Genomic DNA, 123,448 nt, shown 5'->3' on the forward strand with positions numbered 1-123,448 from the left:
CTGCTGAATGCAGATTAAACAAGCCTCAGTTAAATCATTTTCACTGGTTGTGGAAATATTGACTTGGCTTTGCATGAGTTTTCCGCGTCTAAAGTAAAATGATTTCTATGTGAAATTCATGGAAACTTGTTACCATCCTTCTGAAGCACTGAGTCTGGAATAAAGTCTGAGCGGATATTATTTGGAATATATTGAATAGTGTATACTAATAGGCAGAGCATATGGCCTGAATCAAAGGGTGCATTCCACCAATTTCTGATAATGTTTCATATGTTTCATATTGGCATGTGTTCTGTATGGTGGAGTGTGGCTCAGTGGGTTAAAAGTGACTAAAAAGTCACTGGTTCATATCCCAGGATGATGTGGCTGTTGGGCCCTTGAGCAAGGCCCTTAACCCCCAGTTACTCTAGGGAGTATCTGCAGTGTGTGTTGCATTGCATATACGCATACTCTAAACAAAACTATGTAGATCTGATTCCTACAACTCTCACTAACTTTTTTATTATTCTTTTGATAGCACCAAGGGTTTATGGGAAATTGAAGACTGAGGTGGGGACAAACCTTTACAATATGGGAATCCTGGCTTTAGAAGCAGGATTAACAGGAGAATATCATCTTACAGTTTGTAATTCGCTGGTCATGTTACTTTGGATATGGAGTGCATCACCTGATGTTGAACTTCTCTGAGCTGTTGCTTGATACATATTCTTACTTAGCAGGGAGAACTGCACAGCTGATAGTCCAAGATTTATGAGATCTGTGAGGTCTACGAGACCCACCTGAGGTTCTTCACCATGGGGATCTCCAAAGTAGGAGTGGATGGGCTGGCTCTGTGTCTTCTGCATTCCCTCAGGCACCTTCCTCAACAGAGAGGTAATGGGGCACCTCCCCAAAACCAGCACCCATTTCCAAGGCCTGATCCATCTGGGTCCTTCCCGTCCAAATTCTGCTACACCTGTTCCCCCAATGTGATTGACTGGTTCACAGGATGGGTCACATGGGTGGCTCCCCAGTGAACAGGATGGGTCACATGGGCGACTCCCCAGTGAACAGGATGGGTCATACAGACGGCTCCCCTGTGAACAGGATGGGTCACACAGACGGCTCCCCAGTGAACAGGATGGGTCACACAGACGGCTCCCCAGTGAACAGGATGGGTCACACGGGCAGCTCCCCAGTGAACAGGATGGGTCACATGGGCGGTTCCCCAGTGAACAGCCCCCTGGATTTATTATAAGAAAGGGATGCAGCTGAAACTTTTTGCCGCCGTCTGAATGCAGACGACACACCAGATGTGTGATTCAACACTGCGGCACTTGGATTTTTGCACTGCAGACACAGATTCTGGCCACAAGATGCATCTGATAGGAGAGGGATCCTGGAAACAGCTGTGAGAGGTTTGACCGTCAGCCATGTTTTGCCGATCGTCACTTTCCAAAATAATCCGAACTTTTTTGTGGTGATAAATTACTGTGAGAGTCTACACTCCAAAAGCGAACGTGTCATGGATACTACCCAGTGCAAGGATCAGTGTGCATCCACCGCCAATTCCCCCCCCCCCCACACTTTGCCTCACCCCAACCGCTGGCCGTTTCCCGCCCCGCTGGCCCGTTAACCATGCCATTGTGGCGACCACTCCCAGAACCTTAAATTCCTCCACTTCCTGAATTTCTGGGATACTTCCCAAGGGTCATTTCATGGTTGATTTTCACACCCAGCTGATGTGCCTTGTACCATTTGCGTGTGGATTTCGTGAAAGGTGACAAGAAGGGGGACTTTGTGAACTGCACATGAAATCCACCTGCTATTATTTACCTGCCCTGTTTATATGAAAACCAGGCTGTGACTGAAATGAGTATAATGATCTCCTGGAGAAGCTCTGACTGCCTGGAGGAGTTTGAACCAATAAGAAACTAGGCAATTTGTGAGGCGTTTCAGTGAAATACTTCAGTCAAAAATCACTTCCGGCCTTATAACTGTAGGCATGACTTTTTTGTTTTATGGAAGCCTGATATATTTTTCTTCTGGCTATAAAATTAAGCTTCCATTACTCACAAAAGCAGGGAAGATGATGGATGATGCTTCTATGCCATGGAAAAACAATCATTCAGCCTACCAGCTCTATGCCTGCAAACAATGTGGAGAATTATGCAAAACGTGCTGGGAAAAAAATGACTGTTCCTTCTCGTTCCATTGGCTTTAATCAGTTAAGATATATTATACCCAGGCGGAGTTTTTGTTCCCAGATTAAAATAAAATAAAATAACACATGCAATGAGTTAAGGATAAAGTAAAATTTAAATATGACAAATGGTAATGCTCTGTAAAAATGTAGTTACTAAGTGGACAACTGAACACCAACCAGTTGGATAAATGAATAACAGCAAATGAAAAATTATATAGCTGAAGAAATAACATGTGAACAACTTTGCAACAAATATACAGTTGAACAAACAATAGCTGAACAGTGGAAAAAATACCCAATGAAGCAGTTCTTTGTTACAGTGTAAGGTATATGGGCTGGTGAGCAGCAGCTTGCAGGGGTCTGATAGATACATGCAGCCCAAATCCAGCTGAGATACCCTGGCTATACCTCCCCCCTTCTTTGGTGGAACTCCTGCTCCAATAAGAAAACATCTCAAATAAGAGCAAAAAGTATGAGCACAGCAGTAAGTCCTGGACTGCCTGAGAAAGGAAAATGATGTCACCTTGGAAAGGAAAATGATGTCACCTGTTTTTCATCTCCTGCAGATGAACGGAGCCTTTGCTCTCGCTAAGCCATGTCATGGCCCATATGTGTTTAAACTCTGGAAGCTGAAGTAAATAAGTTTCTTAGACATAAGGGATCATGGGCAAGCACAGTCATTTTGTACCTGAATTTGGACAGATCCTAACCTTTATAAAATATTCATTGTTTAATGACTGACTTAGTAGGTCATGTGCTCATGTTTAACACATAATATAAAATGCATAGGATGACCTCAGTGTGGCCCTATAGCTATCACTGCTGGACAGCCCATGTTCTCTTATCCAGTGATGATACAGGTGGTTTTTGATGGAAACTGGGAGCCCTAGATTCAATATATAGCAAGAAGCAAATTTTGCTCAGACTTGTGGCTTGTTTTGAGACTTTCAGGCTGGGAGTTTTACTTCCACAGAAATGTTTTGAGGGCAGAATGAAAAGTAATTGGTTCAGAGAGATAACCAATCAGATTATAGAGAAGGTGGGTCCAAGCAACTAGAGGAGGCAGGACCAAGACATCTGATTGGTTGGTCTGACAACTGACCAAGATCTGACTGGTTATGTCTCTGAACCAATCATTTTTCATTCTGTCCTGAGAACATTTTTCTGTAAGTAAAAGTAAAAGATGGTGGATAGAGGCAAAAGGAGATCAGAAGTTGTGTAGTCTGCAATTTTTATTTCTCCCTTTCCCTTAAAAACAATTGTACCTACACTGTACAAAAAAAAACTCTAAATCACAACAAATCTACACATCTGGAGTAAGGCTGCATCTCCAGCCTTACTCCATGCTGCCCCCCCCCCCACCCCTGCCCCAAACAAAGGCCAGTGGCCTAATACAGCCTTCTGGTAGCTGTAACACCACCTCGTAGTTCACACCAATCACCCTCCACAAAGAAACAATTAATTACTACAATAAATAAACACAAAACAAAAACAGACAATGTCATTCTTTTGGTAGTAAATATGCTTATTATACCCAAACCCTGGAATCCCTCTATACAAATGGCTGTTCCTAAAAATTCCCCGCAAGTCCACTCTTTGAAATACATCCAGTGGTTCCATCCTCCTGGTTATGCGGTCAGAGTCGAATACAGAAGGGAGGTGAAACTGGATGGTGAGCGCACAACAGAATACAGAAGTGTACTTGTAAAACTTCAATAAATGCAAACTCCGTTAACAGGCAAATTAATGCATCGTCATGTTTCCGTAAAAGAAAAACAGTGGAGTTTGTAGCATAACAATTTGTAGATGCAGGAAGGTCTTTCCTGATACCAAGACCTAGTCCAAGCAGTGAGGGAATGAGAGAACTAAAACTGTACAGAAGTGATATATGTGAGTGGCACAATAGCGGAAAAATTCAGTGTCCTTTCAGTGATGGTGCTTGCGGACTTCCATGGAATCTCGGTACGCCGCCACTCAGTCCGTGACAGCATTTATAAAATGCTGAATGACTAGAATTTGCTTGTGGAAGAGTATAAGGCGACGTTATATAATAAGCTCCACCTTGATGAGTAGATTTATAGGACAGCTGCAGATATAGTGTGAGAAACTCACATATTCTGAGTATTAAATCCCAGAACCTGGGCCCAGTTGTTCAATCTGATCGGATTTTGGATAATAGATTGGATCAAATCTTGAAAATGGGTTGTTCAAAAAAAAAAACAAAAACAAAAAGATTCTGAGATCAGGTTGGATCACATAATCCAGTCTAGGTTTTAATCTATATTAAACCGTTGCTAAAAAGTTTTTAGTAGGATCGGGACAACTTTGATACATAAAAAAAAAATATTCTGACCCCAGCAGTAGGGTGGATTTGGGGTGGATTTCAGGAACAAAATGTAATAAAACTTTAAAACTGGTGAAAAAATACATTTGCATCCTGTACTACAGTATATACATTATTTTGCCCTGGAGCCATTTCAGTAATAAAGTAAAGATGACTCACACTAAAGTTTAAAAAAAAAATAAAAATGTTTTTTCACCATAAAACAATCCCCCAAACAGCCATCAATTCCAAACAAAACTAATACATGTAATTTGAATTCTCATTCATCACTGCATGTCAATAACAATGACACAATCATCAGTAAGGAACACGTCACAAGTAGTCCAAGATTAAGTTTCTTTTTATTGGGCATTTAGCCTTTTTATGATTGTGCAATTTCAGATACAGTAGTGCCTGCAGTTCACGAGTGCTGCACTATTATATAAAAGGAATCTGTTCGTCAACCAAATTTTGTACGCAAACCAATGCATTTTTTTCATGAAATTTTTGGTTGTGAGCCAAATTGTTCGTAGACCACAGTGTCCGTGAACTGCAGGCACCACTGTATAATGCAGACATGAGGCACACATGCCTACATTATTCCACAATGTATTTGTGAATAACATCCATCCATCCATTTTCCAAACCGCTTATCCTTTTGTGAATAACATACATTTCTGTTGCTGTTCAATATTCTGGTCAATGTTCTGTTTCTATTGTAAATAGAAAGAATGTTTATATTATTTTTTTGTGCCATTTACTGTCCATTCGGATAACAGCACCTAAAGTGACCCCACACTGGATATTCTACATGTTGTTCTTTCCAGAAGTTAGTAGCCTACATTGGGATATACTGTATAGTCTGATTTAAAACATGGTGGTTCTGGATTTGGTAATCTTGAAAAGTTTGTATCTGGATCATGGTAATCCAATCCAATTTTGCTTTGAAAAACTTAGACAAAAATAAGGTGGATTATGCAATCCTTGATGCTAAATCAAGGGATTTGAAAAAGTGGATCATTCTAATCCAGATTACACTGCATACTTTAGGAAGAAACAGACCCTGGTTTCAGTGTTGAATTACATAAGAAAAGATCATTCAAGTTCATTACTTTCAGTAGAGAGGTTATATAATTATATGATTAATCAATGTTATATAAATATCACCACATGAATATGAAAATAGTTTCTGATTACCATACTCTGGCCTTTAAACTGAATGCATTATTTGTGTGTTTTTTTCCTGTGAGTTCTTTAAAAGACCTTAAGGAAAACTATCACTTTTGGATGCAAAAGTACAAGCTGGCACTGGCTAGCACAACAAACGGCCGTCCTGAAATAACCATGCATCAGAAGGGGAAAAAGTCACATGAGGCCAGGAATTAAGCTAATGACAGGTGTCCCGTAACTGGCACGTGCACAAACTGTTAGTCAGACTAATATTACTGCAGTAAAATGAAAAGGCTACTTGTATTCATTATTATCAGAGATGCATGTAGTCAGTGGCCTCTTACTGTCTGTTTCTTTTTGGGCTCTTTGGGATGTTGAGTCCTGCTTTTTCAAATGTGTGAAATAGTAGTGAGGGGTGCCACTATGTGTCCTTACTGCGCTTGAGCACGGGAAGCAGCAGCCAGAGCCGAGGAATCGGGTGAACGAGGATTTATTAAATGGGCGACAAAACAGCAACATCGAACAGACGTCAGACTTCAATCACCGGACTGGGGAAAACATACCTAACACATTGAACTAATGACAGCAACAAGAAACAGCTTGTAAACACGGGGATTCCACATGGGCTAGATGAGGGGGCGTGGCACACGGGAGGATCAGATGATTTATGACAAAAACAATAATAGTACTCAATTATACCAATAAACTTTACAAGCTCTTTTTTAGTGGCGTGAACAGGATACTGCTGGAAGTAGAAACATCACTCTTAAGATAAGGCCAAAAGAAATTTTGCAACAAAAGGTCATAAGTTTTTCTTACCCCGAGGTAGCCAGAGTGATCGCGTGCAACTTGCAGCACAGAATTATGGAACTTAATAGGAATTACAAGCTGCATGATAGTGTCCCCAAAAGAGAGTTCACCATGTGGAAGCCACTTGCGTAGTCAGTCTTGAACCCGAAGAAAATATCCATGTGCCAGGCTACGTATTTCTTCACTAGAGAGTATTTCTTTACACCATCAAACAACTGTGTCCATAACAGAACAAGGAAATGGCAAAACGAATTAATCAAGAATAGGAAAGACAGTTTTTTGTTAATCTATCACACTAGATGCAGCAACATTATGGGACATGGAACGTGTTATAATGCAAAGAGGACAGACCACAGCCGTATCTGTGCCCAACTCTTCATTACAAGGAAGAGATGTAGTAGTAGTACTACTAATAATAAAAATAATAATAACAACAATTATAATAATACCTTTCACATCATCACCACATCATCTGTAAAAAGCAAAGATGCGATCCTGAGGCCCTTGAGCCAGACCCCCTCCACCCCTTGGCAATGCCTAGAAATTCTGTCCATAGAAGTTGTGAACATAATTGGTGACAATGGGCAGCCCTGGAGAAGTCCAACACCCTCCGGGAACGAGGTGTTGGACCACCAGAGCACCTAAAAGGTGCACTTATGAACGCCATTATGCTTGAACATGGTGTTAGTTATGGACAAACACAGAAGTCCAATAACAGATCACCGGTCGGGTTACGATCAGGCAGGCCATTCCTCCCAATCACGCTCTTCCAGGTTACATTGTCATTACCCACATGAGCATTGAAGACCCCAGCAGAATCATGGAGTCCCCAGACAGGGCACCTTCCAGCACCCGCTGCAAGAAGGCCGGTTACTCCCAACTGGTGTTCAGCGCGTACGCACAATCAACCATCAGAGTCAGTCCCCTGACACAAAGTTGAAGGGAGGCAGCCCTCTCATCTATCGGGGTAAATTCCAACACACTGGCACCGAACAGGGAGAGCTACAAGTAACCCCATCCCTACCAGGCACCTCTAACCATGGGCAACTCCAGAGTGGAATAGAGTCCAGCCCCTCTCCAGGAGTTTGGTTTCAGAGTCTGAACCATGCTTCGAGGTGAGCTTGACTATATCTAGTCAGTATCTCTCTACCTCCCACACTAGCTCAGGCTCCTTTCCCACCAGAGAGGTTACATTCCATGTACAAAGAGCCAGTTGTGGTAGCCGACAATCGGCCGGTCGAGGCCCCTGCCTTCCACTGCTACCCGATCTATATTGCAGCCGACCCCCACGGCTCCCCCTGCAGGTGGTGGGTCCACAGGAGGGACGGACCCATGCCCGATGGGTGGAGGCCCGACCACCAGGTGCTCGCCCTCAAGCTCCCGCCCCGGACTTGGCTACAGGGCGACGCCCCAATCTCTCCAATCCAGGGGGGGTTACATGCTCCTTATTCGCAATCATCATGGGAGTCTCTTTGATGCAACTATAATAATAATAATAATAATAATAATAATAATAATAATAATAATCATCATCATCATCATCAAGCATGCTTTATTGTCCTACCACCTGTATACAGGAATACAGTGGCATGAAAAAGAATTCCCCCAGAACCATGGTGCAGCATACAGAGAACCTTTGCAGAAGAGTTACATTAGCTGACAGGGACATCCAGCGATGTCAAGCCACATTCAGTCCTTAAATACCAGGAGTGTAACCATCGCATTGGAAACTCTGGACATAGCTGGACAACCAAATATTACCCAGAGGTTTTACTGCACCAAAAAAAGTGACTCTCTCCTAGGGGTGTCAAGGGCATGGATACTCTCACAGATTCAGGGGGCCAAGCGTTTGATAGGAGTCCTTGAATTTGTAAAATAATACATAAAATTGGACAGGGAGGGCCCAAGGTGACATTTTCTTAGGGGGTGGCAGAATTTCAGGGTACACCCCTGCTCTCCTCATCAGAAGAGAAGACATCTGTTCACAGAGGACCAACTGACTAAAAGGGTCCATTAGGTACAACCAAATGCACCCAGAGCACCAGATAGAGTTTCTCTCTTGGTCAGAAGAGAAACCCTATGTTCACAGAGGACCAGCAGTGACCAGCAGGGGGCAGCTCCCTCTCCAGAGAAAAGAAATGTGATACCAATTAAAAGCTTCACTTTTCTACAAGCCCACGATTCCTGGCTACACAAAGTACAGTAAAGCGACTGTTATAAAGCAGCTTAGGACAATATGATACTGTTAGGGCAAATGTTGGGGGGGGGGGGGGGGGTGTGTGTGTGGGGTAAACGCCTCAGTGCACCCCTGTGGTCGTTCAGTCTGCTGTGGATCTGGTCATCGGATACTAGCTAATTAAAATAATAATTTGAAACCTGTCATGGTATTTTTTTACAGTTCCCGGTAGGACACATGTCCTTGTTTAAAATCGTAAGTGAAAACACATCATGCTTCGTTGCATTTCACTAGCTCCAATTCTGAACAGCTTTTGAATATCTACCAGCTTTTGGTTTTACACTGTGCCTTCTGGAGGAAAATTCTGCTTTTCTTCTGTCTGTGCAGGTTCAAGTTTATTTAATTTTTCTCTGTGTATTGTTCAATAACAGTTATATTAAACCACCAAATGTCGCGGGGTAGCAAAGTTACCCAATCCTATTGAACAAAAATTAAAACAAGTGAGAAATGGAGTTAATCCTTGTGGTTTAATGTTTGTTTAAGTAGCGTGAATTGCAGGACATGAGTTTGGATATGGTATAGTTATACGGTAAACAGAATATTGTTGGAGTAGATGGCAGTGGTTCTTCCACACACGTGTATTTATGTGTTTTACGTGTGCAGCACCCCCGGTACATGGAGTACTGACCCCTGGACGCCTGCAGCTCGTTCTCAGCTCACAGACAGCTCTGCTACACTTTTGGAGTGTAGTTATAGCATCAAGAGCAAGACTGTTGTCAGGGAGATAAACCAAAACGTTACCTGCAAAAATGTAACTGTCTCATTGTAATTCACTATTTCTGCAATTCATTCAAAGAACGCGCATTAAACTAGTAAAAGGAGTGAATGGTCCTGGGTTGCTGGGAACAGCATGGTGGTCATGACTTCAATTAATTTCGCCACCCTCTAATCTTCATGGACCTGAGATCTTCCACTCTTTTCCTTCTTTGTTCAGACAGACAGTAAGAACTGCAAACAGTACTTTCGCAAAAATACAGGCATTTGAGACGCCTGCTGTACCAGTTACAGACTATTGGATAGGTGATGTAGCCTTTTCTGTGATTTTCTTCTTAACCTTAAATAGGTCTGAGCCAACCTGGGTCACCCACAAGCCTCACATCACAGGAGAGAAACAGCATTTGGGGTGGGGTGGGCGGGGGGGAGGGGGGTGTGATATCACAAGCCACAGCATCTGGCTCCATCTGCTGGCTATAGCTTGAACCAGTGTTGACTCTTTTCAATTAGGGCCTTGTTTGTTATGTCAAAAACATGACCAGAATGTGATCACACATCCTGGCAGCCCCAGTATTTGTGCAGTCCCATGTGTCATCTCTTCACGTCTGAAGGACTGGTTTTATCCTTATGTAGGTTATGCCAGAGGGAAGCGGGAATCTTCCAGATGCTGAGAAGAACCCCAACATAGGTCAATTGTACCTGGTTTATGCTCTGTTTCCAGGGATATCTAAGTCCTTTGGTGTTCAGCTATTATTGACACATGCCTGCAAACGTGAGCTCTATGATGTTCTAGCATCAAAGCAATAGTGAAACCTCACCCAGAAACCTCAGGGGTTGTTGTTCTCCTGCTACACAAACACTTTATCAACGTTAATATAACTAAACCACCCCCTTCGATGAACAGAAAAACATGAAAAAGAATAACTAAAGTCTATTTGAAGCCCATGCTGATTGAATCACTTTGAATAACCATCATGCCTTAACCACTGATGTACCTAAAGAAATGAATGCAGAGACAGCATCGGGCCTGTTCACCTCAGGAGCTGAGGAACACACCTCCACTGGAGCTGAGGGAAATACCTCCACTGGAGCTGAGGGACACATCTCCTCCAGGAGCTGAGGGTAATACCTCCTACAGCAGTTGAGGGACACACCTCCCCCTGAGTTGAGGGACACATCTCCTCCAGGAGCGGATGGACACACCTCCCCTGGAGCTACTGTAAGGGAGACAACTCCTCTTGAAGCTGATGGACCCATGTCCCCTAGAACTGATGGACACATCTCCTTGAGGAGATCAGGGATACATCTCCTGGAGCTAAGAGACACATCTTCTCAATAGCTGAGGGACCATCTCCTCCAGGAGCTGATGGAAACATGGAAACATCTCCTCCAGAGTTGATGGACACGTCTGCAGTGAGCATTGTGCTAATGCATACTGTAAATCTGGAACAGAGAACTAATATTGTTGCAAGAGAACAGCGCCACTGATGACCGTAAAAACCACTCAGAAGCCCATGTGCTGTACAAAGTCTCTGACCAGGAGGAACCCCAGGGGGGAAATCTGAGTGGGTCTCAAGGGAAAACCGACAACCAGGGACAACAACAGTCTTATTTGAAAAGTCAACTTTTTATTTATATATTACTTAAACAACAGCCCTTGCTGACCAAAGTGATTTACATATATCACAAAAGTCACAGCGTGATATAATGGCATAAGATCAACATAAAGCACAGAAACACAGTCTGCTCTGTAATTAGGATTCACAAATGCTAATGAAAACAAATGAGTTTTAAGTGTAGATTTAAAGATTAAAACCCGAAGAAGAACAGCCAAGGTGCAGTGATAAGCTATTCCAAAGCTTTGGTGCTGCTTCGCCTTGCAGTGGACAACAGAAGCTGAGGAGCTAAGCCATGTCGACCTTTAAAAACAAGTAACAACATCTGAAACTGAATCCTGTACCGAACTGGTTGCCAGTGGAGGGAAGCCACAACTGGACTGATGTGGTCCCTCTTCTTTGCAGCAGTTAAAAACCATGCAGCAGCATTTTGGTCTAACTATTGCTGATCTAAGCATGACTGAGCTACCTCAATGTACACAGATTACAGTAATCTAAATGCTCTTAACAGCGTCATTTACTTGCTTATGGAGGAGGTCGGAAATTGCTGAAATCCATGGGATCAAGTTTTTTGGAGGTTGGACAATAGCATGTTTAAAACTGTCCTGCAAGACATCACATGTTTCTTTAAAAAGTTTTGAAGAGATTACATCAAGGGGAGATATAGTAGGTTTCATACAAGGGACTGTATCTGTTTGGCAGGAGAGTATGGCAGGTTCAATACAAGTAAAAGTATTTGTGTGAGTGACACACCTCCCCCTGAGCTGAGTCAATAGCAAGGCCGACAAATTACATGAAAATTACATGAAATCAACATGCAAAACTAAGCGTAATCCCTTCCTGAAAAAAACACAGCTTTCATTTTCACCTGTATTAAAATCCTCTCAGGTTCAGTCTTTTGAACCACTCTCTGAAAACAAGATATATAAGATCATTGATTCATGAAATCTATTTAAAATGTAACATAGACTATACAGCAGTACACAACCTTGCTTTTGTGTGTCTGATTTAAATAATTACAGTTTCAGTATCATTTGTATACATCCACGAAGCCATATTTTGCAAATGTAGACAGTTTCCATACAGTAATTTGCATGTTTAGACATAGAAATATCCCCAAATGCAGAGTATATAAATGCAAATTGAATGTGCACATTCCTTACTGCACATACATAATCCAGTTTATCTCAATTTACTTGTCCTAGTTAGATGTCCTATTTAGTGTAGTAACAAAGCCCAGCTGTAAAGGAGAAATGCAATATCTAGTCTATCTGAATATGTATGACAGGAGACTAAATACTACTGTTACGAAACTAAACTTCATGCAGGATGACATATTTATTTAGAGAAGGCAATTGGTTTCTTACTATGGAATATAAACAAAATTGTGTTCAAACAGGACCTGCCCACTTAGTAATGCAGTGACCTCTACGCCTCATGTAAGCCTTTTCTGTTCGTAAAAGGTGTTTGATTTCTGGTTTTCTATGCTTATACCTGAACAACTGTAGACAATGCAGTGACGTCACAAAGCACCCAGACGTGCTCTCTATCTCATATCTAAGGAATACTGAATGCACGCAATGCTTGAGTCTATATCCATCTCATCTTTCCCCACCAGGAACTCCAGACCATAATCAAAATGCATTGCATTTGAAGCCTAGATTATTGTCTTGCTGCGTGATGTAATACTTATTATTCAAGATACTCAGCAGTGAGTCTGCAGGCTTCAAACCTTAAATATTAAATAAAAACTTCCACGCAAAAAAAAAAATCAATGAGAAAAGTATTTAAAAGAAAAAAGCAAACCGCACTGGTATGAGAAACGGCAGTTCTGAGTATTACACAGAGAGAGATGTGCAGACTGCCTGTGTACAGCTGTACCTCTGGCATGGGACGTAGGAACAGGTGACATCATTAGGACGAGCTCCAAAGCATTTTCTGCAGTCTGGCTGCGCCGTCTCGTCCCTCTCTTGTGCCATGAGGGTGAGTCCATGCTGCACTCTCACACACGTTTAGTCGGTCATGCTTTCATGCCGTTATTCCATTAAAAACACTCATAAATATTCCTTACCCTTAATATATATTCATCAAATAGCATACATGCCTGCTTCAGCCAGTACCTCGTACCTTAAATAATTATGGTCAGTGGAAAACAGCTCCAAATTCAGCTCAGGGGAACATGACTTATCCATCATTTCTTCTCCTATGTGGGCGGTCATAGGTCTCCCCCCCCCCCCCCCCCCAGGGCTGGAAAGCATTTTGCCTTCATTCTGACCGCAAAAGAGGTTCTGTGGTTTTTTTAGTGCCCTCCTGCACAGCCGGTTGTTGATGAATTCCTCCTATATGTCCAGCGGGGCCATGAGGAGACTGTGTTAATGCAGCTATGAAGAAACTGTGTTACAAGTGCTGCCACCTTGGAGAAAGAAGGATGGAGAGATAGCAGGAGAAGGAGATGCCTGCTCTAAACAGTGTTGCATGAGACCACCAAGCTCTGCACGGGAGCTGCTTTGAAATAGAGAAGTGAACTGGCACCTATATTTGTTTTTGTTGAAGATGTTTTCTCCATGCTATGCAGTCCATAAGAAAGCAGAGCTTGAGTATCTGCTCTTTGTCTGGAGGAGAATCTGCTGCAGATGATGCTGTGATGCAGTGGGCACATGAGGATTCAGGTCATCCATCTTCCATGGCCGTCCAAAGTGCTGGGCGCCTGTCCCATATACTGTAGCATCTGAGCGACAGTCTGGAGGGGTTTACAAGGACGGCTTCTACCTCCATCTACTGGCATTAAGAGACAGATTCATCACGAGAAGAACAGTGCCAAGTGTCTGTCCAGCTGCAGTCTGACATGTGACGCAATATTTTTGCATTTAACTGGAAATAACCGAACACCGGAGAGCAATTAATTTTTATATTTTTAATGAAACACTATTTAAACAGTAGAATATGCTATAACTCAATGTCAAACATCCATTTTTTTGTGACGAGTGATGACTACCGCTCTGCAGTCCGTGTCACATATAACCTGCACATTCATTTAACATCCTGCCTGCCAGTTTCTGTATATGCTGATTTTTGGCCACTATTTTATAATTTAACATGTGAGCACCACTCTGTAACCAGATTAATTGTATGGCCCGCTTTTCAAGCAAACATCTCGGCACAGAGAGACGTTTTGGTTGGCGCACTGCAGAGACGTTTTCATAATTAATGCAAAAGCCTTCATTCCGTTTTGTAGTTTGACATCCTAACTTTAAAAAAATTACCATCAATAGTGCCCCCTAAAGGAAGTTTTCTTCAGTGCTGGATTTTTTTTTTCTGTCTGTTCCAGCTCAAATGATACCCTCCTCACTGACAGCTAGGAAATGAAAGGATCGTGATCAGTGGACACACTTCCTAAGGGAAAAGCTCAGTTAATTATGTCGATAAATTTCTCCTACGCTGCAGTGTATGCAGAGCAACACTCCCTGATAGCTGACATCATCCCTAAACAACTAACAGCTAATGGCTATGTTGCATTAGCTAAGCAGAGCTGCTGTAAAGACATTGGTCTGGCCTGGTGTGTGATGAATGATGTGATGGATTCGAGCAGCACAGAAGAATCTAGCAGGACACTTTAAAAGTCTGTGATCAGAACCTCCCTTGGCCATTCTCTCCTGCACAGGGTCGTTTCAAAAGTTAGTCTTTACCGAACAAGCTATACTTTTCCATTTTTTTTGTATTTCATTTCAGTTGAGGGCATTACATTACATTCATTGGTTCATTATTGTCTAGAAAGGTTTACTATTTAAATTAGCAGGAGTATCATTTCAATTCCGGGCTTCTGTATAATTCATCGTCAGGTTATCCATTTCTAATAATACCTTATTCAATTAGGACAGCAGCAATCCACATGGGTCTCAGGCTGGGACAACTGGGTGTGATGGTGCACAGGCAGACAGTGACATGCTCAGTCACACACTTGTCTTCTGTACTGGGGGAGGAGTCCCTGTAAACTGTAAACTACAAATGAATCCACTCCAAAGAGTGTGGCACTGGCATTTGGGCCTCTGTGTTTGCAGTATTGCAGTACGTCGCACTTTTGCTGTATGATCAAACTGTGGGCAAATGCCAGGTTTTTTGGACAGTGCTGATCAGTATAAGATGGACCAGCTTCATCGGTCAGCATCTCCCAACATCAACAAGCATCACCCCCTATTGACCAACATCTCCCAGCATCAATAAGCATCGCCCAATATTCCCCAGCATCACCAAGCATCGCCCAGTATCAGCCATCATCTCCCAACATCAACAAGCATCGCCCAATATTCCCTAGTGTCACTAAGTGTCGCCCAATATCAGCCATCATCTCCCAACATCGTCAACCATCAATCAGCATCACCAAGCAACACTGTCCAACACTGTCCAACACCACCCCACACTGCACAGTCATTCTTTACTAATAACTGATGAGATCTTCACCATCTCCCCCCCCCCGCCCCCCCCAAACACAGAGCTGCTAAGTTTGACCGGCTGCTGTCTGTGTAAAATATTTTTGCTCAAGTAACATGACAACTGATTGATGAGGCTCTTCTGAAGCCTGTCACATTTGGCATGAACTAAATGCATTTAACCTGCCACTGCTCCACCTGCTCAGTTTCCACTGCAGCCCAATGAGACAGAGCAGGCCGGCCCACTGGTTCCCCACACGTCTAAAACATGCAATCTATCATAGAGCCAAGCACTGTCCAACCTCTGATATGGCTGTATGCGTTTCCCATTTGATTTATGTGTGTGACTCAAGTCTGCTGTAATGTATCAAGGCCAGGCTATCTGACGGGGAAGGTGGCAAGCACTGTGATTATGTTATGACTTCCCCTGCAATGTTTCCATTGTAAATTATCCTACACAATGAAAACACTTTCACAGAATTGAATCTCATATGGATGGTCTGCTTGTTAAAGAAAAGCCATGGTGACCAGCAGGTGGCAATGAACACTCTTTTCTTTTTCGCACAGATGTAGTTTGAGGTTCCCAAATACATATTCCGTGCATGAAATACTGACGTGCTTTTCAGCAGCCCAAGTGCAGGCTTATCATTAAAAGCAAAAACAAGCAAAACTTGACTGTCATGCAATTAATCTTCACTAATTCATTAAATTAAATTGTGAACCATGGAAATTAGTCGAGCTTTGGAAAGAAGATAACACAAAGTAAGGCATTCAGGACATGACCTGTATTTCCACATGATGATTAAAAGTTGCCAGAAATTGCTTAAGTATTGATAATATTATTAATTATTAGTTTTATTTTGTGTTACCTGACAGGCCACATGGAGGTTCTTACAGTGATCTCCACCTTTTGGCTTTGTAAATGAGGGCACACATATCTGTCCTCTGGCTAATCTGGTTTCCTTCCACAGTCTGAGACATGCGGTTCAGATGAACTGGCGTCACTAAATCTCCTCATTGTGTGTGAGAGTGTGCCCTGTGATGGACGGTCCGAGATGTGCCCTGTGATTCCCGGTATAGGTGACCCTGTACTGAATAAGCCATTATGGAAGATGGATGAACATGTGACCTGATTCTGAGACTGGAATATGAGCTTCCTGTACATCTCAGCCAGGTTGATAAAATTCATATTTCTTTGCCTGCATCTGTAATTAATTATGTTATAAGTAATGTATCACCAGGCAGTGCAATGGAAAATCTCTTACTGTTGTTCCTAAACATAACCTTAAATAAATTCATAATGTATTTTCACATTGAATCTACTAATACAACATAGCTGCCGATCCTCTAATCTTCTAAATAAATCAAGGAGGTTCCCCTGACATTAATCCATTCTCAGCAGATACTGTAGCAGCGTGGGGATAGGGGACACCTAATGACGTGTTTGTTGATGACAGACAACAGAGAGAAACCAGGCTTCCAGATTTCAATGAGATTAATAAACAGATTATTTCAACATGTACAACAGAGACACAGTTGATGCAGCAAATCTGACATGCCCCGGATATGTAAATTTCCCGGGAGAGAAACTGGAGTGTGACTGTTTACTGGGGAAAGTGACTCTGTGAGCACAATTATCAGAGAGAAGACAGCAAAAACACACATAGATGCCTTCTCACCTTCCCTACACGCTGTCACACAAATACTGTAAGTGTCAGAGTTTCTGGGTATATGCTAAGTGCAGCTGCTCCAAGATGTGTGGAAAGAATATCATAAACACAACAGGGTTTCTCAATACAGCAAGGCTGCCCAAATCACACAGTTTTCTGTAACACTGTGAGTTCTCTGAAGTACATCATTTTAATCACAAACTAATGCCAATCCGGTTTCATTTACGTATCCGTAATATCTCATCTAACTCCTGTCCATAAGCTTTAGCATTGCTATTGCATCCATGCATGCAAGGATTAACTGTTTTGCTGTAATTTTGGCTCAGTGAGATAGAACAACTTTTATTCTTGCCGCTTACTAAAAGATTGTAGATTCTGCTTCAGCTTCAACTCTTTCAATCTTTCAATCTAGCAGATCCAATCGCATAATAGCACTATTTTCGATATACTGTCACCTACATGGACCTAGAGAATACAAATCACTGAATGTCCTGCAAAAACCATGTTTCCACATTGACATGATAAATAGAACCAGCATCAAAATAAAAAGCTAACATGTAAACAGTCAACAGTAAAATGTTAAAGAAAATATAATAGAAATTTAATTTAATTTTTTTTTTAATAAAATTGGTAAAATTTTACTTGAGGGAGCACACATAATGTAGTAATACACTCTTAATTAATGTATTAATTAATCATAAAGTGATCTGTCTGCATACTGATCTATGTTCATTAATCATTAATCAAACACAACAGTTCACGTATTTCATGCAATTTTTGTATTTGAGCCAATACTGAATAGTAATTGAGTTACTAGGGTACTTGTGGCCCCTCAAGTAAAGTGGTACTCTAAAATCTCACAAAACTGCATATGCAATTTTAAAGGACAGCTTTGACATTTCATTTTTGTTTTCTTGTGTAGACTGGTTCATCCAGCACAAACGACAGTTTGTAATAACTTAAAACAAAAACTCAGTAGACAAAACTAATATATAAGCAAATTTGTTAGGTAGGTATGCAAAAATTGATTGCATCGCTTACAAGGTTGTTATGGACTGAATTCAGTTTATATTGAGCAGTTTTAAATGAGTTTTCAGCGATAAACATAATCAAGCTCAAGTTTCACATTGTAACCAAACAAAAATAAATTAGGAAAGTAAAGTCAGTGGAAGCGCTTTTCCATTTCTCTAAAAGATGAGGTCTGAAATGACCAGGTTTATTTCCATAATATGGGTCTATACTGAAGATTATGTGACCTACAATGACAATGAATGGATATGAGTGAAATGCTGCTTTAGCCTGTCAGACTGACCTAAAAATATGCAAAAGAATCAATGTTAATAACAGAACTTATTGAAGTTTGTTTATATCGCTTACAGTAAAATACATGTTGTACTGGGAAATGTATAAAGCAGATTTTGCAAAACCATTCACCCAACAGCTTGTGGCTATATGAAGTCAGATAATAATACATTCATTTCATTTTCCTGTACAGGAATCAGTGCATTGCATTCAGGCATCAGTAAATCAGCTCAGGTGATGAAGCTGATGCATTATAAAAGGTAAATAGCTGGATAGATCATAATGAAAACAATTTGCAGAAACTGTGTTAGACAACAGGAGAGTCACGGCCAAGACAACAATGGCGATAAAAAATGTAGACATGAAGAAAAACTGAATCATGAACCAGCAGAGATTTTAAAAGCCTGAGACTGACACAAAGGTGGTAATGCGAGCAGGACAGAGCAGTGAAATAAATCCACTAACAAGCTCCCAGACAAAGACACTATGGTTACAAAGTCATAATGCATAGTAACGATAAGAGGAAGATAACCTACTTTCACATGAAATCCCCTTCTAGTTACACGGCCACGATGCATTGGGATGCACAGTGAGTGGTTTGCATCAGACTGATGTGATAGCATTTTTCTGTAGACAGACATGATGTTAAAGGTATTATCCCCGATGATGTATCCCCGCAACAGGGCCATGAGCACAGGAAATCACAACTTTTAAGTACCTTAAGTCAAGCTGATTACACATTAATCTTGCATTTATTCATATTCATTGGGGCCAACCATGTGGCACACTTGCATTTTTAAATTACTTTTATCTAGCACATCAGAGCAAAACACATGCAAAAGTATTTTTAAAGCAGTTCAGATTTGTTCGGAGAATGACAGCCCACCAGTAAATGTATTTGGTAATGAGGACTGAGGTTTTGCCTTGAGGTGGAAAAAGAGACAATTTCACAGCGCCATTTTCCCATCTGACAGCTGTCTATATTTTTAATGTAACATAAAGTGTCAAAAAAGAAAGCTGAATTATACATAAGGGTGGCAAAGTGGGGCATCACTGCTGCCTCACACCTCCAGGGTTGATGGCCTCCCGTGACCTTGTACTAGATAAATGGCTGGAAGATGGATGGGTGGTTATGTGTGCATATATGCATAATATATATGGTAATGATAAAACAGACACACACACGGATAAAAATGTATACACAACTTTCTATATGCTATACAGTTACCTGGCAACCTTAAGGAATCAGACATATTTTTTTAATATTTAAAAACGAGTTTAAAAACACACTAAACATGAGACATATGGATGTGGGATTTCATCAAAATGAGAAGAAAATGAATCTCTTTTGCAGAGCCTCTCTCTAGCCCTAGGCATTACAGTCTGTGTGTTACGAGCTAATATGCTTTAAAATTTCAGGTTGTCAGCTCAAGAATTAAGCCGAAGCTATTTGAGTCTAGGCTTTGAGATCCTTCCCCCCCGCGCATAGCGCAGGATGGTTTTGTCCAGGAAGCATCGCTTTAAATAGGCTGAAGGACTGACTTCCCCTACACTCGGATGGGACGGGCCGTCGGAGCTGGTCCTGAGGTCCGAGCCAGGACTGAAGTCGGAGCGGCTTTTTGTGTGGACACGCACCTCCAGGCAGGCGGCTTGCCGCGGCAGGCAGGGAGGTGCTGGACATGGCCTCCAACTTCAACGACATCGTGAAGCAGGGATACGTGAGGATCCGGAGCAGGAAGCTGGGGGTAAGTGACAGCTCACCGGCACTGGGCACGCGACTGTGCAGTGCCTGACAGGACGGAGCGTGACTGGACGGCGCGCGACAGGACGGAGCGTGACAGGTCGAAGCGCGACCGGACGATGTCTGACAGGACGGAGCCTGGCCGTGCGTTTCAAAGGAAAAAAAGAATAAAAAGCCACAAGTCTCGCTTTGAACTTATTGTTACTGTATACTTACTACACCGTTTAAGAAATTGCCAGCATATCAACAGCATTTGCTGTAGGTGTAAATTAGCGTGAGAAAATAGCTTCACATTTTTATATACAGTATTGCGACGGTTACATTAGTACATTGGGCAAATTGGTGTTTTAAATATGTTGTTTAGAACTTTTAAGCAGCTTGCGAACGTTTGTGCTTATTTGATTTTTAAAGTTATTAAAAATTGTAATTCGAAACAGCTAATTTTCAAGTTATATGGTTGATAATTTACCATGGGAACCATACGGTAACCATACATAAATGTATGTATGTATGTATGTATGTATTTCCACATATATGTTTGTGTGGGTTTGTGCGTCTGTGTATTTGTATGTGTCTGTGTGTGTGTGAATGCGTTTGTGTGTGTGACAGTGTTTGTGGGTTTTTATTTGTACAGTAAAACCTGTTACTTTTTAGCTTGTGGGGTTAGGGTTAGGGTGGTTCAGGTTCCCAGACTCCCCACAATATAAACCTCAATAAATAAAAACCCACGAAGGCAATGAAAAATAGCCACAAGTCTTGTTTTGTTAGTTTTATCTTAGGATTAGGAGGTCTTAGTTAGGATTGCGGTTATGCCCATGAATGGAGAGTCTGCAGAATGATAGCAATAAATGAAGTGTGTGTGTGCGTGTGTTTGTGTGAGTGTCTTCTGTACTGGACCATGATGCCTGATTTATCCTTGGGAAAATGAGAAAACCAATTTCTGAGCGCACTTTCTAGAAACTTCATGAGGCTGAAACCCAGCTGTCGATTGCAGGGTATTCATGTTGTGTGGAGATGTTTTAATGGCCTGAGGTTGTGAGCAGCACAGTGCGGCACATTGGCGAACCGGGGAGCCATAGCAGCATCCGCCACATTGAATTGTTTTCGTGGGAGGAGGTGCTTTGCTTGCTGCCGTGCCAAATTCTTTGGTGCAAATCGATGATGCCAGCCTCTTAAACACAATAATGCCTGTGTAAAAACAGACACTGGTGATTTGCTGATGGCATGTGCACGGGCATTTAAATGTTGTGTTCTTGCACTGCCTAGTGAACCCAGATTTTATTTTTGGAGATTGTTGCTTAGATTTGAAGTCAATGTTCAGATCTAATTCGAGTGTAAAAGTTTATTTTAGTTATTTAGTTAAAATTTAGTTATAGAGAATCCCCCCCACCCCCGGCCCTACACGCACACACATGTTTTCATTTATATCTTTGTGAGGATCATCCATTCATTTCTATGGGAAAAACCCTAATCCCAGCAATGACAACTTTAACCCCTACCCAGCCCTAACCATAACCATAAGTAACCAAACAAAATACAAGACACACACACACACACACACCACACTGTACTATGGTAATGGCTGTACAGCGGCAGATGAATGCCTCACTCAGTCTGTTATCTTGTCAAACAAGACGCTGGTCTATAAACCCCAGCAGCAGAACCACACAGAACAAGCCAACTGCCTTCCTATTAGGAATATTTTTGATAAGAAAAAAGCAATCGCTTAACATTTGCTGGGGGTGTTGTAAACAGAGTAGGTGTTTTCAAGCCCTTGTTGCCTCCAGTGTTGTGAACTTCATGTAAATTCCTTCTCTATGTGTGGTGTTTGCCAGTGATTTGTTCCTATTTCATAATCGTTTGTAGAAGACAGCTGAAAACAGCCTATTTATCTGCTGACTTGGTGTATTATGCATGGAAAAATGCATGTGAAAAGTTATCCTGTGTTATACATATGTTCTTCTAGAATGTTCTGAGAGCATTAAAGGTCTTACAGTAGCTGTTACTTCATGCCGATATAGATGTTTTATCCAGTAATTGCTTTGTTTTTATTTAAATTCCAGTGTAAAGTAGTATTTGGGTTCTGTACTTGATGGTGTTTTTATATGCATTGGTTTTTAAATTCACATGTCTTACTTTTTTTAAGTAAATTTGTGTGAAATTCAACGTCTTTGTGACATAATCATTTATTGATTTTGAATAGAAATTATGTATCCCATGTGAAGCAAGTGTTCCACAGTTACATGTATACTGCAACAAGAAAAGAGCAATACAAGCAGGAAATCCTCAGCTAATCATGAGCTCTGCCTGAATCCACAGAAACAAGCGGGCCCACATCATTTTTGAGATTCAGTGTATTACAGCAAATTACTGGGGAGAACAGAGAGCGGGGAATGAGAGTTCTGCCTTCATGGACTGATGCAATGTTTTCGTGATTCATTCTTTCTTAATGAGTGGCTGCTGAAATCAGCTCATCCAAAAATCTTTAAGGTAATTACTCAGATTGCAAGGCCAATGACCCTAGAAATGGACCGAAATGGACCACAAAAGGCTATAAATGAAGCCTGTTCTTTATAGCATTCCATGAGTTTGTAAAGTTCTTGGGTTCATGTATTGTATTGTTCATGTATATTTGTATTGTACATCAGATTTGCTGATTGTTAGGTGCTTATCTCAGAGTTTATCTTCAAGCCGCTTATATCAAGGTCTTTGGCTATCTGATGATTATGACAGTAGATAGGATGAGGTTACAGGAGTGGCTTAAGTCCTGCTACCCTCTTTCTCAATCAGTAAACACCAACATAAAGTATGTAAACACATGTGCAGTCCAGGTGGAAACAAGCAGTTGTTTACTTAAATAGGAACGTGTTGTTTCAAGGTTCAAAATTATAATACAGATGCTCCTTTACTTGTGATCTTTCAACTTTCAGACATACGAACAAAGAGGACTGTAAGTCCGAATTGTGTTCATTGGGCTCCCGTTTCCTGTCCGCAACATCAATTTTTTTTTCTGCGCGCCAATTCCGCCTAGTACAACTTCTGGCCGCTATTCCCACAGCACAGCAGTGTAGCGTGCGTACTTCCAGCATCCTAGTTCTTAGTACTTGCATACACCCTTAAAATGATATTGAATAACGACTTGCAAACATTTCAAGTTATGAACAGACGTTCGGAATGTATCTCGTTCGTAAGTAGAGGAGCGTCTGTATTTCTAGTGTGTTTTTTCATTTTTTTCTTTTAGCAGTACAATGCGTTTGCATTCCCGTGAGTTTTATGAGTATAGAAGGTCACTCTGTGGTTCAAGATCACTCATCTTGCAGTGAAGAGAGAGGTGTTGGTCCACACTTAACCCCAAGCACTTATAGGTGCTTCCATATTTTAAGAGATGGCAAATGTGTTTTTAAGTGTTTTTATGTGGAACCACAAATCTCTGTCTCTGTCACATCTCTCTCTCCCCGTTTCTCTTTGTGTCACGTGACTGCGCTCTGCTGTCACTGGTACTCACCCACATGGCAATAACCCATATCTGACTGTAAAATCATCTGCAATAGTATTGAAGTCATGGATCAGAGGCTACATTGAAGTTTTATTACACTATTCGTCCTTATATGTGTGTCATTGAGGTCTCTAACTTTGTATTTTGTGTGAGTATGCTGACTTGACTGCTGAGATCACGAAGTCAGAGGTACCTTATCTCACATATTTTTGGGGATAAGTTAATAACTGCTGATTGAGCATTACCAGCTTTCCTCTGTGTACAGAGTTGGGGGGAGGCGTCCATTGCTTCCTGGGGATTGTTCATTGAAAATGTGTCAAAATGGTGAGTGTTTTTTGGTGCCAGCAAACTGTAAATAAATATGGCAGAGATGAGTAGTGAACAAAGAGGTATTGTGTGCGTGTGGGACTGTTTCACATTCACTGTGTCCCCCGTCCGCCAACATCAATAGTGGCAACATTTAACTCTCTGAAATGCCTGAACGAAATTCAGAAATTTTCACTGCTCGAGGTTTTAAGAAGCAATTAGCAGGAAATTGAACTGCAGCATAATACTCAAAAAGAATGTTTGTTTAGCAGTTTTGTGAGAAACATGGGGGTAGCTTTATTCATCTGGCTGACATGAAGAGACTTGTGGTGATTTATCCATCCACCCATCTTCCATAACTGCTTATCCTGTACAGGAGTATGGTGACTTTCAGTGATATATGGTTCTGTTCATTTGGAATGCAGGAAAGTTGACAAACAAAATTATCATCATATTGTTTGTCACTGATCCATTAGAAGAAACAAATGCTTTAAAGTCACAAAATGTGACAAAAAGCATTTAGAAGTTGACTGATTTGATGTATATAATATATAAATTTGAGGTATAAATTGTACCATAAGTGTGTGAGAATAGTGTTTAGTATAAATCTTCTCATCCTTGTTTACTTGACATGTCTTTTCCCATTAACAGTCTTAAATCAAAGACATATGTGCCTTGTTTAATATAAAGTCATTTATACAAATGGCACTTTAGCCCACATATGCTTTATTTCATACTGTTTTTAATGTAGCAAACAATATTTCATATGTTTTTATATAGCCATTGTGAAGGAAATATTCAGTTTTTATTTAATCAGATGAATTCCCACTGAGATCTGTAAAGGCATCAGAGCCTCCTGCTGATGCTGATAAATTGTTCTTCTGAGCGTACGGCAACAATATTACAAATATTATTCTCAGTGAAAAATGTTTTCCAGTTATACAGCAGCTTGCAGGAATTAATCTTGCCCCAGTTCACAGCTGAACATTTTAAATCATTGATTTCTGCTGTTCTTAATTATCAGAAAAGCTTTTACTTTAAATGGGGGACAAATACATCAGCTGTTTGCATTGTCCATGAGGATGAAATTGATTTGGAAACATGAACGGGAGGAGGTGCTGGATCCTGAAGCTTTTCCATGAGCTTCCGTGCTCTTCTGTACCATTATGTTCATTTTTGCAATATGCCATCGATCCCGTGGCTCTTGTTTTGTGGGTGTTGTCTCTGCTGACACTACAAAAAGAGGCTTTTCTTCCATTGTTATAGACTTTCCATGGATTAACGTGCACTCTACAGACTCTATATAGTAGAGAAAGTTTAAGTTAATCCTCACGGAATGAATTAGATTAATCCTCAAGAAACCACAGCATCGTTTCTCTAGTCCTCAGCACTTTTTCAGTTTTGGGCAGAGGTCTTTTTTGTTTTGTTTCATCCCATTTAAAAGGACACTTTATCCTTTACATCCTACATGCAGTTTAAAAATGATCATTTTAAATGGAGGATTGTATCAGTGAAAAGTAAGGCATCCTTGCTGCTTTGGTGTGTGAGGTTTAGTGCAGTGTGAGTGGAGGGTGCAGGTTTCCTACAGCCATTGAGAGGCTGCGCTGCTGTTGATTTGGGGAGAGCAGCCCCTGGCTGGGCAGCCTGGCATACAGTTCGCCTCCTGCCGCTAAATTGCGATATTTGAAGTCCAGTTAAGGCGTGGCCTCATCGCATGCTGCTGAGTGTTTCACTGCATGTGCCAGGATGCCATACTGGATCAGATGGGGGGTGTGTGGGGGGGTGCGATTCACCTCTAAATCCATCCGGAACATCTGTTCCAGACATCTGGAAAAACGAGAAAAGCTTCCCATTTTTTGTGCTGGTGAATAATCTTCACAAAGTTTTTTTTTCCATTTATTAAATTAATGCAAAAATGTCACACAGGCCGAGACGTATCTCTTTGTCCTTTTTATTGGAGGAAGCTGATTCAGACCCGAGTGGCAGCATTGTGATTTTAATAGACTGTAAGTTATTGCAGTGCACATATGCATGCAGCATAGCCACTTTATGAATACATTTAGGTTATGGCTACAGAGCTGGATAGTAATTCTATCTGGGTTATTTTTACAGCAGGGGCTTTTTAGCTTGCTGGTCCAGCTCTGATCTCAGCACGCCTATGACCCTCCCTATTTTGGCGGTGGATCTCGGTCCAGCTGCGTGATGGTGTGACAGGGTCACGTCTCTTGTCAGGCGTGTTTTAGGGCGTGGATCCTCTTTGGTGCCGTGCAGCACCACACCACCATTGCAGGATCACCACCCTAGAGTGAGATTCGCTTTCATACCCTCCCTAGTATTGAGCAGGGCTGGAATCGTGCCACCATTAGGTCTGGGTGCTGCCTTCCTGGGAAGCGATGGACTCTCCCCTCAAGTGTAGAAATTATGCAATAAAAACTGTGGAATCGAGGCTGTGTAAGCTGAAGACAGCTGCGGAGTCAAAATCCTTTTAAAATGTCCTTAGGAGTTAGTGTCTACTCAGGAATGGACCAGGGTACAGTGCACTGCTGAGCTGACTGTGTGCAGTACTGTACCCATCCTGGCAGCATCCCATAATAAAATAAAACACTTACTGGAGACAGCAGAGGGTGGCTGAGTGGCTCGGCTGCAATTCAGCAGTAAATAGGTCACCATTGTGGACATCTCTGAAATTAGCACTGTCTTTTCCATGCAAAATCTAGTTTCTGCACCCTCTGGAGCCCTTTCTTTCTTTTTCTTTGAACAGTTCTACAGTTCTGTATCTGAAAGTATTGCTGTATTAATGTTGCGCATGAAGCACATCCGAACGCTGATCGGTGACTAACACAAGCTGGCCTCCCCCTCCTGCAGCTCCTAGCTGCTCCGCTGTTTCTTTACTAAAGACCTCGATAGACAGGAGTGGCATTGGTCCTCTCTGATGTGCACAATGCTCTCTGAAACTCCATGTGATGTGCTGACAGGACTGAGGATTATTTATTCAGAAAATTAGGGATCATGAAAAAGAGCTTTAATCTCTGTTTTTGTCGTGAAATGTTTTCTGAGCAAATAATGTGACAAACTTAAATTATAGTAATGCAAAATGTTTGGCCTTTTATTGTCATTTATTATGAGAGATTTTATATGGAATAAATGTATACTGGGGGCGGCATGGTGGCGTAGTGATCTGTTGCCTTACACCTCTGGGACCTGTGTTCAAGCCTCCACCAGGGTTCCGTGTGTGGAGATTGCATGTTCTCCCAACGTCGATCTGGGTTTCTTCCAGGTGCTCTGGTTTCCCCCCACAGTCCAAAAGCATGCTGAGGTTTATTGGAGTTACCAAATTGCCCGTAGGAGTGCATGTGTCAGTGAGTGGTGTGCGTGCGTGCACTGAGATGGGCTGGCACACCATCCTGGGTTGTTCCCTGCCTTTCACCCGCAGTCTCTGGGATAAGCTTTGGATGACCCTGAATAGGACAAGTGGTTACAGAAAATGGATGGATGGATGGAAGACTGTGGTGAAATACCATCCTCTGCAGTAGAAGCACAAATCGGCAGAGCGCACGGTCACTTTTTGGAAAGTGTATAGAATTTGCCTGTTATCTCTGCTGTAACCTTCCATGGGCAGCCATGAAGTATGTCTGGGATTTAATTGAAATGTGACCCTAGTATAAAACGTTTGGTAACGCTTTACATTAAGGATGTTAAGGTATACATGCATGATGTCTATGAATGTTTTATGAATACTTAATGGATACATTATGAAGGTGCATTGAACGTTTTATGAATGCAATATAAAAGCATTATGAAGGTGCAGTTAATGTAAAGTGTTACCAAACTTTTTTCAGTTTTAGTATCTTCAATGTATTCATGTGAGATTATGCATTTAATTGGGGATTGGGAATTTAATTGTGCTGGAGTGACCTGCCCCAATTTCAATATAAAATCTAGAATAGGATTTACCTTCCATGTTAAACCATATGCTGAGCTGAGCAGTGTTTTTTTTCTGTGTATCATTTTGCTTGTCTTACTGCTATACATTCAATAGCAAAGTTTGTTGTTTTGCTGTATGTTTATAATGCACCCTGGAAGCACTCAAAATCTGGCCACAAGGCTGTTAGATGCAGTAAAACAATCGATACTCACATTTCCAGCTACATTCCCAAGTTCAGCCTTTATAGAGTGAGTTTCCCTGCAGAAGCAAAGCATGATCCGTCACAGACATGCTGACCGGGGTCCCTCTGCCGTGGTTGAGATCAATACAAACAGCCGTCTCTTATCTGTTTGTAAACACAATCTCTGTGGAAAGCAGGCAGAGACAGCCGCGGGCCTTAAGTGAAACGTCTCTCCCTCTCCCATGACACGGCTGGTATGGAGAAATGGAGCATCAACACCTCAGGTCCTTACGAAGTCCCCCACAGGCAAAACATCTGTCAGAAGAGACTTGCTATGAGGCATGATGGTCATACATCACACTGGCTGCACACAGCTTCCACATGATTCATGTGACTGTTTTAATCAACTGAAATGTCATCAGCCCAATTTCACACTTCCATTGGTTAGTTAACCTGTAGTTTTCTATTGTCAAACTGCATTGCATTTATAAATGCACTATGCAGTTGAAGTACTGTATAAGGACAGATCTCTTTGCCATCTAACATTTTAGACATTTTCAGACATGTTTTATACCTCCCAGGCTCTGTATTGTACAGTGATGGATCTCTGGCCATCCAAATATAGGTGGCTGGTTTATGGCTGATTGAAGTAGCACCCTCCAAAATGACAGAACACTGTCATCCCTTTGACCACATCTCATGGGCTTCAATTAACGTGGTCTGTGTTTAACGGGCTTTTAGAAGTGATGTTGAGCCCTTGCCAGCAGAGCGTGTTGGCTTGGACTTGGAGCAGGCGTGCTTGTTGTGTGAGGGACACCTGAATGGGAGTACACTGGACGTGTGAGGTCGCCTTTATGGGATTGTGCCGGCCGCCTTTCTTCTGCCAAGAGACGGACCTCCTCCCCTCTCTCCCTCCTCATCCTCTCCCTCTTTTCCTCTCTCATGTATGGGCAGTGTCTGACATCTCCAAGAGCTCAGGCGTCTTCACATAGAAGCAGAGGAGGTGAATGTGGCCTGTGGCTGGGGTGTTAGTGCGGAATCGCAGGCCTTGTGATCCGCATGTGATCCGTGCTGCCACGAGCTGCTCTCATGCCGTTTGGAGCGAGATGGGTGGCTCTGTGAATGTTTTATGAAAATCCGCAGCCACGCGTGTGGAGTGAGCCGGAGAGCGATGCTGTGATTACTCGTGTCAGAGCTGCTGCTGCTGCATTTTAGATGGAGCCCGGAATGGCCCAGATAAGGAAATGCGCCCAGTGTCCGTGATTAAAAAGAGGGAAAGGCTTTACAGCCCGGGGAACAGTTGCCATGAGGTGGCGTCAGCAGCAGATTGTCAGAATGGGTGAAATGCATCGGGCTGTGAGGCCTAAAATATGCCGAAAGTCAGAGTGGTCACCCTTTGGGCCACTGTGAGATTATGTCCCAGCTACCATTTGTGATAATTGAGAAGTAATTGGAGTAATTGAGAAGACACTATATTCATGAAGTTTGCAGCAGCTCTAACTGCTCCTTATACATCCATCCATCCATTTTCCAACCTGCTTATCCTACTGGGTCGTGGGGGGTCAGGAGCCTATCCTGGAAGCAATGGGCACGAGGCAGGGAACAACCCTGGATGGGGGGCCAGCCCATCACAGGGCACACTCACACATGCACACCTAAGGGCAACTTAGTAACTCCAATTAGCCTCAGCATGTATTTGGACTGTGGGGGGAAACCAGAGTACCTGGAAGAAACCCCACGACGACATGGGGAGAACATGCAAACTCCACACACGGAACCCAGGCAGAGACTCGAACCCTGGTCCCAGACGTGTGAGGCAACAGTGCTAACCACTGCACCACCATGTCACCCCCTCCTTATACATGTGTATGAAAAGAACTTCTGTTTTACTACACATCCAGGATGTCACGATAAGTATGCACTGTAACCACTGTAGGCAATGATTCTTCTCATTTAAAATGGTGCAGAATCACCAGAATCAGTGCTCCCTTGAGTACTTATCTTTAGTACGAGAGAATTTCATATTTAATATTTAATAAGTCTCTAATACGTTTAGATTAAGTTTCTAATAAGATTCTGAATAATCACAGTGATGCTGTGGTTTTAATGGGGAAAATAAAGCAGCAGAAGAGCATTACTAATTAATCCACGAGCCCCACATCTGCCATTCTGTCTGCATTGCTAGTTAATGTGCCCCTCTTCATGCAAGATCGAGGCTCTAATTGTTGTGTAATTGAGCTAGATTAATAAGCCACATGATCTGTTTAGATGGCTGTGAGCTCTGCTAGCCTGTGACTAGCTTTGAGGTGGTGGGTACTGCTTCACACTGAAGGGTTAGGGCTGTTTGAAAGTAAAAAGCGGTTTGGTTGGTCTTTATTTGCTTGATAAACATGTTCTTACTGAAAGCCTTGTGTTTATGGGCTTCTTCATCCAGAGTTTTTCAAAGACTGCTTTTTCAGATTGTTTCAGTTGTTTGCTGTTGTCAGGTGGCATTTGCCTTTGAATAATCAAATTGATTTTTATCTTATTACTTTAATTGTTCATCAGCCGCTTCAAAATAGTTTGCCCGTGTGCTGCAGATTTCAGTGGAGTAATACTCACGTCCAATTTGTGATGTCTACTGATGGTCAGTAAGTTGCATCCTGATTCATCTGTCTTGTGTGATGCTTATCCCAGGCACTGCATATAGTAATATAAAGAGGCACCATTAAGCCAGATGGTTTTATATCGACTAATTGTAGCCCCCCCCCCCCCCCGCATCAGGGTGACCTGATGGGACCCCTACCCTCAGGGGCCGGTGATATCCTGTCCTTCTCTGTACAGGCCGCAGCCTCTCTCTCAATCTGCAGAGACACCCCTCTGTTAGGGAGAACTTATGGGACCACCCCCATCATCCCTAGCAGCCGGTGACCCACAACTTGTATCTGACACAAACTGCATTTCAATGATGACATGTCAGCAGTTCCATCCCTGCAGAGTTTGTCTCAGTAACAGGGATATCATACATCTTCCCAGCTCCCTCCCAGTTCCTGATTCCCAGCTCTTTCTGAATCTGATAAACACAGTGCAAGGCTGCATCTCATTCTTTTGAGGATGCTTGTATTTGTATAATTTATTCTTCATACATTCCTCATATGCCTTAGCAAGAAATAAGAAAGAGTATAGAAGGATTTTTAGCAAAAAGCCCTATGATTGGAAGGTCGCCAGTTTGAATTCCGTGCTTGTCAGAATAGCCACATCTCCGTTAGACTCATGAACAAGACCCTTAACTCCTTGAAAAATGCTGTAAAAATGAAGAACAAGATGGGATATGTGAACACAAGTATTCCACTGTACCTGTACTCATACAAATTATTAAGCTACATTTGATTTCATTAGTTGTAGATAGATGTAGTCTTCAGTTCATGGTAGGAACCCCCATCATTTACTTCACCTGTAGTTTTGTCCCAACAAAAATAAGCCTTTTTTACCCAATAGGCTATATTTAATAACAGAGCCATTTAAAAAAAAAATACATTACAGGTCTCTCTTAACTCTTGATCTTTCTGAAAAGGCGTTTATCCAGTTTCTTAGGAAACTTAGGGCTATATTTCAAACAAGATATACTGTAGGATTAGGCCATACCATTTATGTCAATATACTTTGTCTGTTAAAATTACGGCTCTATTAACGATTTTAATAGAAATTTACAGTATTCCTTCCTGTTTGAAAATAACACAAGCTTTGGTCATGATCTTGCACAAAATCCCAGAATTCGCAACTAAAATCAAAACAATCAGTCTCACTGGGATGCTGATGGAGGGGAAAAGCAAATAAACATAGTGACTTGATCTGTTTCATTTTAAAACATTATCAAACAGGTTAAAATAACATAATTCACAATTTTTGTTTTATTTTAATGAAGGCGAATACCTTAAAATGAGGATCATGTTTTTAGAGTCATTGCTAAATTGGTTTTAAATTCAGATTCAAAACAATCATTTTGACAGCGTTGTCATAAAGTGAGGAAAATAATATTTTTTATATATTTGTAGACATAGCAGAATGATGCTTTTATGGTGTTGCTGCTTCATCTGACCCATGCAGCGCAAATATAGGCATAATTTTATTTTTTGTCTTTAAGGCTTCAGTTTGGAATAAATAAATTGTCTATAGTGAATCGTTACAGTTGTGTATTTGTAAACAGGGAAAGAAATGTTGTATTATTTATACTGTAGATGCAGTTTTTTTTGAGCACATTCTGTATTAAGTGTTTGTGACATCTCACAGGTGGCTTTGACTTACAACTGAATATCTAGCTCACTTCATACAAAATACCAAGATGCATATCATGTAAGGCTATTCTGCCTAAAAATACAAAGATATGGTTTTTGGTCCATATCGCCTTGCCCTAGTCTCCATCCAACCTCACTTTCATCGATTGCCCATACTGTCAGTGTCAAATAGACTTTACTCCATCAAAATCAGTCATTTAAATCCTGGAAAAATCTTCTTGTTTCATCAATGAACTTGCTCTGATTGTTTTTGCACTGTGCTGAGTGGGCCCTGCTTTGCATTGTGGGAATCAGCCTCGTTCACACTACTGATTCCCACCATTTGGAAGGACCATTATGCCGTGATTCATAATAATCCAGACTGTTACAGAGGAGAACATTCTGTTCGTTAATCAGCATCTAAAATTCCTCTCTACAGCCATTGTCTCCACCTTGAGCTCTCAGACCCGCCGTGTGGGACTCTGGACGGCAGACAGAGAGAGGGATACCCCATTTGGCCGACCTTTGTGACCAGGCAGGCACTTCAAAGGGCCCTTCAGTGGAAATCAGAAGTGTATGGAAATACTTTGAAATTTTCTACATTTGCTTCCTGTGACCACATCCAATTATTGATTTTAGTGGGTTTGATATCTCTGGTGGGGGAACACAGACATGAAGCAGAAGCATCAGCAAACCAAAATCCCCCTTCCAAATGTTAACCCTGTAGTCATGCACCCACCCACTAGAAAGATCATTTACTCATCACTGTGACACTGTGCACTAGGCTGGGTCATTTTTCAACTTTTTTGAAAATATCAAGTTTGGACTCGTTGAGATATTTAGCACATATGGTAAGATGACAAAATAAAAAAATTCACCTTGTTATATGAAACCAATTTTTTAGGAAACATTTTCAAAAATAGTGCACTATAATTTGCTAATATTATTCATGTTAATCACCGATATTTATTAAATTACTAAATTACAGAACACACATACTGGCAAAGATAATCAAAGTTTTCACAATTACACCAGATAAATAAATGTTTGTAGTCTTAAACGCATGTCTAACATCTATTATCTAACCACAAATGTCATCAAAACTTTGATGTTAGCTTTACTGCCCTCTCAACAATCTGAGAATGTGAGGGTAGATCTGGTAGCTTCAGCTGTGTGCTATTCTCCAGTGCAACGTGAAGATCGCTGTTGGAGAAGTGTTCAGTCAGGGCAGGTTCACAGATGCCAGGATATGACAGATTGATCAGATCAGACCAGTGGGTTGCGTTCATGTTGATGGCTGTGATCGTCTTCAGTCTCTTCTTTGGAGGGACATCAGCTCTGTGAGGATTTTCTGCAAACCAGCCTGCTCACTGCCAGGTCGTTGGACTTCAGCATGGAGTAGAGCATATTCTCCGGTAGCAAAGCAAAGGCCTTGTGCTCCAGGTTCTTGAGAGCCACACATTTAACGTCTTCTGATTGGTTCTTGATCCTTTGGATCATGTTGTAGATGTATTTCTGCTGGTTGCTGAACTTGTTATCCCTCTTGATCTCAAACCAGCTGACTGGACAAACAAGTCTTGTCCAAACAGACATCAACCTGATTGCTAGCGTCAGCCATCTGGCATGATTGAGGGGTCCAATTTTCCATGCAGCAAATCTGAGGTCAACTCTGCCACTGGAAATTCCTTGAATATACTCCAGCAGAAGTCTCTGGTCTGTTCTAAGATCAGAGTTTCATCTGGAAACTGGATATCATCAAGTGGACCATTAAGGGTTCTGAACTTGATCTGTGGCAGATCCTGGTGATCAATCGCACATAATTTACCCAATGGGCCGCTGAAGGTCGTGGGACTCTTACTGCTGCCATCAACGTACTTAAAAACTGCTCGAAAAGGTAGTTCGTTTTGATGAAGAGAACAACCAATAGTGTGCAGTCTCCGCTTGAGATTAGTTTCCAGCACTGTAACAAGGCCACTTTTCCAAACAGTATTTGTTGCTATATTATCAATGAGTACTGCTTTGATAGAGTTTACACTTTGGAACTCCTCCAAGATGCTCTGTACCTCTGCTGCAAGAACAGCTCCTGTTGCTCCTGTTGTTGGAATAGTCCTGTGAGTTAGATATGTTCCACTATCTTTTCCTGATTCTTTAGTAAATGTCAAATGATGCTCAGATCCCTTTCCTTTCTTCAATTTGATCTTTCCTTCTTCACTTGTAACCTCTCTGTACATTGATGTATCTCTATCAATCTTTGAATCAACTCCAATACAAACCAACGGAACCATGCTTTCATCTTGCTCCTTATCACTCTTCTCTTTCATTCTATACTTTTCCCGATCAATTCTGCATTTATCCATTATTATTTGTCCTACATCCAGACCAGGTTTGAGGAGATTCATAGCCTGTAAGTCGAGGAGAAATGCATTTGCGAGGCTGGCTCCAAGACGAGAAGACACGTCACCCCTAATCAGTTCCATGGCATATTTTGGAGTTGGGAATCCTATCCGGATTGAACTCCTCATCCTCGCTGTCATCGTTGTTTGAGGATTGACTTGAATCTGACGCAATAACATGAGATGTGCTCGTGGACGGTAGGTCCTTGGCTTGCTGCTTCCTCTTCAATCTCTCGGTTTTTGCCTCTGCTCTTCTCATTGTCTTTACTGCCTCTTGATCTACTGATCCCAACTGGAATGAACCTTTTGGTCCATGCTTTGCTCTCTGATCTCTCAAGTATTCTCTCTTCTCTAGTGGAACCTTCTAACTTGGAGGGCACAAGCAGACTATATGTTGAGTTTGACAATTCTCAATTGGGCATCTCACACATTTGTCATTGCAGGGTCAAATAGGTAGATGACAGGTGCACGCAGAAATGTCGAAAAGTTTGTCAAGGCTTTCCTCAAAATTTTGTTGCTGGACTGTTTAAAGCGTCTTCCAGTTGATCTTCTTCGTCTTCTGGAAACAAGCTTTACCTATCTTCTTTACAATGTAATACTCATCATAGAGTGGCAACCGTGGGTTGACCGATCGCCAGACCTCAATAACATCCTTTGCAATTAATTTGGAAATGTCATATTCCTTCAAATCGGGATTGCTGTTTTTAACAAAATAGCTGCATTGAATCACTTGACGAAATGTTAGAGGCTCTGTTGTATCCAAAGGGGACGGTTGTCAACAGAATTTCTTGCTGCTCTCTGTTCTAGTCAATACTGTACTAGATTTTTGCCATTATATCAACGTTCTAACACGCAAAAAAACAATAAAAATAAATATTCCAAGGAACAGCAAAATGTAAAACAACAACAACAACGTCAAGAACAACAACTAATGTAAAAGAACAACAACTGGAGCTTGCAGTGCACAACCCTAACCCTAACCCTAACCCTGACCCTAACCCTAACCCTGACCCTAACCCTGACCCTAACCCTAACCCTAACCCTAACCCTAACCGGATATATGCAAAAAATTAGACAGAAATCTGACTCGTTATCCTGAAAAAGTTTTTCCTTTTTTTCAACATATGTAAGGTTTTTCTTTGTTACTATATATAAATCTATCAATCTCAGTCAGTCCAACATCGTATTTACAAGATCAACCCACCCTACTCTGTGTAAGCTGGATGGATGGATGGATGGCCTTCCTTGGAAAAACGGTGTGCTTAAGCAGATGCTTATATTTGTGCCTTTGCCCATCTTACATTGCAGTGCTTCCACATCACTTTAGATCAGCAGCACACAGACATTGCCGAAACCTCCATTAACAAGCGACATTTACGGCAGCAGACATCACTTGAGGTCACTAGGGTCCAGGATGTCACTTTCTGCGTCAGTGTCACATTGGCCTTTCAAATTTAATTCCAAATAACACATTTCACACATGTTGTTTTTTCAGGCAAGGGAAACATCAGGACACGTTACGTTTCAGTAGGTTACTGAAGCTGGGAGCTGCAGGGAATTTTCATTGATATTGGCAGAAGCATGAAAATCTAGGTATTTTTTCAATGAAGTGAAACTAGTGGATACTTTCATGCATATTTCTATGCATAAGGAAAAAAGTGAAGAGTTTATATTTTTTATTCCTTTCACATCGCAATAAAAATTATGATCTTTGCGTTACTGTAGTTTGGCGCAAGACGTAGGCTCAATTTCTTTTGTTTTTTTATTTTTGAAAGAATATTTATGCAGTGAGTCAGATGTGTCACTGGGCTTAGCTTAAGCTAACACATTTCTCTATCATTTAATATGATTCCTCAAGAGCTTTAGAAAGAGGAATAATCTGTTTTTTAAATAGTATTTGACTGTACTTTCCATCACTGGGGCACCCTGTACTGGAGTCACTCCATCACCAGGGACGACACTGCACTGTCACTCTGTCATAAGCATAGTACTGTGTGCTTATTGCAGTGTTTTCAGCCCTGGAAAATCACAGTTTTTTCACCATTTTGTAATTGGTTTTCTGTGTGGGTTCATTTCGGCTTGTTTAATCAACACCCTGTAACCTGCCGCTGCGTCCGTAGAAATGGTTCCAGGAGAAAGGTCTCTGCAGTGAACGCACACTAGAGAAATGGAGATTGCCTGTTGGAAGCTTGTCTCTGGGAGTTAAATTTAAGTATTCCCTTTAAGGGGGGGGGGGGGGGTCGTGCAGTTCGTGGTGTTTTTTTTGCAAAAACAATCATTTCAAAGCATGTGTGTTGGGGGGGGGGGTCATTTTATACTCCTGAGATGTCAGCATGGTATATATACAGTATGTTCCTTGCAGGCTATTTCCATATCGATTATTCCTTAATCACTCTTTTGCTTTTTATAAGTGGGTGGTTTGTATTAAGAATGAATCAAACTCTGTTATTAAAATATGCTCAAAATGCGGAAACGAGGAAACGCTGTGCAGAGAGTTGGGTTTGCTGCTGTTATGACTTCAGAGCCCCCAGAGGGTCCTGTTTAAAAATAAGCCTCCATTTGGTCCTGAAGAGCTGGTCTAGGTGAGATCAGTCTCCTCGTCAGAGGCACCCCCAACGTTTTTTGCACTGTGAGAGCATCTGTCCTCGCCCCAGTGCTGCTGCCTTTGGAGTGGCCTGCTGCCTGGCAGGGCCTTCAAACTGATAAAGTGTCGGGTTGGGCAAGACAGGACCAGACAAAAGTCCTTCCTGCTGTATTTTTTTATTATTTTTGAATCAATATATGGTTAGGACAGTGGGAGAACAGGAAACTGAAATAGAATCGGCTCTTCCTGGAGAAGCCCATCATGAAGATAAATTACTCTTGTAGTGGCTGAAACCTACTTATGCAAGTGATAATCAGGTTTGGGATTTAAAGCTGGGAGCAGCAAATGCAGGTTTCAGGTAATCTTTAAGAGCAGACGGTAACTCTCTGAGGCGGCATGGAGACACTGCCTTGGTGGCTATATGTGCCCTATTTCTAGCAAATTCAAAACTGCCATTTATTTGAAATTGTAAAACACGTCCCATATTATCTGATCTTTCGCACAAATACCTGCTTGATGAACCTCCTAGGTATTTGAGGTTAACATGCACCATGGGTGACGGGGAATGCTGGTTTGGAGATGAGACCCCTGGACGCTACTGCTATTCCCAGGTAATCCTAGGGGATGTCTCCGCCAGACCTTGATCCTGGCATTTTGAAGGGTTGCTGTTCTCCAACTTCCCCCCATCCTGCTCATCAAAGGATCTCCTGCAGCTCAGTATCGGTCTTCCGTGAAGACCACTGCTGAACCATAGTGAAAGGGACTTAACCCTGTCTGCCCCAGCAGATACCCACTCATATGTGGGGAAGTGTAACTGTGGCACTATAGGGAATCATAATCGCCATTCAGTTTTAATCTGGATCTTCTGCACTGCATCAGCACTGCATCAGTACCAGAACTTTCCTGCATGTTATGTTCTACAGTCCAAAAGGATATATATTACAGAAACACTAATACAACGGTATGCTTTATATTACTGAACTTTGTAGGATCATACCACAGTCAGGAAACTGTCATCATCCCCTTAAGTGTCTATAATTTGCCTTCATAGTATAGATTCAGTAAAATTTCAAAAACCCTAAATCTGTTTTTAATGTGTCTCATTTCCTTTGACAGATCTTCAGGAGATGCTGGCTGGTATTTAAGAAGGCATCGAGTAAAGGACCGAGGCGGCTGGAGAAGTTTCCGGATGAAAAGGCAGCTTACTTCCGGAGTTTCCATAAGGTGTGTGGATTTTATTGTGCGGTATGTAAAAATCGACAGTGAGCCCAAGGAATGGAGGCAGAGTAATTAATGTGGAGTAAGTTGTGTTCAATCAGCAGGCAAAATATATGGAAAATCCAGCCTCGAGTCGTTGGTCCTGGCAGTTGCCTTGATTGACATTCCGGTAATTAAAGCATCCAATAAAAAACCTGCCTGTGTTTCCACAAATGTCAGTTACGCTTATAAAGAAGTTTAGCTCATCTTGCTCAATCCTGGATTTTGTGTTCTGCATACACTGTTGGTCTTGCTCTGTTAGTATATTTGTTTTATTTATGCACAATGAAGAATAGCATATGGTGGTGATGGTGGGGAATAAATGGGAACAGAGCAGAGCCAAGGACCGCCTACTGTTAATATGCACGATCTCATAAGTAACTATGGACAAGCACCCGGGGGCTTTCATATTCCTCTGACCCGGGGGGGATATGGGGGGGTCCCCTTGGAATTTTTGCACATTGCATAAATCACAAGTTTATTCCTATACAGTCAAGAGTCAATATGCAGAACATCTCTGTGGACCATGGACCACCACAGCAGTGTTTTCTCAATGTCACAATTACTTTTTATTGGCTTCCAAAAAGAAACAGACTGAAGCACATGTGTGTTGCATGTTATTGGAGATACCAACACAACATCCTTTCTTCCAGCTTTTGTACCAGTCTTTGTTGGGCGATCTTCCCAAAACCGGTCCTGGTAAAGGATGTAAAAGCCTCTTACTGGTGCACATATGCAGGCACATATAGGCAACATCCTAGCCAGCCCATTAATTTAGCTGAGATTATGGGCTTGTTTATTTTTATTTATATTTATTGTTGTGCAGGTATAGGAGGGGCAGTATGTGGCTCAGTGTGCTAAGCCTCTGTCTGTGATCAGAAGGTGGCTGGTTCGAGCCCAGCTTTGCCATAATAGTCACATGTCTGGGGGCCCTTGACCAAAGCCCTTAACCCCCAGCTCCATGGGCACCGCCACAGGTGGCTGCCCTTTGCTGCCACGCTTGCGCTCACCTACATAGGCATTTGTATGTCATGGAGAGCAAGATGGGGTAGGCGAAAAGAGAATTTCTTCACGGGGATCAATAAGAGTGTTATTATAAATGATAAAACTTTTCTTATATAAGGATGCATAGATCGTAGTAACTAAATCATAGTGCTATATCATCCATGCTACTTTACTTCCATCGTTAGTGGCGGCCTTATTTTAATGTTTTCTTTGTTTCCATAATATAATATAATATAATATAATATAATATAATAAAGCATGTTATGTGCTAATGAGACACATCCCTGATGACGAACCTAAGGGCTGTCCTTCACAGATTCTGACATACAAATGTATAAATGTCACCCTTGGCTTTGTGCTTGTGAGGAATGCACCTACCTACGGTGGCCGAGAGAGCTCAACACGCTGCAACTTCAAGAAAACACATGCAAACATAAAAAAAACACAACAAATTAAGAAAACGTCTCCATCAGTTTCACAACACAGGCGCTGCAAACACACGAACGCGCAGCAAACACAAAAAACGCGCTGCAAAAACAAAAAAATGTGCTGCAAACACAAAAAACGTGGTGCAAATACAAAAAACGTGCTGCAAACACAAAAAACGCGGTGCAAATACAAAAAACGTGCTGCAAACACAAAAAACGCGGTGCAAATACAAAAAACGTGCTGCAAACACAAAAAACGCGGTGCAAACACAAAAAACGCGGTGCAAATACAAAAAACGTGCTGCAAACACAAAAAACGCGGTGCAAATACAAAAAACGTGCTGCAAACACAAAAAAAGCGCTGCAAATAGCAGGCACCACAACGGAAATGTTTCGGGGGGACCTCAAAAAGTGACGAACCCATCTGGGAGCTGATTATTTGTTCATATTACCTCTGGGCACAGTCTGGCATGACACCAGTGGCCTGTACTACGAAGCGAGGTTACTGGCTTATCGGGGTAACTTGTCGGATTTAAGGTAGTCTGGGCAAAATGTAAGTGAACGAATATGAAGTCCATTTAAACTGTGGTACCTTAAATCCGACAAGTTACCCCGATAAGCCAGTAACCCCACTTCGTAGTACAGGCCACCGGTCCTCACCTGCAGGTTTAGGGGCATTCTCCACGACAAAACTAACATTTCGCCCACATGAGCTACAAAATTTGTGCAAAGTTGGCCGCTGAAAGCCACAGAATGGACAATACATTTTGATCTGAAAAAACAAAATAAATAAATAAATAAAAATAACAATGTTACCGATTTTAGCATGCTTTATTTGTATTCCGTTGTTCATTATTATTAAGGGGTCTGAATAAATTGTAAAATATATTTTTTTCCATCAATCTATAATGAATTTTGACCTGATTTTAACCATTAATGAAGCACTGCAGAATTTTGTCATTTATTTGCATATATATTTATTTAGATATTTATTGGCAATTAAATTAATAACGTTCCACAGTTAAGTGTGTGATTCGTCAGATTAGTCTAATAATATCCAAAAGACCAATGAATCGTATGATCAGGTTGTTAAAAAAAAAAAACACCTTTTAGTTCACGCACAACACCTCTACTCTGACCAAAAGCCACTGAACAAATAATCAGCTCCCAGATGGGTTCGTCACTTTTTGAGGTCCCCCTGAAACATTTCCGTTGTGGTGCCTGCTATTTGCAGCGCTTTTTTTGTGTTTGCAGCACGTTTTTTGTATTTGCACCGCGTTTTTTGTGTTTGCAGCACGTTTTTTGTATTTGCACCGCGTTTTTTGTGTTTGCAGCACATTTTTTGTATTTGCACCGCGTTTTTTGTGTTTGCAGCACGTTTTTTGTATTTGCACCGCGTTTTTTGTGTTTGCAGCACGTTTTTTGTGTTTGCAGCACGTTTTTTGTGTTTGCTGCGCGTTCGTGTGTTTGCAGCGCCTGTGTTGTGAAACTGATGGAGACGTTTTCTTAATTTGTTGTGTTTTTTTTATGTTTGCATGTGTTTTCTTGAAGTTGCAGCGCGTTGAGCTCTCTCGGCCACCGTACCTACCTTAATGTATTGCAGTCTCTTCACGTTAGCACTGTCTTGTGCATTTTCAACTACATGAATGCGCTCCCAGCTGCACACCCTCTGGTCAGCTTCTACATGATTCTAGCAGACTTATATGCTTAAGATTCTTAATGCAAAGAAATTAGAGTACCATCAGTCTTTTAGGATGCTTAAGTAAGTTTGGTCTTATAGAGGGAGATGTAGATTCTACTGCTCATCCTAGTAGGATCAGAAAAAAACAGTTATATTCTCCATCTGCACAAAACATTCAAACAATGCATTAGTTCATGGATAATTCCTTTAAGGTGAACCAAAAATCAAGATCGCAAATTCTTTAAACGTTGATTGTAGGGTGTTGTTTCTCTGTGGACCCCAATGAATGGTGGTTCCTGTCAAATGCCTATTAACACATTCCGTTCATATAGTGGGACAAGTGAGCCCATATTATTAATCTGTTACACTGTAATAAAGACAACTATCTGTAATTATGTACTTTGTCATTTTATTAGCATTTTAATGGCCTATTGTGTAAAATGAAAGCCCCAAATATCAGACTTACCCCAAGGATAAAACAATGAAATCAATAATTATGGATATGTCCTAGATAGCTGACAAAGAAAGACTGAGATTCCAGGATTTAGCTGAAGCGCCATGCTGGCACGATTAGGTATACGACGTACGACTGGCCGGCATCCTTACCAGGGTGTTCCCCGGCTGTGTGCCCTGTGATAGCATCTTTACTGGGGTGTTCCCTAGCTGTATACCCTGTGATAGACTGGCATCCTTACGGGGGTGTTCCCCGGCTGTGTGCCCTGTGATAGCATCTTTACTGGGGTGTTCCCTAGCTGTATACCCTGTGATAGACTGGCATCCTTACCAGGGTGTTCCCCGGCCGTGTGCCCTGTGATAGACTGCCAACCTTACCGGGGTGTTTCCTGGCCCAGTGCCCTGTGATAGATTGGCATCCTTACCAGGGGGTGCCCTGGCAATTTTCCCTGTGATAGACTGACATCCTTACCCTAGCTGTATGCCCTATGGTATGCCCAAGGTAACCTTGACCAGGATAAGCAGCTGGAAAATGGATGGATGAAGGCCAGGTGAAGGCATTCATTAATTCATTTAGTGACACATGTGTTTCCGCTTTCTGCAGAGGTCTTTGTAGCAGCTCTGATTTATATGTTTGGATGCCAGGCCAGTTCTTTAAGCTGCATTTATTTCTAATACATAATTTCCATCATGACCGTATAAATATGCAATTTCCTCCTAATAACTATGCCATTTTTTTTCTGTCTCCATCCACTCACACCATTTTTCACATCAAGAGCAGGCTGGATTTTGGGACAGTGATACACATCGAGAACATTTTGGTCCATGCAGAAACGAGGTTACTACTAATATACGCTGTATTAAAGAACAGAATAACGATAGACCATGATGAGTTTAATGTCTTTCGTCCTCCATTATATTGTATTGGGAGCCATTTAATTGGGCTGAATTTATTAATGGTGGTGAGGCTTGGGTTTATGTTTCTGTGCTGTTTACAGGATTTCAGGGTTTCTTTTACATTTTTTATTAATTTAGCAGACTCTAGAATGATGTCCAGTGCGACATACAAGTCAGGCCAATGACACAGTTCAAACACACGTGCAGTCAAGGCAGTCAAGGAGTCCACTAGACATAAGAGCAGCTAGCCTCAGCTTCCAATGAATGCCCAGTTACAAATGTAAGCAACACTGGAGCAAAAGCCACACAACAACTTCTAACAAAGCAAGAACCTCATAAGATAACTATTCAACCAGCAGAAAGTGCAACACTAAGAGCATGCTGGAAACATGGAATGGTATCAGGCTAGTAGAGGTATTCTCTTGAGATACACTACAGTATATATTTGGGTATTTCATCTTGGGATTGATAGAATATCTGCCTGTATGATTAGTTTGTTAAAAGCAGTAAACAGACATACACTGTTCCATACTTTTGCTTCAATCAATGGATTGTTTTGCATAATTATCTCTTTGGGTGATGTTGGAACAACCTCTGGCCTGCTGTAAGATAAGGTCCAGTCGCTTATACCACTGACCACTGAGATTCCGAGACATTTTAAAATAGTTTTCCCTTAATTTTTATTCTTAACAGCTGGCCATTGAAATGTGGCGAGGCTTCAGGCAGTGCCCACTGACGTGCTGAAAGGGCCTCCGCGCCCCAGCTTCCCCTCGCTCGTAGACAACCTGCCATATCTTAAGTTCTTATAGTGTGCAATTGTGTGTGTGTATGTGTGTGCGCCCTGTGATGGACTGGCATCTCATCCAGAATACTTCTTTTACTTGGTGTCCTGTGCTTCTGGTGTGTATGGAATAGGTCTTCATGCTCAACTATGCACTGGTGTATGTTTCTTTTTCTGATAATTTAAATAATAATAATAATAATAATAATAATAATAATAATAATATGTTCTACGGTATAAATCGAACCGATATATATTCTCCAATCATATAAGATCGAAAAAATAATTCTTTCGGTACCAAATTTCGATACCCAAACATTAAATCTCAGCATCTGTGAGCTAATAAGCATGCAGCATACTTGTATAGAGATCTAAAGTCGCTGGTAATTGGCTGTTTAACGTAATGTTTCACGAACACGTCATATAGGCCGGAGGAAAAACATACGCCCAGAGACACACCTGGTTTTTGTTGTCTTTGTTTGTCACGTAGTGTAAAAAAATGAATAAGAAATAGTGTGGCTCCGCAGGGTTCCAGGCTGCGATCATTTTCGGAGACAGTGCGACTACATTTTATAAGTAGGAGCACCAGTGCGACTTGAAAATATGCCCCCTATATAGCGGCATGACCACATCGTCGTATATCACGTGAAACACCCGGAGAGAGTGAGAACTAGTGTGTATTTGTACGCATGCGTGTGTGTGTGTGTGTGTCAGTGAGGTTATCGGAACTCGAAAGGCACTACTTTGGAGGAGCTTACAGTGTCGGATTACTTGGTGACCACAAGCACTGGCGCTAACATGGAAGTAACACGGAAAAGCAGAAAAAGTAGATTGTATTATTCGATAAGACTGAATACCTTTTGCCTGCGTCTCCAGCCGGCGCCGGTGTTCTGTCATAAAATACTACCTATCAAGCCTTTCTGCGCATGTGCAGTTCCACCGTCTTGGGATTAGGGTTAGGTTTTAGGTTTTAGGGGTTAGGGTTAAGGTAAGGGTCTGATGGGTTTTGGGGGGTTAGGGTTAGCGTAAGAGTTAGGGTTAGGGTTAGGGCTATGGATTTAGCACTACGGTAGCATTTTTCGACAAGGCAGCATATATCGACAGAACACCGCATACGGAGTGCAGTTTTCCACTGAGTTCATTGCAGTCCCGATCCAGTAACCTACCGGCCAATCCTTAAGTAGCATCTGTTGCATGTAATCTAGCTGCAAGCACGTTAATACAAGGATACGTACACATACGGAGTGTTGACACGGTGGAAGTGGCAGAGCAACATCCGATGAATGCAGTAGGCAGGGCTTTAAGGTGTCACACATTGACCTGAGAAACACGTTGCGTCTCTAACAGATGTAATCTTACTTCATACTTCTGATGAAACTTGAGATCCCTGGTGATATATAAATAAAAGGCGACGTCCCGTTATGATCGCGATCGATCACCCCAATAACTAAACCAATAACTGACAAACCGACTTGTTCAAATAAAAGATGAGTGCTGTAATGTTTAATGCATTCTTCTTGTTGTTGAAATTGATTTACAGACATAATCGTATTTTAAAAAGTATTGTCCAGGAACCGGTATTGAAATCAAGGTATCATTCTGGTACTGGTACCGAAAAATTTCGAACGATGCCCAGCCCTAGCTGTGTGAATATATTATAGAAATAAAGATGATGGCACCGATCCATACTTAATTAGACAGATTGGGTATCGGCCATATGTGATTGATCCACGTCCAATACTTCTTTAGTTTTCGGCAGTCTGGAAAAAGCTAATATTTCCTAAATCAATTTGTACAATTAATCGCACGTCAGTCCTTTCCCGTTTTACACAAGTGGCCAAAATTACGGAAACGATTTCAATCATTAGAGATCGCAGTACTTTATTCCAGTTACTCCAGTTACTTATTCAACTGTCCAGTGTATATTTGTAAACATTCTTTGATTGTTGTTAAAGATTACCGATAGGTGATAACACAATTTTGGCCACTAATATAGATGTATTTTCATGACATTCAAGCTGAACGCTAACACCGATCCACTCAGTATGGGAAGCCGTTTAACATTAAATAAGTAGGCAGTATAGTAATTTTAGTTATCTGCATTGTAATTCTTACTAGTACAAACTGGCATTTTATATATCTCTAATTAAGTTCTTACCAGTACAAATAGGCATTTGTACTTCTGTAATTCAGTTCTTGTTAGAAGGAATAATGTCACTTTCCTCATTCATCTTTATTGAGGTTTTCATATGAGTGGGCAGCAGTTCCATTTTACAGTAGATATCTTAAATGCGAATTCTAGATATCTGAAGTTACATTCATTCTAGTAACAATTCTCTTTTTAGATGTCTTTGAATTATTTCTAGTCACAATGTCTATTTTAGATATCCTAAATGCAAATTGGTTTAATAATAATTATCAATCCCTGTGGGGAAATTCTCTTTATGCCTCCCCCAACTTGCTCTTTGTAGACAAAAGTAAGCTGGCCATGAATGGCAGCCACCCTTTGCGGCGTCCAGGGAGCTGGGGGTTAGGGTTATGGTGAGGGTTCGAACTAGTGACCTTTTGATCACAGGTACACAGGCTTAGCCCACTGAGCCACGTGCTACCCCCTCTATGTATCTGAACTGTAATTGTAGATTATCAAAACTACATTAGTACTAGTAAGAACTCAGTTTTAGATATCTCGAATGCCCAGTTGTGATAATAAGAATTTAGTTGTTAATATCTAAAGTTAAAACGGCTTGCCACTCAGTCGGTGTGGGTGCAGTGACGTCCGCCTGCTGTGATGTCATGTGCATGACCTTTGCAGTAGGAGCAGCATAAGAACATCAGATAAGAGGGTAAGGAAAAGTGACTTGTATGCTTCCAAAGCAAACTAACAAACATGTCTGCAATCTAGAAGTATTTTACGCTTGAAATAACTAACACAGCAAGTAGCACAGCGATTTGGCAATCTTTGTATAAGCAAAGTTTTGAGAGGTGGAAGTGGCATTTAGTAAAACATCCCACAAAACAAAGTGCATGCAATTATGAGACATAACACGAGTAATATGAAAAAAGCAGTGGATGATTTGGGAGTCGTTAGCTTGGGCTGTTTCATGCACTTGCTAATACACTTCCTTGTGATCCCAGCCCCTTTTGTAAGTGACATTATTGCCAGTGGGAGAAAAACTGTGCTGCATTTTAAGCATTCGCTACTTGCATATATTCGCTTGGAAGATATTGAAACTGAACTGCAATAGAAGAGTACATTATCTATGTTTCTAGTAGCCTAATTAACAAAGCTTTTTTGGCATACACATTTTTTTTTTCCATTCGTATTTATTAGTTAAAAAAAAAGCTCTGGTATCGAGTTGGTACTCATATCAGCCGATACGCTCTGCTTAGGTATCAGGATCATGTCAACATTGAAAAAGTGGGATCGGTGCACCTTTCATAGTTTGCATGATGTTGCAGAAGATTTCTGTCAAAGTGTAAGTATAGATAGTGTGATTGTGATTTTCATGCTATATACATCATATACATTACTACACCCTGCAGTATATATCTTTTTCATGGTGTTATTTTTCAACTTGGGGTTGGTGCTGTTGTAAGTTCAGGAGATCAGATACACTTCGTTTTCTGGATGGCGATTTAACATTCAGTATATGAAATTATACAAAAATTTGAACTGCTTCTTTGAATTTAATTCTGTTGATTCACTGGATAATTTTTGATATCAGCAACCACTGGCCTTTCCAGAACTTTCTAAATAGCTGACAATATAAACAGAATACACTTGCATTAGGATGGCTATTTGTTCTGAGCATATAAACATCATTCTGCTAAATATTATACTGTGTTTGTTTTTATAAATCATCAGCTCACATCCAGTTTCCCCCCTGCCTATTTTGTTGTTTTGCTGCCTGAACCCCAGCAGAATGTTTCTTCTGAGAACCTTATGAATGGTCACCTGAGGAGGCCAATATCGAAGACGGCACGGAGCAGCCATGTCCGCTTTGCAGAGCCTCTCACCCTTTCCCCTGTGCTTTTGCCTTGTGGTGCAGCAGTTCTATTTAAGGTGTTTTTTTATTGAAAAACCTTCACTCAGAAGTGGAGTAAGATGAGGCCACAGGACTGCTGCTTCATGCAGACCTGTTCCATGTTTAACAGGCTCCTTTGGGAGGCTTCACATTTCACACATGAGGTCATCTCCAGTATCCTCCTTCAAGTCTTCAGTCCTCGGTAAAGATTTGAAGTAGGACTAAAAATGTCTACAAAAAAACAATTAAACTTTTGTTCATTTTTAACAAATGCAGACATTCTCTTTTAGGTTCTAAAGGAACTATATGTACAAATAGGCTCATGTAAATTTTACTTACACGAAAAGGTTCTGAGGGCAGAATGAAAAATGATTGGTTCAGAGAGAGAGAACCAATCAGATTGTAGACGAGGTAGATCCAAGCAACTAGAGGAGGTGGGAGCGAGACATCTGATTGTTGATCCCGCCTCCTCTACAAACTGATTGGTTGTCTCTCTGAACCAATAATTTTTCATTCTGCCCTCAGAACATTTTTGTGTAAGAGAAATTCTCATAAGCTGTAAGTAGGCGTGAATAGGCTTTCTTGTTTTATGGAAATTATACTTTATTACAATTATCATACATTATAAAATTTTATTTTGATTTCTGAAAATCAATGTATGTGGAATGGTAAATTTTACTGTAATTGTCAGAATTGTGCAGGAATGATATGTATAGTCATTACAGAGTCATGTCACAGTGTAATATATCGAGCTCATTGGGCTTAAATAGTGGCGCAGTAAAATTATGAAGCATAAAATTATATGAATAATGAACTGATTATATTAAAAAGCAGAAGTAAGTGAAACATAAATTAATGGAAATGATGTTCGCAAAAGAGGTCTGTGAGAATGTTGTGAACTCTATCGTCAATGAAAAGCCCATTAATCATGTTAATGCCCTGCAAACCCAGCGTTAATGGCACAAAAACCTCAAAGCAGGAACTTTTAAAACTTGAACTTTACAATATCGCTCTAACTGGGAACTCATTGTGCAGACTGACCTTTTTAAGTTCTTGCAGATTTTTACTGTACTACGCACAAACAGTGATATTTCACTGCAGCTTCCCCTGGGTTTAGTATTCAGACACCGCTTTCTGTTTCTCCAACTGACACCAGAGGAAGCTTAGCTAAGCCTGATCCTTGTGCTGCCTCATCCTTATTGGTCAGCTCTGGAGATTAATGCAGTCATTCCACATCCTTTTTGGATAGCCATAGAGATTAATGACATCGTCTCTCATTCCCACACACAGTAGGTAAAGAAGGTTTCTTCAGTGACGTGCACATGAGTCTACTTAGCGGAAAAGGCTGTCGAGCAAATCACTATCTGTACAGACACTCTGATTTATTAGCCAGCCAGCTGATTGTTAGGTTAGTCCTGCATCGAGGATGTGAAACCTTGCGTCAAAATGTCTCATGAAAATTTTATGGGATGTTTAATATCACTGTGGAAGGATTTAACATCTGTTTTTGGGCATTCATGTAAAGTTTGGTGACACTAATCTGTCCCTCTGAATAAAAACCATTTGATCAAACTCCGGGCTTTGGGATGCGGAGGATCGGCTGAATGATCCACAACTAATCCCCCCCCCCCCCACATGAAAACGACCATTCAGCCTTTGCGACACAAAGATAATGTTTCTGTGAGTAAAACGTCCTACTTGGTGAATAAATACACATCACGCAGGGTGAGGTATTCATCCACATTCTTCCACATGAGGTGTCATGGATCATTGCCCGGATCGGACTCTGGCACTGGTTCTAGTTGGCATGCTGTGGGCCAGTTCTCGAGTCCACAGGCCTCGGGCGGTCTGGGATTGGTCTGACCTGCTGACCCCTATTCTGTGAGGCCATTTTCTTTTTTACGGGATGGACATCAATTAAGCTATACTTTATGCTTGGGTGCTGCCAGAACTGCTCCAGTTCAGTGGCTGTGTTCTCAGAAGCTCCTGCTGCCAAAGCCGTGCCCATTACCAGAGCAGCAGTCTCATTCAGTCACCATGTGCTGCCCCGGGTGAGGAACAAACCCCATCCAGCCCCCTCCCCACCACAATGCCATGATCAAAGTCTGACCGCTGGTGTGGTAGAAGAGGCCCCCGGTACAGCCGCTGAAAGTGACTGTTTGTCAGGGAGCATTTGTTTGTGCATTCATGGAACCCTCACAAAAGGCCGCCATTGACATAATCATTAGGTGAAATCCGAGAGACGGGATCGAGGCCGTCACCGCATCAGGTTCCTGCTGACGGTGTGATATTGCATCCCCACCGCGGAGTTTGGCACGGGGGACAGTCATTCTGCTATTTGATCATCTCTGCAGGGTTGGATTTACTTCCAATATGCAAAAATGGCATGTTCTTTATCTTCACATTCTCTTAATTTACTAAATTATGCATTTTTAAAAATATTTAAATAATCCTGCAGATAGATAGGGTTTAAGCCAGCTGTTACATTTACATGCACGTTGCAGTGGTGCATTGTCTCTAAACCCAGTTTATCTGTGACTGTTTTAAGAATTAAGTGTTTTCAGAACAATAAGAAGTGTTCAGCCTTAACACATAATGTTCACTGGCAAAGTGAAGCCTGCACTTTGGGCTTTTTAGCCTAGTGTTCTTAGCTCAGGTGTGTTTTGATAGCATTTGCAAAATTAATGCTGTACCTAAGACCGGTGGATCGTATTCAGTCGTGGGGATCCAGGCTGTGCAGGGCATGACAAAGTGCTCCCCCCAGACTGTTACTTACAACAGCCAGTAAGGATTGACAGCAAAGGGGCCTGCTTGGAACATTTCCAGAAACCACACTACAATTTTAGCATAAATTAATTGCAACAACCTTAATTACAACAAAAGCATGTGTTTTACAGCAATATGACACAAAGCTGAAGCTGGGTTTGCAGATAGCTTTGTGTGCTGGTGGCTTTCTGTGCTCTCCTAGGCTGTGAGGGGGTTTGGATCCCATCCCAAGCAGCACTGGGCACACCTTGGAAGCGATGCCAGTCACAGTACTGCAGGACACACACACACACATATAGCAGGCACTGATTAGCCTATCTGCAGATTGCAGGAGGCAGACTGTGTGGAGATGCAAACTGCATGCATACAGAGTAGAGGCAGGATTTAAACCCAAACCTGGTGGTGTAAAGCAGCACTGTGACCCACTAACCATACATGTGCATTTTTAAATAAATTGCAATGGGTTACTGAGTGCTGTAGTACTGTCTGGGAAGGTACCTGAAATGAGTGCAGCCTATGGGGGCTTTATGAGCAGGTACCTGAAATGATTGCAACCTATAAGGGCATTGTGAGCAGGTACCTGAAATGACTACAGCCCATGAGGGCATTGTGAGCAGGTACCTGAAATAACTGCAGTCCATGAGGGCATTGTGAGAAAGTAACTACAGCTCCTAGCGGGACCTGAGCTATTGGCTATTGTGTAGGTGTTTGTTATGTCTGCACTGCTGGCTATTCCTTTGGCGCAGTGTTTTTTATGTCACCAGACTGATGTAGCTCCAGTAAACACCTGAGCTGTCTGTGTCTGAGCAGACAGATGATGTGTAAAGCTGTTTGAAGCACCAGCTCCTGGGCTTATAGCTACAGGTGCAGTTTTCAGATCCTCTGTGATGCTTTACTTCACTTTCAGGTTTTATTACAAGAACATATAAATAGTCAACTCTAGTACCGGGCGATAAAACGATCTCAATTTTTTAACGATAAAAAATGAGGACAATCTTGATGATATACACAGGCTATAAAACTCGATCAACCAAGTTTGCTCCATTTTAGAGAATGCGCTGAGATAGACAACTCCATGGCATATCGATCTTAGGTTTACTGAACGCCAGCACAACAGCCAATCACCGACGACGTTGTAATTTTGCCCATCCTCCCTTAAAGAAGCAATGGGTGCGTTCGACTTGGGCTTAGGTCTGTCTGCAGCTGACGTGACGTGGAGCGAGATCTGCCGGCTGCTGCAGTGGTGGAGTATGAACTGACTGCAGCCAAGTCGGACAACTTCTACGCCTCACAGTGTGCGAGACCTGACTGCAATGGCAGCACTGCCAGAAGGGTGTAGATAAATCTATACAAATATCACCTGCAAGCACATTACTTCTTTTACAATAACAAACTCCTGATCCAAACTGTTAACAGTGAAAAAAATAAACTATTGTGTATAGTGGCTCTGTGTAAAAAGATAGCTGCCAGGAAAAAGATCAAATGCATGTATTTCAAGGATTCAAAGTTTTTATTGTCATGTACAGAGTACAATGCAATTCTTACTTGAATGCCTTCTTCACAAATTGGACGATTAAACAAATAAATCAGCGCAACATTACAGTAGCTAACAATAAATAAACCACTAACTTACGTTACTGTTAGAGCATTTATGTAATTTATTTAAACTTTATTTTACCAGGTAAATGAACTGAAAACCAGTTCTCACTGCTTTACGTGCTTTTCGGGAGAAATAGCAGATAACGCATCGGAACTTCCAACGTCATGCGTGTATCTATACTCTTCAGCCAATAAGGACAAAGTTGTGTCGTCACGGAGGCGGTTCCAGTTTGTGCAGCTGAGAGGTGCTGCTTGATCTGTTTGTACCTGTTTCTACCTCAGAATTTAAAAAAGTTTTTAAGAGACCAAGAATAGAGGCAGATACTTGTTGCAGTCAGTTCTGTTCTGCTTTATTTTATGTTTGTCCTTTAACATATTTGCAATATTATACACTTGCACTTTGTTACATTATTATATGGTTTTGTTCATTTGTTTCTTTGAATACTTGAAAATCAATAACCTTTTATAATTTTAAGGGAATTTTGTATGTAAACAGTAAAATTTGTTGGAAAATAAATATTTGTTTGCTAATATTGTTTATTTCAATGTATTCATTCTATTTTTCAGAATAGGATTATTTTTATTATTATTTTGATTATTACATTATTACATGGAACAGCATTGTGAAACTATAATATTGATAATTATCGATATCGGTCAATACGGAAAAAATATTGTGATATTTTTTTTTGCCATAACGCCAAGCTCTAGTCAACTCTAACCATATACTATCATATGCAAATACAATTTAACATAACAGTGGTTTATCAGAATGTTGAGCTTGTTTTGGTTTTGGGATATACACTTCTTACAGAAGAGGAATGTAACCATATTAATACTTATTCATATTAAACTGGACTGTGTTCGAAGCACTGTAGAGAAAGGTATTATTATCTTTCAGACACATCATGCTATGTGTATAGAGTCTCCACCCTGGTAAACTTGAAAGACATGGTGCAAGTATCAAAGCTGTGCTGCTCATTATTCACTTATTTACTGAGCAGAGGATTGATTGCCTTTGCTCCTTTATGTAAATAAATCTTTAATTAATTAGGGTTGTGGTGGGAGCCTCACTGCAGAGGAAGGATGTATTTACTCTGCACTGGCTCTCAATGGCAGCACTGCATGCTAATGGCTTCTGCCAGCACAGACTTAACTCACACTCATGCACATACAGTAGGGATAGATTTTATTTGACGAACTGGGGGGAAATAAGGCCTTGTTGTAAAATGTGGATTCTCAGTCGCTTTCATGCCCTCTTCGCATTGACCAGTATCAGAGGAGTGAATAGGCCAGGACTGTATTTGATACATGTTGCCATCTCTGTGATACATCAGCTCAGCCGTAACAGTGTCTTCACCCTCATTTTACAGATAACGGAGCTGCACAGCATCAAGAACATCATCCGACTGCCCCGGGAGACAAAGAAACATGCAGTGGCGATCATCTTCAATGACGGCACGGTCAAGACGTTCGCCTGTGAGTCCGGTAAGCAGCCTCTGCTGAGGGAGGTGTGTCTCCAAGGAAAACAGATGGAGGACGAGGGTTATGGGGTATCGGAGGGTCAGGCTGTGCTTGTCTTCATACGGCCGTCCATCCGTCATGCTGAACGCCAAGGCACTGGGTCACAGCGTGGCCCGGTCTGGTCGCTCCTTCATCCGGCGAACTTGCTTGTGAATTCCAGGCACCTGTCCAAAAATGACTCCTGTGTGATGTGATGGAGGTGAGCCCTGAATACTGCCAAAGGCATGGGACACAACAGCTGTATCAGACGGCAGAGACAGAGAGGCACCGGGTGTCTGTTTCTGGATCTGAATGAGGGTGTTTGGTTTTAGGTGTTGCTCTCCAGGAATCACCACCTAGATATGTTTTAGGCTAAAGCCAATATGCCCTGGGACACCAAATGGGTGACAGCCTTAGGCATTTGTCTAATTTTTAAATAAGATGTGTCCAGAGGTTCATGGCATGGGAATGAATAATGTATGGGGGGCGGGGTAGAATATTACAGAAAATTCTGTCTCCTGTAATATTACTACAAAAAGAAGTGCATGCTTGTTTGGAAAAGTGAAAGTAGGCTGCAGAAATAACGTACAATCAGTGTTTGTAATGTTGATCGTGCCTGGATGAAGACAGGTGTGTCTGAAAACGCGTTTATGAGGGTGCATCTTAAAATAGCCTCTGCAATGTCTCCTCTTCGGTACGATGTGGAGGGTGACGTCTTATGGCTTTCGCCAGTGACTATCTATAGATGCTTTTACACAGTGAGATATTGAGCCAAGCATGTATTTTAGTGTCAAGATTTAGCCTCTGTCATAATTCTGCTTAATCCTTAATTCCATTGTTACATTTCTGGGCCTGCAGTTGCAGTGCAATAATGTTATATTTTTATTTAATTTTCACTTGGACTCGGATATTGGTGCATGATATGAAAGAGTTGTCTCAGGTTGACACAATATAGAGTATTTGATACAGGGTCCGGGAAAAGCCGCCATACACAGCACAGTGATTTATGACACCTTGACTGAGTGTTTTTCTTATTATTCGTCACTATAAACCCGTTCACTTGCTGTGAAGCCTCACGCCCAGTGCTTCCAGAACTTGGTCCCTGTGTGCTTATATCCTGACCTCCTACCTCCTACCTGTAGTGTTAGTCCAGTTTCATGAGCTGACTGTCAGACACAGCCAAGGTCAGGGTTCTCAGCCTTAAAAAGCGAATATTTCTCCAAAGTTACTCGATGTTCAACTTGGCATTGGACACCTCAGGGCTGTTCTGATGATTTGAATATGAGTCTTTGGTAATAAAAACCTCATTCTCTTGTGTTTTCACTTGTTAAACTTATACTCTTCTCTGTTATTACAGAGTAGAAGCATATACATAGGCGATATTGCAAACACAGCGAGGGGGTGTAATATGTACCAGTTCAGTAGGTGCCAGTACTGATGTGCATGCGAGCTGAGGGCCTGTTGTGTGGGTCCTGCGTACGTCTAGGACCAGGTGATATAGAGGTGTGGAAACATTGACCTAACCATGCGTTTGACGATGGAGTTCCCTGCTTAAGCCTTGTGGTAAATTTCAGAAGATGGGGAAAGTTGCTTCTCCTGCATGGCAAGTGCCCCCCTGCTTGTCTGGCCCCCGCTGCTGGCATCGTTGCAGACCTGCAGCCATCCGGATCTGCAGACATATGGAGCTCCCTTCGCTCGGATGTCCCCCACACGCGCCGGCCGGACCTTTGGCATGGAGCTCCCCTCCAGAGGGAAGCCGTGTCGAGCTCACTATGTGCCAGTGCACTCTGGGAGTGTACACTGCTGAACTGTGACTGAATATCTGTGTGAGTGCGATATTCCACATTTCTGTGTGTGTGTGTGTGTGTGTGTGAGAGAGAGAGAGAGATGGATGTTCCATCAAACTGCATGTGTGTGAGATGTTACACCATACTGAGTGCGTATGATGTTCCACCTTCCTTAGAATGTGTGTAAGATATTCCATATTACTGAGTATGTGTGTGTATAAGATGTTCCACCCGACCGAGTGTGTGTGTGTGAGATGTTCTACCCTAAAGAGTGTGTGTGTACGATGTTCCACCCTACTCAGTGGGATCAGTCTGGCTGTGATAGTGGCTCCTTTTGCATCCAGCTTGGCATAGCCTGTATCGTTCCCATCTTCACCTGGACGGGAAGTGTTTACAATATCCCCGTCCGGCAGAGCCCTGTGTCCTCGGGCCACCCTGCCATGTTGCTAAAGTGATTGTTTATCCAATTTTCCACTCAGTTGGTCGGTGAGAGTGAGAGGTCAGAATGACACAAAGGTCATATTTTCCGCTGCTACATTTTGTGGCTTCTGCCTCGGCAGCAGGTGCCAAACGCCACTGTTTACAGGGAACAGCCGACACACACGGAGCAGAAGCACTGGGGATGAGTATTCTTAAAAGGCACAATACTGCAACATCTCTTACAGCTGAGTGCGTAGGGGACAGAAGGTGTTAGCAGGTTTGTACAGCATTAACGTCATGGCTCTGAGGGAGGCTTTTAGGAGTCAGGTCGATTAAAATAAAGACAAATAAATCAATCAGGGGAACAATTAGCTTCCGCTTCTAAGTGCCAGCATCAATATTGCTTACACTGTACATGTCAAAATGAAACCGTTCATTCCTTAAGTAAGGCTGAGGAATATCAGTTAACTTTCCATGTCGTTGCACCTTTAATTCTGACATTTTTTAAAAAACTCTTCTGTGACAGATGCTTTAATCCAAAGTGTCTTGGTGTGTAGAAGTAAAACACTGACGAGGCTGTCAAACCAAGCAACTGCATGCATCATTACACCCTACAGAGCTCTCCTAAAACTCTATAACATTCATCACACTTATATACTAGGCCAATCAAACAAAATACAGACCTTTAAATTTGTGTTTGATATGAAATCGGCTGATATGAAATTTATACAAATTGATACAAATTTGTGTGCTTGGGCATCGCTGCTGAGGTTGTGGGAGATGTGGTAAATGGAGACATGGCCACAATGTGCGATGTGCTGTGAGGACAGAGGAGCACCCAAAAATTCCTCCCTACAGGAGTCAAAATATCTTACAATCCTGCAGCGTCTTGCATTCCTAACTTTGCTAGTGTCATTGGGAGGATCTGTTTGCTGGAGTGTAATTATTGTTCTAGGAAAAGTGAATAGGGAAAAGGGAGTTAATTCTGTCTAGCATAGCAGAGTGCCTTTTAGACATAGGGTGGCCATTTCTTGGTTTATTTTCTACATTTCATAACCTGTATACAGAGAAAAGGGAGGGGAGGCACGGGCATATGAATGGACATAACTCTGGGCTCAGCTGGGGGTTTTATGAAAAATCAGGTGTGCCTGTAGGCGATGAGAAGGCAACCTTTAGGCCATGGGATCTCTCCACACGAAGCAGTGACCAAAAGCAGGTCATGGTGGCTTCGTCAGAGGAACACAGAGCTAGTGGGCTGGATAATGGGGTTAATGGAAGGTTAGTGAAAGATCGATAGACAAGTGTGGAGAAAAGATAAAAGGTCAAGGCTGGACTAAGAGAGAATGAGCTTTTTTAGACTGATGAAAGAGAGATGAGTGAATGGGAGGGGGAGAAGGACAGGGTGAGGCAGCAGAGTGTAGGGTGCGACCCTCCCCACCGGCGGGGGCCAACTGTGGCATGGAGAGGTCAGATGCATGCAGTACCGGGGAGGAAGTGGCAGCCTGACCATCTTCACGGCTGAATGCTGAGATTCCTAAGAAGAGTCGACTGTGAGCTGGTAACTGGGAGGTAATGAAGAGGTTTATCTGGGAAAAGTACAGCCAAGACTACCTGGGGCTTGACACAGTGACAGGAAGCTTATCAGGCACAGGACAGCCGGTGGGTGATATTTGAGAATGGGGAGGGTGGGATACAGTCTCCATGCCGATGGAGTAAACAAATGCAAGCCCCTACCGAGCCGAGGGGATAACGTGTGGGTGATGGCCAGGAAGTGAAGAACAAGGCAGGGATGGGATGAGCTGGAGTTTAGCCACACCTCCACCGCACGGCAGCTCCAGAATCCTGCAGAGATGGAGGTCTGCAGCAGTGCTGAGTCCTGCGTCCCGCTCGCTGGACACGTGTATGGCGTGATACGGGATGGGATGTGTGAGCAAAAGGCCCTGAAAGCGGGGACTGGCTCATTGCCTCACGGCGTCGTCTGCAGTGAGTCCCAGGCTTCTCCCTCCTTTGCCTCTGTGGGTCCTGGGGTCCTGCATACAGCTTTCCAGGAGGATCAGAAAGGAAGCTGTGCTGGTTGTCACCGTGGCCTGTGATTCCCCCCATGCTCTGCGGCACAAACAGACAGCTTCACCTCGTATATATATTCCAAACGCCTCTGGATTATTCTATTAACTAGCGGCTCCAGCTAAACTGTAGCTCTGATTAGATGCTGATGGTTCGATCTGCGTTCATTATACCTAAATTAGGCCCTTAATCGAAGGGGCGTCCCAAGGGAGCAGCAGTAGGTGGGATTGCATCCTCTGGCTGTCATTAGCGGGGCTGGAGGCATATGCTGTTAGGGTGGTGCTGTCCTTAGGGTGGCTGTGATGCAGGCCGCCTTGGGAAAAGCCGGCAGTCTGTGCAGTGAAACCACGCATGTTAATTTCTCAGTCTCCTTAAGCTGATTGATGAAAACCTGAAGACAGCTTCCCTGCTCTGTGTTCCGTATGGATGAGGATGCCTTTCCATTTGTTTCCTCTTCTGTCTTTCCTACTGATAGCGAGAGCTGGATTTTCCAGAGACGCATAAATCTGAGCACACCACCGCCTTTCCTTCACGATCGCTGTGCTCATCGTCATAGTTACGGGTTATTTGAGCATGAGCTGCAAACTTTTGAAATTCAGATAACAGGTGAATAATAAGCGCGTGGCCTGTCCCTAATCATACTAATTATTATTCATAATTAAAAAGCAGAGTCCTGGCCTTGGCTGGGCCTTGGAGAGGTGTGTGTAAGTGAAAGGACCCACAGAGATACAGGAAGACCCCTGCAGGAGCGTGTGCTCCCACTGCACCCGGCCAAATGAATCTTCGCAGACGCCTTGCTGTGCTTGTTCCAAGGCTACGAGGATGTGCATAATGGACGCCAGTGCCACTGTGTCAGGCTGAAACGAGGCCGTGTTCCTTTGAGAAATAACATCCAGCTTCAAGAGGTCTGCAGAGCTCATCCAAAGGAAGTATTTTATGAAGTAAAAACTATCAGGCAAAGTATGCAAATGCAAAAGGTTCCACATAGCTACCTCTCCTCCTTAGTGGGACAAACAGATGTTTTCCTACAGATTTCCATAAGCATTTTATTGTACATTCTCATGGGAAACACCTTCAGGGCAGAGAGATGGCATGGAGGCCACATGAGGAGGCCTTGTATGAGGGGCTCCGTTTGACGTGTAGAGCCCGAACCAGCTGATGGATACGGGCTGTCTTTTATAGCACACTGTTTCTGAATTTCTCATAGTATCGTAATATCACTGCCCCTGTGTGTTCAAAGCTTTGCCATTGGCTGAAATTCCTCCATGACTTTTTATGACGCACAGGAGCTCCTTGCATTAGCAGTATGATTGACCTCTCACCTTTAACTCTTAGGTACTGTGTGATACACATGATCTGCAGGGACCCCAAGACTGGGTTGAGAACAAGTGCTGATTATTTCCATAAGTTGAATCTGTACTGCCCATTATTCTATGGTAATTTTATTTGACATTTTTCTTTAGCCATCAGGTTCAGTGTAATCTTTCCGGTGGAATAAAAAGAGGAAATTGTTCCACTGTTTTTAAATGGTAACACAAAGGAATTATAGAAAGAGTTTCATTCTTCTTTTTAAAAAAAAATGCTGTATGGCTAAAAACTTAAACCTCGATGGAATTAATAGAACAATGACCCAAGGCATATATGATAACAGAATGTAATGTTGAGTTTCGAATTCTATTATATTTTGGGTTTTATGATAACAGCCATTATGAATTCCTACTTGCCATTCATTATTCTTTTTTAAATAAACCATGTAATATATTTTTTTATTTTATATTGAGTGACAGCAAATCATTCACATTTCTTCTAATTGTGTTTTAATTGCCTGTCACTCCAGTTATTATATTAACTGTCCCTCAGTGACTTTGCTGGGGAAACACTAACTGTTTGTGATATGTCCCTGACATCTATGAGCACAGCACATAATGGTGCACTAGTCACCTCTGTATGAACTTAGTCATCTTTTTCCACTCACACGTCAAGGGGTCAGAGGTCATTGTGCTCCTTGTGCTCAATGCTCAGTGGGCTGTGTTTCTATGTGCTCTCTGGGTCGGGATCCCTGACCGTGGTGTGGTGTGCTCTTTAGCTCAGGATCCCTGACCCACCTGCTCTCTGTCTCTGTGTGGTATGCTCTCTGGGTCAGGATCCCAGACCCGCCCGCTCTCTGTCTCTGTGTGGTATGCTCTCTGGGTCGGGATCCCTGACCCGCCCGCTCTCTGTCTCTGTGTGGTGTGCTCTCTGGGTCGGGATCCCTGACCCGCCCGCTCTCTGTCTCTGTGTGGTGTGCTCTTTAGCTCAGGATCCCTGACCCACCTGCTCTCTGTCTCTGTGTGGTATGCTCTCTGGGTCAGGATCTCAGACCCGCCCGCTCTCTGTCTCTGTGTGGTATGCTCTCTGGGTCGGGATCCCTGACCCGCCCGCTCTCTGTCTCTGTGTGGTGTGCTCTCTGGGTCGGGATCCCTGACCCGCCCGCTCTCTGTCTCTGTGTGGTGTGCTCTCTGGGTCGGGATCCCTGACCCGCCCGCTCTCTGTCTCTGTGTGGTGTGCTCTCTGGGTCGGGATCCCTGACCCGCCCGCTCTCTGTCTCTGTGTGGTGTGCTCTCTGGGTCGGGATCCCTGAACCGCCCGCTCTCTGTCTCTGTGTGGTATGCTCTCTGGGTCGGGATCCCAGACCCACCCGCTATCTGTCTCTGTGTGGTGTGCTCTCTGGGTCGGGATCCCTGAACCGCCCGCTCTCTGTCTCTGTGTGGTATGCTCTCTGGGTCGGTATCCCTGACCCGCCCGCTCTCTGTCTCTGTTTGGTATGCTCTCTGGATCAGGATCCCAGACCCGCCCGCTCTCTGTCTCTGTGTGGTATGCTCTCTGGGTCAGGATCCCTGACCCGCCCACTCTCTGTCTCTGTGTGGTGTGCTCTCTGGGTCGGGATCCCTGACCCTCCCTTTCTCCATGTCTGTGCGATCTGATGTCCGTTGTCGGGAACCCTGACCCTCCTCTCTGTTTCCTTCTCTGTGTTTTTAGAGCTGGAGGCTGAGGAGTGGTTGAAACTTCTCTGCGTCGAGTGCCTGAGCTCCCGGCTCAATGACATCAGCCTGGGCGAGCCGGACCTGCTGGCAGCCGGCGTGCAGAGGGAGCAGAGCGGTTAGTGTTCGGTCATGTGACCACCCCCTGGTCATGTGATGATGAACAGCCTATAAAATGTGCTGTCAGGATACAGCCGCTCACGCATTATAGATCATGTGCCAAAGGTGCGTCAGAGTTTCCGATGAGTGGCACAGAGCTTCTCCACATTTTCATGTAATGAAGCTTGTCAGGGAGACGGACGCGACCGCAGCATTTAAAGGGGCTGAAACAAGCAGAGCTGCGTCACACTGAGGCAGAAATCTGCAGCCGCGCCTTTGCTCAGAACATTAATATTGCAGTTTGGGGAGGAAATGGCTTAAGAAATGAAAATCAATAGCAGCTCCACTGGTGCCAGCTCCAAGGTCACTCTCTGGAGGATGCGTGAGGCGCTTTGTGGGCGTCCTCACTGCTCATACTTTTTATTTTTATACATTTTGCTATTTTATTTTGGACTCCATTAACAGCCACATTTGTGGCTTCTGTTGCTGACCTGAAATACCATGTACAGCCACAGAAATGTAGCAAAATTACAGCAGCTAGATTACTAATTAAAATTAGGGCTTTTAAATAGAACCCATTCAGGGTGCTTTGTGGTTTGTGCTTCCTTCCCTGAGTGTCCAAGCTCCTCATGGCCCTGTACTCTGGGTGGATGGGTGGATGGGTGGGACAGCATGGTTACTCCGTGAGTAACGCTGTTGCTGTGCATCTCCAGGATTGGGGGTTCAAACGAAGAGTTTGGTTACTAAACACTATAAATCCATTGTAATTAAAATGTATTTTCTTTGTCAAACAGGGCTTGCATGAAAACCACTATTTTCTGTTTCACACTTTAAAATAGCACTATGAGGTTGTAATCACATTAAATATTCAAATCAGATTTTAATTTTTAAATTCTTATTACACAAATGAATTATTTTTTTCTAAAATGCAATGTATCCATGACACATTTTTGTCCAAAATGCTATGAATCCATTACATCAATAAAAATGTATTTTTTTTTTGTGAAATTGTACATGATATAATCATAAATAAGAAGCAAAACTGATCTACTTACATGACAGCCTCTGAACTTAGTATCTTATACTTCTTAAACTTTAAAAAGAAAGGATTAACCTTTTATTCTGGACAGTAAATGTAGAAGTTTGGCCTCATTGTACGGCAAGCATAGCTAAAGTGCCATATCTAGATCACAGGAGGTGTTGCTAAAGTGGGAAAATTAATTTTGGACCACTTTTTCCACTGGAATAATAATAATATAAAGCATTAAGATAGGAGTCCCCCTCCACACACACACACATGTTGGGTACACATATCTTTATGTGGACCGCTCATTCATTTCTATGGGAAAAATGCTAACGCTAACTATCTTAACCCCTACCCAGCCCTAATCATAACCAAAGTAATCAAACAAAATACTAGAATTTTTGCATTTTTAGTTTTTCTTTGCAGATTTTTAGAAAATAGAGTTTTCCTATATGGTCCCCACAAGGTAAGGTATACCTAAACCACACACGCATGCACGCTCGCACACAGCATTATTACTCCAATTCTTAGGTATTAACTGGCTCCTGGTTGGATTCAGTCTGTAAGCTTAAAGTTTATAGGATACTGAATGGCCTGTGTATGATCATGTGTGAAGTCATAGCCTATAACTTGAACTTTTATACTGTCATTCAAATTAAACAGGATAGGCTAAAAGTAAAATCACACAAACTTCATTGATGGACATTGCCTAAGAGTAGACAGTCCTTGATAAATAGTAGTAAATATTATTCATTAAAATGAAACTAAACTCACCTAATACTGTGCAGAAGGTAGCCTTGCAGACAGGAATCTTAGTTGAATGATCCTCAGTCACTAGTGAGCTCCCTATCCTTCCGGCCATCTTCGTTTTCCGCTTTAGGACTTCATCACTGGACCTTTTTAACTGTTATGAGACGCAAAATGGCTTGATCCTGCTCAGCTTTAATCCTATGAGAATAGAAAGAGTTTTTAGCAAGATCACCAGCAGTTGAAGGCTAAAGTCTGAAGTCTCTTTGGTATGTGAGCTGGCAACCGCAAGTATTTTTTACTCCGCCTGAATGTTGCATTTTCTTTACTTCCTTCCGCTTATGTTTCTTCCCACAGAAGAAACAAGCACTGGCTCCTGAATTCCATCAAAGCTATTCATTTATTTTGTTCAAAATCTTTAAAAGTATGGGGTTTCTCCGTTTCTCCGTGATGTTGATAGTCACTGGGTGCTGGCATGGAATTGTGTGCTGTGATTGGTTACCTGGAGATATAAGGCTGTGCTGAAAATCAGGAGTGGTGTTTATCACCGTTTGGGGGGATAAAGGGAATATTCAAGTCAGAGAAACATGGCAGATATAACATTTTGCATTAATCTGAATATGGAACTTTGAATATGAATGCCAAACTTCTTTTGGCAGGATTTTTTTTGTTTTAAATGGCACATTTTGGAACCAAACTCTTCTAATGTTGCCTCTACTCTGTGTGTAGAGTTTGCATGTTCTTCCTCTGTTGTGGACCTTTAAATTTCCCATAGAGTATGATTATGAGTATGTGTCTATGATCCCTATGATGGACTGGCATCCCATCCAAGGTTTTCCAAGCCTTCTGCTGCCTGGCATAGGCTCCAGGCCCCTGTCACCCTGACCAGGATAATCACTTAGAAGATATATGGTCTTATAATATTTCATAGTAAGAACATTTTAAACTAATTTACAGAATCAGAAGGAGAAAAATATTTTCATGACAGCCTGAAGAAAGATCTCATTTTGATTTTTGATCATCTGTTTAAATGCCCATGTGATATGGAACTCTGCCTTCCATACTTTTTACTTTTTTTATTCCTATATAAACTCTGCTTGCTGTACTTGATTCCTGCATAAATTCTACCCGTTGTACTTTTAACTTATTTTGCTTTCCCATTCTCATAACACGGGTAATGTTCTTTGTTTGTTTGACAAAATGAAGCTCACGTTTGCTCCTACATGGCCAGTGAGAACATGCAGTAAAACTCTGGAGTTACTTATAAGGAGGAAATCGCTTGCTTTCGTAACAACAGCACGGGGTTCATGTCTGGGAGTCGGAGTCGTGTCAGATCTGCCTTCCTACACAGGCCACTCACAGCTTGGCTCTTATGATTAAATGACATCTTTTTAATTTTCCCAAAATAGCGCAATAGAGTCACTTCCTCTCGCCAGTTCATGGCTTTCTGAAAAATTAGACACAATTAGCCAATCTGTCCTGTTTCCAGCATTCCTCTTTTCCATGAGTTTTGGTGACAGGTAGAGCAGCAGCTTTCACTGAGTTCCCCCCCTCCTCCCCCCGTCCACACACACACACACACACACACACACACAGAGGTTTGTAATTATATCTTTGTGGGTACTCTCCATTCATTTCTATGGGGAAAACACTACTCCCAACATAATTACCTTAACCCCTACCCAGCCCAAACCTTAACCATAAGTAACCAAACAAAATATGAGATTATTGGCATTTTAGTTTTTAGATTGCATATGCAGATGTTTGTGGGGACCCTATAAAATGGTCCACACAATGTCGGAATAACAGGTTTTTATCATAATTTGGGGATATTTGGTCCCCACAATGTAGTTTATACGTGACCCCTCCCCCCCAACCAAACACACACACACACACATGCACACACCCTCTCTAACTCACATTAGGTAGGTAACCACATTTCTGGGAAGCAGCTATATGCACATAAGGACATCACGCATAGATCCAAACCCAAAATTGGTGGTTCACTTGGAGCAGAACCCAGTGAACCCACATTGGGGGAATATAATGATCGCCTGATTTCCACAGGGATCCATGGCAACCGGCCATTAACACGTGTGTCCTCTCTTTAACTTCTGATTAACGGTTTACTGGAACAAGGAATCGGAACTCCTAGTAAATTCATCAGTTTCTAAGAACGACCGTCTTTATCAGTCAGTTAAATCGTTGTTCCTTGACAAAGAATTATTCTAGCACTGTATTCACCCTTTGTGTGCGTGCCAGATTTGAATTCAAGAGAAGCCTTATTATCACCCCATTGAAGGATCTTATTTGAGTCTCTCACAAAGCAAGTAGGCATGTTCTTAAGTAAATACAAAGGATCCTATTTGCTTAATTGCCAAGATTTAGATTGAATCCATTTATGACTGATAAAGAAGCATTGTATAGTACACAAGAGTGACATGATGACAGTGTTTCACTGGACACAGTGGCTTGGCTTTGTTTCCCCATGGACACACTCAGGGCGTGAATGATTGCATCACCGCCGTTACACCTGTGATTTCAGAGAGGTTCAACGTGTACCTGATGCCAACCCCGAACCTTGACATCTACGGGGAATGCACTATGCAGATCACACATGAGAACATCTACCTCTGGGATATTCACAACGCCCGGCTCAAGCTGGTCGTGTGGCCACTGAACTCCCTGCGAAGATACGGACGGGACTCCACCTGGTTCACGTTTGAGTCTGGGAGGTATGGGCCACATGCCGTGATGGGGGTACCTTTCAGGGACTTTAGCAATGTCAGGAAGTATTAGACATACGCACCTTCACAAGGCCTAGCTGTAGATTTTGCAGTTAGCAGCCTGACACGTTTCATTTATTCCATTTTTATTTATTCTAACCATTTATAACACATTTTAAATCTTTTACTTGATTCTTCTTTTCAGTAAATTATCTTTTCTGTGAGAGCTTCATTTATGTTTACACTGTAATAAAAGCTGCCATAAAAATTTATTCTTGAATCGTCTGTGAGATTCCTGTGCTTTCATGTTGAATGAATCCTAAATTACCTCCAAGACACATTTATACACATTTTTACATAAATCTGTCAGATTCCTCATGATTGCATTCTAGTCTGCTATAGTAATGGAGCTGATTTTCTGGATAGAACATTTTTTTTCCTACATCTGAAATATCAAGGGTCCTAACTATCTCCTTATGTACCTTTCAATGTTATTGCAGAAGTAAAATTTGCCTGACATTTCCTCCTGGTCAAACACGCATTCCTCTCCAGTTAAGCAAAGAAGGCATACATTTTTCATTAGATAAAACGTGTCTGAATTAAATGAGTTGGCCTGTGCATTCATCGGCGGTTGGAAAGGTTTCCGTGGGAGCACGCATAGTGTGCAATCAGCAGGCGGAATCTCATTGCAGGATGTGTGACACCGGAGAAGGCCTCTTCACATTTCAGACCAGAGAGGGGGAGATGATCTATCAGAGGGTCCATTCTGCCACGCTGTCCATCGCCGAACAGCATGAGAGGATGATGATGGACATGGAGAAGAGCTCACAGGTGGGTGGCCTCCCACATAGGCATTAGTATCTGCTCGCTCGTGAATTGTGTGGGCTTTTCCAGAAGATTCATTTGGAGGAGTGCATTGGGTGCATACAGGCCAGCACAGAAGCAGAATCCAAGAGTGGGGCTGACAAGTGTAGAAATGTACATGATTGACGCTCGAGGGTCAAACAGGAACAAACACAGAGATGACAGGTGTTGGGTCTTGAGACTGATGTCAGTGTGGGGGTTGGGGCTGCAGGATGCGAGTTAAAGTTAAATAGGACTTGCCCCTCCTTCCTGTGTTACAGGCGTACTCGAACGAGGCGACTTTATCGAAGTCGATATCTCTGCCGCGGAGTGCATACTGGCACCACATCACCCGGCAAAGCAGCGTCGGGGACATTTACCATTTCCAAGGTAAGGCGTGGAGCAGATCTCCAAGCAAAGCTTCATTTACAGCGAGCTTCTTGGCGTGAAGCCGTTACTCCTGATGATTATGTGTGTGCATAAAATATACATTTTTAAAAACCAATGTACTACACTCGCAATTCAGATTTCTTCGTTTCATTGCATATTGGATTGGCCGTCTCTCATGACCTGGTATGATGTTAGCCACCTCTCTGGGAGTGCCCGTGACCCTGCACGACTAAGCACATGGTCACTATGTGGAGAGTCTTGGTGACTCAGACCCGTCCCCCGCCTCAAGGATTCACCCGCATCATGACCTTCTTCACAGTGCTTTAATTCCCCAGGGAAGTACCAAGGACACTCCACCGTGGGGGTGAGGAACGTACCACTGTGTAGGTGTGCGCTTTCCTACCCGCAATGACTTTATTTCTGCTCTGCTACCCTGAGAGTATAAATGAGAATGACAGAGCGAGAGATCAGCGTGAGGCGTATGGGAAAGTGTGCACTGACTCACCACCTTCGACGAAGGACGAGCGCTCGTGGGGGGGGGGGGCTCACCAGCCTCATCGTGGATTCCGCCCTCAGACACTTTCATCTCAACCAATTATGGGCTTACATTGTAATGTTAGTATGAGCTTTAGTTTTTTAGGGAGATGTAATAGGCCTTAACGTGGGATTCTGGTGATTTTTTTATGAAACACTCAGTTGTATTATTCCCTCACGCACGTACACTTTTACAGAGTCTGTTCCTGCGTCCCGTGAATAAAGGCCTGTATGTTCACCAGGTCATGCTCATTTCTGTGAAATTCCTCAGGACATTTGCTTGCTGACGTGGTCGGTGGGAGGAATGTGTGTGTGTGTATGTGTGTGTGTGTCTGTGGGGGGTTGGGGGGTGCACATTCATCATTTTGGCATCTCCACTGTTAGCTTCTGAGTTGAGTAAAGATATAATGTAGGAACCATTCATCCATCTAATCAACGTGCTCTCACACAAATGCAGATGCATGGTGGCGTTACAGCACGGGCAGCTCAAATCTGATAGATACTGTATAGGAGTGCGTGGGACCTGCAAGAGGCTTTTTTACGGGAAACTGTCAGAAAATGCAAGGAGAGCTAATGCTCTTTGGGCTCGGTCCCGTCACTGTACTGCGAAAGCAGAGTGTTCAAGGGCACTGCTCACTTTATGTGTGATGGGGTCGCTGGCGAGGCAGGCCGCTTCCTTTAGGGACCTTAAAGGTGTTTCTTTCCTTTTTAACTATCAGCCCTGAGGATGGTGCCGCACAGATGTGGTGTTTGGATGAGTATGGCGGATATGAAGGAGTTTTTTTTTTTTTTAAACAACACTTTTAGAAATAACTTGCTTGTTTTAATTTGGCACTATTCTTTGATTTAAATGTATTTAAGATTTCGAAAGGAGACATACTTGGTGTAAATAATATTTAAAAATAGGGCAAACAAGAATTTACTACAACTGGACATTTAGGTTAAATGTGAAAAAATACTCATGTCTAGGTCACAATGTAGAAACACCTTCTCAGAGGTCAGGAGAGCACGGTAGACCCATGTGACATGGCCTGCTTGATTGGCTATTCACGGTTTGTTCTGTCGCTCTACATTTTTATTGATATGAAATGCAAACGTATTTTCTGACCTACTGTAAAGTTGTAATAACCCCTTGCCCTTTTGCGCTTGCTGTTCAGTGAGAGTGACAGCTAACACGGGTCAATGGAACAACAGTGGCGTTTAGCTGCTGTTTTGACATTTAGAATATTGCTAGCGATCGATATCTTATTGAAATTTGGTGACAGATATATTTGGTTAGTGCGTGTCTTTGAACATAATGAATCAGGGAAAGAAATGAATCGCCCAGGGAGGTGTGTAGGTAGGGCCCTTAATGCAGCCAAGTCGGCCCCTTGCATTTGAATGTAAAACAGGTAAATATCCTATCTGGCTTGTTCATTTCGCTGAGTCATTTTCTGCTTTGCACTAAATATCCACAAGCCCTAAAATGCAATTAAGGACCAATGTTTCTCCTCCCGTTGTGGTTTGCAGGCTGTTATTTGTTTAAATTTCCATCCAGTTAATCTCCAGTGTGCCAGCCTGCTCCAGTGAGACATCACGTATTGTTGTTCCTGAAGTTTCAATTATTGCATTAGTCATAGGCTGCACACCCCCACTCGCGCCCAGCGAAGCCCAGCGGGCTTCCAGACTGACGGGCCGCGTCAGGGGAAGGGCCACCGGCGGAACATGCGGACCTCGCAGTACCATCAGAACCCGCCACTCACCCAGCGAGCTGGTAAACATGATGACTGGGTGCATCCATGTAGATCTAACCCAAAAAACACTTTGACAAGCCCATTATGGTGAGAAAAGAAGCAACATTGTACCACGATGGTACTAGCTTTGTGCTTAAAGCTGAAATTCAGGGTTTCCCTAATCTGCAGTAATTAACATTAATAATGGTCACGTACCCATTTCATTTGGCCTTGCCTGCGAAGGCAACACATAACCCAATGCTAAGGCATTTAGCCAGTTGAAGGTTAAACACCATGAATAGAATGACATTTACACTTGATTTATTTACTAGGAAACAACCAGCTTAGCATGACCCATGCAAGCTGAATTTGTCAAGAGACTTTTCCAGAAGACATCCCACTGACAGGATCTTCGCATTCTCCTGTGAAAGTTCCCCTTGTCTGTTTTTGATTACCATGTATTTTCTGAGGGATGCGGGAGTCGTAGGCTGTGGGGTGGGATACAACCACAAAGCAGTAGCCTAGTGAAGCTGGGAAGGATGTCCTTGGGATGTGAGAGGACAGCAGAGCCCCCAGAGGACACCCAAGAGGGCAGAGTTCATCCTCTGCATCCTCACAGCCCAGGATGGACTGCAGACCTGCAGCCTGGGACCCCAGGACAACTCGCTCTTTGAAGGAAAAAATATTTACAAAGGAAGAAACCTGTGAACGGTGATAGGTAAAAGCCTGCAAGCTGAATTGGACTTGCATTTTGACTAGTCTGGTGAATGACACTAACCTGATCTGGGGCTTCGACAGTGCTGCACCGTGGGCACAGAAACCTCCGGCAAGTCTTCCTGCTGCTTACATGAGCCGCAGCACAGTCCTGAGATGTCAAGCAGGAAGCGTCAATTGCTCAAGCCATGAAAAAAGACCTTTATTTAAATCTGTCATTCTGCAGGAAGCATGGTGTGATTCTGCAGAGAGCATTTTTTTCATTGTTTCATTTATTGATGAAAGGCAAATTGCTGATCACCTAAATCTGCAAGTCTGTAGAACATGTTGAGTAAAGGAATGAGCACTAATCCTAATGAAACAGAAAGCCAGTGAAGCTGGGAATGATGGCTGGGGGATGGGGGGCACCTGCGGAAAGTGTGGGTGTTACCGATGACTCATTAGGAGCGAGGAGAGTCACACAGAGTGGTGGGGGCAGGGGCCTCGTCCGCAGTCACCTCAGCGCTCAAAAGATGGACTAATGTGACCTAAACTCCGAACCTGAGTCATGCCTCTCAAGTGGAAAGGTTGTGTAGATAGTGTGAAAAACATTAATTAAAATCGCTCTGTCTCCTGTTTTCATGGTGTGACGGTGCTGAATTCAATCTGTTGTTATTTTTTAGAGATGCAGCATAATGAAATTATGCAGGGGTCTGTGAGCCGCTCCTAGTTTTGCTTAAACTATGACTTGGTCTGTAAACAATAAGATGAGCGCGGGATGCCAGACATGGAATCACTGACTGCTGCCCTTCACAAAACCAACCATTGCCTTCAGTCTACGAGCAGCACTTTAAAATTATAATCAGATTCATCTGCAAAATACAAGCTCTCCATTAAAAGAGCTGCATTTCTGCCAAACTCTCATAAGTAAGTATTAAAGGGCATACTTAACAAATTGTGCATCGCAGTCTGGGGAATTTTCTGTCAATATATTGGACATGATTCCTAGAAAACAAAGAGACCTCACTGATATCTTTGAGAACACAGCATGCCCTAAGGATTGTATATTTTAAACAACAACAACCCATAGTGAAAGAAGCCAGCATAAATGAATGAAATTCAGTCCCATCATAACCATGGCGTGATTTATTGATGCTTTCATTTATTTTTCGCCTGTGGTGTGGATGCTGGTCATAATGACCGTGGTGAGTCAGTGATGAGTGGCAGTGGGGGCCCATCGCCCAGGGGAATGCCCGCCATGCCTGCTCTGCAGCTCCGCCCACCCCCTGCCAGGTGATTTCCCAGATGACCGGTACATATTTTATCCTGAGCACCCCTACCTGTTTACAGTGTATGAGGAACAAGAAGATTCTGAAAATGCATCTTTAAAGCACAAATGTAATTAGTGCACAAGGCCAAATACTGGCCAGCTGGTGGAGTGACGATTTAATAGAGTGCAAATGGAATGTTCATCTTACTGACGATGATGTTCATGTGTCTCCGGAAAATGGGGTTTGGGCTCTTATTGGTGGTAGTAGGGGGTCGGACTGTTCTGTTTTTATAGATCAAGCAAGACAAGTCAGACAGTTCCTCATGGTAGCCTGGCCTGAATGTGCCGCTTGCCAGCTCCTAATGAGTAAAGCCCAATAGCCGTTCCTCTGAGGTATTATCTATCAGTGTGATTAAGGCTTACCAAACTGGGAATCAGTCTGAATTAACAGAGGGAGAGAACACCCCCAAGGCAGGCAGGAACTGAAATCGATAGCTGTTCCACTGTGGGGATTTAATGTTACATTGCAGCTCTATCGTAAGCACAGAATTTAAAGCGATCAAGCTAAATAAATCAGCTATAAGTGAATAAATAAAAAGCAAATAGATAAGTGAAATGATTCATGAAACTTTTCTTCCCATTTATATGTAGAGATCAATCAGACTGAGCTAACACTGGTATTGCATGTGTTGCATTTTTTGCATTGTGCTTTTAGGAGTACTGTTATGTTCACATCCTTCTTAAAATATTTTATGATATTTCCTCTGTACCAGTTGCTTTAGCGTCATATAATAGGCATAGAAATGACACTTTTCTTAAGTATGGATTCTTTCTTTGTTACCATGGGATTAAAATCAAAATTTATTCTGGAAATCACTATTTCCTGTTTTCTAGAGAATGATGCCATAGTTTTGCAAACTTTCAGCATAATTAAACTAAAAGTAACAAAGTAACTGAATGGAATAGTGGAGTAACTTTGTAAAAAATGGACTAAAATCACTTAGAAGTATCATGTTACAGTGTTTCAATTTTTGATGTTTCTCATTTTATGAATAATTTCCCCCAAGTTTCATCTAGCAACTTAGTTGGTCAGTCACTGGAGGCCGGGCAGTGTATTCACTCTGTTATTTGATTTTTTCCCCCCCCCCTCAGGAACAAACTTGACTATGGCGTTCATACCTCGAGCACAAACTTACCCCAGTTTCCTGTCAGAGGAAAACACAGAAGAGCAGCAAGACCTAACGGAATATAAAGAAGCACGGTCTCCCTCTAGTGGCTATTCATCAAACTTTAACCCGGGACCTGTGCAGTGATGGGGCATGACGCTGGACATTGTTATAACGGAATAAAGTGATGGCTTCTGATCTGTGGGACAGAAAACAAATTTCATAGATTGTAGCCAACTTTTTTTTCTTTATTTCTTTTTTGGATAAGTATTTAACAAAATTAACTTGTCCTGGATTTTTTCCATGTGGAATTAAAGGACATTCATAATGAAAACTGCAAATTTGTGTATTTTCCTTAGATATGAAAAATATACTGAACCATGGTTGATGATTTGACCAACTTAATTATAATTGCAAAGCAATGTTGAAATGATTTCTTTATAATTTTGTCTGAGTTAATATTCTATTTTCAATAATGGTTATTTATTTCACGAAAAGAAACGTGTACAAATTTGCGAGCATTTACTTGATGCCAGTCCCCCGAATTGATGAATGCTGGAAGTTGTCCGGTCCAAACGAGCGATGAGGAACGTTGCGTCCATCGGGCTTCGGAGGATGTGGCATGAAACGTCCGGCCAGAGACGGGATATTAACGACCCAGGAGGTGAGCGGGCCCTACCGCCATTTAGCGTTACTCGATCGATGTTTATTTTATTAGCTTTGCATTATTGTTTTTATTGCGGTTTATGTACTTTTATCGGTCGCCTGGTGTCGGTATGTGTACCGCCCTGTGTTTTCCGTGACTTGGACCGGCTAAGTGTTTAAATGACCGAGAGTAAATACTATCGGCGGGCTGCATTTGAAAAGAGGACGTGCCGCCCCCCATTTCACTCCTGATACGAGAACAATTCGTCATTCTTAATAAATATGTAGCATGACACGACAAAGTGCCTTTTCATTCACACTTGGTAACCTAATAACGAGACCTATTTATGGAACGCCATTGGGGCCAAAAGCCTCTGAATCAACGCGTCACATTTGTACATCTGAAGACGTACATTTTCGACATCTTAGGACGTTCAAATTTGGGTGCGATCACTTCATCAGTTTCTGAGGGGAAACTGTACATGCAATTTAAGTAGTCCAAGTAGTGCCAAAAACGAGCCACCGAGATGCAGCGGCGAAACTACAATAAGCTGTATTTTATGTACAGTATGTACTGTATTATAGTGTATTTTACTTATACACAGTTCAGTAATTTAATTTGTACAGTACTGTAATTTGAGACGCGTTTGAAACAGCTGTACTGTATTTTAAAAGTCACCAATGTTTTTCTATAAAAAACAATGTATGGAAGCTTTAATGGTCCAAACATCTTAAAAACATGTCAGATTTCTACGTCTTAAGACGCCGAAAATGAGCGTGTGGTTCAGACGGTTTTGAGCCCAATGGCGTTCCCTACTTATTAACATTTAAAAATCGTGTTGACATTGCGGCACGAAAGCCCATTCTGACACTGCCTTTGTACTTTTGTCCAAAATGTTTTCTGTTAGCAGTTAAATGTTAGAAAATGTCTTAGGAAATGCAGTTTGTAGGGAGAGAGAAAGTCATCCCTATTCGGTCGGTCGTTAAGTAAATTTTCAGTGTACGTAATTCTTAGTTGTCTTTTTATTCCAACACATTATATGTGAGTGAATTTAACCTGGACATAGGTTTGATTAACAAAGGACGAGCCCTTCTAAGAAAGGTTTTTAATACTCAGTATGCAAAGGGATGAGAAACAGCCAAAGGAATGGCGATTTAAATGCAAAATTGAAAGTGAAACCTGCATTTACCATACTAATTTTCAAAATATTCAATTTTTTCAGTTAAGCAACTATGTACCAGAAGTCCCATCTTTGTATGGTTGCTCTAATATTTACAGAGATGCATCAATGCATTAGAATATAATATTGGGATTTAGAGACACAGGGGATTTATCTGTGTTCATAATATTCACATCATATCATGGTAAAGATTGTGTGTCTGTCTTTTCACAGCTGATCTGTTTTGTGGCAGTTATTTTTTTCTTCCCTGTTGTATTGTAAGTTTTGCTGAAAAAAATCCATCATGGTAGACCATCAGGCAGTCCAGCTCTTTATTTCTCCTGTGTCATTTTTTTGGATGGAAAGAATAAAACAAACGATTTACACCTGGCTCATCCTTAATGCAAAAACCTCACAAAGGCCACATACTGTATACGTCATTTTTATTGGGGGTATTTTAATGCATTTATTAGTTACATTTTACATATGAAATATATTTTAATATGAAACAAGGTCACTGGGTCAGAGGGTACTTCCAATGAGCCCAGTATTCCGCATGAACACGGTCAAATGAGGGAATAAAAATAGCAATACATGGGTACATTGAACATGCTACTGCAGGATCTGCCCATTGTGGCCAGCAGGGAGCGCCAGCCGCATTCCCATCCTGCTCTGCGGTGCCTCTACCCTCACGCAATTGGGCCGTTTTATACTTGGCCTTTTCAAAGTGAGCTCTCTGCATCAGAGTATGATAGTGGAGCAGGGCAGCAGTTTATAAATACGTGACTCTCAGGATTTCGTACTCAGCAATTTTTTGCTCCACATTTGATGCTCGTTAATTCCCCGTGTGCTCAAGTAATTTCAAAGAACTTGTGTTGGAAGTGAATTCAAACTACACTCTAACATGGGATTAGTATCTGTGATGACATCCGCCACACAAACCTGTTTCTGAATTCAGGAATAATCATACCTTCACTCAACCAATGATATACTGAGGCCATGCTTGAGAAGAACATAAATTATCAGTGAAACTGAACCTTCCGGCTCAGGAGCAATGTAGGCCGCTGCCTTCTATGTCTTTCTCTTCGTCTGGCGTGGTTGAGTCATGATGTTGCAGTAGATTGGATCTTGACGTTTGGTCCGTTTCTTCATCTTCTTGGGAACCCCTGATGGTTCGTAGTTGTTGAGCAGCTACAGACATATTTCAGAGAGGATTTTAGGAGCTTGAACATCGTATTTCCCAGCGAAAAAGTAACATCTTGTTTATAGGTGTGTGTCTCTTTGCATGTTTGTTTATATATTCAAGCAGAAAGTTCAAACATTGTACTTACACTTCTTTGAAGAGGATGAGACTTGACCCTGACTTTGGCTCTGCGCTTTTTCCTGGAACAGGAAAGAGGTTTGAACTCAGTAGCTTGTTTGATAAAAGACGCAGCGAGCTGGCTTGGGGGCAGAGGCTTGAAGCAGGGGACACTGCATTAGCATGAAGTTAAAAACTGGACATTTGTTTTGGAGAAAAGAGGCACGGCAAGGTGTGCTGTGAAGGTGGAGATTCAGTTCCCACGTTTCTACAGTGACATAGGCTACCTTCAAATGACCATACAAAGAAGTCAGTCTATGTTTTGCAAAATGATGCAGCACTTCAAAGGAATGGAAGGAGAATAGTAACAATTAATACACTTAACCGGCAGAAGGTCCTACCTGTGCCAGAAGAACATCACTGCAATCACTACCAGTGACACCAGAACAAGTCCAGCTGCTCCAGCTCCGATGTAGATCATGTGCTGAACGGTCAGGTTACCACCTACTATAACGAGAATAAAAACGCCAGCGCTTATTTCGATATCTAAAGCGCATCATTGATGTTCTACTCAACAACAGAGCTTAATGTAAAAAGTGAAAACTATCAGCCATGTTGAACCCGTTGAGTTCTTTTTTTTGTTTAAATCACATTGATTTTATATTGTTTTATATTGCGCTGTCTAGCTGTGAAGCTTCTCAGTACAGACGTTCCTCTACTTACGAACTTTCAGACATACGAGGACTACAAGTCCAAATTGTGTTCATTGGGCTCCCGTTTCCTGTCCGCAACATCAATTTTTTTTTCTGCATGCCGATTCCGCCTAGTACAACTTCTGGCCGCTACTCCCACCACGCAGCCGCGTTGCGTGCGTATTCCCAGCATCCTAGTTCTTTGTACTTGTGTAAATGTGATGTTGAATAACGGACTTACGAACATTTCAAGTTATGAATGGCCGTTCGGAACGTAACTCATTCGTAAGTAGAGGAGCGTCTGTATTGTGATTTGGACACTAATAAGGCAGTGTGTGTGTATTATATTTATATCTACAAGTGCATTTAGTAAGAAGACCAGCATTTAAGTTGCTCTGTCTCAACTATGCCACATCCTGTGAGGTGCAGCCTCAAAGCTGTGTAGTGTAAAGACACTATGGTTCTTCTGGGTTGCCAGGATGGTTATGTGTCAGCATGCCTCAGTTTGACTTAGAGTAATTTGATTTAGGAAAAAAATGTGCAGGTAGCTTGCAAACAGACTTTGTTTAGTTAATCTTGATTATGATCCATTATTGTAAATGGATAATAGAAACTGGGAACTTCCTTAAAGACAAATCATGACACACTTGGGATGTTCATGCTCACCCCCTTCAGAAACAGTCAGCAATGTGGTTTGGCCCACAACTTCCATATCAAATAAGCAGCGATAGAGGCCACCGTCTTCCTCAGTCACGTTGGTGAGCTGCAGACTGGCATTCAGAATGCTGTTACAGCTGACGTGGGCCAAGTCCTTATAGCTGATGGCCTTGAGGCTGCTGCCGGCCAGGCTCTGGCACTGAGCCATGGTCTGGACCTTCCTCCCTCTCACCATCTCAAATACCACATGCTGGAGTGTTCTGTTGCTTAGATGGTTGCAGCTAATCGTGACATTACCACCTTTCTTAACTCTGATGCTTGTGTCAACTTTGCTTTCATCAAAGTCCACTGCAAGACAAAGGACACAGTGGTTGACGGCCCAGAAAAGTAATTTAAAAATGTATTTTCAGTGAACAGTCAAAGTGAACATTTTGTGAAGTACCTGCTTTTTTCACAAAGACATTGTTGGTCCATGATCCTAATGGAAATGACTGTATGGAGCAGTGGTACTGGCCAACATCTCGCTCGGTAACATTTCTCAGGGAGATACTTCCGTCCATCGGAGATGACTTGAGGAACTTCACCCTTCCTGTGTAACCACTGGATATGTTCATTCCATGTATGGGGTGATAAACAGCAAATGTCCTCAGTTCCCTCTTCCAGGAAACCATGGTGAAGTTTCCACTCCAGGGGCAAATGCAGTCCAGAGTCATTCCTTCCTCCAGCTTCACAACCAAACCCTGAGCCATCAGGAGATGAACAACTGTGGTGCAGAATAAAAGCTTTGAATGCACAGTAGATTACATTAAACAGTAAACCGTAACACACCAAATTAAACTAGATTTGTCTATTTAAAAATACATTTTAAAATAAAGGGAACCTATGTATTGGTTTATTTTATTATTGTCTATTATTCTTGTTTGATTTTTATTACCAAAGCACTCAGAATCTGTTTCCATGCTGAAATCTTAACTACAGCTGTATTTCATATTGCTACTCAAACCACACCTCATTCGCTACGCAACACTTTAATCAATAAATATTAACTGTCCTTCACTCAATCCGTAGAGCATAACCCTGATTTCACAGAAATACAGGAGGACTTAATTTTAGAACTGAAAACTTAATTTAAAAAGTTGTTTACATATATAATAGACACATAATAATAATAAAAATCATTATTATTGTTGTTGGTATTGACCAAGACCTCACTTCAAACCATGTTTCTTTAAGAAGAGTTGAGACATCAAGGCAAAGTAGGTCTTGATATTAATGTCAAACAGAAGCAACAGAAAATCCCTTAAGAAAAACAGTGAAAAACAGTACATCGATCCCTCTTGAGCCCTAGCACCGAAGACCTTTCTTACCACTTCAATGACTTCAGCCTTAAAGATAGGTACGTCCAGCTCTACTTCCTCCGAGGAAGGCATATCAGTGTCAATCAAGAGGGAATCAGTTACTAACTAAACTTTCTGTTTGTTTACTAGAACCTGTACGTATGAGAAATAACCAAATTTACCTTTGAAGCAAATTTACCAAGTTGCCATATGTATGTGCTTTAGTTTTGTCTTCTGGGACTTTTGAAGCTTAATCTAGACCCCAGCTGCCTGACCACATACCCTACAGTTTTACAGGATCACCTACACATCTCCATCTTCACTTTGAATATAGCACTTGCCAAAACACTGAATGACTCTCTCCGGACTGGAGTAAGTCTGGCCCATGTGCTTTTCTGTTAAGCACTATGCTTGACAATTGAAAACACCAGCACTCTCCTCTTCCTGTCATCAGGTTTTTTCCTTTACCTTTTTCCTTAAGCAAGTTTTGCACCTTCCAAATACTTCTGCACTCGGGGACATTAATAAAAGCAAAGCAGTAACCATAGCATAGCATGCAGCAGATTCGTTTCTGGTAATTCGGGTATAACAGATGTCTTACAGAGCATCTTTTGCAACAAAAGGACTTTACAAAAAAAAACCTACCTTCTAGTCATTAAAATTATACACTCTCTATCTTTGCAGACTAAAAAACCCATGGCTTTAATGTATGCCTGCAGTATTATTTTTAAAAGTATATAAATTTGAGTGCATTCTGCAAGCACTATTAAAGTTAATATTTAGTGGTTCAGGTGGTCTCCAAAACTGAAAACAGCCAGAGTTTCATTTTCCTGTTTTCACAGTGGTGTTCTTAGCATGCAATAGCTTATTAACCCGCCCCCCCTCTTTCTATAGTATGTGGTCTTGCGGTCTTGAGTCTGGAAAACCCCCCAACATTTCTCTTTACAGCAGTTATAGTGATACCTGTCCCCCACCTGTAGCATCTGCAAACCATCTGAGGTCCCACAACATAAATGATTACTACTGTACAGCCCTACTAACTACATCAGCAGACACGAATGAAAATTGGTGGTTTTATTTCCATTTACAATCTGTAAAGTCTGTTGTAATCATATTGACTAAACTGTGGATCATTGTTCATTGCGGTGTCACAGAATGCTTTCAATGATTATATCTCACAAGACTTAGGTATTCTTTTCTCACTCAAACCCCAGCATCGGGCAATTTTATATAATAGTTTTTATCTTTATATTATTTTCAATTCCCATTTAAAATTCAGTTTACTTTTATTTAGTTTCAGTGTGATTTTATTTGTTTTTATTTTGAAGATACATTTCTGTTTAGTTTTTATATTTTGTCATTTTATATTTTAGTTTCAGTTTGTTCTAGTAATTGTATTTCTAGGGTTAGATTGAAAGTTGTACAGCAGGAAAGCTTGTGTAATATGTGTAATACACTTTTCCAGCCTTAAGTTAGGATAGGAACAATAACTTAACTTTTATCCTAAAGTTAGGATGTGAACAGCGCTAGGACGGAACAGACAAAATGCAATTAATTGCATTCATGCAATTCATGCATTGAATTTAATTGGCTAAGAGAGATCAATCTGTTGTGACTTATTTTGCAATGCAACCAATCAGATGTTACATTTTGTTTAGAGCCTGCAAAGCTAGTTTCATGGGTAACTGACAGAAAATGTTAATGGTTGCTGGTATCATTTAAATTCAAATGGTAATTTAAACAATCATTTAAATAACAATTTAAACATTTATTTAAATGGAGTGCCAAAAATGACTGTATGTGTGACTGAGTGTGCACCAAATGCAATGTACATTAAATAAATGTATATTTTATATACATTCTATATTATAAATTTCACTTTTATATTATAAACGACTAGCTCAGGTTAAATCGGTACATTTCTTTATCTTTCCAATAATTGAGTAAAGACAAAACATTATGACCACCCCCCCGTGAAACAAATAGTTCTGTCTCATAAAAATGGTGCATGTCTGGGATATTTGACGGAAAGCTACCATTCGGTACTCATACTCGACTTGTTGAATGTTGAATGCAAAAGAAATGGTTAGGGATAAAGAACAGAGTGACTGACGAGGGCCAAACGGTTATGGCCAGGGGACTGCATCAGAGCATCTCAGAAATGGCAAGGCTTGTGGGCTCATGGTCAGCTGTAGTGAATAATGTAATAATTAATAATGTAATAAGTGGTGTGAGGAGGGAAAACACGATTCACATGATACATTCTACAACTGAATGTTTATTATTATTAGAGGCTGTCATGTTACAGACCATAAAGGCAGGATTTCTCCATTATGTCCTGTTTACATCTTCAGGCTTCTCCATTTTCATAATTACTATATGATATATGCATATTTCAAGTCTGTCACAGACCTCCATCGGTGGATACAATTAACCTGTCCCTTCACTACATTCCCCAACATCTGAATTCCTGAGACTTCAGCTCAGCCTTCAATATTGTTCCACTGCTTCTCTACAGCAAACTGACTGAGCTAGCGGTTGCCCCCAGCTCTGTCAGTAAATATCCATCAGGAAGCAGTATGAAAGGCTGCCCCCCCCCCCACCAGTCTGACCCTATGGCCGTCAGCACAGGATCCCCCCAGGGCTGTGTACTCTAGCCCCTCCTGTTTTCACTTTACAAAAATGGCAGCACCTCTGCAGACAAGTCCATCAAGATCGTAAAGTTTGCAGATTACACAACAGTAGTGGGACTCATTTCTAGGGCTTGGCAATATATCGATGAAATATTTTATCGTGATTATAAAAATATCGCTATCAATTTGAATACTGTATTTTACACAAATTCCATCAAGGTATGAGTCTGTTTTTGGCATAATTTATCATTATACCCGTCACATGCTCCATAACTATTATTAAAACAATTTGGTTGTCATAATCAGGAAAACTCAAAATCATCAGTCATATTTTACTGTTGTTATGAATTTTTGAGAATATTGTAATAAATACCAATATAATGAAAATCTCTGAAAATATTGTGATATCATTTTTAGGGCATATCGCCCAGCCCTAGTCAAGCCTGTTCCTTGGAGCGAACAGCGCGGCAGTCAGAGAAAAAAAGCAAGCAAAAGAATGTACTGTTTGCGTTTCCTAGTGTATGTTTTATTAAAATTAGATTTAATAAATTGTTTTTTTTTTACTCAGTTTAATAGCCCTACCAGGGGAGAAGCCCTTCTTGATCTTGTTTTCTCTAATAACCAGGATAGGATTGGAAAATTAGAGGTTTTAGAACCATTGGACGGTAGTGATCATAACATGGTTAAATTCGAGGTTAATTTTAGTGTCAGAAGAGCAAAGTCAAAATTAAACGTATACAATGTTAGGAAGGCTAACTTTAATGGTATGAGACGGAAACTAGAAACTGTAAACTGGACGCAGTTAAATAGCAAAACAGTTGAAGAGGCATGGGAATTTTTTAAAAGCACATTGTTGCAAGTGCAAGAGGACTTTATACCTGTTTCCAGCAAAACTAAATGTAGGAAACGACAACCAAGGTGGTTTACTAAGGAAATTAAAAATAAAGTCAGGAGGAAAAGGGCTCTGTTCCACAATTGGAAAATAACTAATGATTTCAAAATTAAGCAGAAGTATCTAAGTCTACAGGTAGAGTTAAAAAATAACATTAGACTGTCCAAGAGGAATGTAGAAAGAAAAATTGTATTGGAGGCTAAGAATAACAATAAAAGTTACTTCCAATACTTTAACTCCAAAAGAGCTCAAAAAGCTGAAATCTCTAATTTGCAGGATAGTAAGGGCCTTATATTTGATAATGAAATTGATATAGTAAATGAGTTTAACGATTATTTTTCACGGGTGTTCACAGTAGAGAACACAAGTATCTTACCACCAATTAGTACAAATACAGTGTCGTCTATGACCATTATATGTATAACTGAGGCTGATGTGGTACTAAGCCTAGCTAAACTCAAAATAAATAGATCGCAGGGCCCTGATGGCATCTTACCTATAGTTATAAAAGAGATGAGGGATATTATTAGCCAACCATTAACTTTAATATTCCAGAAATCGTTATCTGCGGGTGTGGTACCTTCAGATTGGAAGCATGCTAATATAACACCCATATTCAAAAAAGGGGATAGAAGTAATCCAGCAAACTATAGGCCAATCAGTAACTAGCATTACTGGAAAAAAAATGGAAGCTATAATCCAAGTGAAAATGGTAGATTACCTGGATGCAAATAACATTCTGAGGGATAGCCAACATGGATTTAGGAGAGGTAGATCCTGTTAAACAAATCTACTTGAATTCTTTGAGGAAGCCACAAGTGAAATTGATCACAAAAAGGCCTACGATGTGATCTACTTAGATTTCCAGAAGGCCTTTGATGTTGTCCCCCACAAACGGCTCCTGCTAAAGCTCAAAGCTGCAGGGATTTTAGGAACTGTGTCAGCTTGGATCGAAAACTGGTTAACTGACAGGAAGCAGCTAGTACTTATTAGAGGCACAATGTCACAGTGGGCCTGCGTTCATAGTGGGGTACTGCACAGTTCAATTTTAGGACCACTACTGTTCCTAATTTACATTAATGATATTGACACCAATACATACAGTAAACTGGTTAAATTTGCAGACGACACCAAGGTGGGTGGTGTAGCAGATACTGATCTAGCAGCACAGAGGCTACAATGGGATCATGATTTAATTAGCGACTGGGCTGATACTTGGCAGATGAAATTTAACACAGATAAATGTAAGGTAATCCATGCAGGGAGCAGAAATATAAAGTAAAGATATTTTATGGGATCCACTGAAATAAAGGTAGCTGATTATGAGAAAGATCTCTGTGTGTATGTTGATGCTTCCATGTCCCACTCTCGCCAGTGTGGGGAAGCAATAAAAAAGGCCAATAGAATGTTGGGTTATATCTCTAGGTATGTGGAGTTCAAGTCAAGGGAGGTGATGTTACATTTATATAATTCCTTGGTAAGACCCCACCTAGAATATTGTGTGCAGGTTTGGTCACCATACCTCAAGAAGGACATTGCTGCCTTAGAAAAGGTGCAACGGAGAGCTACAAGAATGATTCCTAGTCTTAGAGGAATGTCTTTTGAGGAGAGGTTAGCTGAGCTGAATCTGTTTAGCCTTGAGCAAAGGAGACTAAGGGGGGACATGATCCAGGTCTATAAGATTCTAATGGGTCTGGATGCTGTTCAACCAAATGGCTATTTCAATATTAGTTTAAATAGTAGAACTCATGGCCATAAGTGGAAATTAGCGGGAGAACATTTTAAAACAAATTTGAGGAAGCACTTCTTTACACAACGTGTAGTTAGAGTATGGAATAGTCTTCCTGCTACTGTAGTGGAAGCTAAAACCATGGGTTCCTTTAAATCAGAGCTAGATAAGATTTTAACAACTCTGAGCTATTAGCTAAGTTCTCCCCAAACGAGCTTGATGGGCCGAATGGCCTCCTCTCGTTTGTAAATTTCTTATGTTCTTATTTCACTTTGCAGTTCATTCAATTTATCACCTTTTTAATGTTCTGTTTATGAGCAATTTTAAGGGAATTTTAAGCAAAAAAGGAGCATTGAAGAAAATAAATATTGAATTATATTGTGACAATTATCAATATCATTTGATATGAAAAATATTATGATAAAACATCGCCCAGTCATACTCATTTCCAATAACGATGAGACCTCCTAACGCAAAGAAGGGGGCCATCTTGCCACATGGTGTGCCAGCAACAACCCACTCTCTTGTGTTCAAGAGAGTGGAAATGAAAGTCAACTCTGTCGCCAACCCACTGCCTGCCTTCCCCCGGAAAATAACAGCCAAGTCGGTTCTATGGTTGTCATTCAAATTCCTGGGGACCAACATCACCAACATAATGAAGTAGGACATGCAAGTCACCTCCATCACCAAAAACAGCCCAGAAAAAGCTATTCTTCCCACGCCATCTCAAGAAGCTCAACATCTCCCAACGCATCCTACTGAACTTCTACTCTGCCATCATTGAGAGTGTAGTGACGCCCTCCATTACCATCTGGTTTCCTGCTGCCTCCTCCCACTTCAAGACCAGTTAACGACGTGTGGTCCACTCAGCTGAGAAAATCATTGGCTGTTGGCTGCCAACACTAAAAGACCTGATCGCCGCCAGGGCGTAGAGGAGAGCTGGGAAGATTCAAGTACATCATGACGTCAAGTGCATCTTCCCCTCATGGTTTACCTGCATTATCATTTCAATCTGCATTACAACTAATAACCAGTTTTTTGGTACTTGCACTAGTTCTGATCTTACATCTATTGTCAAGACGTCTTGTACTGTCCTTTGAATAATTCTCTTGTGTAAATTTTTGTATTCCTTTTATTTGTGTTCCTATTTTTACAGTGTTCTGTGAAGTGTTGTTCCTGTATGTCTTTTAATATCGTTACGTACTTCATATCTGGCATCAAACCACAAACAGTTCTGTTCATTCAATAATGTTCCTACATACTGGCGTTAAAGTGAGATTCTGATATATTCAAATATTATTATTTAGTCTTTTTTCTCAGGTCGACTTTGCAAATGAAGGCTTTCCTAAAATGAGTCACTAGTCTCGTGAAGGATGGCTGAAGGCTGTAACCTAAAGCTCTGAGCATCACGAATGCATCTGCAATGGTGAAACAGCCTCAGTGTGTGACTCTCAGGAGATGCGAACTGTTCTTCTTTGAATTGGTTCTGGTCTCTGCTAATGTGCTGCGATTCTCATTTGCATTTGCCGATATTTGGCATCGGTTTTTGGGGTCCCTGTGTGTGGCAGGGTTACAGTGAGCTGAGGAGCACGTACATTACTGTACAGAGTGACCTACTTACTACAGCACAGCACTGGATAAACAAACACTCTTAAGATGATTAATGTAAAAAGTTACACAGTCAGTAGGGAAAAATGGACTGAACCTCTGAGTAAACCAGTTTAATGATGGTATGTACTCTCTGTGCGGAATCTTATGAGAAATTTAGATACAAACCACAGGCAGCACCATGATATGAAAATGAGCAATAACCTAAACTGAATTTGTCAAATGAAGCTCACATGAGCAGCATTATTCCCGATCATAAAAAGAAGAGAGAGGAGTGGTGATGTGGCGAGAGCTTCAGCTTATGGCTGCCCCAAGCCAGCGATCAGAGCACAGCAGCAGCCACACTCTCCCCTGGGGCGACTGAACACAGTGAGATTAAGTGGGAGCCACAATCGAGCTGCAGTGATGACCTGGATACACCTGCACTGTGTGATGCCTCAGCTGATAACGGCATCCTGCTGCAAACGGTGTTTAATGAAGTGAGAGATGGCGGGTGAAAATAAGCTGAAGTCAGGCAATAAAAAAAACACTTAAAAATAAGAAGCTTTAAATAAACACCACCACCAAAGCACAAGGACTGAAGCTCAGACAAAGGTTTGCTCTCCTCACACACACACATTCGAAAGGTAATGGGTAATGTCTTCAAAGTTCTAAACTTAACAATGACCCCATGCGCCCAGAAACACAAAAAGCCACCAAGGAAATGCCCCCCCATGAGGAAGCCACTTGTTAGCCTAAAGTAAAAACATATTCTTTTTTTCAGGAAAAAGTCTGGGTAAGAAATTTTGCTCAAAGGTATTCCTAGAGCTCTCAGTATAAAAAAAAAGAAAATGGTATAGCAAAACAAATCAAAATTGCTTTCAGGGTAAAAGAGTTTATAATATTATTATGAAGAAAAAGAAACATTACCTGTAAGTAAACTGAGGAAGATGATATGTACCATGGAGTACCAGTAATCCTTTTTCAAAGCATCCATCTTACTTCTCTGAGCAAGAATGAATACAGCATTGATGAGTATAGAGGCACTTCCTGTTTGAGCTACAGAGAGGCGTTTCAGCAAGACAGCCGTGGCAGCAGACAATGATACACATTAGTGTCTAACCACGCTAACTTTTGGGTGTTGTAAGAAAGCAGGCAGGCACCTCATTTTGGCTAATACATTCCATACGCTTTAATTTGATTTCACACTCAAAATGACCATATAAAATTGTAAGAAAAATAAATACAAAAAAAGACATTTGAGAAACCTGTAAAAAGATTTCCGTGCAACTGAAAATGATGGGAAGCAGGATAAACGGGAATGTTTGTAGGAATTCAGAGAGGCAGCTAATGATTTAAAAGCTGGGTGAGGTTTTCAAGGCACTTCAGTAGATAGGAGTTAAGGGGTTCACCTCTGTTTTTTTCTGCATCTGTAAAAGAAAAAAAGGAGGACTTGTAGGAATGTGGATACAGAGTGCGGAATAGAGTGTGTTTAATACAGGAAGTTAGCCAGTGGAACCCGAATGCCCAAACATGTCGCATATCAGAATAAACCCAGACCTTCCTGTGCCGAGGTAAACGCCTCTTCTGCCTTAATCCTGATAGACGGATTCTTCAGAATCACCTTAGCCTTTGGCAAAAGGGTGAGAGCACATGTCAGTATGCAGGTCCAAACCGTCCGAGACAAACAGAACCTGAACGTGGCCCAACGTGTATAAGAATGAAAGTAGCTGTGTAAGGATATTTGAAAATGAAATGCTGGCAGCATTTAATCTACCATTATAATGAAACTAAAATCTATGCCTTCGATAAAGTTAATTCAAACTTTATTTGAAATCTCCTCAATCCATTGCATTGTTGGACGGGTGACAGATGATTTTCCAGTGAATGTATGTTTTCAGTAAGTCTGAATCATACACGATAGAGTCATTACCAAGAGGAATGTGCAACAAACGTCACTGTGAGCACCCAGATACTGGTGTTTATTTATGTATCCATCCATCCATCCAAGATAGAAGCTTAGCACTGGCTTGAAGAGGCACAGATGTGTCATGGGGGGAAACTGGATCGCTAGTGGGACCTGACGGGTTTACAGGGCCCGTATACGGAGGCTGAATACCACCCCACGCCACTACAAAGACACTTAAAATGAGAGTGACAGAGGATCACCATTCCACTGGAAAACCCGCAATATTAACTGACAGATTGCAGTGCCTTCTATGGGACCACAGACAGACCCGATTCCTCTTCTGAAGCTAACAGAGCGTAATCTTGGCGTGAGAGCGCTACCTTCTGATAATTGTGCAGCAGTGACCAAAGAGCCGACGCTCCGATGGCACGGATGTGAAGCTGGTTGCTCTCCAGGCAGGACACCAGAACGCTGACTGATTTAGCTGGAAGCAGATAGATTCAGGTCAAAAGGGAAAGCAAACAAAAGTCACTAATGCATTACTATCAGCCCTGCCAGTCCCCCATGCCAATCATAAGCAAAAGTCACCGACGCATTGGTATCAACACTGCCAGTCCTCCATGTCTATCATATAGCACACATTTCAGGGCTGTGTGTTTATCCAGACAATTCTGCCAATGACCCATCACATGTGAACAACATAATGTTTGTAAAGGCAGAAAAATAAGAGTTTGGCAAGCGTGTCCCAAACCAGTCCATTCCTGATCTGCTCTACAGTGGCCTCAAGCATCATGTGACGCCCCAAGTAGAGACCCACCGCTGGCCAGGACTTTGGGCTTGTTGGCAGAGCAGAAGCTGACATTATGCAGGATGAGGAGGGTCAGCGGCCGGTGGCTGTCCCGCTTGTGCAGTGCCAGCTCCGCTATCAGCTCCAGTGCGCCGTCCATCTTCAGAATCATCTGCTGGCCATCTTCGCTGAAGGACAAACTCAGGAGCACCTTCAGCCAGAGGCTCAGGGCAGGACTGGGGGTCTTTGAGCTGGGCTTCAGTAGAGACAGTGCCAGAAAATGCTGAAAGAAATTGCTCTGAAAGACAGGACAGAAGAAGGGAGAGGGCAAACCAGCATCCGTGAGGGCCGCTCATAACCCAGAGCTCGGCAGACTCTTGCCACTCGACCCCAGCTGGCTGGATACCTTCTGTAGGAGCCCCTTACAGTCGCGGGATGCTGCCAGATTGGCCAACAGGCAGAAGGCCAGGCGCTGATGGCCGCTGTTTTCAGGCGCCAGCAGCGTGGCCAACTTCATGACACTATGCAGCACAGAGCCCCCGGTGGGGGTCCTCTGGACGGGAGCGTGTCCTGGGCCACTCCAGCACAGCGAGCTGCAGGCTGCGGGGAGGGGCCATGTTACCATTATCAAGGGCAAATACACAAAGCTTTCTTTCATCTGAAAGAATGACATTTCTCTGCTTCTATAAATATACAAGCCATAATTAAACACCTAGTGCTAGATAAAGTTCTGTCATCAAAAAGTTGGGGGGAATAAATACATAAAGAGCCCCTACAATGGAAAGAATGACAAGTACTGAGTCGCGCCCCCTCAGTGCTGGTAAATGTGTTTCCGTGATGCATGTATTTCCTGTAAAGACCTCCTTGAAGCATAGTGTTAAGTGGGGAAGCCTAACCTCAGTGTGCATAAAAACTCAGATGTGCAGCAAACTGTGATCTCAGGCTTCTCTAGTAAACAACATCAGGGTCTATTTCTGACACCCACCAGCAACTCATTAAATATCAGCTCTCTAAGTTTCTCACCTCATAGTGAAACCCAAATATATTACAAACAAATGGAATGAAGTCACCTGTGACCTTTTTATACAATCCTGATTTAACCTTCCTGTTTATGTATTCCTTGTTGTGGTTACCCATTTGTACCTATGTGCGTTTATGCCTTTCTGGTGTCTTCCTCTTTGTACTTTTCCATTTGGGCTTTCCTGCTTGTACCTTTCTGATTGTACCTACCTGTTTAAACCTTCCTGATTGTGTCTTCCTGATTTTGTTTTTCCATTTGTGCTTCTCGTTTGTACCTTTCTGTTTATACCTTCTAGATCAGGGTTCTTCAAATCTGGCTCTCAATTCCAAATCCAGGCCTTGTTTTCAGTTCTCCCAGGTAGTTAGTTTAATAATTACTGATTCTGATTGGTCAGAGGCTTCACATCTGGCTCACAGATAAAAGAAGGCTGGAAAACCAGCAGTGCTCAGACCTCGAGGACCGTGATTTGAATAACCCTGTTATAGATTGTGCTTCTCTGTTTGTGTTTTCCCATTAATATCTTCCCATTTGTGCCTTCCTGTTTGTGCTTTCCTCACACAACGGCACAATAAATATTCAAAGGATCTCCAATTTAGAGTAAAATACTTTCAAAGGGGAACCATTTAAAAAAATGTTTTCAACAGACATAACACGCTCCATATGGAAGAGAATGTTCGAGACTGAAAAGCATCTTTCTCATGAATCCTGAGGATCACAGAGGCTGACCTGAGCCCAGGTAGGTGAGAGGATTGCAGATGGTTGAAAGTCACTCAAGGATGGAAAAATGTGTGAGAACGCTGACAGCTAGGCAGGACATCTCAAGAGAGCGGCCAACAGCAGCCTGTCACGTCATCCAACAAGCACAGTGACCTATTCATCCTCCAGTTCACAAATAGCACTCAATGGCGTCATCGGAGGAGGACAACCATGTATAAGAGTGATGTCAGGCTCCTTTTGTGATGAAGAATGGTTCTACAGCATGGTTCTTACCGGCAGGATGTCCCACCTGAAGTAGTCAGGAAAATATCTAGCATAAAAACATTACCATGGAAGAATATTCACGTAGAATGTCTTTAAAAAGAATGGAGAAAAAGTAAACTGACAGTTCATCTAGACCTACTGTAAAGAGATACATTAATGAGCATAACACGACTACCTACAGAAAGATAACAGTACTTCTCAAAAATGATCAATAATAGCAATAACCCTAGAACACTGTAAATCACCTTTTAAACCCTTCTCCTATAACTGGCTGGATATTGTATGCATCAGCCTGCACTTGCATGCATGGTTCCCCCATCACTTTTCAAAGAGATGTTCACAGCAGCATGCCAACCATACTCAACATCATACATCACTCATTAGAAACAGGTCTTTTTCCAGAGGCATGTAAAACAGCAGCTTAAATGCCCAGCCTAGTAAACATTATGTAGATACCACAATACTGATTAAAGTTAGACCCATTTCTAACTTGCCTTTTCAGTGCAAAGTAATGGAAAAAGTAGTTTAACAGTTAACTGAATTTCTCAAAGAAAACATCCATAAAATGTTCAGTCTGGTTTTATACAAGGCCATAGCACTGAAACCACAGTAGTGAATGATCTGAGACTAATTACTGACATGAATGCCTCTTGATTTAAGTGCTGCATTTGACACAGTCGATCACACTACACTTCTGAGTCATCTTAGAGAATGGGTTTATGTTTCAGGACCTCTTCTATGCTGGTTAGATATACATTTACCTGGAAGAAAATATGTTGTAGCTTAGGGGGAATCATGTCTCAAAAAGCCATGACATTCCTTATGGCATACCACAGGGTTCAGTTTTGGATCCCTTGTTATTTTCTCTGTACTTTATATGCTACCACTGGGAAGAATTACTACTGAACATGAATTCAACTTGCGTACCTACAATGATGACACGCACCTACAATATATACAGATGTGGATAAATTTGTTGGTAAATTTAGAGCTCATTGAAACAATGCTTCATTTCTCCTGAAAAGTAATTAAATTAAAAGCAATTGTCTAATGTACACCTGAATACCTTTAGCACATGATAGAGTAAACTAATAAAATTGTGAAAAAAACATTTGTTTTTAATTTTCAAAGATATGCTAAAATAATATAGACAGATTTGTTGGTTATTTATCCTTGCATTATAGTCATGTTTCAAACTAAGTGTTTAACCTTAATTAGTATCAGAGGTGCCTTCAAGCTTTTCATCAGCCATTCAGCCTATTTAAAGGGAAAGAACATGTTGCTGTATTGTTTGGTATCACTGTGTGCACCACACTGAACATGGACCAGAGAAAGCAAAGGATAGAGCTGTCTGAGGAGCTCAGGAAGAGGATTATAGATAACCATGTTAAAGGTAAAGGCTATACGACCATCTCCAAGCAGCTTCATGTTCCTGTGACCACAGTTGCCAATATTTGCCAAAGGTTCATGGGACTGTAGCCAACCTCCTAGGACGTGGATGCAAGAGGAAATGTAACTCCAGGATGATCATAAGGATAGTGCGGATGGTAGAAAAAGTGCCAAGGAAACCATCCAAAACCATTCAAGCTGAGCTCCAAGGTCAAGGTACGTCACTTTCTGATTGCACCATCCGTCGCATTTTGAACAATAATGGGCTCCATGGAAGAAGACCCAGGAGGCTCCACTACTGACAGAAAAACATAAAAAAGCCAGAGTGGAATTTGCTAAAATGCATGTTGACAAGAAGGAGAATGTCCTTTGCACTGATGAAATAAAACAGGAGCTTTTTGGCCAGTCACATCCGCTCTATGTTTACAGGTGGAAAAATGAAGCTTTAAAAGAAATGAACACCATACCTACTGTGAAACATGGAGGGGGCTCAGGTTTGTTTTGGGGCTGCTTTGCTGCATCTGACATGGGGAACCTTGAATCTGTGCAGAACACAATGAAGTCTCAAGACTACCAAGGCATCCTGGAGTGAAACATACTGCCCAGTGTCAGAAAGCTCAGCCTCAGTCGCAGGTCATGGGTCCTCCAACAGGATAATGACCCAAAACATACCAGAGAAAAAAAAATAGTTGACTATTCTTAATTGGCTCCACATGAGCCCCAGATCTTAGTCCTATGGAATATCTATGGAAAGATCTGAAGATTGCAGCGTGGATAAGCCACCCTTCAAACCTAAGATAGTTTGAGCAGTTTTCTCGGGAAGAGTGAGTCAAACTACCTGTTGGCAAATGCAGACATCTCATTGTGAAATACAGAGATCGCTGCTCAAAAAAATTAAAGCAACACTTTTTAATCAGAGTATAGAATTAAGTCAATTAAATTTCTAGGATATAGATCTGGTCAGTTAAGTAGCAGAGGGGGTTGTTAATCAGTTTCAGCTTTTTTGGTGTTAATGGAATTAACAACAGGTGCACTAGAGGGGCAACAACAACCCCCAAAACAGGAATGGTTTAACAGGTGGAGGCCACTGACATTTTTCCCATTTCATCTTTTCTGACTGTTTTTTTGTCTAGTTTTGCATTTGGCTACAGTCAGTGTCACTACTGGTAGCATGAGGAGATACCTGGACCCTACAGAGGTTGCACAGGTAGTCCAACTCCTCCTGGATTGCGCATCAATACGTGCCATTGCCAGAAGGTTTGCTGCGTCTCCCAGCACAGTCTCAATGGCATGAAGGAGATTCAAGGAGATAGGCAGTTACTCTAGGAGAGCTGGATAGGGCCCTTAACCCATCAGCAGGACCGGTATCTGCTCCTTTGTGCAAGGAGGAACAGGATGAGCACTGCCAGAGCCCTACAAAATTACCTCCAGCAGGCCACTGGTGTGAATGTCTCTGACCAAATAATCAGAAACATACTCCATGAGGGTGGCCTGAGGGCCCAACGTCCTCTAGTGGGCCCTGTGCTCACTGCCTGGCACCGTGGAGCTTGACTGGCATTTGCTAAAGAATACCAGAATTGGCAGGTCCACCACTGGTGCCCTGTGCTTTTCACAGATGAGAGCAGGTTCACCCTGAGCAATAATGTGAAATAATAGTATTATCATTCCTGTTGGGGAAACTCTTTACGCCTCCTCCATCTTGCTCTTTGTAGGTAAGAGTAAGCTGGCTGTGAAGGGCAGCCACCCTTTGCGGTACCCAGGGAGCTGGGGGTTAAGGGTCTTGTCCAAGGACCCGCAGACGTGCTGAGGCCAGGCTTGAGCCGGCAACCTTCCGATCACAGGCACACAGGCTTAGCCCACTGAGCCACATGCTGCCCCCTCCAGGGTTTGGAGAAGCTGTGAAGAACGTTATGCTGCCTGTAACATTGTTCAGCATGACCGGTTTGGTGGTGGGTCAGTGATGTTCTGGGGAGGCATATCCATGGAGGGACACACAGACCTCTACAGGCTAGAAAATGAGACCTTGACTGCCATTAGGTATCGGGATGAAATCCTTGGATTCATTGTCAGACCCTATGCCGGTGCAGTGGGTCCTGGGTTCCTCCTGGTACATGACAATGCCCAGCCTCATGTGGCGAGAGTATGCAGGCAGCACGTGGAGGATGAAGGAATGGATACCGTTGACTGGCCCCCACGCTCGCCTGACCTAAGTCCAATAGAACACCTCTGGGACATTATGTTTCAGTCCGTCCAACGCTGCCAGGTTGGACATCAGACTGTCCAGGAGCTCAGTGATGCCCTGGTCGTGATCTGGGAGGAGAGCCCCCAGGACACCATACGTCATCTCATTAGGAGCAGCCCCGACGTTGTCAGGCATGCATACAAGCACATGGGGGCGATACAAACTACTGAGTAGGATTTTGAGTTGCTGCAATGAAATTTCTGCAAAATGGATTGCCGCATCTTTTTTTCACTTTGATTTTCGGGGTGTCTTTAAATTCAGCCCTCTGTAGGTTGATAATTTTATTTCCATAAAATGATGTGTAATCCTTTCGTTCCTAACACATTACCCAGTCCATATCAGTATAGATAACCCGCATGATTTTTTTCCCCATTGAGATCTGATGTGTATTCAAAGTGTTCCTCTAATTTTTTCAAGCAGTGTATTTATGTAACATAAGATCGCCGTACCATAAACAAGCAGATTGGTTCCCTTTTCCAGTGTATGGATAGAATCTTCTTGAAGTTAAATGAAGATAACAGACAAATAGGGTAAATGTTTTAAGGAATATAGGTAATCTCACTACAAACTAAAACAGTGCTATACAAATATAATTATTACCGATTATTATTGCTACCTTATCAGGATGTGGCTGCTGCCCATGTAAATACTAAGAGATTGACAGCCCCTGATTCAGTAGGAGTCACTATTCTGAGACTGAACATACAGTATGGATCGATAAGGGGGGCTGGTGGGTTAAACCTGACTATAATGGGCCACATGTATGAACAAACCCCCGCCTGAGTGTTGAATGTTACGACCTGCATGATCAGTGAGGGTGCAGAGAGCCGAGGTGGTAGTTTTGCGTAACAAACCTGGGCCGCAGCTGGCCGTGAAGACGCAGAGCAGTTCCAGGGCAGCCTCCATCAGGCGGTCGTCTAGCAGCAACCAAGGCCAGAGGGGGGCGACAGCGAAGGCCAGGCGCGAGTCACAGGCAGAGGCCTGCAGAGGCAAGATATGCCACTCAATCTAGGGAAAGGGGCGAGCGGAAACCACGAAACCACGAGTCTGACCATTGACTGCACCTACCTTACACTCCTCATTACGGTACAGGCAGTTCCGCAGCAGCTGCAAGACCAGCTTCAACTCTCTCAAGCAACTCTCTTCCTGTACAGGCCAAGATGCACGTACATTTTTAACCACCTCCTCCCCCCCTCCTTCCTGGATTATTTCATACTAATCTTCTGTGGATGGTGTAATGTTCATGTTGCCTACCTTCTTCTTCTGTGCCACCTTCCCAGGGTTCAGCGATTCCTGCTGCAGCTGCAGATGGATGTTCCTCAGCCTTTCGATGAGCGTGTCCACCAGGCCGGCTGATGAGCGCAGGCGTGACAGTCAGCATCAGGACAGCGGCACACACCGTACGCAGCTCGACAGACACGCACCTCTGCAGGCGTAGCTCTGTGCGCTGGGGCTGCAGGCCAGGAGCGACAGGAACGCTCTGGATGTTACCTTCTTCAGGGGGTCCTGGAGCGGTTGTTTCTCGAAACACTGCCATAAGCGATGAGAAATGAAAAATAAATGTCCCGGTTGGGACGTGCCTGTTTTAAAGCCTTCATGTCACACCTGAAGGTGCCAAGGCAGTCGTGCCCACCTGCAGCAGCAGCTCGCAGAGCTGGCCCCCGGGGCGGCCACTGAGTGGGACGGACAGGGGCGTTTCAGGAGCGCCGCGTGCACGCCTCCTGCTCTGCTCAGTCAGGACGGCACACAGAAAGCTCATGGCTGCCGAGAAGAGCGCAGGATCCGAGGGGGAGAGCTGGACGCAGAGGGAAACAGTACCTGGGGGGAAGGGTGACAGCAGCGGATCCCCCATCAAGCAGGTGACCAGACAACTGGCACAGAAGGTGACCAGGCAGTCAGAAATTAGGTGACTGGCAAGGAAGGTGATCAGGCAACCAGGCGAGCAGCACAATACACAACCAGGCAACCAGCGTGAAAGGAGACCAGGTACCCAGGCGTGAAAGGAGACCAGGTAACCGGCATGAAAGGAGACCAGGTAACCAGCGTGAAAGGAGACCAGGTAACCGACGTGAAAGGAGACCAGGTACCCAGGCGACTGACATGGACGGTGACCAGGCGACTGGCACTGGAGGTAACCACGTGACCAGCGATCAGGTGACCGGCATGGAAGGTGTCCAGGCAACTGGTATTGAAGGTGACCAGGTGACCAGCAACCAGGTGACTGGCATTGAAGGTGACCAGATGATTAGAGATCAGGTGACTGGCATTGAAGGTGACCAGGCGATCCCCTGGAAGGCTACCCAGATGGCTATGGCTGAGGGAAATTCAGTGTCGATGGCATAAATGGCAACTGCACCCGCAGCTGAGATTTTAATGACGCTTATCAGATGAGCAGGAGAGCAGGATTGGAAGCGGAGGAGGATAATAAGACGGATTCCAGGGCGTACCCGCCAATGGCTGCCAGCACCGGGCCATCACTGCGGAGACAGATGGAAACACAGCGGGGGCGTCCTGCCTCAGCGCCGTCGCCAGGAGCGTAAACAAGGTGGCCCAGGTGTGGTGTGCGGTGTCCCGAGACGGGGAGTCTGCAGGGCAGGAAGATGACAAACATGAGAATAACAGTGACATCAGGAGATGAATAAATACAGGTGTCTGTAGAGGGATTAACTTAACATTTCATTTCTTAATCTACAGACAGATTGGTATTAATGAGGTATTTCTGTGGTCATTTTTGATACAATCAAGACAGACCATTATTGTTATTATTGTTGAGATGAGATCAGATGAGACGTGCTCAGCATTAAAATGCCACTCAGGCTGTGCCAAACCAGCCATGTTTACTTGGCACGCCTGTTTAATGACACATGCCAGCCTGTATCATACCGAGGTGTTGGAGGTTGGCGGTGAGTGCGGTGAAGATGCCGACGAGCAGGGCGGGCATCTCGGCCTCCATCTGAGAGAGCAGCTCTGTGCTCAGCGTGATGCAGGTCTGCAGGAGACCTGCAAAGCTGGAGAGGAACTGCAGGAGACTCTGGGCCTAATCAGCAGTTGGGGGCATGTTCATTAATTATTAAAGAGACTGACAACAGTGGCTTATTTAAGCAGCACATAATTGAATGGTTGTAGGTAATTAACAAAGCCTGTTTAGTAAAAATTAAGCGAACACTGCAGGAAACAGCAGCATCCAAACAGAGGGAGAGTGTAAACACAGAATGAGTGGGGGGGTGGGTGGGGGTAGATACTTCCGGTGCAGTGGGGAGGCAATTGAGTGAACCACATGCTTCTTATGAAAAACCACATTTTTGACAGGTAAACAAGAGCAATAGCGTTATATGGCCACATCGAGGCAAGGCTGATAGGGATCGGAAATGGCGAGCGGTGGATGAGAGGTGGATGCCGCCCCCCCCCGCAGTTGCTGCCACGAACACACCTGGCTCATGGCATCTGCGTCACCACCAGGAAGCCCCGACATCCTCAGGTCACAAAGACACCGCTCGATTGTTCCAGAATCTACCAAGCTGAGAGTAGACCCGGGTCACAGGGTGCAGAGGGGCCCGAAGGGGGCTGCGTGAGGCCCATGCGCCGCACGATCTTCTTTAGATTATGATGAACTGATAGGAAGCCAAAGACACCACGGCGAGTACCTGGCGAGGGAGGGAAGGATGCAGTGCTGCCGCAGTGCGCTCATGGTGAACTCTGGCTGAATGGACGCCAGGTTGGCAAGCAGGCCGCAGAGCGCGGAGACCAGCTGGGGGGTGACGATGGCACGCGAGACAGCCGGCTCTGCATGTCTGGAATCCTGGGAGACGCCGGAGTCGCTTGGGTCCGCATCGCTCTCGCCTGGGGGGGTGACAGAGGCGTGAGGTCTGTGCTGAAAGGGAGCAGTGCACCTCCTACAGGAGGATCTCCAGCCAGCTCAGGACCTTTACCTTGAGCCAGGAGTCTGCTGGCATCCGTCTCCGGAGTCGCTTTTGGTGACGGCGGGGAGGACGACAGCGCCTCGCGGCCAATCTGAAGGAGGACGAAAGGGCCCATAGATCAGGCAGAGCGGCCAGGGGATGCAGGACAAAGCTATCAGAATGTTCTGGCAACCCGACGGGACACGGAAGGTGCAGTCCGCAGGACAACGTTCAGAAGCAGGAGCACCGCCTTGACAGAGATCACAATCACTACGCTTAAGGCCGACTTATACATCTGCGTACCCTAGGCCACAGCCGGAAGCCTGCAGTGACAGTTCTGGGGTGGTGCGCATCAGGTCGTGGCTTAGGGTATGTGGCTAAGAGGCTATCTACAATGTAGACTCTGTATAGTAGTATTAATCAGCCTTTAGCCCATATAATTACTCACTGGATGATTTCTGCCTGATTAGAGAAAAACGTAAACCTTCAGAGAACCGACTGAAGTCCACCATCCGGATCCTTGATTATGAAAAGGGGAACCTTTAACACTTCTGAGTTTCACTACAGCATAATTTCCTGATGGCAGGCTGGCCAACACTACTGAACTGATTGACACACCATGACACACTGAAAAAGGGTACAGCTAATTATTCTCTACTCACTATTCATTTGCGCTGCAAGAAAACAACTAAAGAATGATCACTTTGCATAAAGAAATGGTTTATGATCAAGTGACACATAACATTCATAACAGAGTGTATGGATTCGGTAACTGCGTGCAGCGCACTGATCCGATCTCCGGAAAGTTCCATGCTGCTCCCCGTCCATTGTGATGACTCACCAGGGTGCTGGAAGTGGAGCGCGAGCTGGACATGCTGCTGCGATCTAACGCCGCAGAAGGATCTCTCCAGCTCATCAGCGAGTTATCGCCGCCTGGTGGCAAATCATCAGAACACAGGTCACGAGCCACACATCATGCTGGGCCCAGTTCTAACAAGGCACTGGGGTAAATCTCGAAGGAGTAGTAGACGGGGCTGCTCGTCCAGTTGGGGAGGGTGCATTAAATCAAGCTGAACTGCTTCAGCAAAATAGATGAAGCTACGCATTCCTACACAAGAGAAGTATCCATTTTATAACTGAAAAACACCACATCTGCCGTGTGGCTCTGCACGTCTGTGGGGGGGGGGGGGTTTACCGTCAACGCCGCCCTCTGGGTAAGCGGGGAAGTCCAGCTCGAAAGAGAACCGGCCCATGAAGCAGCAGCGCACCGCTTGGCTCACATGCTCGAAGAAGTGGCAGTGATATAGGAGCGCCCGCAGGGCTGGGAGGCCCGCTAGTGACAGGCCGGACACGTCGTCGTGGACACACGGACCCTATAGGGTGAGAAGTGGAAGTCAGGTGACACTTAATGGTGCGGCCGATTGGCTAAGCTGGCAGCGCAGTACAGTTGCTGACATTTGACTCCCCCACAAGTGAAGGTGTAAGCAGATAAAAGCATCACACAAGAAAGAGAGCGGATGGGAAAACAAAGGTGAAAAATGCAAAGCACAGATGGGGCTCTGAGATAAGGCAGAAATGAAGCAAGTGTCAAAACCAATATTCCCCACCCCCACCACATATGCTCGGAAGGAATATGCCGGAAACATCACCTACCGGCCAAGAAAAATCCTCTGCTTCATCCATCCTGGCGGGCATGGGCATCACAAGCAAGTTCTGCAGAATAAAAGCAGCCTAGAAAGGGAATATAATTGTTAATGAAAACAAGGTCTAAACATCCATCTGTCTGTCTTATAACCACTTAACCTTGTCAATGCCCTTAGCCTAACCCTAACCCTAAACCCATTCCAGGCAACATGGGGCACAAGGAACACCCTGGATGGGATCCCAGTAATAAGAACAACCTAAAAATGAATGACAATACCAAATAAGACCAACAACGCAATACTGCCATCTGTTGGTAATTGACACATACTGCATCATGGTACCTTGTCAAAAGAAGCAAAAACCAAAGGCCTCTGTGCTTGTCCTAGAGGAGCACACGGAGCGAGTGTGATGTGGAGGTGGACCCACCTCCCTGCGGACCATGCTGCACTCCTGCTGGTCCAGCAGCATATTCAGCAGTGTGGCCCACAGCCCCCCTGAGATGTTCTGGCAGCTGGCAGCGAGGGCTATGCAGCCCTGCTTTAGGGACGTCAGCGCCGAGCTGATGCTGAGGCTGGCGAATCTCACCTGTGGACAGCGATAGGGCCGGGAGTGTACGCGGGAGTGTACATGGGAGTGTACGCGGAAACCGAGACCTCAGTGCATACACTCAGGCACTTCATCTTATGATTTTGTATTTTTTATTAGAATCTTGCATGGGAATCTCGTAAGAACAGTGATAACAATACAAAATATTTGCACAAATACGGTACTGCTCAAACACACTCATTGATTAAAGTCTTGGTTCCATCAAAATGCGTCTATTAGGTGGAGGTGGGGCCTCACCTCCGGGTCCCTGTCCACCCAGAGAGGCACGAGCCAGGCCAGGCCCAGGCCTTGTGCACTCTGCTCCTCAGGAAGCTCGTGCGTCAGCGACCAGAGTGGCAGCCACTCCTGCAAGAAGAGGGCATTTAATGACCCCGCCCCCTTTGGTAGGAGGGCATTTATTGACCCCGCCCCCATTGGTAGGAGGGCATTTATTGACCCTGCCCCTTTTAATAACAGTGGGGTTTAAAGGTCCTGCTCTCTTACTAAAGTGATTAATCACCCCCTCTACTTGTTTTGCAACTATCTCTGTTAGGGACCATTCAGAAATACAAATTATTTAATAATAAATAATAAAAATAATTATTTCTGACCAATGAGTGCATTTAAGACCAAATTTTGTTCACCTGGAGTGAGAGTAACACTCTATGATAACTTAATCTAAATGAGACACAACAGGCAATGATCTTCACAGCATGAAGCGAAGTCGCGGTCACGCCTAGGCTACTGTGATCTGTACTTAACGATCATTTTGCTTAATGAACAGGAACTTGGAAACGAGGAGAGGGTGTATTATCGTATATAATAATCTCAGTCAGACAGACATACTGACCGCATTCGTGGCCTCAGCCATCATCTCATGGGACAAATGCAGCAGACACAGGACTGTGTTCTTAGTGACACCTTTTCCCATGAAGGACATCGAATTCCCTCCCCATTCCACATAGAATGAAGAAATGACCTTAGAAAAGAGAGGCAGGTGGACACACATGTTAGGTCATTAATTAGCTGTCGGAATAACACACACACAAAAGTACATGCTAAAAAGCTTCAATATTTTTATGCTAGTTAGCTGGACTAGCTATATGAGAAAGCGGGGGGGGGGGACACCACCAAGCACGTGCCTGCAGATGTGCCCACCATGGAGGGCCTTTACAGTGACTTAGAGAGCTGGTAAGTATTCAGTATCACATACTTCCACGGCCCACGGCATGGAGTGACTCTACAGCACGGAGAGGCTCTGATTGGCCACTCGCACCCGGGTTCATCCGCACCTCCAGGAGGCCGCTCAGATACTTGAGACAGAGGCTGCGTGACTCCAGGCCACCCCCATGGGTGCTCCAGCCAGGCAGGGCGCTGAGACACACCATGGCCCTCAACGTCCTCTCCAGAGAGGGCAGGCCGTAGAAGTGAGGAGCGTCCGAAACCCGCAGGCACCGAAGCAGCCGCGTGGCCAGCTGTGTCTGCACGGCGCCCCCCAGAGCCCGACAAGCCCTGTGGATAGGGGGCGTCAGAACCATGAATTGTATAACTTTGGACATCCCACACTGCCTACAAAGGAGAGTAATATAGTGACCTGAATCACATGACCCGGTCACCTGACCTATTCCCAGAAGAAATGGCTTTGGAGGTGAATGACCAGAGTGAAGGAAAAACAGCCAATGAGCTCAGCATATATGTGGGACCTCCTTCAGGAGAGCTGTAAAAGCATCCCAGGAGGCCTCCTCATGGCACTGGCATAGGGGAGACAGTAGGGTCAGCCAGTCTCTGGAGCAGTTGGGGTTAAGGGCCTTGTTCAAGGGCCCAATGGTGGGATCACCAGGGGGTGCAGGGATGTGAACCAGCAACATTCTGAGTCCCAACCCAGATAGCTGCCCCCACCCCAACATAGAATTTTTATTTCTTTAATACTTTACTGGTCAGTGCATAATTCAATGTTATTTTATAGTTTTGATGTCTTTACAGATTTATAGTTACATTCTAAAGAGAATACAAGACAAAAGAGAATATTACGAATAAAGTTAATTATACAGCTTGCTGTAATGCGGAGGAACAGCAGGGCAATACCTAAAAAATATATATAAAAAAAATATATAAGGGCCGGCATGGTGGTGCAGTGGTTAGCACTGACACCTCACACCTCAGGAACCAGGGTTCGAGTCCCTGCCAGGGTTCCATGTGTGTGTAGTTTGCATGTTCTCCCCGTGTCATCGTGGGGTTTCCTCTAGGTTTCCCCCCCCCCACAGTCCACACAGTCACTGGTGTGTGTGTGTGAGTGTGTCCTGCATTGGGTTGGTGCCCCATCCTGGGTTGTTCTCTGCCTTGTGCCTATAGCCTCCTGAATAGGCTCCAGACCCCCCGTGACCCTGAACACAGATGGATGAATATTGGGATATACAATAATACCGAGTTATCTAACACCCCCCCACACACACACACACACACACACACAGAACCACAGAAGAATGTATGGTCAACAGTTGTTTCAGACCAATGGTCGCAGCTCTACATTAAATTTAAGCGCCTCTATTTTCTTTGAGATGTGAATAGAGTGTGCAGACGTGAAGGCCCATAATGTTGGTTATCAGACAATAAAATCTGCCAAGCTGATGATGGGGGGGTTCCCCACAATATATTTTGCTGAGCAAGGGGGTGGGAAATGTGCGTGAAAACAAATTGTGTTTTTTCATGGATCAATACGGGACGCGGCATTTTATGGGTGCTGCAGTTTTTAAGGGGACAGGTTGCTATAAAGTGAATGGGGGGTATAATTGCTGAACATACAGACACTGGCAAAATTTGATTGTAAAATGCCATTTAACTGGAACACTGATACGGCCACTGTACCTGTCCGAGGTCTGCCCCAGGCAGTGCAGCACCGTGCAGAATAAGGCCGTCAGCTCCTTCTGGAGCCTCTCATTGACCTGCAGCTGTGAGGTGTCCCCTCCTGGGGTCTCCGCCCCGGCCAGTAGGGAGAGCAAGGCGCCGGTCTCCTTGTGGGGTGGGGGGAGACAACATTCAAACACAATGGAGATCCCAGTTGGCATATTTCAGGCTTCCCTAGAATGTTCTTATCCCTTTTATTGCTAAAAGATGAATGGCTCCAGTAATGTCGGGGGGGGGGGGGTGGTTAACCGCCATGCTGATCTCTGTAAATAAGGCTAGGGGGAGTGGCAGAGTGGCTGCCAGCTGCCATTTAATACGACATTAATGCATTTGTTTGGTGTGACACTGTGATTTATAACTGGTGTCTGAAACAAAGATACTGCTCATGTTATGAAGGGGGATAACACTGAATTAGGAGGGAACAATGCAGTGCCCGAAAGAAAGCTCTAGATTTGGGCCGGCGTGGCACAGACACGTTAGTGGGTACCGGGGTGCCGAGCAGCTCGAGAAGCCACAAAAGGGCCTTATCATCAGGGCCTTGACCCTGGGGCGTGAAAACCACACGGAGGAAGTGGGCCACGTCCGCGAGGAGTCTCTCGTCATCCGAACTCGCTGGAAGAACCTGCAGGAACCTGTTGGGAGACACACACACCTTTCAAACCCTGTCGCTGGACACCCGCGCAGCCCCGAGACCGACACGCACCTCTGGAGCGCGCTGTGGAAGTCCAGGGAGCTCAGCGCAGCCCGACTGCCGCAAGTGCCGGGTTCGAGGGCCAGAGCGTCGGCCAGCAGGTAGCAGCGCGCGTGGGCCAGGGACACGGAGACTGCAGCATGCGAGACGGCACGCCGTATGCGGCTCAGGCAGTCATGCAGCCCGCTGGGGCTGCGGCTCACGCTGAGCACCAGTGCCTGTGAGGCGGAGAGCTTCAGGGCGTCCAGGAACCTGTGGGCATCAGAGACCCCGTCAAGCCTCTGCAGATGTGCATTCCAATCAGGGACAGTCATGTACTCATCACGCCATCTGAAAGCAGAGCCTCACTCTGGTACATCGCTGTTGTGATCCTCCGCGGCCTCCAGGAGGCGCTGCTCTGACAAATACCAGGCCCGATTCCAGGTGAACTGCAGCATCTCCCAGGCAGGACGCAAGGCCAGGAGGTCTGAGTGCGGGGGCACCACAATGCAGTGGGGGCTCACCGCGTGGTGTACGGCCGCCTGGAACGGAAGGCTGTACCTAGACAAAGACGGAGAAGCCGCCGTCAGATGGGTGCTGACTTTGAGCTACGGCTCGATCCCAACCCCAAGTCTGGCGTGACAATTACCTCCTAATCACGGACACGGGAAGCGAGAAAGGAGACTTGATGGGGGAACTGCATTCGTCAGTCCTGGGATAAAAAAACACATCGAGAACGGTAAGTCCCATGGTTACTTACCAAGTCAATGAAACACAGAAAAGATGACGGAGAAAGAAAGACAGAAAAAGAGTAAGAGGGAGGGAGGGTAGGAAGAGAGGGAGAGATGGAGCGACAGGAGAGACAAGGGTTCTCACTGTAAATCAAATGTCAAATTCCCGGACTTTCACTGAATAAAAAGCTGAATTTACATGACCTATAATGAACGGAAAAACAGTTTGCCTTTGTGCTGAGCACAGAAAAACCAGGCACAGTATTTTAAACCCATCAATTACCATCTGCATAGCTGTGAACAGCACCCTCTTCCACATTTCATAGGTCAATAGTTTTACAAACTGTGCATTTAGCTTTTCCATCGTTTACTCTTAACACCCAGTGTTTGACGTCACCATATTATAGCCAAAGCTCTTGAAATGTACATTGTCCTGTATGTTTGCCTCTTCACTAGCAGGCACAGGACACTGCATCCTGACTGAAGCGATTGCCAGTTGTTGATGAGCGGGGCACTGAAAAAAATCCAGTATCCAATAACAACCACTCAAGCAAATAGAATGCAGTGTAAATAGAATGCCTTTTATTGTCATTGCATGGATGTACAATGAAATTAGTTGTGCCCCCTGAAATATATTCAACACAACACTGGCATAGCTCTGCATATTAAGGTACACACCCACACAAAGTAAGAACACAAGTAATATGGGTCAATAAACTTTGAGTGTGTCTGTGTGCAAATGTATATACAAGGTGGGAGTATATAAATAGCACTGGGGTGGTTCTATTTACAATAATAGCAATGAGTCCCTGGGATATTGCACATTGATGCCCTGGGTGACAGTGAAAGGCATGAGATTCGGAGGGGGACACTTAACACTTACAGTAGATGCAATGAACAGTTATTTAACACTTTGATAGTGCCTGGGAGAGCGCGGGTTAATAGATCTGTGACGCCTTCCAAAGGGCAGGAGAAGGAGGAGGTGGCGGCCTGAGTGACATGATTTTGTGGCCCGTCGAAGAAATACAAGAAACTTGTGAAATAACCTGTTAAAGAAATACTGCAAATAATACGTGCTGCAAAGAAAATCCCTTGACATTTCCTGACTTGGCCCAAACAATGATCAAATCCCGACTTTCCATGTCTGGGGGGAGAGAGAGAGAGAGAGACAGACAGCGGGAGACAGACGGCGGGAGACAGACGGCGGGAGACAGACGGCGGGAGACAGACGGCGGGAGACAGACGGCGGGAGACAGACGGCGGGAGACAGACGGCGGGAGACAGACGGCGGGAGTTGGGCCTCACCGCAGACGGAGCCTTGCCACACCGTCGAAGAGCAGCAGGCACATGAGCACAGCCGCCTCCCTGACGTCGCCCTTGAGCTGCTTCACCGTTAACGAAGCTGATGGGGGACAGACAGGGCATCAAGGGTGGCAGGGCAATAGAAGAGCCCAGAAAGGTCACACGCCACTGAAGCTTGGGCCAAAACACTCCAGATCCCATAAGGCGGCACATGGGGGGGGCTGATTCAATTTGGAAAATGTCATTTGGGAGGTAATATGTCCGAGAAGCAGAGCCTTTGGTTGGAACATGGGCCCCCCAGGGAAGGGGGGGGCAATATGAGGTGGGATAAGTGGTTACTGGGGGGGACAGAGTCTATCCATCCTTCCCTAGTGTGGTGACAGACGGCACCATGTGAGATATTGAAACATTTGTCACGCAGGCGAACAGATATACAGTCTCCCCCAGACTCGCTTCATACCTTTGAGCAGTGTGATGAGGAGCGGGGTTCGCTGGCCCAGGGAGTGTCGCAGACTGGCATCGGCAAACACCAGCTTCCTCAGGATCCGGAAACAGGGCTCCAACAGGCAGTCCATGCTCTGTAGGGGGAGAGGGAGAGCTCAGCGGGAGGGAGAAAGAGAAGAGCTCAGCGAGGGATAGAGGGTGGGAGAGCTCAGCGAGGGAGAGAGGGAGGGAGAGCTCAGTGAGGGGGAAGAGGGTGGGAGAGCTCAGCGAGGGGGAAGAGGGTGGGAGAGCTCAGCGGGGGGGAAGAGGGTGGGAGAGCTCAGCGAGGGGGGGGAGGGAAGGAGAGCTCAGCGGGGGGGAGGGAGGGAGAGCTCAGCATGGGGGAAGAGGGAGGGAGAGCTCAGCGAGGGAGAAGAGGATGGGAGAGCTCAGCGAGGGGGAAGAGGGTGGGAGAGCTCAGTGAGGGGGGGGGAGGGTGGGAGAGCTCAGTGAGGGGGGGGGGGTGGGAGAGCTCAGTGGGGGGGGGGGTGGGAGAGCTCAGTGGGGGGGGGGGGTGGGAGAGCTCAGTGAGGGGGGGGGGGTGGGAGAGCTCAGTGAGGGGGGGGAGGGAGGGAGAGCTCAGTGAGGGGGGGGGGAGGGTGGGAGAGCTCAGCGGGGGGGGGAGGGTGGGAGAGCTCAGCGGGGGGGGGAGGGAGAGCTCAGGGGGGGGGAGGGAGAGCTCAGCGGGGGGGGGGAGAGCTCAGCAAGGGAGAGCTCAGCAAGGGGGAAGAGGGTGGGAGAGCTCAGCGAGGGGGGGGGGAGGGAGGGAGAGCTCAGCGAGGGGGGAGAGGGTGGGAGACATAAACATGGGGGAGAGGGAGGGAGAGCTCAGCGGGGGGAGGGAGAAAGGGAGGGAGACCTTAGCATGGGGGAGAGGGAAGAACTCAACAGGGGGAGGAAGGACAGCTCAGTGGGGTGGAGAGAGAAGACCTCAGCGAGGGGGAGAGGGAGGGAGACATCAGCGGGAGGGGGAAGGGTGACCGCTGCATGGGGGAGAAGGGAGTCCTCAGCAAGCCAGCCAGACACCCCCCCCCCCCCCATGGTTAAGCAGATGCATGTCCATGGGGTTAATCAGCTGCTGCAGTAGGGTCTCAGATTCAAGAAGCCTCATGTGGGGGGTGAGGGGGGGGGGTACAAGCAGTGAATGGGCAGGACAGAGCCATCATTAACTTTTAACTACTGCTTATGCACCATGGAAACGCAACTACTAGCTCTCATTGGACGGCCCTCACCTTGACGTTCCTGGCCACGCCATCTTCCAAGAAGGATATCATCCTGTCCGTCACGCCCAGCTCCTTCAGAGTCGAGTGCAATGCTGTGTCTGTGACAGAGACATACAAACAATGGCCATCAAGTAAAAGCCTTCAGCGTTTACCGGAACCTTCTTCTGCACAACACCACTTTCCCATACAAAGATTTCAGTCCGACAATGACAGCAGAGCCGAATCTCCATTACCAAATGAACTTCTCTGCAGGCATCAGGTTATCTTCCCACAGCCGGAAATAAGGTGGGCTTTCATGCTCCTAATTAACACTGCAGATTTGTGTGAATATGTGCTGTATTTCTGGTCCTTTTTATCAGGAATTCTGCAGACGTGTGGGCGCGACTTTTCAGTTTGGCATATTTCCCAAGTAAAGATCTGGATGGAGGCGGAGCCTGACCCTGCAGCGCAACCCCCAGCTGGTCTGCAGCCGCCTTCCTGAGCGCCAGGTCCACAGTTTCCGATGTCAGGACACCGTACAGCTTACTGACAGACTCCTCCTGCATAGGTTGGATGAAGTGTGTCAGGAACGCTACATTCCAGCAGGGAAAACTCCAGCGAGACCCTCTCCCTTAACATGTAGCTAAAGCGCAGAATGAGGACAAGGGTCGCAGAGGGGCTGATCCAGACTCTCACCTTCAGGAACGACCTGTCTGACTCGTTGAGTTTGACATCGACATGCTTGTGGAGGATGTAGAGGGACGGCAGCGCGGACAGATCGTCATGGGTCACAGCAGCCCGGAGAGAGCCACCAATCAGATGAGGCGTCAGGTGACTGACCGCAGCAGCCCGGACTCTACGGTCACACAGGAAGCAGGGAAACAGAGAGCACCATGTTGTTCCAGCAGATGGGCAGAAACAGGACCAAACAGTATCTTTATATTTACTTAGGTGAAACAATCTGGAAACAAGACATTAAATTTACATTTTATTTATAAAGCAGATATTTTATTCAGTTAGACAGTCGATGAGGTGAAGGGTCTTAGTTGAGGGCCCAACGCTGACGCCACACTGCCGACAACGGGAAACAGAAGGTTTCGGCGTCAGCCACACTCACGCGCTCCGCCTGGCAAAAAGCAGCCTCATGGCGGCCCTCGCTCTGGCCGCGTCGGACACCATCCCGCCCGATGGCTCACAGATCAGCAGCACGCAGCTGCCCAGAGGGTCCGGAGCATCGGCGTGACCCTGAGGGACAGCGAGACCTCAGCAATCCCATCACCCTGGGGGTCAGCGTGGTGCAGCGTCCAGAGCAAAGTAAAGCCAGAGTCTGCTCGGCTGCCACTTAGCTACTGTGTTGAAACGGCATTGGCACCTGCTCTGCAGTTCACTATTGCTTTTAAACTGCTCGGTCCCAATGTCAACATTCTGAAACTAATTAAAATATTTTAAAAAGTGCAGTGCAGATATTTTAAAACTAAAAGCATATAATATATGCATCTAAGAGTCTCGGTATATCCAGACACAAATATATATATATATATATATATATATAATAGAGTGGCAAGAATTTAATATCTTGGCATTTTGCGAGTTCTTTCTTTTCAAGAACAGAAACTCATTAAACATTCAAAAGAAAACCCAGCAAACTAGTTTAATCTCCAGGATCCGGGGACATTAGACTGTCTTCCTGGGGATGCTCATAATTCTCCTGCTTTTTACAATATCCGCTCAGCGGTGGTTTATAGAGAACAGGGGCGTACCTGCAATATGGGCAGGATGGGGTGAAGCTCCTCTAAGAATCTGTTCCAGGCTGGAGCTGTCATCAGTAATTGCCCCTTCAGCAGGAATAGGAGGATCTCCTTGGCAGCGGAATTCACCTACAGATCAGGTGGCAAAGATGGGATCCCGGATTTGTCAGAGTTCCCCAGCCTGTGAGGTTGACCCCCCCCCCCCACCACCACCACCACCACCACCACCATGCCGGTGAGGCCAGACCCACTCGGCTATCTATAGGCCTTAGACGGCAGTGAGCAGTAGCTTAGTGCACACCCACGATTTCACGCTGCGGTATGCATCACACCAGCAGCCCTGCTGGGGCGTTGACGACTAACATGGCAGGTATTTTTAAACTGTCGTACCAGCTCAGCTTGGTCCTGAAGGCCAAAAGCTGAGATTTCATACAGGACGCGGGTATTAAGCAGGAAGTTAACCCCAAGGCAGGACGGAAACCCAGGCCGGGCCACATTCTGGACTCCAAGACAATCCTAAAAATGAAAACAAAGAAAAAAATTACTTATTTAGTTTATTATGTAAGTGGCAGTCAGTTAGCATGTAGTGTGTAGGACCCCCACTGAGTCAAGTGACAGATGTCTGATCCCGTTTGTGACCCTGAACTGGACCGCACCTTCACGATGTTTAGGGTACAGGTGTATGTCTCTGTCCTCACAAACACCAGCGGGTGAGAGAGCAGCTTCAGGAAAACATTCAGACTTTCCTTCTGGAGTCCGGGATTCGGCTGTGCCGATTTCCATCTGTAGGAAAGGACAGAGAGGGGGAAACGGGGGCATTTCATTTCTCCCACCCTTCTGCAAATAAATGAACCTCATCACACAGTTATTAGGATTTGCATCAGGCGCGTAAAAGGCATCTCACACATTGCAGCAGATCTGGACACACTTCTGGATGACAGGCAGATGCTTATGGTATGGAAGTCCATGAATGGCCTGCTCTGCTAACTCCAACAGCTCTGAGAAATTCCCCTCTCCCTGCCAATAATGAACACATGACCTGCATCAATGGACGGGAAATATGCCATGATCAACCATTCCCGAAACACGTCTCAGCTACTAAGGTGCAATTCCAGATGCATGCACTATATCTCACAGTCAGAATCCTTTTATTTACCAAGTACTAAAAATATATATAAAAAACAAAACAAAAAAACTATAAACAAATGTAAACTACAGACAGGTGCAAGGTATAAATTGTCAGCTAACTGGGTTCCACTGCCACAACCCTCCATTCAGGGCCCTCAACTTTCTTCTGCCACTAAAAGTGTGTGCAAATAAGTTAATATTTTCAGCTGTACTCATGTTTAAGTGCTCCTGCCCCAAGGGGCTAAGGGTGTACTTACACTAGGCAATCCATGCTGTGCCCAAGTACGCTTGCACTAGTGTGATCGCTCCGTACGGTATGCTTAACCGTGCCAGGCCCGCTTGGAGAGGTGTGGCTGGGGACGGTTCAGTTGGCACGGTACACATCCAGTGTGATTGTAGGACAGGATCTTAGTCAACTATGTGCTTAACATTATTTTAATTATTAGAATTTGGTATTAGAATTGGGTGATCAGTGGTCATTGTTGACACATCACAGCACACAACAACAAAATGTGTTCTCTGCATTTAACTCATATGTGACATCATGACATAGCAGGGGGCAGCTAATTCAGCATCCGGGGAGCTTGGGGGTGGTACGTTGCTCAGGGTACCTCAGTGGTGCCTTGCTGGTCGGGGAAAAGATCCTGCCACTTTTTTCTGTATACCATATACCATATCATGAAACCTTGATATTTCCTGAGACGGTTATCATACAATAAAAATCTCATATGGATTGACATGCTATATTAGATTAATAATGTATATTTAGCATAGCAATATGTTTTTTTTTGATGATTATCTAAAAGGAGATTTCTTTCTTTTAACGATACTGTAACACCATGATATTTCATAAGACGGTTATCATACCATAAAAATCTTATATCGTTGCCACCCTGAGCATGATTAAATAAAAATCGCTTCGCTTCATACTCAAAAAAAATCTATATGAGGGCTGGGTATCACACCCAAAACAAATAAACCACAAAATAAGGATATTAAACATAAACTTTATTGTACTGTGCGATAGCAGTTTTCTTCCTATGTTTTTTTCCAGCACAAATAGTCGCATAGCGATGATAAAAGTATGCTTGGGCCAGGATCATCAAACACAATGTGAGCACAGACCAGCGGGGGAGTGAGGAGGGGGGACAATCATACTCAGGCTCGGTACAAGGCAACCAGGCCATGTGGGAGCATGCCCCAAGACCTTGACATGCCCCGCCCACAAGAGAATGAGCCCCCCTGATAAACACAACCCATGAGAGAATGGGCCTCCCTGACAAGCCACACCCACCAGACATCCCCTGCCCATCCAGTTGACGAGCCTCACGCACCTGAGTGTGGGCCTCCCTGACAAGCCACACCCACCAGACATCCCCTGCCCATCCAGTTGACGAGCCTCACGCACCTGAGTGTGGGCCTCCCTGACAAATGCGCAGGTGGACTCCATGAAGCACGCCGACTGCGCCGCCCGCTGGTATAAGCAGTGTTTGTCGGGGCTTGCTTGCTCCAGGTAGGCCACGGCGGACTCGTGGACGCCTGGGTAGGCCAACCGGAAGGGCACGTCCATGCAGAGGAGAAAGAGCTCCTCCTTGGTGCTCTCTGGGAGATTGTCCCCGGCCTGCGTCAAACAGAAAAAACGCAATGGTTAAAAGAACCTGGCGGTTCGTGATCTGGCATCGTGCCGAGCCCAACGTCTCCCACGCCGCCGGATCCTACACACCTTCTCCACGGGAAGGAGGGTCTGAAGCAGCCGGATGGTGAACACGGCGGTGCCCACGTACGCCATCCGGTGGTGGATGAGCGACATCTCAGACGCATCAGACGAACAGATGCCGTGGCGCTGCAAAACGGCCCCCAAATAGCCCAGGGACGTCAGCAGCTTATCTTTCTAGAGGACAGTGAGAAAGGTGGTGTCATGAAGGACAAATTCAATTCCGGACCATGGACAACAGCCCATAACATACAGCAGGGGGCAGCAAAGGCCCTACAATTACCACCCAGATGGTGTCAAGCCGGTTCCTTGGACCCATTACTGTGAGGGTATTATAAACAAAGGGGTAACACGGTTTGTCAAGTACATAACTCATGGCACAGAAAAACTGCTGTGAATTTTTCTCTCTCCCCCACCCTGTTCCTCTGCAGAATAATAAATGACCGAGCGGCATAAGATCATAAAGACGGATCCTGCCCAGATCACATCGACCTCAGATGCAAATGTTGGGGGGGGGGGGGGGGGGCTTGCTCCAGGAGGTGGTCCGCATTTCGGGGGACGCCGGTTAGCGTGTCGGCCGCACCGCTCCAGGCTAAGCTGCCAAAAGCTGACGTGTGAGGGGGCTGTGCCGGCAATGCTAATAAGACCCACGGTGGAGGGATCGCCCTGTGGAAGCTGCCGGCGCACAGTCACGGTGCACGAGGAAAAAATAAATAAAGGAGCGGCGGAGAGGCGGAGGGAGACACGGGCACTTGCCAAGTCCAGGCCAATTAAGCCGCTGTCCTCCCACACGGCATCCGACACGCTGCTTGCCAGCAGCGGCAGCGTCTCCGACAGCAGCTCCAGGATGCGCAGGAAGACCTTCATGCTCTCTGGGGGGGTGACAGAGTCACGTACTTCATGAAAGAAATTAAAAACACGCCAGTCGCCGGGACATTATGCATGTCCATCTGTGCTGGCGGAGGTAGTGCCGCAGCCCTCGCCCGTGTTCGGCAGGGCCACGGTGCCGACCCGACCAACCACCTTGCCCATCCTCAGCTGCCCCACGGCCCTGACCCAACACGGCCCCTCACCTGTCTCCAGCAGCGGTGCGGCACGCTGCACCACAGCGGCGCCCAGCTGGGCCAGGCTCAGCTGCCGCAGCTGCAGGTCTGCCGTGTCCTCGGCCTCCGTCTCCAGCGACTCCAGATGGGCCGGGTCCACCGGGGATCGCAAGGGGGGTTCGGAGGGAGCCCGGAGGCGGGAACTGCCACTGCTGAGTGGGGGAGGAGGGAGAGACAGAAGGGTGTTCTGTCAGCACTGGGGGGGGGGGGTGAATGAATCGTCACAGTGACTTTGAGCTTTCTGGTCTATAAACAGAAATGCTATACATGTCAGCTACACCTTTGAGTACAGGAATAAGACAACAGATCGAGAATGAATGACTGACTAATATCTACAGATATATGCCAAACACACATGTTGTAACGATGAAAATGGGCAATGTGGCGTAACTGGTGTCCTGGTTAGAAGCGGGCGCCCGGCACCTTGAGCTGGCGACATCCCCATCCTGGCCATCTCCTCTGGGCCTCTGGCCAGTGCGGCCCAGCACTGAGGGCCTGGGGCTGGACTCGCCCGGGGGGGATGCCGGGGACAGGTGAGAGCCGTGCGCTTCTTGAGGGTGGGACAGCGAGGAGTTCTGGGACAGCGTGTCTGGCGGGGCAGAGATGAACATACCACACGATGGCAAATTCACCTGCTGACACTTGTTGGGTCATTTTTAGCACCTGCCAGCATCGCATAGTTAAATGTAGAAACGGGGGCTACATTTCACGCTCATGCACCTAGTGAGGTTTTGGTTCGGATCCCGGCCCCAACCCGGCGCGGTCCAGACGATACCTTGTTTAACCGAGTGGAAACTCGGGTCCCTGTGAAAGCGGAGCCTGCTGCGCAGGTTGATGCAGAGCTGCTGCAGGCACGCAACGGCACGCATCACCAGGTCACTGGTGTGGCCCCCGCTGCTCAGGGTAAGAAGGGACAGGAGGTTCTGGGGGCGGAGGGCAGGCAGCAGTTCAGAGAACGCAAAAACCACGGCAAACCACACAGTCAGTCACAGGAGTGACAGAAATAGTGCTCAGAGTAATGTGAGTATGTCAGACAGAGATACTGCTTGGAGTAATGTGAGTATCTCAGACAAAAATAGTACTGAGAGTAATCTGAGTATCTGACAGAGATATTGCTGGAAGTAATGTATCTCAGGCAGAAACAGTGCTGGGAGTAATGCGAGTATCTCATACTGGAACAGTGCAGGGAATATTGGACTTCATTCACCAATGTCATCTTATAATTGTTCTTACATTTTTTCTTAAAAAAGGTCCTAAGGATTTAAGAAAAGTCTGCGTCAGATTCATGACGCGTTCATAAAGCACAGAACTGTTTACAAATGTGTTCTTATAATGATGAATGTGGGTAAAGGCCAATCCCCATAAAAGGGCATGAGACTGCCCACACAGAAATTAAGAAGAAAATTTGAGAATGAAGTCAAGAATGCCCAAACGAAAATCTAAAGACAGTAGAGCAGCGGACTCAGAACGTAAGAAAAACTTCAGTAGTTCTGTGGAGTAGGTTCTACCACAGGAAATGAGCAGCAAACGAACTGTAATATTTAATATAATATTTAGTAGCATCAGTACTGGATTTAAAATAACACAAAAAATTCATGGGATGCTATTCCTCGTTTGAATAATTTAATAATAATTTTAAAATTCCCAAAATAATTTAAAAACTATACATTATTATAATCTTAATGATTCAACAATTAACTGTAGAATTGAATAAAATGCAATAAGCAATTATTTTGCACAAACTTGCTGTGCACAATTGTGTTCCTGAGTGTACATAGATACTGTTCTTACCCAAGAACAAATCCCAAATAAGAAAATATTGATGAATGCTAGAATATTTGTGAAACTGCGTAAGTAGGTTTTAAGAAGAAATTTATTCTTAAGAACAGCTGGTGAATGAGGCTCAATGGGAGTATCTCAGACATAAACAGCACTGGAAGTAATGCAATTATCTCAGACAATAAGGCAGTGAATCAACCTGAAGCTCAAACCCATTGCTCTCTGGGATAATGCTACCATGCATCTAAATCCATTTGATCCGATCTATCTAATTGGTTTTATCGACCAGACACAAAGGCTTTGATCCCATAATCTTAAGTGCAGAAATTAGGCATTTGTAACAGATTACTCTCATTAAATCCATTAATCTTACCTGCACGATAGTCGGTCGCTGTAGAAATATTTCAGCAGGGAAGTCCTGCATGATGACATTCTGCAGAAGATCACAAGTGGTCCGGACCAAGCTGTGGTTGCTACTTTGCAGAGAGCTACAAGAGGAAAACCAACACAAAAATATTCAATACATGCACTCACAAGGCAAGCATGACTGAAAATAAGAGCTCATTTACACAGAGAATAAGGACGTTAAGGTGACTAAGACTTGGTGTTTTATTTGGGGACAGCAGATGTTAAGGAGGAATGAGTTAGGAAGAAAGGTGAGGAAGAACAACTGATTCTCATGTGTAGAGTAGAAAAATCAGGAGAGCTGAGTGAGTTATCCCCAGAACAGATGAGCCCACCCCACAATCCAAAAGGGCACATGCTATGGGCTGTTTGGTTACTGATTCGCCCAAGCCATGCATTTTGGAGGTAGCCTAAACAAGCACAGGAAGAACCTACAAACTCTACATACACACATGCACAAAGTTAGGGCAGGAATCGAATCCAGAACCCAGGGAATGTGAGACCACTGCACTACTGATTACTGATCAAACAGCAGTATCCATCTGTGTGAAACGGCTTATAGACAGGTTAATCAGGAAAGTGAAAGACTGGAATGGAGAGGCACACTGAGGCGCTCTGGGGATTCGCTGTGACGGCCAGACTTCCCGCACCTCTCATTCGATGCTAAAATGTGGCGGTCGGTCGTAGTCAACGTCAGCCAAGGAAAAGTGCAAAACTTCAGGCATTTTACTGAACTTCTCACTAAACATGTTGGCCAAGAGGAAAGAAGAGTCACAGTTAACACACCTCATTACTTTTAATTCCCATTTTAAAATAATTAATTCATATACATATTGAAGATTGGGAATACAGTTAACTACCTCTTTACATCTACTGTTACCTCAGGGCACTGCCGAAACGGATCCTTCTGAAGGTATTTTTGATAAATGGAGGGGTGACAGCAGTCACACGGCCCGACATGAGTGAGCACGTGACCTACCAGGTGCACTTTGCAGGGGAGCCTCTGCCCATTTCAGTTTGCCCAGGCTACTCTGGAAGTACCCCGTGACTGGCACCTCATCTTGGACAGAGCATGGGAAGGCAGCGGCTATCAGTGGGTGACACAAATACTCATCATTCCTGCATCACGCCCCATTCCACAGACACCTGCGGTGATTTAATCTGCCACTGTAGCCTCTTGAACTGTGACCTAGCAAAGGGCACAGTGACTGCCCCTACGGCAGGAATGGGAGGGCGCATGCTACACACGATGGCAGACTAATACAGGCTAATTACATACACAGATACGGGCACATGGTGAGGGCGCCATTTTTCCCATTGCTGTGTGAGGCCTGGCACCCTGCCCCAAGCTGTCCTCCACAACCAGATTCTGAATCATTCATCTTTTTCGGCAGTGTTTCCCAAGCCTGTCCTCAGATTTTTTGCAAAATCTGGAGGGAGCAAAGACATGGACTGTCTGGCAGGACGCTGGGAGGGAGCAAAAATGTAGACTGTCTGGCAGGGAGCAAAAAACGTGGACCGGCTGTGGATCCCCGAGAACCGTATTGTGAAATACTGTTTTACGGAATTGTTTAACAGAAGCTAGTGCACAAAGTGAAAGAGATCTGACCGCATGTCATGGAGGGTGACACTGTACCCATGTCTACAGATGGATGCTTTAAAAAAAACTACCTTTCTCAGTGGTACAACAGAAGAATCATACATGAAAGAAACCAGCAACATATTCATCAAATCCTGGGTTCATTAATTACAACCACAAGCCATTCATCTGTGAGTGATAATAGCAAAACAAAACAAAGCCTGAAGTAGCACCTCTGGTATCAGAAGCTGATTGCTGATGTTCTGCAGGGGAATCTAGAGGCGCATCTGGCAGTCGGAAGAATCGCTCGAGGATGCCGTCGATGACGGACCGCAGCGGTGCCTCCAGCTTCGGGGAGAGCTGGCTGAGGAATTCCACTGCGCCGGCGTCTTGAAGCATCTGTGCTGCGCCGGGGTGCTGTACAGGACAAGGGCCGTGGAGTTAAACAGTTAAAGGAAACAATTTCAGACCTTGTAACACAATATATTTCAAATCAATTCATGCATGTAATTATAATAATACTGTGTTTCCTGTTTTTAAAAATGGGGTTAATTCACTGCTGCTGAAAAAAATTCACACCCAGATGAGGCACTCTGCCTCATACCATTATTCACTAAAAATGTTATAGATTACGCAACACCTATCCGTGTGATATATGGATTATAAAGTATGTATCCATGTGACATATGGATTAACCTGTAACTATCCTGTACAATACATGAATTACTTAGTACCCTTCCACGTGATATATGGATTATGGAGATATATGGATTATTATCTATCAAACACATGGATTATGCTGTGCTTATCCATCCCATACATCAATTATACAGTACCACTGTTTGTGATATATGGATTATACAGTACTTATCCATCTCATATATGGATTACACAGCATCTGTCTTTATGATACGTCTCTTTTGCGTTTGTGCCTCACCTCAGCCAGCATGGCCAGCAGCCGCAGCGCCTCCTCTGGTGCCGGCACCTCCGGGAGGTTGAACCACTCGAGTAGGTTGAGGAGCAGCAGCTTCTCCTGGGCCAGGTCGGGGACGCAGAGGAGGCCATGCTCCAGCTTAGACAGGAGGTTCCTGAGCGCTCGCTCCCGCACTTCAGCCAGCTGGTGGCCTGCGGGAAGAGGAGGAATAGGAGGAGGATGATGAAGATGATGATGATGAGCACAGGCAACGCTAGGCTTTTCTCCCAGGGGTTGGGTGAGAGAGCCCAACCAGTCATTCATCCAGATAAATAAATTTGAGGAATCAAAGTAAATACATTTACAAAAAACTGTTATTACACACTGATATGACTAACACAAGATAGTCAATACAAACATACACACAACACGAAGCATGTCACAAAAAAACATAACTTGACAGTATAATTTAACTTTATTGAACTTAATATGTTCAAATGGTATTCGCACGTCCAGTAACATCACCTATGACGGAGAAGGAGGATGAAGACAATGATTATGAGCAGGAGGTAGGAGAAAGGCACCTGACGTAAAGTTTCAACCGTGATGCTAGGGAGGTTTGATCTAAACAAACTAACAAATCAAACTTTCAGATCACGTTTCACTAGAAGACTTTAAAATCTATACGGGGGGGGCAAAAAAAATGCAAACTGCAGGACGGAGTGAAGTAACTTATCGCTAGTTACTTACCAGTCTTCTTTATAATCGTGGACAGCTCCATGTCAGCTAACTAGCCGGCGCCTCCATGCCCGCGAGATGAAAACATTAATGTGACTGGAGGCGGAGCGCGGCACGCAGAAGGCGGCAGCCCGCGCAGACGGCCCGCGCGGAGAGGGCGCAGGCAGCCCGCGCAGACGGCCCGCGCGGACAGAGCGCAGGCAGCCAGCGCAGACGACGGGCGCAAACAGAGCGCAGGCAACTCACGCAGACGGCTCGCGCGGACAGCCCACGTTTGCGTTCAGAGGCGGTGCCAGCTGTGCTGGGAGTCGCTGTACTTCCGGGTCAAGCGCAGCAACGGCGCGCCGGGTGGGAAGTGTCTGGTACGTATACTATCAGGATAATATAATACAGTAAATGATAATATTAATACTACTACTAATAATAATAATGTATTGCTCCCATAAGATGTGTACAGCTTCACTATTAAACCGAAGTCATAAAATAATGTTAAGATTACTAGGGGGTTTATCAATTACTGGCAGGAAATCTGTACCACTCCTGAAACAGGTTGTGTTGTAGGCCTACAAAAAATATTAAAAAAAGAATTTGGGTCGTTTGTTCGTCCCTTTCTGCTTTGTTTCCTTTTTTGGTATTTTCTTTAAATTCCAACATAATTTTTTACAGCTGAACCATCAAAACTTAACTTTTACATTCAACACCCAGATGCTTTGCTTTTGTTCTTTTCATGCTGTCTCTTGTTAGTTTGATTTGCCTGTTTAGCCTGTTGCTTGCTGTCCTACACTGTACACTCTGCAGTGATCGGCTGACAGACTTCAATGCCATCATCCATTGTTTCAGTGGCACATTAATCGGGCCATCTATTTACCCACAAGGAGAATATTTTTACAGGCCTGTCTTAGGGGGCGATCAAATTTTAATCAATAGATCTGTTGAGAAGATAATATGATGGGAGAAATACTTTGAAAATGCCAGGATTTTGCTCTTGGTGAGATAATATACTGTCAGAAATGCTTTGTTTGGCTGTCAAAGGTGGTATTCGGTGAAAAGCACCAGTTACTAATGCTCTGTGAGTTTGCATTAATCTTGTCTTTGCTATTAAATATATTCTAGTGATGACTGATCAGATCAAATGAACAGAGCTGAAATGCATGTATAAATTATAATGTTCCTAAAACTCTTAGCATAATTTACTAGACTTCTGTGTTTTACAGTGTAGATGTGCTATATAAGTAACATACAGATCCACTGGAAAATATGTTTCCAAAGGTAAGGTAGGCTCCAAATCTATAAATATTGTAAGCAATAGCTTGACAAATCACTGAAGCACATCCTTTTTGACTTGGTAAAGCAACTGACAGGAAGAGGTACACTGTAGTTGGCTGCAAACTGGCTCGGTCACTCCAGAAGGGAACAACTGCATAGACCAAAATGATGTTCCTGTCAGAGAGTGACATAGGCTTCAGACATGCTCATGCTAGAAGGAAAACTCGGCATAGTCTCAGCACTGACAGGTCTTAAAGTGCCTAAAATGTCTTTTGGGGAATGATCTCATACATTGATAGACAGTCTGGTTGAAGGAGAAAATTTGCTTTGTCACAAGCACAAAACATATGGGCCAGAAGACCACCTTTTATGTGAGCACTGCAGTCAAGTTTTAGGTTTAATTTTTCATCTAGCAGACACCATGAGAGATCCTGCAGGTAATCAGTCTTGATGTGAGATCAGTCATTCACATGGCTGGGAGCTGGAGGTAGGCTTCTCCTCTAATAAACGAGAACAGCTTGTCGTGTGAGTCATCTGCAGCCTCAAACTGAGCTTGATTGTTGTAATCTCCCTCATTGTCCCAGGCACTGTTGGAGGCAGCCTACCCTATAAACACACACAGAAGTGCAGGCAGCCACGGTGACCTTTAAGCGCATCCCAACATGCCGGCACTGTTTATTTGTCTGTTGATCTCTCAGGATGGCTGCCTGTCTCAGCATCCCAGTTTACACTGGGCGTTTGACACAGAACGGCTCATTATGGTCCTTCCTGAAGATCCGCTCTGCATCTCACTGGCCTTCGTGCCAGTCCTGCTCTCGCCCAACGTCGCCGTCTTACCCTCATCATTCAGTTACCCGCATCGCATATTGAGAAATTTTTGGTCATTTTGGCGACTTTGTATTTTTAAGATCAGGGTTACGTGTTCAGGTTTTACAGTAAGTTTTACATTTACAGAATTTAAGGTTATAGAATTTAGATTTTAGTTGGTTGTGGTCTTTAGCACAGATCGATTAATATATTGGTTTGCCAAGTTATGAAGAAATGTGTTTAAAACGTATCTTCATGCAGGTCCTGTGGGTGTCATACCAGCCTCAGACATGTACTGAAACATGTACTGAATTACATGTAACATGCCTGCTTGTATAATCAAAAAGTCTGCTGCCCCTATCGTATCATTTATTTCCTTCTAAGGCAAATCTTCCCACTTTTATCAAACTAATATATTTATTTAGCAGACACTTTTATCCAAAACCACATGCAGTTCAGAAAGCAAGGACCCAATGATGACGTCATTCTGTCAAGCAGGGGATTATGGGTACAGAGTCCTAACCCACAGAAAGCACACATACTGCCCCAAAATACACGCGCATTGTGTTAAGCCATCATTTAGTGTGTGAAGCAGCTATATCTGAGTGACAGCATGAACATGACATTTAAAATGGCACCCATGTCCCCCCCCAACAATCTCACGCGTGTGTGTCACGATATGGCTGCCATACGCAGAAGGCTACATGCCCTTTCCGGAGGCATCAGCATTCTCAGGTTTGATGGAATCAGTTTGTCCAGATTACAGCATGTGTGTTGTGGTAAATATGCACAATTTACAAAATATAAATGCTTTATCTTGCATATCTTGCATTTCTCAGGTAATAAGCTTGTTATTTTGTCATAAAAATGCACACGTACGCGCGAGTGCCTCGTGGCTGGTTTGTCTTGACCAGTCTCTAAATTGCATTTAGTAGTTTTGACAGGGAGGGGTGCTCCCCTTGTCAGACTGCTGAAGAATACCCCCTGGCGCAGAATACATCAGCTTACAGTGACTCACCAGCCCCCTCCGTGGATTTGCGTTCAGCTGTAAAACAGAAGGTTCTTCTTATCTTTACAACACCAGATATCCTCTCCAGGATGATAAGAACCACAGTCCTCCCTATCAAGCTGAGACTTAAATTCTATTTCTAAATTGTGACGGCTTATTATTCAGAAAAGTAAGGATAAGACTTTGGTGTTTATGGTGAATTATTACATTATTGATATATGAAGCAGTGAACTTTGGCATCTACATTACTGCTACGTTATGTTTTGTGGAGGTGCGGTTTGTGCAAGTGTGCAGCCATTAAACCTCTCAGGCGGACTAATGTAATAGCAGGAAGGTAAGTGGAAGGTGATCGTCGGGCTGTAATGAAGGGACAGCCAGTGAGAGATTCTGCGGAAACTCCGGAGAACAAAGTTGGCTTCCGGGCCTACAATCTGCTGCAGGAGGCTGCCTGGATGCTCAGAGCAATGGGTCTTCTTGCGGCAAAAACCACAGACACCCTGTACCATGATTCAGGCCTAACACAGCATCATTAAAAACGCTTCTGCAAGCCAGGAGCGTCCTGACCAGCATCTTCTTACAGTCCTTAATAAGCATGGTGCAAAACAGTTTTGTATTTCTCTAACTCATCATGACAGTTGCTGAGTTTTTTTCTTCTTCTAATTAGCTCAGTGATATTAAACAATGACACCCAGCTTAAGCTGGGAAGTAAGGTGGTTATGTCCTAATGAGATGACATCATCATCAGTGAAAAAAAAACATATAGATCTTATGTAATATTACACACAAAAAAATCATTTTTTTATATTTATTTTCAGTAAATATAGGGTTTTACACATTAAATAATAATAAAATAAATAATTCTGTTGTGAAGCACCTTTAAACTCCCTACTCTCGAGGCTCCCTCGTGTGGACAAACACCTGCCACAGTTAGTCAAGCTTGCACAGCTGTTCCTACGAAAGTGAAGGTTATTGGGCATTTACTGTATGTCAGGATGCATGTTGCAGGTAGTACATCTGCATTATCCTCCTAACTAGGTAGATTGTGTTACCTGAAGTTCCCTGTCTTTCTGTTCCTAATTGCACTGTTTACGATTAGTGCTGTGAGGACAAAGTGTAATTTGTACATTTTGAAATCATACCTAATGAACAAAATACACCATTCAATTTTATTTTCATGTGAAAGCCCTTCCTGATTAAACAGCGCAATCCAACAATAAATGTGCAATTTAAAAATTTCCCTTGAGATCAATAGACTCAGATTTAGGACATGACTTTATTCTAAACTTTATACTATGCAAATATTTTAATCTAAAATTAATATACCATTTACGAGATGGTTTGTTCTATTTGCATCGCATTTTGTGCATTTTTGTTATGTCTGTGCAGTAGCAGCATGGAAATTATGCACTAAAGCATCCTATTTTAATAATACCATAAATTCTGAAGTGAACCACTCTGAAGTGTACCATTCTGAAATGTAAGACTTTGAAATGTACCTTTCTGAAGTGAACCACACTGAAGCGTGCCATTCCGAAGTGAACCATTCTGAAGTGTATTAGCCAGTAGAGAAGTGAATGACATGAAATCAAGTGGGAAGTCGGCAGAGTGGCCAGCAGACTGCCTGCCGTGATATGGCTCAGGATGCCTGCTACTAAAGACAGACTGAGCAGTAGAAACTCCATTGTATTATATGCTGGTGTGTGTTTCCACTGCAGGGGGCTTTTTCCAGTCTCAGGTGGATCTTAGGAAGATGGAGTCTTCCTCTGCTTCTTCCTCAGCTCACTGTTGGCCTACTGGCCCTTTTTGTCATTGTGCCTGTTAGATTCTGTTTTTATCCCATCTACATTCAATAAAAACTGCGTATCCAGACGTGTATGGAGATCTGCAGCTCCCCAAACAACCCGATGCTGATTGTCAACTGATCTACTGCACAGGGAGTTCATCATTCTGTAGCTCATCACTCTACAAAGGGCGATCATGGAGCTGAAGTCATGTCCGAATGACCTCAAGTGCTTAATCTCCTCATGCATTTGCCAGCATAGAGTCAGATGGCATACATACACGCCAGTACATTAGTACACAGATTGTGCAAAATCTGTGCAGGTCCTAGACTGGATTTTATCCTTCCTACCATTACGGTGCATGTCCGTACAAACATGAATCTTCCATATTCACCTCATTCTGTGCACCGATTGTACCACACTGTGTGCTTACTGCATGCTGTGATTGTGGCTATTTTTCTTGCTTTAAGCATTTTTTTTTTTTGCAAAGCTTTGGACAGATATCATAACCAAAGTTTTAACTATAGAGCCTTACTGGAACTTACCAGAACCAGAATGTGCTAGTTGAAAGAAAGTTCCGCAAGCAAGAATAAAAAATGATATATACACATATACATAAACCACATATATACATACATACACATATATATGTACTAAATGTATATGTATTTCATATGTATAAATTGGTATAACCTTGAAATTATTATGATAGCAGATGAATTGTCCTCAGAATGTTCCTTGAACTAACGGCAGACCCCCCACCCCCAAGAAGTATCGCGGAGGCAGCTTGATCTGGCACAGTAAGGACAGGTAATTAGTGCCTTTTCACAGACACATTCCCCCAGCACTGGCCTGGGCAGCTTTTTGCTACAGGA

General features: G+C 43.7%; 3 protein-coding genes across 6 annotated transcripts; 1 reads left to right on the top strand and 2 right to left on the bottom strand.

The window, feature by feature from the left end:
• Positions 1 to 20,005: 20,005 nt before the first annotated feature.
• On the top strand, positions 20,006 to 74,411 carry dok6 (docking protein 6). 3 transcript variants are annotated; one of them, XM_023794520.2, is made up of 9 exons: positions 20,006 to 20,198; positions 38,449 to 38,556; positions 53,598 to 53,712; positions 61,017 to 61,136; positions 65,434 to 65,623; positions 66,307 to 66,445; positions 66,739 to 66,847; positions 71,001 to 71,079; positions 72,209 to 74,411. In XM_023794520.2, the coding sequence occupies exons 1-9, from the start codon at positions 20,133 to 20,135 to the stop codon at positions 72,306 to 72,308; spliced, it is 1,026 nt and encodes a 341-aa protein (XP_023650288.1). In that variant the 5' UTR covers positions 20,006 to 20,132; the 3' UTR covers positions 72,309 to 74,411. The 3 variants fall into 3 exon arrangements, with proteins under 3 accessions (XP_023650288.1, XP_023650290.1, XP_023650291.1); XM_023794522.2 differs by lacking the exon at positions 71,001 to 71,079; XM_023794523.2 differs by lacking the exons at positions 71,001 to 71,079; positions 72,209 to 74,411 and adding an exon at positions 67,043 to 70,992.
• Positions 74,412 to 74,453: 42 nt separating this feature from the next.
• Positions 74,454 to 85,937, bottom strand: cd226 (CD226 molecule). 2 transcript variants are annotated; one of them, XM_023794525.2, is made up of 6 exons: positions 85,785 to 85,937; positions 77,119 to 77,439; positions 76,686 to 77,024; positions 75,729 to 75,831; positions 75,359 to 75,410; positions 74,454 to 75,218 (listed from the first exon to the last, which is right to left on the bottom strand). In XM_023794525.2, the coding sequence occupies exons 1-6, from the start codon at positions 85,849 to 85,851 to the stop codon at positions 75,099 to 75,101; spliced, it is 1,002 nt and encodes a 333-aa protein (XP_023650293.1). In that variant the 5' UTR covers positions 85,852 to 85,937; the 3' UTR covers positions 74,454 to 75,098. The 2 variants fall into 2 exon arrangements, with proteins under 2 accessions (XP_023650293.1, XP_023650292.1); XM_023794524.2 differs by having other exon boundaries at positions 75,729 to 75,834.
• An 84-nt stretch (positions 85,938 to 86,021) lies between these two features.
• On the bottom strand, positions 86,022 to 117,838 carry rttn (rotatin). Its single transcript, XM_023794519.2, has 49 exons — positions 117,723 to 117,838; positions 116,997 to 117,184; positions 116,293 to 116,476; positions 115,460 to 115,567; positions 115,131 to 115,221; positions 114,449 to 114,563; positions 113,072 to 113,219; positions 112,720 to 112,885; positions 112,267 to 112,448; positions 111,950 to 112,065; positions 111,203 to 111,370; positions 110,888 to 111,100; positions 109,256 to 109,368; positions 109,008 to 109,134; positions 108,742 to 108,867; positions 108,364 to 108,480; positions 107,721 to 107,848; positions 107,300 to 107,459; positions 107,064 to 107,163; positions 106,634 to 106,722; positions 105,379 to 105,496; positions 104,922 to 105,018; positions 103,535 to 103,597; positions 103,255 to 103,446; positions 102,919 to 103,158; positions 102,703 to 102,847; positions 102,177 to 102,322; positions 100,604 to 100,823; positions 100,162 to 100,290; positions 99,570 to 99,677; positions 99,153 to 99,311; positions 98,736 to 98,813; positions 98,278 to 98,455; positions 97,924 to 98,015; positions 97,113 to 97,194; positions 96,828 to 97,023; positions 96,614 to 96,701; positions 96,067 to 96,220; positions 95,631 to 95,768; positions 94,817 to 95,001; positions 94,608 to 94,713; positions 94,438 to 94,535; positions 94,252 to 94,329; positions 94,038 to 94,164; positions 87,957 to 88,150; positions 87,581 to 87,848; positions 87,144 to 87,247; positions 86,415 to 86,484; positions 86,022 to 86,284 (listed from the first exon to the last, which is right to left on the bottom strand). The coding sequence occupies exons 1-49, from the start codon at positions 117,751 to 117,753 to the stop codon at positions 86,202 to 86,204; spliced, it is 6,606 nt and encodes a 2,201-aa protein (XP_023650287.2). The 5' UTR covers positions 117,754 to 117,838; the 3' UTR covers positions 86,022 to 86,201.
• Positions 117,839 to 123,448: the final 5,610 nt, after the last annotated feature.

Source organism: Paramormyrops kingsleyae, chromosome 15 (assembly GCF_048594095.1).
Source record: "Paramormyrops kingsleyae isolate MSU_618 chromosome 15, PKINGS_0.4, whole genome shotgun sequence".
NCBI classification, from domain to species: domain Eukaryota; kingdom Metazoa; phylum Chordata; class Actinopteri; order Osteoglossiformes; family Mormyridae; genus Paramormyrops; species Paramormyrops kingsleyae.

Excerpts from the sequence above, each read along its gene's own strand:
- dok6 (XM_023794520.2), top strand. The coding sequence starts at position 20,133 with ATGGCCTCCAACTTCAACGACATCGTGAAGCAGGGATACGTGAGGATC. Across the intron at positions 61,137-65,433 it reads CGTGCAGAGGGAGCAGAGCG|AGAGGTTCAACGTGTACCTG; the intron begins GTTAGTGTTCGG and ends CTGTGATTTCAG. Across the intron at positions 66,848-71,000 it reads GGACATTTACCATTTCCAAG|TGATGAGTGGCAGTGGGGGC; the intron begins GTAAGGCGTGGA and ends GTGGTGAGTCAG.
- cd226 (XM_023794524.2), bottom strand. The coding sequence starts at position 85,851 with ATGGATGCTTTGAAAAAGGATTACTGGTACTCCATGGTACATATCATC. Across the intron at positions 77,025-77,118 it reads TGTCTTTGTGAAAAAAGCAG|TGGACTTTGATGAAAGCAAA; the intron begins GTACTTCACAAA and ends TTTGTCTTGCAG. Across the intron at positions 75,835-76,685 it reads GCTGACTGTTTCTGAAGGGG|TAGGTGGTAACCTGACCGTT; the intron begins GTGAGCATGAAC and ends TTCTCGTTATAG.
- rttn (XM_023794519.2), bottom strand. The coding sequence starts at position 117,753 with ATGGAGCTGTCCACGATTATAAAGAAGACTG. Across the intron at positions 109,135-109,255 it reads GTCCAGATCTGCTGCAATGT|ATGGAAATCGGCACAGCCGA; the intron begins GTGAGATGCCTT and ends CCTTTCCTACAG. Across the intron at positions 94,165-94,251 it reads ACCGTAATGAGGAGTGTAAG|GCCTCTGCCTGTGACTCGCG; the intron begins GTAGGTGCAGTC and ends TTGCCTCTGCAG.